We start from the raw sequence: 127,500 nt of genomic DNA, 5'->3' as shown, positions 1-127,500 counted from the left end.
CAACAACAAAAAAAAACCCCTGTCTTTTAGTGAATACTCTATTTCTGTATTTAATTTATTTAAAAAATAAATAAATCTTGTCCCAATCTTACTGTCTATGTATCTATGTATCACTATCCATAATCCATGTCTGCAATTTAACCACCCTAAGTCCTGTAATATAGTGTGCGCGTGCCCATCAATTAGAATTGGCTGTGTTAGCCAGACGTTCCTATACTAGGGACATGCGCGCACGGCTGTGAGCGGTGGCGCGACAGACCAGGGAAATTAAAATAAAATGTTATTTTTGCGCTGCTGCCGCGCCACGGACCAATCACTGCACGGCCTAACGCTGTGACATCAGAGTCACGCCCCCTAAACCGCGCGCGTCACCGCTTGCAGCCTACAAACTAAACGTGCACTCCACGTGCACGCCGCAACGCCGGTCACATGCCTGCACGCGCACCAGCAACAACTTTAAAACAAGCCTTAGACGTGTGACACTGGGCTAAATAAAACAGATTTGGGGGAACCGGGAACGATATACAGATATTAATGGGTTCTCTATCTTTACCATGAAGTAGCAAGTTGACAGTGTAGAGAGGGCTAATCGCAGACAAAAACAAACGTCTAGTGCTTATTTTAAAGTATTTTATTGAGCAAAATAATATTCGTACGATTGAATGTGGATGAAAAACGGTATGGTAACAGGGAGCAGAAGAAAGAGGGCACAGTGTAGATAAAGTAACAGGTGGACAGGGAACCACAAACTTGGAAAATTTGGACAACAAACCTCTTGTATGGTAACAGAGCTGTTACTGTTTTGCTTAAATAGCAACAACCTCTTGTGATTTGTGATTCATGTTCTTTACTTTGCAGGGGAAATGTGTTCGACTTTTAAACTGTCTATGTATTTTTATGTAAGTTGCTGCAGTTGTCACAGTAAGTTGTAATTGTTGTGCATTAAAGCAGCAATACTACATTCCCCATTTTATCTTTTTTTTTTTTTATGTAAAGCATGTGACAATGTATAATCTACATTCTTACCTAAATTGGCAATCATTTGGTGTCCCTATTATAATTCTGTGACCAGGGAGGCGCTAGTATCCCCCTACCCTTTACACTAATTTCACGGTACTGACCGAATGACGAGAGGACAACGTTTTGGAGGTACTGTATAAAGGCCGCGGCTTTGTTTATTTACAATGACAACTGGAGATAGCTACTGTCCCGGTCCGCGCCGGAAGTGCTCGTTGCTGGTAACGCAAGGGGGGGGGGGCACCCGGAAGTATGTCCCGGTGACCTGCCCCCTCGCTTCAACCCACTTTACCAGCCCCGAGCCCCTTCCAGCAGGATGAGCATCTACCCCCCCCCCCCAACTGCCGCCACCGACGGGCCTATTTAAACCCCTTAAATTACGCCCGTACCGCCATACCCCCGATAACCTCCTCCAATCCCTCCTGTAGGTTGTTGTTCAGCATGTCTGCCCCTATGTCAGACAGATGTACCCCGTCCTCCCTGAACCAACCGCCTACCTCAAAGCTAAACTGTGGGTGATGTATTACCCACCCCCCGCATTGCTTCACGAATTTCCCCACCTTTCTGTTCAATCGTTTTCGCGTCTTGTTTACCCGCCCTGGGTACCGCGCCCCTCTCCAAACGCACCTGCAAATGATGTCAGACCATACTACCTGAATCCCTGGCCAAAAAGCCATGATACGTGTCAGATCCTGCTTTATCTGGTGGAATTATTCCGTGGACCGCACTGCCGCCAAGTCGTTACCCCCTGTGTGGATAACGACGATGTCTGGTGCCCTCCTGTCCCTGGCCTGTGAAATAAGCAGCAGGAATAGCTGTCCCCATCGCATCCCTCTCACCTCCCACCATGTTACATCAGCCTGCTCTGTGCCCAACCCCAGATTTCCCCCGTACGGTCGTGAGAATGCCCTTTTTCCGGCCCAGTGCACAAGCGAATCCCCACGATCCAGGTCTCCGCCGAACCTGAGGAAGCACAGGGGGAGGGGGAAAACCTGGTTGTAGGAGTTCTAGGCTACCGTGTCCTGGCTCCCTGCCAGCTTTGGTCTAATGTATCCCCGGTAACTGTCAGATTTCCACCGCCCGATCCTCTGTATTCTGGGTATTGAGAGCCCCAAGCGTGCAGCCTCAGTCGCTGCCCCAATGCGAAACGAATGTGTTCCGTACTGTCCCTCTTCCATCCCTAGTTCCTTGAGGCACATGCGGAAGACGCGCAGGAACTGGAATCTTGATACTGCCCCCCCGTCCTCGTGCACCAGCAGTGGCCCCCCTTCCTTTGGCCTGCGGTTCAGGTAATCTCCTACCGCTTTTACCGGGCAGGTCGAGTTCCCTGGTAAGCCCTTCAGCGTGATCCATGCCCCCCTTCCTGCCTGATCTGTTTTTGATTTGCGAATTGGCAGGCTCAGTGCCCCTCCTGCTAACCTTACATCTGCCAGCTGCAAGCCCCCTCCTCCTTGTTTGGACGCGCAAATAAGCTCCCCCACCTGCAACGCTGCGAAAAATGCCACCACGAATGTGGCCTTAAAGAGCGTGGCTTCAAAGCTGGAGGAGCATACCACATCCATGACGCGCACCAAGCCCCCTAGAATCGCTGGTGTCGCTGGTCTTCTGCTATCCCTGGTGGTTGCTCCCCTAACCATGCCCGCCAGCGCCCTTTTCACTATGAAGTTCTTGGTCGAGTCAACCCTGACGTTCAGCCTTAAGAAGAAGGATATCCCTGCCATCTGTCTACCGATGGTCCCTCCCGCCAGACCCGTTTTTTAAGCCCAACATGTAGCTGAGCAGCATGTCCGCGTCTGAGGAATTCGCTCCCGCTGCCCCTTCGTATACTATAAAGTCCCGCCATGCTGCTGTGTATGCCCCCCACGTACCCAGGGCGAGTGATGCCCTGATTAACTCCATCACGCCACTGTCCCCAACTCCCACAAGGCCGCTGGACACCGCTCGCCGTGAATCTCCACCCCTGGTGCCAAACTCCGAAACCGCTCCATCTGCAAACGTGGTAATGCGGCAGCTATGCTGTTCTCCACCCCTGGTACATGTCTAGTCCTGAATGCGATGTTCAGCTGCAGACACCGCAGCACGAATTGCCGCAGTAGCGCCAGCACCGGTGGGGACCGTGATCCGAAGTTGTTCACCGCCTCCACTACGCCCATGTTGTCTGACCAAAACGTAACCTCTCGGTTCGCGAACCAGGACCCCCACAAGTGCACAGCAACTAGCAGTGGGAACAGTTCCAGGAATGTCAGGTTTTTGACAAGGTGGGTCCCTCTCCATTCTACCGGCCATGCATCTGCGCACAATGCCCCCCTGAAATATGCGCCAAAACCCACTGCTCCAGAGGCGTTGGTGAAGAGCTGCAGCTCGGAGTTCCGAACCGGCCGCCCCCTCCATAACGTTCTCCCGTTGTATTTACCCAAGAATTCGAGCCACACCTCTAAATCCCTCCGGATCTCCGCTGTGACTCGATTTAAGTGGTGTGACGATGGAGAGGATTTGGCCCGGGATTAAAGGGGTTACACCCCAATTGGCCACCCTCTAACCTCACCAGGGAGACAAGGGGTAACTGGGCTGAGGCCCAGACGTGTGATTTAACCCTTGTCATAACCTGAAAATGTATATCCCCTGTTCCCCCATGTTTTATTGTTAATCAGTGTCTGCATCACACACAGACACACTGGGATCCATCCGGGAGCACAAGGGTTAATAGTGGTATAGTGATTATAGCCCTTTGTGTAATTTTCCCGCCTTTTCAGGCACCATTTTGCAGGTTCCCATAGGCCGCCATTAGGGCTCAATGCTTTTTAATGGTGAATCTTGCTGTGAAGTCCGGTTCCTTAAAAGACCAGCAGATGGCGTCTGAGAGGGAGAGCGGCGGTTTCCCATTGAAAGTCTATGGGCTCATTGACTTCAATGGAGAAACCATCGAAAGAGCTTTCCAGGAACGAGTTGGCTGCCTTCCAAACCGCTTAACCGCAAAGCGGATACATTTTCAATAGGAGAGCTTTGATCACTTACAAGTCAAGTTCAACGACAAGTGGCGTGGGAATAAACTGTTCTGGGGGCCCTAGAAATAAAATTCTTTCTGTCCCTAGTTCCTAGACCTCCCCCAACTCGACCACAACCGGGTCCCCGTATCCTGGACCCCCGATAAGGGTCAAACCGAGAAGAGCGGGTCGTGCCATAGGCTTCAATGGCGGCGGCAGAAACAGCTCCGAAAAATTACTAAGTGTGAAATGCTGTAATTTAGGAATCCATATCTCCGGTTCCGGAGGGACCAGAGGATCAAGGCTTGGGGTATCTGTAGTCACTGCTCCGGCATCACTGCAGAACCATCCTTGACCCTCTTGGACCAACCCGACGGAGTATGGACCCCCTTGAAATTTCGGGACTTTTACCATTGATTCTAATGGGGGAAAAGCCGCATGGTGAAAAATGACTAAGTGTAAAATGTTGAAATGTGTAAGTCCATATCTCCGGTTCTGGAATGCCCAGAGGGATGGGATTTGGGTGGCATGTAGCCAATGTTCCGGCTTTAATGCATGCCCATTCCCAGCCCCCTCAGACCAACCAGACGGAGTATGGACGAATGTAAAGATTTGTGGATTTTCTCATAGACTTCAATGGCGGCGGTTCCCCATTGAAAGTCTATGGTAGGAAACTCCATTGACTACAACGGTGGAGTTGCTCCATTGAAACCCATGGCGGCAGAGCCCGTTGTTTTCAATGGGGATTTAGTGAAAAGCTGAGATTTCTTTTTAGCGGAGATTTTTGTATTAAAATGAAAAATGATTTAAGGTGCATTTGTGTAACTCCGGTTCCGAAGGTCGTAGCACGTCTCTTTTTGGACCATATGGTGTCCCAGTTCCGACATTGAGAACTGGGAAGTTTGGACCTGCTGGACCCAGCGGAACCGGATATTTTAATACGTTTATGTTTTATGTTTAATACTGTGTCCCAAGGTATGGATAGAACCCAGAGGAAATTCTTTTGCATACCAGGATAGCAGATGGCCCTAGAGGCGACCCAATGTCTAGGACTTAAGTATTGTTCAAAGGGTTTTGTCACCCTCCCTGTTTACCTGAGGGCGGAGCAGACTCAAACCAGAGCAGTCTTTAAGTGTCCCATTTCACACCTTTCAACAAAGGTTTTCCTGCCAGAACTCCAAATGGATAGACTGGCTGGCATTCCTTATGCAAATGTGGGGCTTCAGAAATGAGACCCCAGAGTTCTACTGCGCATGTGCTAACTAACAGGGGGGCATGGGTCAGAATGCTTTCCCACGTTAGTGAGTGGCTGCAGGTAATTGAAAGCCAATCACCTGTACTTAAGGTTAAGGATAGGGCCACAAAAGGTATATAATCTGTGGTCAAGCCCTTATCCAGTGTTGTTCATGTTCTTCAAGTTCTTCAAGTGTTCAGTCTGTTCTATACCATCTTGATTGCTGAGAGAAACGCTATGCACTGTCTTCCTGCCAGAGGTCTTTTCATGTCTTTGGTGTCTTGATGACTATGAAGAGTGCTGTATGAACTGCCAGTCCAGATGTGACTTCATCATTTCCATTTTACGTAAGTGTCTATATTTTGCCTGTTATTTGTACATTTCTGTGTGTTCACCTTTATCAAGGAATAAATTATATTTTATCATATCTAAGTCTCGTCCCAGTTCAGACCCAGTTATAAATATATATCAACTGTTATATATATTTATGTGTGACTATACAGCCTGCCATAATCTCACCATGACAAGTGGGTGAGGTGTTTTACTCCTGCTGTGGCTGCAGACAAACGCCTGGAAAACACCCTCCCTACCGGCATAATGCGTGCTGCAAACACCAAGTGGCCCGTCAGGTCTTTCTCAACCGCATAAACTATTTGATCATCCTTTCTAACGCTATTAGCTTCTCGGGAGGCAACCTGTATTCCCTTTGGATGGAATCTATTTCTATGCCCAGGAAGCTCAGGGTGGTGGTGGGAGCTACGGTCTTCTCGGCCGCCAGTGGAACCCCGTATTCCCGAGCCATGGCTGAAAATTGACCCAGCCATCTGGCGCACAAACCGGATCCTTTGGGCCCCACAAACAAGAAATCGTCAAGGTAATGCAAGATCCCTACTGCCTGCACTCTTTCCCGGACCACCCATTCCAGAAATGTGCTGAAAGTTTCGAAGTAGAAACATGACAGCGCACACCCCATTGGTAAGCAAAGGTCAACGAAGTAGTTCCCTTCCAACCTGCATCCCAATAGATGGAAACAGTTTGGGTGTACCAGCAAGAGCCTGAAAGCCGACTTAAAGTCCGCCTTCCCCATCAGTGCTCCCTGTCCCATCTGCCCCACCAGCGCCGCCGCCTGGTTAAAAGTGGCGTAGCTCACTAAGCATAATTCCCTATCTATCACGTCGTTGACCGATGACCCTTTGGGGTAGGATAGATGTTGAATTAGCCTGAACTCCCCTTCCTCCTTCTTGGGAACTACCCCCAATGGTGACACCCTCAGGTTGCTAAGAGGAGGTGACCTTAAAGGGCCTGCCATCCTGCCCAACTCAATCTCCTTTTCGATTGTCTCCGTTGCTACCGCTCCGTTCAGCCTGACTGACTTTAAGTTCCTCTCGCTGGCCCCCTTATCCCCTAAACCCGCCTGATTATCAAAAGGGATCCAGAAACCCGCCCTGAACCCCTCCCGCAATAACCCGGATGCCGCCTTATTGGGGTATCTTTCCAGCCACGGCGCCATTGCCTCGGCCAAAATTGGCATACGCGCCATCCTGCCCACCCTGCTGTCCTGCTCCCCTAAACCCATTATTGTCTCTTTTGAAGCATTTAACCATGGGGTGCTGGCCCCCACACCCGGCGCAGGTATGTTGGAATCGACAATTGTCGAATCTGCATTTGGCCTCGTTGAAGCCCCAACACACTCCTGGCTACTTATTGGAAGCGCGTCCCTTCCCCGCTGCGCGAGTCTGAAAACCCCCGCGCCAGGCGCCCCTGGGGCTGTATGCCCCGCGAAAGGACAACCCCTCTCCCCCTGCCATGTGCTCCAAATAGAGATCGACGTCCTTACAATTCCATGTTACCACTCCTTTATTAGCCGCCATACTCCGCCTAAAATCCTCGTCGTAACTCCACCAGCGCATACCCCCGTGTTTTGGAAACGCTCTCCTGATCGTGTCCTGGTACTTAAATAAGGCAGAGCATAACAGTGGCTCCTTTTCGCCTGCTACGCCCGCCAATATCCCGAATGCCTATGACGTTGGTAAAAGTGTGCGGGAACAAACGTTTTTCGACGTCCTCCTTCCTAGCCTCCCCTTTCTTGTTTGATTTAGCTACTGCCTCGTTATACCCCAGAAGTAGAGACAGTATGTCGACGTAATCTCCTGCCCAAATAGTTTCTTTGACCTCTGGTGATAAATGTGACCCCAGTGATCGCAAAACTGCAGTGTACGAGTCTCCGTATGCCGCATCCGGCAACCGTTTTGATGTTACCCCAGTCCCCACCCCTGTGGTTTCAGCCCCACTCCCCCCATGCCCCAACAATGTGTTTGTGGCTGAACCCACTCCTACTACGCCAACTGCCGCTACCTGGCCCTTTCCTTGTTCGTGCGCCTGCGCGGGCCCTACCGCTGTTGCCGCCGCTTCCTGACTGACTGGTGGTGCTATCTACGCACCCCCTGTGGCCTTCGCTCCCTCCAGCCACCAGCCCAGGTCCCTGAGTTGCTGCTACTGGTGTTGCCCCAGCCCCGCTGATGCCCTCTTGCGCTTCGCTTAACTTGCCGCTGATGCCCTCTTGCACGTTGCTTGACTGCTGCCAATAACGCCACCTGGATGCCCTTTATTACCGCGTTGATCAATCTCGCCTCGGCATCGTTCATCCCCCCCAAGTCTGACAATGGCGGCATTGGAGAACTGGCGATGCCTGGCAAGGTACCGACTTCCTTGTTTGCACCTGACTTTTTGGGCTTACCCTGTGACGCCCCCGTCCCCGGCGGCGATGCAAACCATCTGTCGGGACCAACCCCCGGGTGCGCTCTCTTCTTCCCTTCCTTTGACGATCTGACGGGGCGGCCGGTGCGCTTACGAGCCGTGGACAACGTACCAGCGCTGTGAAGCGAGATCGATCGTGTCCCGACAGGTCCTTATTTTCCTGTAAGAGAAGACGAGATTGCCCCCCAAAGGCTTGTCAGCTATTGCTAGTAACCTCGCCCCCCTACCCGTATGCCTCGAGACAACCCGAGTTCCGGCGGATAACCAACTGGGGCTTGTCCCCCCCCCGGAACGTGCCTGCTAGTGGCCTCACGTGCTCCGCCACTCTTTTTCCTTGGTTGGTGCCATCTGCCACACCCGGCCCGCGTGCTGTTCAGACTGCGGCCGGACCCCCTTTTTTTCAAGTGGTCCCTGCCTTGGGGCTGCGTCCCCCTCGCCACGGCCTCTCCCCCAACAGGCTGTGGCTTCCCTCATGGACGCTGATGTACCCTTATGTAGCGCCGCTGCGTGTCGTGCTCCACTGCTGGGACCTCCTTCGTCACAGTTAGGTCCGGAAATAATTGGACACTGACACAATTTTCATAATTTTGGCTCTGTACGCCATCACAATGGATTTTAAATGAAATAAAAGAGATGCAATAGAAGTGCAGACTTTCAGCTTTAATTCAAGGGGTTGAACAAAAATATCGTATGCAACGTTTAGGAATTGCAACCATTTTCATACACAGTCCCCTTATTTCAGGGGCTCAAATGTAATTGGACAAATTAAGACAATCATAAATAAAATGTTTATTTTTAATACTTTGTCGAGAATCCTTTGCAGGTGTTACGCCGGAGTAGCCCGCAGACCAGACCTGTCCCTAGAACTGAGGTGGCAGGTATGAATACACACACCGACAGAGCGAGGGACGTGTCCGGGTTGTGGTATTAGATGGTGCCAGGCCAGATGGGGTGTATTGCGAGAATACTTGCCGATACCGTACTCCCAGAAGAATGGACGTTGCCGTTGCCGAGATCAGGGGTAGGAGATGTATGGAGGAATCGAGATGAGTGCCGAGGTCGAAGGGAGCCAGAAGGTACTAAAACAGGAACAATCCGAAGTCGAGAGCCAAAGGGGGTAGTCTGCCAAGCCGCGTCTAAACCGAGAGAATCAAAGAACAAGCACTGTGAAACACCCATACAAAAACTATGACGAGCGAGGAAGCACAGAACAGAGAGGGTATATAAAGCTGGAACAGCCAACCAGGAGAGGGGGCGTGCCTGGAGGAGCCCAGGGAGCTTCAGTGCATTGGCTGCTGTTCTTAGAGCTCAGGTGACACTCAGCAAGAGCCAGATTGTAACCATGCGGTGTTTGGGGGCGGAGCCTGAGTGGAGATAAGTTCAAGGGCTTTTGTGTGTGCACTGTAAGTCCAACGTGTGCATGAGAGGAAGCAACGTGGGGTGCGCACGTGCGTGCGGGGTGGCGATTCCGCGCCGACAGCTGCGGCGCAGAACGAGGAGGAAGAACCTCGTGGAGCGTCCCACCATGCCGTGGGGTAAGTGATGAAGCTGAAGGGGGCTTGCGTGGTTGTAGTGGAAGGGTCTGAGCAGTGTAAGGAGAGAGCCGTGAACTCCGCCTGAGACGCTGTGTGCTCACATTCCTAACAGTACCCCCCTCTTCAGGATCGGCCTCAGGACGATCCAAAAACGGCTTGTCTGGAAATTTCCTCCTAAAAGTCTTCAGGAGGCTGGGTGCATGGATGTCTTTGAGCGGAACCCAAGACCTCTCCTCGGGTCCGAAACCCCTCCAGTGGACCAAAAATTGAAGCTGCCCCCTGGAGATGCGGGAGTCCAGTAAGGCTTGTACCTCGTATTCCTCATTATTGAGTACCGTGACTGGATCTGGCTTGCTGGTCTGTTTAGGAAAGAAACGATTGGCAATGTGGGGTTTTAATAGCGAGGTATGAAAAACGTCTGGGATCCTCATGGAGGGTGGTAGTTTAAGGCGAAACGCCACTGGGTTAATCTGCTCCACGACGGGAAAGGGTCCCAAAAACCTAGGTGCCAGTTTAGGGGAAGGGACTCTCAAGCGGATGTTTCTTGACGAGAGCCATACTAAATCCCCTGGCTTGTAGTTGGGTGCCGGCCGACGGTGGCGATTGGCCTGAAGTCTAGCAGTATCGGCGGCCTTGTGGAGAGACTTTTGTACCTTGGACCAAATGTCTTGGAGAGTGGAAATCCGTTCGTCTACCGCCGGTACCCCAGAAGCCAGATTAGAAATGGGTAGGCAGGGAGGGTGAAACCCATAATTGACAAAAAATGGAGATTCTCGGGTGGATTCACTTCGGGCCGAATTGACCGCGTACTCTGCCCACGAGAGGAGTTGGGACCAATCATCCTGGGAATCGGAGATGAAACATCTGAGGTATTTCTCCAGCGACTGGTTAGTTCTCTCCGTCTGTCCATTGGACTGGGGGTGGTATGCAGAGGAGAAGGAAGAGACAATTCCCAGTCTCTTAGTGAAGGTCCTCCAGAACTTGGAGACGAACTGGGATCCTCTGTCAGAGACAATGGAAGACGGAATGCCATGGATCCTAAAGATATGCTCAGAGAAAATGTCTGCTAGGGCGGGAGAGGAGGGCAGTCCCTTGAGGGGGATGAAGTGGGCCATCTTCGAAAACCTGTCTACGACAACTAAAATGGTGTTGAAGCCCCTAGACCTAGGGAGGTCGACTATGAAATCCATGGAGATATGGGACCAAGGACGAGCAGGCACTGGCAATGGGAGGAGAAGTCCCTGAGGTCTCTGTGGAAGTGTCTTGTTCTGGGTGCATACAGGACAAGCGCGAGTGTATTCCGCAATGTCTTTAGACATACTGGGCCACCAAAAGTTCCGACGAATTAAGTCTAACGTCCTTCTGAAACCTGGGTGACCTGCAGTTTTAGAAGAGTGTCCCCAATCTAGGACCTCTGGAATGAATCTGGGCGAGACGAAGAGCCTGTTAGAGGGGATCGCCGTGTTTGAAGGGATCTGTTGCTGGTCCCTTTTGATCTTGTCTAGCGATTTGAAGGTGGAAGTAGCCAAAATTCTCTCGGGAGGAAGGATAGGTTCCAAAGCTGCCTCAGGCCTGTCTTCCGAAGAGTATTGTCTGGACAACGCATCTGCCTTCACGTTCTTCGTTCCCGGGATATAGGATAGATGATAGTTGAAGCGAGAAAAAAAAAGCGCCCAGCGAGCTTGTCGAGGACCGAGGCGACGTGCACCTTCGATATAAAGTAAATTTTTGTGGTCCGTTAAAATAGAAAATGGCTCCCTTGACCCTTCCAACAGATGTCGCCACTCTTGTAGTGCCATTTTAACGGCCAATAACTCTCTGTTGCCGACGTCATAATTCCTCTCGGCGGAGGAAAATTTCTTAGAGAAATACGCACAAGGGTGAAGTTTATCCTTGGGCGAGTACCTCTGTGATAGTACAGCCCCTGCACCGCAGTCCGATGCGTCAACTTCTATGACAAAGGGAAGATCTGTGTTGGGGTGGCGCAGGATCGGTGCCGTGACGAATGCCTCTTTAAGGGCCTGGAAGGCGGAGATTGCTTCGGCGGACCAGGCAGAAGGATCAGCCCCTTTCCTAGTCAATGCCGTGATGGGGGCCACTAGAGTGGAGAAATTGCGAATGAACTTCCGATAGTAGTTCGCAAATCCTAAAAAGCGCTGGATAGCCTTGAGAGTCTCTGGTCTGGGCCATTCCGTAACTGCCTGGAGTTTACCTGGATCCATCAAAAAGCCTTCGTCCGAAATAATGTAGCCCAGAAATTGGGTAGAGCGTTGATGGAAGGTACACTTCTCTAGTTTGGCATACAGGTGATGTTTGAGTAGACGTGAGAGGACGTACGAGGTGTGATGAATGTGATCCTGAAGATTTTTGGAGAAGATCAAAATGTCATCTAAATAGACAATAACAAAGATGTTGAGCACCTCCCGAAATACGTCATTAATAAAGTCCTGAAAGACAGCCGGGGCGTTACATAAACCAAAAGGCATGACGAGGTACTCATAATGCCCACAGCGGGTGTTGAAGGCCGTCTTCCACTCGTCGCCCTGCCTGATGCGGACCAAGTTGTAAGCCCCACGGAGATCCAATTTGGAAAATATCTTAGCCCCACGCAGTTTATCGAAGAGTTCCGTGATCAAGGGGAGAGGATAGCGGTTCTTGATGGTGATACCGTTCAAGCCCCGGTAATCAATACATGGCCTCAGAGTACCATCCTTTTTCTTCACGAAGAAGAACCCTGCTCCCGCCGGGGAACTGGAGGGCCGTATGAATCCTTTCTCAAGATTCTCCTTTATGTAGTCTTCCATGGCTTGAGACTCAGGTATCGACAATGGGTAAGTCTTGGACTTGGGCAAGGTGTATCCTGGGACCAAATCGATGGGGCAATCGTAGGACCGATGAGGAGGCAATTGTTCTGAGCGGACCTTGTTAAAGACCTCACGGAAAGGGTGATACACAGGGGGAAGAATGGAGTCCTGAGTCATTGTGTTAGCCAAGAGTTTGGGAGACTTCCCTGACCTCGGTTTCCAGGTGATGGGGGTAGGTGAGACCCAGTCAATTGGAGGGTTGTTCTTCTGCAACCAAGGTAGGCCGAGGGTTACTGGCGTACCTGGGGCCTGGATGGCGTCAAGTACCAGGGTCTCGCTGTGGGAGTAGGTAGATAGCAGGAGAGGTACGGTCTGTAGCGAGATTAAGGGTGGAGACAGCGAACGACCATCAATCCCAACCAAGGCAATAGGTTGGGCCTTCTTCACCAAAGGTATCCGGTTCTGTTTAGCGAAATCGAGGTCTACGAAGTTTCCTCCAGCACCGGAGTCGATAAAGGCAGCAGTAGATGTGCGAAACTCAGCGCCTGCGAGAGAGATAGGAATCGTAAGTTTCTTAGGCAGTGCCTCCTTGGGAAGGGGACGATGAGAGATAACACCCAGTGAGAGCCCCTCCATACTCACTGAGTGTTCCCATTTCCCGGACGCAAAGGGCATGCACGGACCAGATGTTCAGGGGATCCACAGTAGAAACAGAGTCCGCCGGCGTAGCGGTGTTGTCGTAGTGGATTCCGGATCTGTTGCACCCCTAATTGCATTGGCTCGGGAGGCTCCAGTGCCAGCTGCTGTGAAGGAGGTGGTCTAGGGACCAGAGGAGAGTTGGGGAAGGGTGCTTGGAAGGTTAGTGGCCGGGCATTCTGACGCTCCGAGCGTCGTACCTGGATGCGTTGATCAATACGTACGGCCAAGTCAATGAGCGCCTCCAATTGGTCTGGCCTGGGTTGCCGAGCAAGCTCGTCCTTGATGGACTCCGAGAGACCTTGCCAGAAGACGGAGACGAGCGGCTCTTGTCCCCAGTTCGTCTCGGCGGCGAGCGTGCGAAATTCCACTGCATACTGTGTCACCGATCTTCGCCCCTGAGTTATCTGGAGGAGGGAAACAGACGCCATCTCCCGGCGTGCAGGGGAATCAAAGACTTGTCGGAACTCACCCTTGAAGGCTAGGTAGTCTTGTGTCAGGTCCGGGCGCAACTCCCAGACTGGCGAGGCCCATGCCAGCGCGCTGCCCGTCAGTAGGTTGTACACGTAGGCTACCTTCTTCCGGCCGGTGTCGTACTGAAGGGGTGCCATTTCAAATTGAACCTCACACTGGTTAAGGAAACCTCTGCACTCCTGCGGGTTGCCAGCGTACGGCTTGGGAGGCGGTATCTTCACGTCCTGACTGCTGGGTCTGACTGGTTCTGCAGCCTGTGGAGGAGAAAGAGGAACAGGTGCTTCCGGTACCAGAGCCGAAAGTTTAGCCATTTGGCGCGCTAGGGCCACAATCTGATCAGCCATGGCCTGGTTTTGCTGTATCAGCGTAGAGATTGCTTGCCTCAGTTCGGCCTGGTCTGCGTCTTGTGGGCTCGTCATAATGTTACGCCGGAGTAGCCCGCAGACCAGACCTGTCCCTAGAACTGAGGTGGCAGGTATGAATACACACACCGACAGAGCGAGGGACGTGTCCGGGTTGTGGTATTAGATGGTGCCAGGCCAGATGGGGTGTATTGCGAGAATACTTGCCGATACCGTACTCCCAGAAGAATGGACGTTGCCGTTGCCGAGATCAGGGGTAGGAGATGTATGGAGGAATCGAGATGAGTGCCGAGGTCGAAGGGAGCCAGAAGGTACTAAAACAGGAACAATCCGAAGTCGAGAGCCAAAGGGGGTAGTCTGCCAAGCCGCGTCTAAACCGAGAGAATCAAAGAACAAGCACTGTGAAACACCCATACAAAAACTATGACGAGCGAGGAAGCACAGAACAGAGAGGGTATATAAAGCTGGAACAGCCAACCAGGAGAGGGGGCGTGCCTGGAGGAGCCCAGGGAGCTTCAGTGCATTGGCTGCTGTTCTTAGAGCTCAGGTGACACTCAGCAAGAGCCAGATTGTAACCATGCGGTGTTTGGGGGCGGAGCCTGAGTGGAGATAAGTTCAAGGGCTTTTGTGTGTGCACTGTAAGTCCAACGTGTGCATGAGAGGAAGCAACGTGGGGTGCGCACGTGCGTGCGGGGTGGCGATTCCGCGCCGACAGCTGCGGCGCAGAACGAGGAGGAAGAACCTCGTGGAGCGTCCCACCATGCCGTGGGGTAAGTGATGAAGCTGAAGGGGGCTTGCGTGGTTGTAGTGGAAGGGTCTGAGCAGTGTAAGGAGAGAGCCGTGAACTCCGCCTGAGACGCTGTGTGCTCACATTCCTAACAGCAGGCAATGACTGCTTGAAGTCTGGAACGCATGGACATCACCAAACGCTGGGTTTCCTCCTTTGTGATGCTTTGCCAGGCCTTTACTGCAGCTGTCTTCAGTTGTTGTTTGTTCGTGGGTCTTTCTGCCTTAAGTTTTGTCTTCAGCAAGTGAAATGCATGCTCGATCGGGTTGAGATCATTTGATTGACTAGGCCATTGCAGTATATTCCACTTATTTGCCTTCAAAAACTCCTGTATTGCTTTCGCCGTATTTTTTGGGTCATTGTCCATCTGTAAAGTGTAGCGCCGTCCAATCAACTTCGCTGAATTTGGCTCAATCTGAGCAGACAACATATCCCTATACACTTCAGAATTAATCCGGCTGCTTCTGTCTTCTGTAACATCATCAATAAACACTAGTGACCCAGTGCCATTGTAAGCCATGCATGCTCATGTCATCACACTGCCTCCATCGTGTTGTACAGATGATGTGGTATGCTTCGGATCATGAGCCGTTCCAAGCCTTCTCCATACTTTTTTCTTCCCAACATTCTGGTACATGTTGACCTTAGTTTCATCTGTCCAAAGAATGCTGTTCCAGAACTGGGCAGACATGCAAATGAGCATACGAGCATATATATATATATATATATATATATATATATATATATAGTAGAAAGAATAGGACTGCACAAATAAGTCTTGCAATAATATAATGAACCAATAATAACAAACTCTATACTGGGTTGCTTATCAATTGTATATATATAAAATGATAAAATATTCACAAAATAGCAACAGATATATAACAGCTAATAAAAATAATAAATAAAACCATGTGATGCTGATGTCAAATAAAATCTTGTATATGGAAAAAAATGTATGCAATGAAAAAATATGTTATTTGGATGATATTCCACAAGTAGATTAATTGTTGTGGAAATGTGTGAAAAATAAATGCATTCATTATAAATAATACCAAAAAATTATTGCAACAATCTTAAATGTCCAAAATTAAATTGTAAGTCCAACCATATATCAGTCCAAAAGGATGAATGCACAAATAGGAAACAGGCAGCCTTCTTGAATGAGCACAACAACCTCCCTAGGGATCTGTATAGAGAAAGAAAAAAGCGCCCAAACCTAGTGCATTACTGTTATAAAAACCAAATACAATTTATTCCAAAAAGCTCACAAAGGAACACTCACAAACAAAGTAAAAATAAAGGCATGTTATGAGATATACTCATGCTCTGATCGAAGTACAGCACTCTGCTCTTCTCCTCCTCCACTTCAAAAGGCTGTATGAACTGCCACGAGTCTCCGTCCAGCAGGAACTTTTGTTTGCAGTCACCGTCAGATTCTTCCTCCGGAAACAGACCACCAATTCTTTCTGTTCCAGGCAGGGGGTGGGAACAATGCAGCAGCATGTATACTCGGGTCAATGGTATCGGAGTGTGTCAGATCAACGCCTAAACATCAGCATCACATGTGTCCCTAGGCGTTTCCTCCGCTATACTAAATTCGTCAGGGGATAATCTGGATATGCTAATTACTTCTATATATACCCAGAAGCCAGCTTAATTGGGAAATGCTAGTTAGAATTCATGTGTGTTGCATATGCATTAATGAATGCTTACCTACTTAATGTTAGTATATATTATACAATCTGCATAAAAAATATATATATAATAAAACACAACTTTATATGTAAATCAATACATAGACAAATGTTATACAAATTTCATAAAAAAGGCAAAAACAATTTAAAATATATGCAATTAATCCAACTCATAAATGCAATATTATATAATAAATGAATGATGTATGAGATAGAGAGAACATTCATTTAATTATTATTAGTTAATTGTTGAAGCAAATATATATTTTAACCCATTAATTGCTGAAATAAACTAAATTTAATATTTAGATATCCCTAGGAATTATTCAGTGTAAATATGGAACCGGCTATGTATAAACCAATTTAAATATCCTAAAGATTTACCCAGCCCCCAATTTGGGGTTATAGCAACCGATCAACTTGTAATAAAGTGATAAATATAAATGAATATTAATCATAGCCTATAAAAACTCGATATATTGAATATTTGATTCTACTGGTAGATCGAATTATCAGTACAAATAAATAATCTAAATGCAAAGAGTGAAGCAAGAAAGATATAGAGAACGGACCGGACATGTATCCTAGGTCACTAGTTGTCTCAAGTTAACAAGCCTGTGTTATCCAGACATCGCAACTCAAAACTCTAAATAATGTGTGATTGTGTGGTTCATACTAATGTGATATGTGAAAATTGAACTGATATTAATGTGTATAAATGTATATTAATAAATGTGAATTATCTTGGTGCATAAATAACTTAATTGTAATCCTTGAATATTAAATATAATATTAAATATAATGGTTTGGCTATTACTGAACTTGACTCCTTAAGATCTCTTGGATGTATGCTATCAGGGCCAGGTGCCTTATTTACTTGACTTTTATCAAGCAGCCTAAGAACTTCTTCCACAGTTAACCAATTGTTTGTTAATATGGAGGGTGTGGCTTCCTCCTGTTGCACTATTTTTGCAATTGACTCCTTCCTGGTAAATACAGAGGCAAAGAATGTATTTAATACCAGTTATTTCCTTATCTCAAATAATTTCCCTGCCTATCGCACACTGAAAGGGTCCTAAAATCTCTTTTTCTCATCAATTTGTTGTTAAGGTACTTTAATAACGTTTTATGGTTGACCTTACTATCCATTGCAATCCTTTTTTTCATTTTAATTTTTTGCCAAACTGAGCCCTTTTGAAAAAAAATTACATTCCTTATAATTCTGATTCTCTGTCCCTTCTGATTTAAAAAATCTAAATGTCTTCCTCTTCCTTTCCATTTCCTCCCCTACCTGTTTATTTATCCACATTGGTTTAGACTTGTTTCTTTTACATTTATTACCCATGATAAGTGTATATATATATATATATATATATATATATATTATACAGTATATATATATATATACAGCTCAACCCACTCACAGCACACTGCATACACTCACAGCACACACAGCACCAGCACACTCTCACAGCACACTGCATACACTCACAGCACACTGCATACACTCACAGCACACACAGCACACACAGCACACACACACCACACACACAGCCCCCCTACCTTTGATGTCACAGCCACCCTTTGGCAGCAGCGTGGGGCTGCTAGGGGGGGGAGGAACGGTGCAAGGCTGGACGATCGGCGCGAGGCAGGGGGGTCGTGCAGGGATTGGCGCGAGGCTGGGGGGGCGATGCGGGGATCAATGCGAGGCTGGGGGGAATAGGTGGGGGGGATCGGTGCGAGGCTGGAGGATAATTGCAGGGATGCGTGGTTGGATGGTGCGGAGCTGCTGAGAGGAATGCGAGGAATGCTGGGAGAACTACAGTGGCTGCTAGGGGACATGTAGGGCTGCCGACGCCTCACTCCACCTCCTCCCTCCTCCCGATCGTGTGCGTGCGGCCATTTTTGTTTTTTTTAATTAGCGCAACCCCAGTTATAGCGCAGTTGGATCGGGTGGCCCCCGACGACCGCGTTATAACGGAGTTGAGCTGTATATATATATATATATATATATATATATATATATATATATAATATCCAGCAAAAAAGCATCCCAATTTATTCCTTGTAGATTCCTCAGTTTGTTAAAATCAGCTTATCTAAAATGTAAAGTCTTTGTTGAACTCGTATAATAAGGTTTCAGATAATGTATTTAAAATGATACCATGTTATGATCACCGTTTCCCAAATGTTCCCTGACTTGAATATTTGTTATTACTTCTACATTGTTTGATATTACCAAATCCAGTAACGCCCCTCGGTTCCTCAATAATTTGGGTTATATTTGGAGTCAGGAAGGCATTTATTTTTCCCTTATGAGATATCATTAGATGATATTTCACTGGGGTTTTTTGGTTGCTTTCCTCTGGATGGTATCACATGCAAACATACTAATACATAGCAAAAGAGTGAGTATAACTGCTAAAATTGAGCACTACTTTCATTCGTACACAGATTAAAACAAGGCTTTTATAAATCACTTTTCTTAAACAGTTAAGTTTTTCTCTGAAAATTTTATTGTTTATCAAAAATGTGTTCTTAAAATAAAATTCGCAATTTAATAGTACACATAAATAGTGGGTTGTATTTCAGCTTCATTTATTTCAGTGCTGCGCTATTCCTATTTGCTTCCAAGTGCAACCAAGCAAAAATGTATTTGTAACAATTGGCAGGAAAAAAAATTAAGGATTCACGATTTCATCAAAGTCTCTAATGTACCTAAGACTTTATCAATTTCTGCGTGATTTGGATGTGAGCTCATTTTCCAAAATCCCATGGAATAAGAGGCAGTAGCTGCCGATATATATGTATCATATATTGTAACACCATTGGCTCACTATAACACTGTACAGGTAATGCCCGGTGCATCCAATTAAAAAAAAAACACATCAAATATTTATATAAATTCTCTAAGATAACAGCAGTTCATTATTCCCTCCTTGAATCTGATTTCAAAGTCTTTTTATCCAAAAGTGCATACAAATTGATCATTTATTTCTTGAGGTTTGATGAAACAGAAGGCAAAAGTTCATATAACTTTTAAGAAGTCACAGTGTTTCGGCATCCTAGATTATTCTTGCCATTAGAGGATTCTTCTCAGTCCAAATGGATTTCCCCTGCATACAAAGTAATTAGCAGGATAATGGCGAATCCAGAGAGCAAACCAGCATTCTGAATAATGAAATAGGTCAAGTCAGTTTTCCTTCCTTTTATCTTATCTTTGACCATTTCATTCAACTCTGGCAACTGAAAGATAGAAAAATGACACTTATTAACACCAGTCAGTCTTCTTGAATTGAGTTTCTTACAGTACAGATATCAGACTCTTACATCAAGCATTTTTTTTATGTTGAAGCTATACTAATTAGTCCCCATACTTTATTTATCAATGCTTAAATCTTGTTCAGTTTTCTCCTATTTTCTTTGATATCCCTCTGTACATTCAGTGGCACGTGTTGGCTGAGAGATGGCAGGCCCTGTTTAAGAACTACTGATGTTTTACGTTATTATGTTTTCATTTCCAAAAATGGTGCATATTTACAAATCATGTGCAGTCACAGCATAAAATAGCATTGTGCTGTAAAGTGTAGCCATGTACTATAGTAATGATCTCCACACTGCCAAATCTCAAGGGCTCTACTCCCTTCTCATTTTGCTTGACTTCTCTGTCGACTTGACACTGTCAAACACTTTCTATTCCTGCAGATTATTTACTCTCTTGGTATCAGTAACAAAACCCTCTCCTGGCACTCCTCTTATCTTTCTAACCACGCCTTCATTGTCTCTATTGCTAGTTCTTGATCTTCTCTCTCCTCCTCTCGACCTGTCGGGTGTCTGTCACGGGACTACTCCTTTTCTCTCTGTGTACACTCTCGCATGGCATCTCGTTAACTCCTATGGCTTCCAATATCATTCTTTCACTCTCCAAAGCATGTTGCCTATGTGCAATGTTTAAAGGAGCAATCCAAGCAATATCCTACATGTGTTTTTTTTTGTTTTGTTTTTTTAAATAAATAAGTTCTGTTGAATTACATAATAATGACTAAATGTCCCTGAGGAAGCTCCATAGCTGGAGGGAAACGTGCGTAGGGCACGTAGTGATGTTGTAAGACTCCTACTTGGAAGTCTTTCTATTTAATAGGGACGAATCTACAGCTGATCAACAGTTACACTTCTATAGTTTGAGTGTGGGTTTAACTGGCACTTATTTGCTGTGCCTGTCTATATATGTGTGGTGCCTACGGCTCATAACATCTGCGGTGATTTCTGTGTGACTCTGGTGCAGTGTTGGGTCAGGATATTAGGCTCTGCCACATTAACCTGCTCTCCTTGGGAGTTCTACCTTTTCTGCTGTATACACCTCTAGTCTCTGTCTGGATCACACTATATCCATGACAATCACTACGTGTATTTGACCTAGTATTACCACCTTATTAGGAGCAGTAGTCTGTTATTAGGACTTTTCCATACCTTACTCTCTATATAGTGAGCTCCCCACATATGATTGTAACTTTTTGCACCTATCTGTTATTATCAATATATGGGATTTATAGGTGCCATCTTAGCTTTGGTCCTAGGTGGTCTACCTATACCACGGCTGTATCTGCCTTATATCTCCTAGATTATTAGCATCATTTGCTATTCAGTGGCTTATATCTAGAGTAGATGTAAAACAGTCGTCATATTTAATTTAATCCACTTTTAATCTTGGTTACACCTACATTATCGGTAATATATGTTTTATGTAATGTCAATAAAGGTTATATTTTAATGTATGTGGTGTGCATCTAAGTGAATTCTATTCTGAGTGCACTGCCTAGTGTGCTCGTCACCTTCCTGAATTACATAATATTTACGACCTTTTTTTATTTTAAAATTCAACTCTTAGTGCCCTTTTTAATGAACAACACAGAGGTTCCCAGTACGCAAAATAAATGATGGCCATGCCTCCCAGACTGATCTCGCTGACGGACACAGACACACACACACGTATTGTTACCAGTTATCATATCCGAACCTGCTGTGTTTTGGAGTTTACTCCACCCTTGATGCACATGGGAGCCCCAGTGCCTCCCAGATAGTCTAATCAGTTGCCTTGATCTTTTAGCAATACATATATACTGACAGGTTGCCTCATCAGTAATCACTGGAACGTGTGCGCCTAGTCATAGGACATGCACTGATCATTTTCCATTGTTCAGTAGTTCAGAGGTGGTGTGCACACATTAGATTATAGGTCAGAGTAGATTGCCTTACTGACTGAATCTATTCCATGATACACTATTGATCTTACCTGTTATATATTGGTGTGTTACTATTCGTTTTTAGTCCAATAGAGGGAGGACAGTGGTGAGGTTACAGGGAAGTACCATAGACCCATCTGGGACTGTGGGAATGGGTCTGTAGAAGGTCTACTACCCCAAATGTTTGCCCCCCATATTTTTGCATTTTTCTTCACCCAGTGTTTTTTTTCTCTCCTTTTTTTGTATCCTGTTTGTGACACTCCCTTCCCCTACCACCCTCCCTCTCCCTTAGACACAAGAGGTTCCTAGTTGATCCAGCTGGACGCAAGGAACCAGAAGAGCACAGCAACAAAAATGGGGACCAAACAGTTGAGTGCCGTTAAAACAAGGTGATTTTAATCCATGAGGGAAGTACACAGGAACATACAGGTGGGCCAAGTGATCCTCTAACGCGTTTCGCGCTTGTGCAGCGCTTTGTCAAAGTATAAAGCTCCCTCTCTCTTAGGCTTCACCATTAAGCTTGTAAAGATATTTTTTACTCCCGTGTACTGATCACATTGTTGCTCTGTAGCACAAGTCAATTTTCAGAATACAATTTACACTTTTTTGGCATATACCCAACATTTTACCGTCATTTATTTTACATGCTGGGAACCCCTCTGTTCGTCTGTACCTTGAAGACGCGGGATTAGGGTCCCTCAGAGTTCCCCTGCACCTACTCCACATTTTAAAAAAATGTAAGCGTTCTTTTTTTAGTGAAAGTGCTGCCTATACCACATACTTTTTTCCCTTTTTAATGAGTTTTAATATACTGAGCACCCTTTTATTTCTATAGCAGGGTTTAGCACACTTTCCTGTTTGTGATAAGTTGTTGCCAATATTCCCAGCAGTTTGAGCTGTAAACTGTAACAATAGATAATGTTACCTTAGCAATGTAAGAATACATTGTAGCTGCTGAGTTACACTGATGGAAGCATTGATTTGAAACTGAAAGGCAGCCATTTAGTGAACCCTGGGAAACAGGATTTTGCTGATCGATCACAGGAGAACCAATCGATTCACAGCTTAGGTAATTAGTTCTCAATAAAAGTAATTAAATGCTGCATATATTAAAGCAAAAATAAGATTTTTTTTTAAATGTTATTTTAAGATGCATGGATTGCCTCTTTAATTCCCTCTTTCCTTCTCCTCACATTCATATTGTTGCTAATTCTTAACATTTGGCACAACGAGACTGTATACAAACTTAACACCTTGGAACTACAACATTTAAATATAGAAATAGATTTAGGGGCTTTCATTCCCTAGTATTCAACCATGCCACATCTTTAGTTGCCTTGTGAGTTCACATTTTGTTTGAGTATTTTAGACAAATCCTTATGATTTTTGTATATATTTGTTATGATATCCCAAATATTTAATTTTTATATATTTTTTACAATAAAATTATGCATATCTATATATATCTATCTATATATATAGATATATATTGGTATATTATACATTTTTTTAAGGGTTTGCCTATATTCTATTATAATTCAGAATTAAATAATTTTGATTCAATTCAGAATTATGCTTCCTCTCTTTTTAAGGATTAAAAATATTTTATCCTATATGGTCGCAATCAGTCGTTTCACTAGTTTTTGGCCTAAAATCCCCACGGCCGCACCATATAGAATTATTCCCTTAGTGCATTATTGAGGATTATGCTTTAATGTTATGTCAAACGCCAACAGCATTTCAGTAGGTAGTTTAAAGTTTACTATTATTCTGTATGTGTTCACATTTGTCATTCAAGCCAACACAAATGCGCTGTTTACTCTAAACAGAGATAAAAAGGTTGAAGATGATTGTGCTAATGCCAAACGGTAGGACAGCAGTACTGTCGAGAAATTTAAAGCAGAAATCCCTTATCTGTATGTTGTCCTGGTTTGTAACTGCCCTCCGCTGGGTCTACACAACGTCCAAATGTAGCACGTGGGGGACTCTTCCATTGTCTGGTCTCAGTGTCTTCCTGTGCTGCTGGTAGAGCCAGCAAAGGGCAGTTACAGGACAGCATACAGATAAGCTTTCTAATCAATGCTTGTGCTGCTTCATATTATATACATATTTGTATTACTTGACATTAAAGAGCAAAATAGCAGGCAAACCTACAGGAAACATTGGCATCAAGTGGTGAGTAACACATCATAGGAATCAAATAGACATATACCTTACCCAAACCCATGGATTTGGGGTAAAGGAAGAAGCTGCTCAGGTGAGTGAATCAAAAGAAGTGTACAAAAAAAAAATCAATTTTTTGATCCTTAAAGCAGGCCATTTTACTTAGATTGTAAGCTCTTCGGGGCAGAGATTCCTTTTCCTAATGTCTACTTTTATGTATGAAGCGCTTATTCTCATTATGTCACGTGTGTTACTGCTGTGAAACGCTATGTACATGGATGGCACTACAGTATATACAGATATAGAAACATGCATACTGTACATAGATTCACCAACTTCTTTCCTTCTCTCCTTCCCTGCAAATCAAAGTTTTACCAGGTGGTGGCAGTGTAACCACATGAACTTGTTAGAGCTGTTACTTAGGGACATCCCAAACAGTATGTGGCACATTACTGTATCTGCATAACAGAAAAGTGATTTTATTGAACTTTTTATTCTAACTGATCTGTGTCCTTTCTACTGAAATTGAAACACTACTGTATGTGATCCTAATTTGTTTAATTTTTAATTTTACATTTATACTTCATGTCGGAATTACTACACTCTTACAGATTACTCGAACATACTTTATTGTTGAAACGTAAATCATTGTTGTTAAATCTTTATACCAGGACAAACTGCTAATTTCCCTACGAAAAATAAAAGCCTGGAGCAAAAAAGGTACAGCAAAAATAGGAACCCACACTGCATATACCCGACTGGGTTCTCTAATTATCTTCAACCTAGTGACAAATACATCTTTGTCAGCAATTTTGGGTGCTGTGAATCAAGAAATACTCTTTTTCCTGTGAAATGTACTATTTTATCTTTTCCTAGATGCACTTTTTGGGAGCCTGATACACAGCCTAATTGGTCTCCAAAGATGTAGTTCGTTCGGCACAATCAAAAGAGTCTCTGGATGTTCAACTTAAAAGTAATTTATATACAGCTCGTGCAGAAATAGTAGTCCATACTTGACATATTTTCTGTTGCATCAACACTAACCATTACAATGCCCTCGTAACATACCTGGCACAGCACAGGCTCTATTGACTTACCAGTCATGGAACAAATGCTCATTTTCTAGGGGATGATTGGGCTAACTGCTCCATCAGCACAGTCAGCCTGATCAAAACGGATGTGGAGCCCCCTCCACTGATCAAAACGGAGCCCCCTCCACTTATGTTTCCGTCAGCCGTGGAGAGCTGGTGGTCATGTGATCGCTGCTGAGGTGATAACATGACTGAACATACCGGAAGGTCCGGTGGCACTCTAAACGTTTATATATAATATAAAATAAAGGTTTTGCCTTACCATATCTGCCAGTCCAATATATAGAAACATGCCTCCAGCTAGCCCAAAGATAATATTGGGTTCAAAGTTGTTGCCAACTAAAACGCCAAAAAACAGTCCAATATAACAAGAACACGCTGATAGAAAATTAAAGAACAAAGCTTGGGGAATGCTCATTCCAGCGCTGATCAAAATTGCAAAATCACCTGGAGAAAAAAAAGAGTTATTAAATATATACACTGTAGTTTGCGCCCTCAAAAATGGCCTACTTTCTGCTCATGTGCCTGCTCTTCTTCTCTGTACACATTACACATTTCTCTTGGGCAACACTATACTGCTCTCCTGTCCCCACTCTTACATTTGACTCACATTATTGGCCACATTAACATTTTGGTAATGGGAACTAGCAGTGGAGTAACACTTTGTGGTTTAAGAACTGTGTAATTGTTCACACACACTTTTAAAAGACAAAAGAAGAAGGTGTGAAAGGCACATTGCTGTTGAAGATACACATTTGTGAGAAAAAAAAATGTTCTTTCTAAATGTAATGTAATCACTTAGATAATCGTTACGCACTTTGTTTTCTAGTGTTGCTGTGAGGGTAAGTGAAGTGCCTTTTCAGCGTACGGTATGTACGGTATGTAAAATGCAGGTTGGATGCCCCTCCTAATGAATTAACTTGGCTTGATGACTTTAAAAGTATTTTCTTGCAATTAAGGGATTCTGAAAAATACGACTATATATAGGTAATTGGGATTTCAAATTCATATAGATTTCTGCCAGAAAAGTTTCTGAAATTGAAATTAAAATTCACTTTATTGTAATAAGTTGCACTGTTTGTAATGTGCTGTAGTCCAACAGCTTACCAAACTCGTGAGGAAATTCTTCACACAGAATTGCAATAGATGTACTGAGTCCTTGCAAAGGAGATTGGGTGAATGAAGCCCCAATAGCCAGTCCATCAATAAAGTTATGAAGGGCGTCACTTATGGTAATCATCCATGCTAATGTTCCAATGTCTCTCAGTGGTGTCCACCTCAATCTTCTGCAACAGTAAGTTGGTTCATTTGAGTCCTGTAATACAGCATATATTGATCAGAATTTAAATATTAAAGTCACAACTTGTCACTGTGCAATCATATTGTATGAAAAAAGCCAGTGCGGCAGTAAGGGGGGATGCATGCGCGGCGTCAATGGTAGCAGGGTTGTGAGAGAGTAGCTCCGTGGGACAAACGCTGAATACAGTTAGATATACCCCTGTCACGGTGCCAATTTTAGAGAAAAAAAGCAAAAGCAAACGGAACTAACAAGGACCATTCACATGCCCCCAAAAAGCAAAAAGCAATCCACGATAACCAAAGCGGCGGATTTCTTTAAGAAGCAGGGACAGCAACGAGGAGGAGAAACGGAGCAGGCCCAGGCTACAGAAGAGGTACAGTTCACAAGAGCTGCAGAGATGCTGGAGATATACCTGAACATTAAAACACTCTTCCAGAAAGAGCTGAAAGAAGTGCTGAGGGAAGCTAACAGAGAAATAAAGGCATTAGGAGAATGCACAGACTCCCTATAGGAGGGGTGCTCAAATTTTCTCAAACTTTCTAATTTCGCCACTTGCGCAGAACCCGCTCCTGCCCTGCAGCTATTACGCTGAAGCGGGACCTACTTGACATCTTGTTGCCGATACTCCGCTCGGATAACATTGATCCTCATGTCTCCAATCCTGACCCTGGTTCGTCAACTGACTATGCTGCCTTCTCCAGTCCTGACCCTGCTATGTACGAATACGAACTGCGCAATCCGGATCCGACTACGTGGTCTCATGTCGGTGATTATATAACCCCCCTCAGCCCCGCGGTCCGGTCCTGGTTTGTGGCGAGCACAACCGTGACAATCAGCGAGAGATCCCTGTTTCTTGAGTGCATCCTGCAATTCTCCTCTCAGGGTCTTCATCTCTTCACTGTGTTTTTTTCTGAGCTTGTTTCCACGTATCCTTCATATTTTGGAGCTCTGCAGATTTCATCACCAGGGTCATCGCTGGTTGTGATTTCCACCCATCTTTCTCCTGGGCATGCTGACTTTTGGGGATTTAGCAGCCGCTTTGCTTCTTCATCTCTTGCTCCAGTTTCTGGAGCTTCTCATGCTCCCTCTCATACAGAGTCACCTGGCCTCTAAGCTTTGCCTCCAGCGATGCTCTTGTGATGCTCAGGGTAGCCTTCAGTTCCTCATGCTGTTCTGCAAGGATATACTTGGTTCTTAAGACATTCCTGCAGCACTTGTACTTCTTTAGCAGTCTGCAGATTTTCTTCCTGCGCAGTTCGCTGCTTCTCATTGGCATACTGGAGGTGTGTACACAGACCTTGCAGTTGGTTCTGCAGTATGTGCTCTGCTTGTGTGCGTTGCTCCAATGCTTCTAACTTTTCATATTAAAATAGTTTCATCATTTTTTCTCTCATGAAGTTTTTCATTCTTTTCATTGATATGGTAAGTCAAATCAGAATTTTCTTCTTTCAGCCTTGTAATTTCTCTTTTTACAGTCTCTGAAATATTCTGGGCCTCCTTGTATTCCTCTTTCCATTTACGCACTTCTGAGTTGAGACTCCCGATCTACTGGCGTGAGACTTCTATCTCTATGTTGAGGGTGTGAAGCTATTTTTGAGATACTTTAAGATCCATGCTAAGACTGTAGATAGCTTTTTGAGATATGTCCAGCTCCTCAGCGAGACTGTTAAGTTCCTGTTTAGAGACTTCCAGTTCTGTACAGTGTTTGCTGATCTCTTGGTGGGAGGCATCCAGCTCTAGGCGGAGAGTATGAACTTCATTCTGAGAGACTTCCAAATCTCTATGGCAATTGTGAATCTCTTGCTGAGAGATTGTAATCTCTTTCAGTGCATCCTAATATTTCTGTTTCAAGTTAGCAATCATTTTGTCAGACTTGCTCTGCTTTTCATCTATGGTGGTAATAGTAGTGTTCGCATTATCTAGATCGTCCTTAGATCCTCCAATTTGGTCTTGGCCGCTGAGTAAATTGCGAGCACAGTCTTCTGTAACTCAGCATTATTTTCTTTCTCCATTTTCAATTCTTCACGGAGCAGATGACAGTTATGCCTGGCAGCTTGCAGTGCATCTTCAGGGTTGGTCAAAGGATCGTCACTCACTGGTTCCGGCTCTGTTTCCTGGTATGGTTGGTTGAGGGTACCTCACTGTTGGCACCGGACAGACAATTCTTTGGGTTACACGACTTCTGCCTTGGGCCCTCTGGATATTTGCGTGCTGAATCCTCCATTTTCTCTAGGCTGCAGGGCATCTAACCCCCTTTTTCTCAGAGGGATCTGCAGATGTGTCTGTTCCTTCCACGGTAAGTGAAGAACCACTTTTCTTTTTCCGTCTTTTTGTTTTGGACGACTCAACCCATAAGGGATACTAGGGTCTCCATCTTTATTTGAAACTTCAGCAGCTTCACTCTATCTGCCAGGCTTTTCTTGCAGTTGCGTTATCTGGCAGGAATATTCGGGTCATAGAAACCTGTTTGTTCGATGCGTACCGAGTTTAGGCACCTCCACTATTCTTGGGGTGTTTTGTGGATGTGACTCGGTTCAGGTTCACCATAAGAGATATCTTCATCCTTATCCGTATCCTCATAGGACCGGAAGGGCCACTTTTCCGTGGGTTAGGGTTCATTACAGGAATGCCACAACGTGTCCTCAATTTAGGCGGTATGAGGTGTATTTTTCTTCCTGACCTCAGGAGGCGCTATTGCAGCTGTTTTCACTGTATTCACTAGAACCCCAGTTGGTAGTCCTACAGTAGGGCAGACTTTGCTTGCAGAGTTTCTAACTCTTACAGGCAGCTCTGTAGACTTTTTCTTTTTCTTCTTTAGTTTGGTATGTTTTGAAACATCAGCAGTGCTGTGCACTCATTCTTTCTCATCAGTGATACTGGATGTGCCCTTGCCAAGTAAAACTTCTGTATCTTGCTTGTGACCACAGCACATTGCTTGCTGCTGCAGTTCCTTGGCACATAAAAAAAAATATTCCTCTGGCTGCAGCCCTTTTTCTGGGGCCACATAGGCATCATCCTCATCATTGGAATAAGGCCTGAAGGGACACTGCTCCGTGTAGCTGGGCTCTTTACACCAGGAACATTTTTCTTCCCCATTCTTGCAGTCTGTATTTGACTTCAGCTGGGCGGCCATTTTAAAAGCCCATGGTTTTTTTTTTTCCTTTCACAAGTGGTGGAGTAGACTCTGGTCAGCATCAGTCCCTTGTGTGGGTCACCGTCTGTGGCTTTCTCCAGCGCAGTTGTAGCTTTCCTGCCTGGATGTGTAGTCCGTTAAATCTGGTCACTTCTGCACGTGATTCTTTGTTTTGTTGCTCAGGCTCTTTGCAGAAACTGTATGCAGGCAAAAGCACAAAAAAAAATCACAGGCAGCCTTCGTGGCCCCTTTGAACTTCAAGGGAGACCTCTCATCCCATTTCTTACACCATATGTAATAGATGTATGCAGAGGTACATATAAATGAGACCGGTTTGGGTGAAATTATATCTTGGCTTTATTGAGACTCTTTCGTTATCCAGGCAAAACATACAAAAACAACAAAATAACAAACCGCTATCCCTTTGTAAGGGCTAACGTACTTCCCCAGACCCTATCTGCAGGACTGGAGGGATATTTCCATTACAAGCCTATCACCCCAAAGTCTCAGGAAGTACATTAAGCAGGTGGCCCTCCATGTCAGTCTCTGGCAGATTCCTGGGTCCTCTGTGTCCAGGAAATATAGATCTCTGGGTGTCTGGATGTCTTGATCTCAGCACAGCCTTTGTGCTCAAGACAGTGTCTGTGTGCAGGCTTCTCTGCTCTCGTTCTGCCAGCCCAAATGTGAGCTAAGGAATCTCTTTCCTGTGTCTCACATGAGGCTTTTTACAGAGCTCTCATAAGTGGAGACTAGTTAATTGTGTGGCTGCAATTAACTATCTCTCTGTTGGATTCTCAGAGCTCTGAGGCTGCTTTATTTAAACAGAGACAAGTCCCTGTTACAGTACCTTTGGCAACATTTCAGCTGTACCAACAGTTTTTGATCACATAATTCAACTGTTGACTAAACATTTGTGGTTAAACGTGTGTAAAGCGACCAAGGTTATAGCTACCATAAACAGAATTTCAATGTACGTGAGTAATTAAGCATTTTATTACAGCTCATGTTTCCCACATAACAGAATGGAAACCTGCAATCACAAGTGATTACTACCACACTTAGCACATGCAATCATCCACTATAATATACAGAATGTGCTTGCTAAACTGTCTATGTAGAGCACAATGTCATGCCTTGGACAGTCCCCTAAAAAAGAATGTGCTACTATCTAAAATATTACTTAGTAAGAAATCATGGGCTGAATCAGTGATTCTCAACTATGGGTTTGGAAAGACAGGGGTTTGTGAGATGTTTCTAAGTGGTTCACCAACAAAAAACATGTAGAGGTATATTAGTATTTTATCTGGTAGTGTTAGGACTTGCGAACAGGTGTCTGCCTTGATGTGGCTCGCAAGCTTACAACGCTTTGGCCAAAGGGTTAAACTAAATGATCCTATTTCAAGAGAATATATAAGTATTTTGCTGTGTATTTCTGTCATGTTGAATGTAGCATTGGGCTTCTCTGTCGTCTGTTGTATACATATGCCACGCTCAATAGCACTCCCTTTTGACACATATACATATATATATTTTGTGGGGGCTCAAGGGTTCCCAAAAAGAGCTTACTGGGGTTCTGTGTTTTGTTAACCCATTCTCAGCTGTTCCAGCTGGTGGAGGTTAGTGGCTCCTCCTTCCCAGGTTTTAAGCCCGCCCCTCCCCACTTCCCTAGTTTGCAAGTGTCTCATTCTGCTGGATACAGACCCACTGTGGTCTTTCTCCCTCCTAATAGAGGTAAATGAGACTTTTAATCCTAATAGAGGTATATTAGTATTTTATCTGGTAGTGTTAGGACTTGCGAACAGGTGTCTGCCTTGACGTGGCTCGCAAGCTTACAACGCTTTGGCCAAAGGGTTAAACTAAATGATCCTATTTCAAGAGAATATATAAGTATTTTACTGTGTATTTCTGTCATGTTGAATGTAGCATTGGGCTTCTCTGTCGTCTGTTAAAAAACATGTAATGGCAGATCCCAGGCAGTACAGTGGGTTCCTGAGCCCGTGTGACTGCACACTGCCCGAGTGACTGCACACTTAGTAAGGCCCCAATCTGCTCCTTCGCGTGGGTGGTATTGCTGTCACTTACTGTACAGCAGCAGTTTCCAAAGCACTACCCACAATGCTTTGCAACCACAGCTACTAGGCATTGTGGGGCGTGACTTTGGAAGGTCCCACAGCAATTGACAGGTTTATCACCCATGTTCTCTGCACACACCGAGGTGCAGTTTGGGGTCTTATTAAGCATGTGTTCCCCCAAAAATTTCAGGACACTATACTGCTTTGGATCAAACAGTTTTTTTTAGCAATAGTCTGATGAATGGGCAATAAGATTTATTAATTATGGGTTTGTGGAACAAATACAGCTCAACCCTGTTATAGCGCGATCCGTTATACTGCAAAATCGCTTATAACGCGATGCAAGCGTGGCTCACAATTTTTATATTTATGAATACTTTAGAACACGATTATTGGTAGCTTAAATACTTTATTGTACAATGCATACAATTGTACATTATTTCTAACGCGATCCGCTTATAACGCAATGTGATTCTTTGGGCCCCAAGCACAGCGTTATAAGGGGGTTGAGTTGTATGTTCTAGCAAGGCCGGGCACAATGTAAAAAAAAGGTTGGAAACCACTGCGCTAATAAAAAAAAACTAACAGACAGCCACTTTAGAAAATATTATCCAAGGGATATGCAATAAACGTTTACAATTTTACTCTAGCTGGGCATTTTGTGATATTATATAATATTTCAAATACATTCTAATTTATTCATGGTCATATATTTTTCTTACTTTTTTATTTGTTTACTCTTCATGAATATATTGATTATTTCTTCTAGTTCATTACAAAATTGGCTGTTTAGTTTATCCCAAACTTCATGTGATATGATATATTTTTTATTGCAACTATAATGAATCTATAAATCAACTGTACACTTTGTTGTAATTACGTTTTTTGGAGTTTTATGTTACTGCTTAATTTACATACAAATATTATACCTAGGAAATGTATTATATCTGTCAAACAAGAGACCTTAGAATATGTAACTAATCCCTGCAATAATTGCAGCGGCTAAAAACGACTGCCTTCCCTTTTATTCTTAAAGGCAAGAGCGCTCACACCTCACGTTGAATAGTGCCTCCGGTGTGTAATCTATACAAAACGGATCCTGTTCAGGAACTGCACAAGTCTTTTCAATATAAAAAGAGGGGTAACTTTATTACGTCCACAATAAAGTTACCCCTCTTTTTATATTGAGAAGACCTGTGGAGAGCCGTTTTTTCTCAACAGGATCCGTTTTGTATTCCCCTTTATCCTGACATGAATAACAAAGCAGTAGGCATAGAAAGGTTTCATTGAAATGGCCTTGTTGTTGATGTAGTGTTAAACAGTGACCAAAGTGTGATTACAAGCAGGGTTCAATACACCACTAGCATTTTACTTACAAGCCTACGCATACCCTATGATTTATAGATAGAAAAGGACTCCCCCCCTCCCTGTCCTTGCAGCATACATATAGCATACATATAGCATAAACCCCTTGAAAATAAGGTCCAAGATCTTTGCCATCTTATTTCATTGAACTAGGTTTCCCTTTACTATGCTGCCTACACTAGAGCAGCCTTACAAATCCATAGCAGAATTTCACAGGACATTTTAGTTCACATCATTTGCACATTCTATTTGTGTTTTTATTGTGGTTGCAGACAACTGTACAGTTCCTAAACACAACAAAAATTGTTAACGATATCCCAGTAAAAAAACAAGTGCAATAAAAACCGTTTTCATATTTCAATGATCATCAAACCAAACTGTGCAACCTTTTGCTGTTATTAGGCATGCAAATGTGGACTACAAATGCTGATGCTGTATTTAACCTACTGACATCACAACATAGAAATATCTTGAGACCACAATATTATATGCAACAGAAAGAAGATAGTAATATTTACCCACAAAACCTGTTACTTAATGTAACACAGTGAGGAATTTATATATTTTCTTCCATATCACTCTAACCAAAAAATGCACAAAACTGAAATGCTGATCACCAAATAACTAAAGAAAGATTTAAGTGTATGTACAGTACCTTTAATGAAATCACACTGACATTATCAATAGTTCCAGCACCACTGAGCTCGGTTACTGCTGAATTTGCATATATTGTAGTTCCATTTGTAATTTTAGCAGTTTGAGGCTCTGTTTGCAATTCTTGATGGGAAAGTTGGTTCATATCTAAGTGGTTGTGAACACCCTAAAAAGGAAATACAGTAATTATTAGAAAGACCAAAATATATATATGATGTAGGAAAAAATTATTCTGAGCCAAATATTCAAGGGCACATTACACAGGAAAAGTAACACAAAAGAAGTGCTAAAAATCAAATAACTTATCCTTTTTGAATATGTAAAAATGTGAAAAAGAATGGCATACACAATGGCCGTATAGTAGAGACCTTGATACTGGAATGGATTCCCTTGGATTAGAGGGAAAAGAAAAGAAAACACAATAGTGTAATACTTATAACCATTAGTTATATTGGTAAGGAACGGATGTACACTCACAAACATACTCTACATTCTTGAATGGCATTGCAGTATATCAGGTATCTGGCTTGTAGACTCTCCTGGTCCCAGGTAAAGTCCTCCGTAGTGTGCCTCCAGAAAGTAGTATGTGTTTGGCTTTATTTTCAAAACCTGAGTCCTTGCTGTCTGTTCTCCGCCTCTGTGCTCCAGAGATAGTATGCTTTCCCAAGCCCCCAGGCTTCTGGAGGGTGCCTAGGCCTCCTGGCAGAATTGAGGCCTCCCAAGCCTGCTTGGTATTCTCTTCAGCAACCCCCCTGCCCCTGCCCACCCCCCCCCCCCCACCCCCCAGGGGGCTAAGGCACCTCACTCCCTTGAGGGAGATACTTGGACTAACTATAATTTGTAATGGCTTCCTCCCTAGTGGTTCCACCTTCACCCCTGTCACTCAGGGATGCTGCCTGAGGATGCGGAAAAGCCAAGATGATGGCCTGCCACAGCCTGCAGCTACCAGGACTTACATGGCAGGGGGGCAGAAGTATAGCCAGAACCAGGCATGGCTACACTCTGATACGTTTGTTATTGCAAAAAGCAAACAGTGATAAGTATTTGTAAATCCTTTTTCAAAATTTGTTTGAAAAATAGTAATCTGAAACACAGAACTACACCCCTTTCTGTGACGTGATTGAATATTAAGCTCGACCTTGCACAGGGTAAATACCCATTGCTCTTCTACCTCTTTTGCTGATTGGTCCTGTAACAGGGATGAGACTGAGGGTTTAATGCCCCTTCTTCATGAGTCTAAGGCCTTGCCCCCGCTGCCTACTGCAGCGCCCGCTGTGGCGGACGCTGCACGGACGAGAGCCCTCCCCTCAATGGCGCCGGGCGAGGGGGGGCCGCAGCGCTGTGGCGAGAGTTGCTCCTGCTCTCAATAGAATTGAGAGCAGGACTCGCGACGGAGCGATAAGCCACGCCCCCGGCGGTTCAGCCAATGAAGGCGAACCTGCCGGGTGACGTCATGGCCGTACCCCTGTCACTCCCCCGCCACGCCCCCCCCCCCCGGTCTCTCTTCCTGCAGTGAGCTGCAGACCGGGGAATCGGCTGCACGCGCCGCCAATCTCGCGGGCGCGCGTTGCAGCGGAGTTACCGGGGCCTTAGCCTAACTGTTTTTCATGTAAATTGTTCATTTGTTCTTTCGATTAATCCTGTTAGTACCTTCTAATTCACAGTCGGGCCTCAAGAAGACTCGTGGTTTTACAAAAACTAAGACTTTACTTTACCGAACCTGCTACCATGCATACAATGTGATATATAGTGAAGCGACATATAGTATATGTGAGTTAGTACAGTATATTGACATCCTTTGTTCTTTTAGTGTAAATAAAGCTTACTTTGCCATAGATATTCAGAGCCATTTTTAGCATTCTCTCCACAAATAGTAAAATGTAGAATCCTCCAAAAACAGCCACGGCCTTTGAAATGTAATTATCAACTTTAGGATCAAATCCAAATGCCTGCAACAAGATACAATGGTGTTAGTTTTAGGCTGATAAGTTACTGGACTGATATTCAAAGGGTGCCACACTGACAATAAAGCCTGTTTGTTTTATCTCAACCGTAGTGCTTCCCTGCAACATTTAATTCATTCATTTTTACAAAAAAAAATCTTCACCACACTGACAATAGTATTTACATAAAATATACACCAGTAAAGATGTGTGCATGTCTCTAAAAGTCCATCGCAATATTTTTTACCAATTTTTCTTACATTTTGCATTTTCTACAAAATTTTGCATAGTTTGAAACTTAGTAAAAGTTCGCCAAAATGTTGCCAGAAGGCTAGATTTGCAAATCTCTATTAGTCTACTTCGGTGGTCTCCAAACCTTTCAGTACGAGGGACACATTGTATATTCTACACATTTGAGTGGGCCAAAGACAAAAAAAATCTTTTTATAATTTTTATATATTTATATATTTGATATATACATGAATAAGTTTTATTTGGATCTTTTTGGGGTAATCAGCATGATCTGATTCAGAACAAAAGAGAAACGTGACAATTACAAAGAAAGGATGCCGTGCTTAGACTCGGAAAGGATATATAATGAGCAAAAATATTTGAGAATTTGCAGGGGGGGGCGTGGGCTGTTGCAGGGGCCCCGCGCTCTTCCCCCAGGCATTTAATTTAATGCCGAAGGAGGCGTGAGGCCTCTGTAACCTCACTTACCTACTGGCAGCCGGGTCTTCGGCGAGGCGTCACCATGGCAACACGGCATCATTTGAAGTCAAGCGTCGCCATGGCAACGCGCGTCAAATTACGCGGTGGGGTCGCGTGACCCGCAACGTCATTTGAAGTCGTGCCTTCGGGGGAGGGGTCGCGCGAACGCTGCAGCTCCCAGCAAGGGGGCCACAGCTAAAAAAGTTTACGCAGCGCTGTGCTAGGTGATAATGGTGAAAAGCAGGATTGCAGACCTGTCTAAGGCCTGGGACCCGCTGCGCCCGGCGGCGCGGGCGGCTGCACGGGCGTTCCCCACCAGCAGGGGAATCCTCCCGAGCCGGTCCCGGTCCCCACTGGCTGCACAGCTGACTACACGCTGTGGCGCGTCAGCCGCTATGGGATACAAGAGAATTGTGATCCCTAGCGTCGACGCGTCACGTGGTGTGGCTGTAAGCCAATGGGAAGGGGAGGCTTCGGGAGGAGGAGAGGCTTCGGGGAGCGGGGAGAAGTGTGGAGTGAAAGCAGCGTGAGTGCCTGTCTGTGTGTGTGTATGTGTGTCTGAGTGCCTGTCTGTGTGTGTGTCTGAGTGCCTGTCTGTGTGTGTGTGTATGTGTGTGCCTGAGTGCGTGAGTGCCTGCCTCTGTCTGTGTGTGTCTGTGTTTGTGTATGAGTGCCTGCGTGTGTGTGTGCCTGTCTGTGTGTATGTGTGTGTGTGTTGCTTTACTTACCTTCAATCAGCAGCCCGAGCCGTGGAGGGAGGGGGGGGAGAGTAGCGGGTCCCTCCGCTCAAGCCATGCCCCTCCTCCCGCTCAAGCCTCCCACTCCCGCCCACCTCCCGCTCCGGCTCCCTACAGACCGCATATCGCGGTCTGTGTATGTCAGCGCCCCGCCTGTCTGCAGTGCGGGTGCGCTGACGGAGGGAGCGGGGCCTTAGCCTAAGACATTTGAATGTGCTCACAAGTGATATTCTTTATTGGCTATATGCTAACAGTGGAGGTTTTTTGTTGCCTTTTTCACCCACCATAACATAAAATGTATGGTTATCTTACCCAGCCTAGAAATATTGCAAAGCAAGTATAAACCAACCTCACACTGATGATACGCATCAAGGTTGAAACATGTCTGTGAGTGGTTTTACTTGCTTTGCTAGTCCCATGCTGTGTTTAAAAGCTGTGTGAACGGCGATGCATTTGCTTAAATGGGCTCCATGTGAATGGATTTTCCAGGCAAAAGGTGACACATTGTGTGCTCATTTGCATGCCATTTCCCAGAATCCCTTGCTGCAGTGGGAGCACTGTATGCTAGGTGATAATGGTTGAAAGCCAGGGTTGCAGACCTGTCTAAGGCCTTGACCCCGCTGCCTACTACAGCGTCCGCCACATGAGAGCCCTCCCCTCAATGGCGCCGGGCCCGCTGTGAGGGGGGGCCGCAGCGCTGGGGCGAGAGCTGCTCCTGCTCTCCCTCCCCCCCCACCCCGGCGGTTCAGACAATGAGGGCGAACCTGCCGGGTGATGTCATGGCCGCGCCCCCGTCACTCCCCCGCCACGCTCCCCCCCTCCGGTCTCTCTTCCTGCAGTGAGCTGCTGACCAGGTAATCGGCTGCACGTGCCGCCAATCTCGCGGGCGCGCGTTGCAGCGGAGATACCGGGGCCTTAGCCTAAGACATGTGAATGTGCTTAAAATGTGTGTGTGTATATATGTATATGTTGATAGGATTTGGAGGCGTTCTAGAGGGAATTATTTTGGGGTTAAAATTAGTCAATATGATATCAACCAAGTGGAACTGAATCATAAACAAATGTTATTAATTGCATACTTGTAAACAATAACATTCTTACCTCTGGAATAAGTTGAAAAATCGCATTTGAAAACAGAGTCCCAATAGCCAAACCCACAAAAAAAGTCAATATTTTTGGAAAGTATGGCTTTTTTATCAAAGGGGTTATAAATAATCCAAGCAGTGATGTCAGGTTAATGATGGTTACTGTCAGAAAGCCGAATCCCCAAACTGCGTACAAAAACATGGAAAGTTCCATTAATTCAACCACTCTTAAGACCATAAAATAAGCTATGGTACATCAACTCAATAAGATAAAGAAAAATCAACAGAAATCTATCCAGTACACCTAATGGTTGGATTGAGGATTTGTTGCACTGAAAAGCAAACCAAAATGTATTTGACATCTTCTAATTTTAATGAAGTTTCTCCAATTCAAACTTTTTTGATTATATTTTAAACCAATGGACATGATTATGTAGCCTCAAAGTAAAAACAATGTGTAAAAAGATTATTTTATTTTTCCCCCAAATAGTTTCTCTCGTCTTCTTTATTTGAGCACAGGTGTACAGATAACAGCTAGCTGTGGGTTCCAAGTATTGAGGCAATACTGAGCTAATTCTGGGGAAATACAAACTGAACCACATGTATCCAAGAAAGGAATCCTAAGGAAACTAATAGAATGTATTTGTTTTTCATATGGTACAAGTTGAACTAGATTTCCCTTGATAAACAGACTCAGACGTATTATGCTTACATATTCTAATCTCATTATTACATTTACCTCTCAGGTATCGGCTATCATTCTAAATTCAGACAATCTAATATAATATAAATTGAAAGAGTTCACAAATAAAACACTGAGTACATTGGTAACAAAATTCAGCATTGTACGTTACTAAAAGCGTAAAAGGGAATAACAATAGGACCATCATTTAGGAATTTGCATAGGATGAACGTGTCACTGCAAAGCATAAAGGGTGTTCAGTTAAGAGAAAATAAGTATCCATGACCAAAACAAAAGGGACATCTCTGTATGGAATAGTACAGTAAGTAAAAGCAGGAATATCTAATACAGGTAGTTCTTGAAATCAAAGCCAAGTAAGAAGAAGAGAAGAATCATTGGACATTCCAAAGTTGCACTGTATTAGCCAGACATAAGGACTACACAAAATCACATTTGAGAAACCTTTGCTCCACTGAGGGAAGAATATTCTGTACATGTCATGGAACACAAGTATAATCATGATTTGAATATGCCATAATTGTTCTGTGCGGGCTTTATTGCAAATTGCATGAGACTGTCAAGGAAAAGGTTTATTGTACCAAACAGTTTTACCACAACCCATACTGCAGTTTTATCTTCTGTTTTAGTACTGAGTATTACTGTAAAGCAGGCATTTCTTTCCACATAAAATTCTTATTACTATCCTGCAACGACTTATAATTGTCGTCACAAGCACCATAATGCTGACAAAGCAACAGGAGGTACCAAAGAGACTGATTATATGGCGAGCATTACGTGACCATTTACAAGAATGCAGCAATTTGCTGTTGTGCAAAATGTTATTAATGCGGGTTTTTGCCCTTCTGTAAATACATGTGCATTGCAACATATTGGAATGTAACAAACCAATTTTTGGTTAACTGGTCGTCTTTCTTTTTAGTATACAGTACAGTATTTAGTAACCCATGATATTTATATGTACCATTATTTAATTTCTGAATACCTATTATCCAATACATTTGGCCATTATAGTTTAGAATTATATCATAAAGAATATGTAAAATAACAAAATATAAATATCTTTACAAACCAATTTCTGCCAAGCATAAGTCAATGTTTGTATTATATATGGGTGCAAATAATTATTACATTACAGGTATTTTATATAAAGCAATTCATAGGCTAAGGCAATTTCAGATTTCAAAACGATTTTTTTTTTGCTTGGGTTCATGAACATAACATATCTTTTATCTACTGACCCCCAGATGCGTAGCATCACACTTCTGACACCACCTGTGGCAGGACGGCCTCGCGGCAGGGTCAGTAAGACGCTAGACATGGTAGTAGTAATAACAATAATAATAATAGCATGTTCTTGTATAGCGCTGCTAGTTTTACGTAGTGCTTTATGGAGACATTTTGCAAGCACAGGTCCCTGACCCGTGGAGCTTACAATCTATTTTTTGGTGCCTGAGGCAAAGGGAGGTAAAGTGTCTTGTCCAAGGTCACAAAGAGCCAACACCAGGAATTGAACCAGGCTCACTTGCTTCTAACTCAGTGCCAGCCAGTGTCTTTACAGCGGCTCGCTCCATCTCCCTGTATGAAACTTTAAAGGGTGTGCCTTGAGAAAGGTCCTGCTTCTAGGACTGAAACGTCGGTGAATGTGTCAGTTTTCTACAATACATCTTTTTTGATACTTTTACTGAGTGTGTTGTCTCTTCCTTGCTGTGTGGCCCTGGGACTCTGGACCTGCCTGGTAAGGAGCCTATACATTTATTCTCTCTATGGGACATGTTTGTGCTGTATTAAAATTGATTACAGGTCTTTTTCATTTACCTTGAGTGCTGTCTTTTGTTTGCTGGAGTGGACTGTTTATTTATATATATATATATATATATACAGTGCTCGACAAACCCGGTCGCCCACTCGCCAGGTGCGAACGGAAATTGGCCCGTGGCCAGCTACTTTTCCCCCCTGCTCTGCGCAAATTTTAAAAAAATTAAAAAAAAAAAATAACAAAAAAAATATCCTCCTGGCTGATTGGCCAATTGGTTGTGACGCGGAATGGAGCCCTTCTCTGCAGGGGTAATGGCTTCTCCTCGCGCGCGCGGTCCGTCTCCGTCTCCTGCCCGCGCTTCCCTCCTCATCCCCTCCAGTCTCCGCTCCTGTCGGGCAAGAGATGACAGCAGGGGATTTCTCCCCCCATCTCCCCCCCCCCCCCCCCCTGCCCCGCTTGCCCTCCGGTTCTGCTCCTGTCCCTGTGGCTGCTCGCGCGGGGCAGGAGATGACAGTGGGCGATGTTCCCCCGTCCCGGTTGCCCTACGGTCCCCGCTTTCCCCCAGTGCCAGTGGCTGCTCCCGATGCCAGCAGGGGTGTTCCCCTCGGTCCCCGTGGCTGTCTCCGCTTCCCCACCCCCCCACAAATTTAAAAAAATAAATAAATAACAAAACAAAATATTTTCCTGGCTGATTGGTCGTGACGCGGAATGGAGCCCTTCTCTGCAGGGGTAAGTAATGGCTGCTCCTCGCGTGCGCGGTCCCTGTCTCCTGCTCGCGCTTCCCTTCTCATCCCCTCAGTCTCCGCTCCTGTCCCCGTGGCTGCTCGCGCGGGGCAGGAGATGACGGCAGGGGATTTCCCCCCCACCCACTCCCCGGTCCCGCTTGCCCTCCGGTTCCACTCCTGTCCCCGTGGCTGCTCGCGTGGGGCAGGAGATGACAGCGGGGAATGTTCCCCCCCCCAAACCTGCTTCCCCTTTGGTCTCCGCTCCTGTCCCCGTGGCTGCTCGCGCGGGGCAGGGGATTTCCCCCCCCTGTCCCGCTTGCCCTCCGGTTCCACAGAGTGTGTGTGTATGAGAGTGTGTGTGTGTATGTATGAGAGAGAGTGGTGTGTGTGTGTGTGTGTATGTATGAGAGAGAGTGGTGTGTGTGTGTGTGTGTGTGTGTGTGTGTGTGTGTGTGTGTGTGTGTGTGTGTGTGTGTGTGTGTGTGTGTGTGTGTGTGTGTGTGTGTGTGTGTGTGTGTGTGTGTGTGTGTGTGTGTGTGTGTGTGTGTGTAAGAGAGAGAACGTGTAGGACACCAAAGGTACCCCCCACCCCACCCAGTCAGTCATCCCCCCACCCCACCCAGTCAGTCATCCCCCCACCCCACCCAGTCATCACCCCACCCAGTCAGTCATCCCCCCACCCAGTCAGTCATCCCCCCACCCCACTCAGTCAGTCATCCCCCCATCCCACCCAGTCAGTCATCCCCCCATCCCAGTCAGTCATCCCCCCATCCCACCCAGTCATCCCCCCATCCCACCCAGTCAGTCATCCCCCCACCCCACCCAGTCAGTCATACTCCCCCCCACCCAGTCAGTTATACTCCCCCCCACCCAGTCAGTCATACCCCCCCAGTCAGTCATACCCCCCCACCCAGTAAGTCATACCCCCCCCCACCCAGTCAGTCATACCCCCTCAGTCAGTCATACCCCCCACCCAGTCAGTCATACCCCCCCACCCAGTCAGTCATACCCCCCCAACCAGTCAGTCATAACCCCCCCCACCCAGTCAGTCATACCCCCACCCAGTCAGTCATACCCCGCCCACCCAGTCAATCATACCCCCCCCACCAAGTCAAACATACCCCCCCACCCAGTCAGTCATACCCCCCCAGTCAGTCATACCCCCCCACCCAGTAAGTCATACCCCCCCACCCAGTCAGTCATACCCCCTCAGTCAGTCATACCCCCCACCCAGTCAGTCATACCCCCCACCCAGTCAGTCATACCCCCCCACCCAGTCAGTCATACCCCCCCACCCAGTCAGTCATAACCCCCCCACCCAGTCAGTCATACCCCCCACCCAGTCATACCCCCCCACCCAGTCAATCATACCCCCCCCACCAAGTCAAACATACCCCCCCACCCAGTCAGTCATAACCCCCCCCACCCAGTCAGTCATAACCCCCCCCACCCAGTCAGTCATACCCCCACCCAGTCATACCCCCCCACCCAGTCAATCATACCCCCCCCCACCAAGTCAAACATACCCCCCCACCCAGTCAGTCATAACCCCCCCACCCAGTCAGTCAGTCATACCCCCCCACCCAGTCAGTCACCCCCCACCCAGTCAGTCATCCCACCCCCCTGCCCAGTCACCCCACCCAGTCAGACAGTCAGTAATCCCCACCCAGTCAGTCAGTAATCCCCACCCAATCACCCACCCAGTCACCCCACCCAATCACCCACCCAGTCACCCCACCCAATCACCCACCCAGTCACCCCACCCAATCACCCACCCAGTCACCCCATCACCCCACCCAGTCACCCCATCACCCCACCCAGTCACCCCATCACCCCACCCAGTCTCCCATCATTCACCCAGTCACCCCATCCCCCCACAGTCACCCTCTCTCCGTCTCTCACCCTCTCTCTCTCCCTCTGTCTCTCCCTCTCTCTCTCCCTCTCACCCTCTCTCTCACCCTCTCTCCGTCTCTCTCTCACCCTCTCTCCGTCCTCTCTCACCCTCTCTCCGTCTCTCTCTCACCCTCTCTCCGTCTCTCTCTCACCCTCTCTCCGTCTCTCTCTCACCCTCTCTCCGTCTCTCTCTCACCCTCTCTCCGTCTCTCTCTCACCCTCTCTCCGTCTCTCTCTCACCCTCTCTCCGTCTCTCTCTCACCCTCTCTCTCTCTCTCTGTCTCACCCTCTCTCTGTCTCACCCTCTCTCTGTCTCACCCTCTCTCTGTCTCACCCTCTCTCTGTCTCAAAATCTGGATCTGGATATTTTATTTACCCTGTATATCTTAACTGCCTATACTACACCGAAATAACCTATACTGCTTTCTTCCAGATCTGACTCAAGCTTCACACAGAAGACATTGGAATCCCCCGTAACCCAGAAGACAGGTAGGGAACACATCCCCTCCAATGTATAACATTGTGGGAATGAGGTACCTGGACATTGAGGGTCTGCGGATCAGGTAAGATCCCAGGTGGGATTGCTGCTTTAAACATTCTGAAGCGGGGGCATCCAGGCACTAGTTAAGGGGTGCAGGAAACTAGTCATTCACATCTGGCTTTTTTTTCTAGATTCGACATTTATACACACACATACACACACACAAAACAAGGACTAATTGTAGTATAATGTAATACAATAAATAAACTTATGTCAAAAACGAATGTTCTTACTAGAAATGTATTAAATTTATTTCATTTATGGTTTTTTTTAAATGCGGGGCTGGGGGCGGGATTAGAGGCGGGGTTGGGGGCGGGACTAGAGGCGGGACTAGGTGGCGAGTAGATTTTTTGGTTCGGCGAGTAGATTTTTGGGTGATTTGTCAAGCACTGTATATATATATATATATATATATATATATTATATATATATATATATATATATATAATATATATATATATATATATATATATATACACTTACAATTACACACACACACACACACACACACACACACACACACACACACACACACACACACACACACACACACACACACACACACACCCACACACACACACACACACACACACACATCTATAGTATTTTATTATACTGTAAGACCATAATTCTCAGTTCTAAATGGTTTCTTTTTGACAAGGTATTTGAGTCTTGGGACCATCTGTGTTTAGATCTCAATACCATCCATTGGGTCTTTAAATGGTGTTTTGATAAGATTATCTTGCATTGCTATCTAAGTTTGGTTCTAAACGTATTACAAAATGAATGCCTGCTAGGTTATATGGCTCAGTGCTGCCATCGCCCCAGCATAAGAAGTAATCTGGCAGCATTAACATTTTATATGGTATTTTAATTGACATTGTAATTATGTACAAAGCTGACAAAACACACGGTACCTGTTAACTGCCCTGTAAACATGAAACGCTCATGTCATGATGCAATAAAATTGCAAGGCATTGCCAACAAGAAATCTAAATTACTACCAGCTTTCACACATGAAGTGGTTTAATGGACGCAAAGAATTTGAAAATAACTCTTACAAGGTACTCATGTAAGGTGAAAAATATGTCCACTCAGTCATTTTAAGAAGTCATTTTATTGAAGCAATTTGCCTTTAACTCACCATGCTATAAAGACAGAAGCACTGTACATGCACCCGTGCACATACGGCAAGGCAAAACATTTATGAAGGTACAGGGCCTAAACCCACTACAGGCAAAAGATGATGCAATTAACTGAAATAAAAGTAGCCCTGCAATCAGCATGGGGATGATGGTGATGGTGATGATGGTGATGGTGATGGTGATAATGATGATGGTGATGATGATGATGGTGATGGTGATGATGGTGGTGATGGTGATGATGATGATTATTCCTGAATGAGCTTACACACAGTCAATAAGGGGGAGAATCCTGATGAATAATAGTCCTCAACCCCTCGAAGGCCTCCGTTAAGTCAATTAACGTGCTGTTAGCCTAACTAACACTATTGGTGTATCTTCAAGGGACTTTAATATAATGTTAAGTCATTGTTTCTCCCCTAAAGAGCATTCCGTTAAACATAGTGACTATTGGTGAGGATGGTATGCACATTATATGCAAATACAGCGCTATCATAACCTTGCATATCCACAAAAAACTGTTAAGGTTATAGTGGGGACTTCACATTATATTATTTAAGCCAGTGGTGCGCAAATTGGGGGCGCAACCCCCAGGGGGGGCGTGTGACTGCCTGCAGGGGGGGCGCGTAGTTTACAGAGGCCCTGTGCGCTTCCCAAAGGCACTTAAATTAAGTGCCAGGGGAGCCGCAGGGCCTCTGCAAACCTTTACTTACCTTGGCTCCACACGCGTCGCCATGGCAACGCAGCGGAGATCATGTGACATCACGTTGCTATGGCAACGTGACGTCATGACACCGGAGCTGAGTTAAGTGGGGGTGAGGGGGGCGTGGGGGTGAGGTGACCGCCGGCAGGGGGGCACAGGGAAAAAAGTTTGCGCCCCCCTGATTTAAGCTATACCTAAAGTTGACAATACTCCTATCCAGACACTGAAATATCACTTCACAGTGTCTGGATTGGTGTAACGCCATATTTAGGCATGATTTAACAAACCGCATTATTTTCCAGTGTTATTCCTCACTCCTCTCTTCTCTCTTTCCACTTCAGCACTGTGCCACTTAGGTATGGCGTGGGGCGGGGGAGCGAGGTTCAGTGCTTTGGGACTGTGTGCAGATTTAAACAGCATAATCTGAAGTATATGATTTAAAGCAGCAATCATTCCAAAAGCCATCCAAATATATAGCCGCATTTTTTTTTTTAAGTTTACGCTGTTACTATGAGGAGCTCACGATTAAACGGTAAAAAATATATTTCTCGCAAATGCCGATGTATTTTTTAAGGTGTAATTGTGGTCATCAGCAATGACGGCTAGTGAGAAAGGGGAAATATCCTACTGCTAAAACCAATATCATTCAGCTTTGAAAGATATCCCATCCTTTATCCCTAGTTCAGGTGAGTTATTCCCCCCACCACACCTAAATCAACCATGTCACGGAAAAACAGAACTTATCACCGGGATCAAGGCACCAGACAGGACAAAGCAGTTCAATAAACAGTATTTATTCTAACCGGAGCCAGTAAGAACAGCACAAAATCACAGAGCTTACACTCGCCAACACAGGGAATACCAGGGAAATTCTAGCTACCTAGGTCCCAGGCGCCACTTCCAGCGCTTACCCAGGTTCCACTTCCACTCCTGTGGGGATAGAGGCTTTCCGGACCTCGCTGATGCTATTTGCGGCAGAGCAAACCTCCCTCTGAAAGTCCTGCTCTCCGCTTCTCCGGCTCAACGACAATCCTGGATCGCAAAGCAAGTTCAAATTTCCCGCTTTCCAGGGCTCTCCGACTCATCTTCGGGTGTCTCCGGCACCGCCTCGGAGCACAACGCTTAGTCAGTCTACACGACAGGATCAGGATCCACAATGGAACGCTGATCGGGTTCCCCTTAAATAGGTTCCCTGCTGTCATAGGAAAGCATGGTAATGGGGCTGGTGACCAATCACAGTGTGAATGCTGTTCATGGACCAATCAGGATGTGAGGGCCTGCATTGGCCAATCAGGGCTGAGGGCGGGGCTCAGTGAGTTAGAGGGCTTTGGAGGGAAATACAAACTGGTCAACGGGAGCAGCGTCAATCCTGGGTGTGTTGGCTTGTGATGGTGCCGGGACACCGTGGGAGTTTGTTGCATAATAACTGTTGCAGGCCTGTACTTCGATAAGGGAGCTTCGGCACCGCTGTGCCTTGTAACCGTTAAGGGTCCCTTCCGATGGTGTTTGAACTCTCGATCATGTCCCGACTGTAACTCTCTGCTCCAGCTTCCACATGCACACGTGCAACCTCTGCACTCCTCGGCCGAACCTGATAGCCCTCAGGTCCGCACAGATCTGACTCAATATGGCCGACCCCCCTTTTAAAGGCTCCTCTCCATCATAGTCCCTCTTCTTCCACTGCCATTATTATTGGCTGCTGTCATGCCCATTAGTCACATATCCAGAGCACAATGGAAAGGAACCTTCCAGGGGGCTATGTGAGTGTGTGAAGCTCATCACATAGGGGGTTACACAGAGATAATGGCAATAGAGCCTGCAATGAACAAGGTCTTATGCACACTAATAATACTAGTATTTATGTTATGTAGATCTGAATGACTGCCATCTGTAAATTCACCTGCATACAGAACTATAAGTGCATAGTGTAAGGATCCGTGATCCTCGGCGCACTCCTCGCTTACCCCAACCCACGACCGGGTGTTCCGCTTCTCCTGCCTCCTGCAGCACATCTCGCCTGCCGGTGAATACCAGCATCCCATTGAAGGGCGCACGTGGACCACACTCTGCACTAAATGCCGTCCCCGCCTCCAGGCTGCAATCGTGCTGTGACACTACACCTGTTGCTGATTCCTCTACTTGTGTATACACATGTGCTATCTCTCCAGCCAACCACAGCGAGGTATACTCCTGAGAATGCTCCAACCTCCTTGGACAATCTCCCTTTATATGCTCAGCTGACACTCTGGCAATTTGGCTGAGCATAAACCTTCCTGCTAGCGAAGTGTTCACTGCTGTCTTGCCTCCACAGTCTTGTCCTGCTCCTTGTTCCTGACCTTGGCTACTCTTCCAGACTCCGCTCTTCTGTTCTCCTGACTTCGGCTACGTATGACCATCCGCACCTCTCCAATACTGACCTCGGCAAAGTACCACGACGATCCGCCTCTCCAAACCAGACCACGGCTAAGTACCTCCTACGATCCGCTACTCTCCAGCACCGACCTCAGCAAGTATCACTGACCATCCAGACCTCTCCTACCCCGACCCGGCTACCTCGACCAATCTACACTCCAGACGCGCTCACTCGGCTGTGGGTTGGTGTTATATCAAACCCCCACCTCGGCCTTGCGGTTACGCCTTGTTTGTGGTGAGCACTCCATTACACATATGCTCTGATCAAAACTTTATTATTATCACTAACATGTACAGCGCAGAATACATCACATTTTATATTAACACTACACTTTTTTATATTAACTACACTTTGGAATCAGGTTTCTTGTTTTCCAAACATAGGAACTAATGCTATTGTATTAATACTGAACAACAATACAGTAAGAATATCAGAAGCAATATGTGTCACGGAAGACAATAACTTATCAAAGGGATCAAAGCACCAGACAGGACAAAGCAGTTCAATAAACAGTATTTATTCTGGTCGGAGCCAGCAAGGATAGAACAAAATCACAAACAGAGCTTACCCTCACCAACACAGGGAATACAGGGGAAATTCTAGCTACCTAGGTGCCAGGCCCGACTTCCAAGGCTTACCCGGGTTCCACTTCCACTCCTGGGGGGACAGAGACTGTCTGGACCTTATTGGTGCTCCACATCAGAGCACTTCCAAATCTCGTGCTGAAAGTACTGCTCTCCGCTTCTCTGTATCAGCTACAGTCCTGTAGTGAAAAAGCACTTTCAATATCCTGCTCGGATAGGCACCCCACCTCGTTTTCAGGTGTCTTTGGCACAGTCTTGGAGCATGCCATGTAGTACACCTCCACACCAGGATCTGAATAAGCTCTGGATCGTTAATCGGGCAGCTTTTTTCTATCTTCCCCTCTGCCATAAGAAAGCATGGTAGAGGGGCTTGCGACCAATCAGAACGTGGATCCCGCTCACGGACCAATCAGGAATTGAGGGCTCACCTTCATGGACCAATCAGGGCTTTGGGCAGGCTTGAGAGAGTTAAAGGGCTGTGGATGGAAACACAAACTGGCCAATGGGAGCAAAGCCCACCAGAGGGATTCGGCAACGGCTTCCCCCGGCTGACAGGATATCCCGTTGGGCTGGCGCCGCTCTAGCTGGGGAGGAATCAAATGTTTTTTTTTTTATATAAAATATTTTACCAGGAAGTAATACATTGAGAGTTGCTTCTCATTTTCAAGTATGTCCTGGGCATAGAATTATAATGACAAATACATGGTTACAATACATAGTTACAATGAGTTAAAAGGGTTATACAGTACAGGCATACCCCGCATTAACGTACGCAATGGGACCGGAGCATGTACGTAAAGTGAAAATGTACTTAAAGTGAAACACTCCCTTTTTTCCACTTATCGATGCACGTACTGTACTGCAATCGTCATATACGTGCATAAATGATGTAAATAACGCAAGTGTAACAGGCTCTATAGTCTCCCCGCTTGTGCACAGCTTCGGTGCAAGTAGGGAGTTCAACTTTGCTGTTCAGGACGTGCTGACAGGCGCATGCGTGAGCTGCCGTTTGACTATTGGACGATATGTACTTACTCGCGAGTGTACTTAAAGTGAGTGTCCTTAAAGCGGGGTATGCCTGTACATTATATACGAGACATTGCATGCACAGTTAAAGATAGTATATATTATAGGCGTATGTAACACTTACAGACCAGATTAAAATGTGAGCCAGCCTTCGTTTTGAAAGAACTTAGACTGGTGGCGGCTGTGAGAGTCTCCGGTAGACTGTTCCAGTTGTGGGGTGCACGTGAGACAAGGAGGAGCGGCCGGATACTTTGCTGAACCTTGGGTCCATGAACAACCTTTTGGAGTCAGATCTCAGATGATAAGTGGTTAGGGCTGTGTGCGTATAAGATTGTGTCATCTGCATACATAGGTATTGAATCTTCCTTACAAGCTGTAGGAATATCATTAATGCACACTGAGAAGAGTAGGGGCCCCAAAACAGAGCCTTGCGGGACACCACAGGTGATATCCAATGGGTTGGAGTTAGTGCCTGAGATAGACACATTGGAATCTACCTGATAGGTAGGAATGAAACCAGTTTAATGCATGCATCCCTATTCCAAAGCACTGGAGCTTGTTAAGCAAGATAACATGATCAACAGTATCAAAAGCCTTTGCAAAATCTAGGAATATTGTACCAGCAAGTTGTCCCCGTTCCATTCCACACTGGATCTCATGGCAAACTTTTAGCAGGGTAGTTACGGTGGAGTGTTTGGGGCGAAAGCCAGATTGGAATTGGCTAGGGAAATTTGTCTTGGTATAGTAATCGCAAATAGCTCCGGTCTTCGGGCGAATGCCCCACCGGCCCAATCTCCGTCCGTGACAACCTCTCCTTTGTCCCTGCCCCTCTCCTCTCCCCCACCCCTGCCCCCCCCCCCCACCCCCCCAGTCTCAGCAGTAGCCATCTTCTCTGGACATACAGACAGCTAAAGCTGTTTCTCAGCCCTGCATGTCCAGAGACTCAGGCTCTGCTTTATGGTTACAGCAAACACATTTTTATGCTTTATTACATTTACAAAACAGGAATAAAAGGGTCAATGTTACAGGGTATGAAAGGGCTACCTAGTACATTAAAACTGGGTAGCTTCAGCATCTGGAAGCCAGATGAGCCCCAGGGAAGGATGGACAAGGGACAAGAACTGAGCGTAACCTTTATTATACTGGTCACTGGGCACCTTTCTGTCAAAAACGATGTTACATTAAAGATTGTTTTTTGGGGAGTGTACGTATAAAGGCAACATCTATTGCAGTGAATCCCAACAAAGAGTTTGGGAACCCCCAGAGGTTCGTGAGGTGTCTGCAAGGGGTTCGCCAAAAACAATTTTAATGTGAATTCCTGTATTGTGGGTTTCTGAGCACGTTTGGGGACTGCACACCTTGTAAGGCACCAAAATGCATCTTTGCATGGGTGGTAGAGCTGTCAATTAGTGAAGGAGCTTCCAAAGTCACTACCCACAATGCTTTGCATACACAGGTGCAAGGCATTGAGGGGCATGACTTTGCAAGTAATTGACAGCTATACAACCTATGCTGTCTGCACAAACTGCCATTTGGGGCCTTATTAAGAATGTGTTCCCCCTATGAGCTCAGTACATTATACGGCCTGGGATCGCTGAAACAGTTTTGCTAACAATAGTCTGATGAGTAGGCAATAAGATTTATTCATTCAGGCTTTGCAAAGTTGTTTTATAGCATAGGAAATATTGTCCCCCTAGTGACCCGTTTTTGTCATTTAGAAGGCATCATAGGAACCGTGATCCTCTCTGCCCTTTAGTTGTAAGAACAAAAAGTAAATTGTTCAACATTTTATTTATTTTTAAACAATTTACTTCAGTATCAAAGGGGTTAGTTTATTATTCATGCTCAGTGTAAAGAGGCTCGATGTGCTTTCATTCTGTAACAAAGATAAAAGTTATCTGTATGCCTGCTTATAATAGCACAAACACATCACAATTCTTGGTGATAAATCTTTACCTTGTGAAGGGCTGGGCCTTGTCTTGGTATTGTCCTGTGACTGAAGCTCACATGGGTGAAAAATGACTTGCTGTAAAATGGCCGGGCAGGCCGTCGTGAAATTGGAATCTGTAATGTAGCTTCCATTTTGAAAGCTATGAATAGAGAAGATCTGCTCACCAGACAAACACTGAAAGAAATCAACCAAACAAACAATTAAAACAAAAAAAAAACAAGTCATATTAAACAATAGCACTATAAACAAAGGTTATACTATGGAGTTGACTAATGTATATACAATGAATGTATAAGATACAGTAATTTAAAAAACAATATTCACCTCTACTCTCTCTCTTTGACTCCCTTCTTAGGCGTCTGCCTACACATCATGCTCCACTCCTTCCCTTACACAAGATTTATCTAATTATTTCAAGGGCCAGAAGGAAGGTATAGGGTATGCAGAGAAGCTCCAAATCCTCATTCTTCTACCATATACTCCTTTTCTTTAGTTACAGAGGAAAAAATATCTCAGCTGCATTTCTTCTCAACCTCCACCACCACTCAGCCGCAACCCCATTCCCTCACTTCTCCTTAAAACCTCTAATTTCTATCCTGGTTTCCATTATCACCCATATCTTTAACTAATTTCCATCTCTTTTTAACCTATTCTCAAAAATAATACCCTTGATCCAACCTCAACTACTAACTATTGCCCTGTCTCTCTCTTGCCTTTTGCCTCTAAATGCCTGAACGTCTATTTTTTAATGTATATTTCATTTTCTTAACTCTCAAAACATACTAGAAATACTCATACCCTTCTTCTGTTTCTTGACTATTAAAAAATAAATACATGTCTTTGTTCTCACCTGTATTGATTATTGTTGTGTTATTATATTTGGACTCACTGCCTTACGCCTCTCTCCCTTACAATCCGCTCAAAATGCTGCTGTTCGAAACATCTCTTGCTCTATTATGCTCCGGACCTCGTGAAATCCCTCTGCGGACTTCCTAATAATCTAGGTACAAACTACAACATTCTCCTCCTACCCTTTAAGACTCTACACTACTTGCACTTCCATATATTTCAACTCTGATCTCTCATTAAACCCCTATTCGTTTCTTACCCTTGACCCAACGATGTCTCATCTTTTCACCTTCTTCCTCTGTAGACCTTTTATGTCTTACAACATATTACACTCATCTCAATATTCGTCAAGCAACTTGTCTTCCCATTTTTAATGCCCAGCTGAAAAATTACCTTTTAAAGTAAGAATCTCATTGAATTATTTGTGCCTACACTACTGACTCTAGCTGTACTTGCCCTACGTGATATGCACTTTTAATAAAAGCACTTTTACTCCTACTGTGTCTTGATCTCTCCCAAAATATAACACTTACATTGTAAGCTCTTGCATGGTCTCTTTTCGCCTAATGTTCTTATTTCCTTGCTGCTCTTATCCCCATTGTTTGTACTTTATTTTCCCTGTATTGTAATTTTGTAAAGTGCTGCATACACTGTTGGTGCTTTATATCCCAGTGAAACATTAACCAATGACGTCTTATAAGGGGAAAAATACATTCCTTCCTGTCTCCAAATAATGGCAATCAGGTTTCTCCCTGGAACAACATCCTTCCCATGATTACGTATTTGGCATATCCTTGTATATAGGACCGCTGACAGATTTCCTGGGGGCCCAGGACTAGAACTTCGACTGTCCCCCCGTTGTCGTCCCCCCAGTCAGCGGTCTTGCGATCCCCCTGTAAGGATTGGGCTTCAGTCCCGCCCTCATGATGCGTCCCGCGATGAGGCGGGTGACGCGCCTCACACTGAGTTTCCTCACAGGCACCGTTTGGCCAGACTAAAGGACACCGCACTGATCGGGCTTAGGCTCCGTCCTCAAAAAACTAATAAAGGCATGACCTCTCCCTCATAAATCCATGCTGATTATTACTAATAATAATGTTATCAATTAGGTATTCCTAAATATTATCCTTTACTAAACCTTCAAGTAGCTTCCCCACGAATGATGTCAGGCTTACAGGTCTGTAATTTCCCTTTTGTGATCTAGCTCCCTTTTTAAATATAGGCACCACATCTGCTTTACGCCAATCTTGTGGTACTGAGTCTAAGGAAATTGAGTTTTTGAATATTAAATGTCATGATTTGGCAATTACTGAACTTAGATCCTTAAGAACTCTTGGATGTATGTCATCTGGGCCAGGTGCTTTATTTACTTTAATGTTATCAAGCCATCAATGCACTTCCTCCTCAGTTCACCAATTGTTTGTTAATATGGAGGTTGTGGCATTATTTTTGCAATTGATTTCCTGGTAAATAAAGAGGCAAACAAATGATTTAATACGTCTGCGTTTTCCTTATTTAGGAAACATACATACGTACAGTATATCTAACTAGTTCCCCTTGTAGTTAGCTTCTTCACTTTAGAGAGGACATCAGGGGACACAATGTCCCATGATTATATAAATGTTATTCTCCCATTGGAGTAACTCAATGACAAAATGCATTGGGCTTACTTGATTATTATATAACAATTTATTTTTGTTCCTGATCCTGTATTGTTTGAAATATTTTTAAAATAAATATTAATTTACAGTGCTAGGTTGGTGCGCCGAGAAGGACTGCATGGCATGACCAAATTAAGTTAAGTCTTGGTTGGTCTCGGTGTCCAGAGACCAACTCTATTGAGAACTGTGCGACCAGGGGCAGACTATTGAGGTGGTATCCAGATTAAGCTAGCTTTGCCAGCACCCTGCACCTAGCGAGTTACGAGTCCCCCATATTCCCTGTTTTGGTGAGATATTGCTCAGTTTGGTTCCTGCCACAAAAACGTTTGTTTATTAACCTCTGCATTTTGCCTGGTGTTTGCGATCCCAAGTACTGTTTATCAGACACACTTTGATAAAGGGCTATTTTCAGCCCGAATTGCGTTAGAGTATTTTGGTACCTCTATGATGTCTACCCATTAATAAAGTAATTTTTTTAATTGTTGCTTCTGCTTAGCCTCAGATGTTTGGATTTGTTGAGCTCCGTTTTTCCTCATTTGGATTTCTTCTCACCTATCCTGTGACTGGAGATGCACACACTGAAGGACAGAAAAACCAGAACTGTGAGTAATATATATGAATATATTTGCTCTAGGGGGATCTGCCTATCAATAGGAAATATTGACTCACAGTTGTTATTTACATATGACAGCTTTGGCTCTTTAAATACTCCAAAGGCATTTCCTTACTCCATTATTGAGTTCTTCAATCAAGCTGATTCATTAACACTGTTTTTTTCAATGTCTGTTTTTTCAATATCTGTCCACTTTCCAACTAGGTGTTTATTATACATCTTCATGGTACTACCAATCCTTCAACTTTGATGCACTGACGTTTGAGATTCATTTCTCTATTTGCTGGTTGTTCACAAAAAGGAGGTCTTTGAGAACCTCTGCCCAAGGCTTTGTTGTCTTATGGCTTTAGCTAATAAATGGATAAATTATCCCACCCATGCTGCAAAAGGAAGGTTATGCATTGTCTAGAGCAGGGGTGTGCAAACTGGGGGGCGTGCCCCAACAATTTCTGGGGTGGGGGGTGGGGGGGTGCGCTTACAGAAGCTTAAATCAAAAGCCTTGCAATAAAGATCTGCTCACAGATGCAGATCCCCCACCTCTTCTTACATTGCACACACCTTTTGTATTGCAGCCTCTGTACTGTATATGAGGAGGAAAGAGAGTGATTCCCTACTAGACACGAGGCAGCAGGACTGAAGGACATATCTCTCTGGCAGTGATTTTGACCTGTTGTCAAACTTGGAAATTACAGCTAAGGGGCCTATGCACTAAGCGCTGATAAAAAAATATTGCCATGGTTTTTAAATCGCCATTTTTTACAGTGTTGCTATCACGGTATGCAGAAAGTCCCGAATACAAGTGATAGCAACATTTGTAAAAATAGCAAGTAGCTGGCAACATGAGATCACCCCTCTGAGAACGGCTCACCCGGCGAGTTTTTTCTGCTGCAGAGAAAGAGAGCTGTCTCTCCCTGCGCAAATCTCGCCCGAAAATATTCCCCATATTCCCATGTACTAATCACGTGCGGTAACGGCATATTTGTCCTCCAAATTATTATTAACACTGAAGTTGTAATTAAGGGGTTAGGAGCCATCAGATTGTTTTATTTCATGTATTATTTCTGGCAATGGAGGACATGGACCTGCAGTATGCTGACGAGAACACCCTTCATAATGGCAGGGGTAAGTAGAAAGGTTTATTTACTTTATTTATGCTGCCTGCCTAATGTTTGATTTAATGATGGGCAAATGAGCTATTATCCAGATCTGGATAATAATTATTTTGCTCATTACTGTACTGTATGTGTTGGGGGGTAGGTGTATTTATTGCAATGCATGCCAAATTTTATTTTTTGATACAGGATTGGTACCGCAGGCCAGCGGGGACCCAAGGGGACCACCCGAGGACCCACGGACACCTGCGGGGACCATCCGAGGCACCAAGACACCCATGGGAACCACCCAGGGCCCCCGACACCTGTGGAAACCACCTGACGGCCCCCAGACACCCACGGGGACCACCCGGGGACCCCATTGGGGCCCCGGACACCCGTGGGGACCACCTGGAGGCCCACAGACACCCACGGGGACCACCTGACACCCAAACACCTGCAGGGACCACCCGGGGACACCATTGGGGCCCTCGGACACCTGCAGGGTCCACCTGGAAGCCCACGGGTCACCCGTGGGGGCCACCCGGGGGACACCCGCCAGCCTTTGGTATCAATCCTGTGTCTAAAAAATTAAATTATGGTTTTATGTGGGAGCAAAGGGGGTGGGTTGTGTATTGGTGGGTAGTACATATTGTAATGTTTATTGGGGGCAGAGGAGGTGAATGAAGGGCCAAGAACACACATCACTCACCCCCTCTTCCCCAATAAAGCTGCTATCGTTTCTTAACCCCTTCGTAAAGCTCTCTTATCACCAACTTAACGGGGCTTACTGAATAGCAGTAGGCTTTTTTGCCGATAAGGTAGCGATAAGTGACTTATTAGAGCTTTGTGCATAGGCCCCTAAGATGGTTGTGCATGTGACGTGTACAGACACCTGAAGAAGAAAAGAAACAAGATCAGAAGAAAAGTATTGAGTTCACCATACTTGCACTTCAAATCCATCAGTGTGACAAATTGAACCAAAATACATTTACAAAAAGACTCTGAAGTATCAGGAGAAAGCAAGACGAGAAAACAGTTAAAGTTGCAATAATGTTTTAATAATAAGCGTGGAGCCTGGATTGTGAGCCGGACCACCTTGACAAGCAGAGGATCCATCGCCACGCGCTGGGAAGCTATCCAAAAACGCTGTTTTTATCAAGTACTGGCTGTAAGTGCAATATTGCTCTAACCAAGTCTTTTGTAATAAATTTATTGTGCCATGATCTTTTTTTCTCTCTTGTTCGTATTGTATATTCTGGATCAGTTGGAGTTCTAGCCTATCCTGATTAACCTCTGAAATACCAAATGGGAATGAATTCATAGAACACGAACTACATTCAATTTGTAATTCTATGAATTTGATTATAAGTATTTAATAGGTTAATAACCTTTATTGATACATTTTTATCTTCTTTTGCATTTATCCAATTTATGCTCAACAACTGTACTTGAGGAAACGCGACGGAGGACATTTGTTCTTCTTTGCTTACAGAGGCTCTGCGATCTTCCCCACAACATTGAAATAAAATGCTGGGGGATCGTGCATGGCCTCTGTATGCCTCTTACCTTCTCTCCGGCTGCTTCTGGTGACGCGTCATCATGACAACGCTGAGTCAATTGACCCCACAGGGGCAAATGGCAACGTGACATCACATGATGATGCAGATGCTGGAGAAAAGGTAACAGGGGGGACGCAAACTGGGGGGGGGGAGCAGGCAGGGTGGCGCAAGCAAAATGTTTGTGCACCCCTGGTCTAGAGCAGTGTTTTTCAACCAAGGTTCCTAGGAACCCTTGGGGTCCCCGGGCATCCCTAAATGGTTCCCTGCAATTTTTAGGTAATTTGAAGTGTACCATATACAGAAGAATTTACAATGCATCTGATATCAGACACACTATTAGAGAGTATTGGGGTTCCTTATAATGCATCTGATCTCAGAGGCGCTATTAGAGAGGGTTAGGGTTCCTTACAATGCATCTGATCTCAGACACGCTATTAGAGAGGGGTGGGGTCTCTCAGAATTTCACATAGCGGTTCTTAACCAAAAAAAGGTTGGAAACCACTAGTCTAGAGGCAGACAAAATATGTTGCAAAGAAAGGGGGTTAAACAGAACTCACCAGACCTCAATATTACATGCATTGCTCTATCATATTTAGAAATTATATTGGGACAGAGTTTCACATACAGATGATTACAATAGATCACGTTTGTTTAAAAAAAAAAAAAAGTGAACTATTGAAGAAACAGAAGTAAGATGAAAACAAAAATGATTCCAGTGCTGAAAATGCTTTCATAGTGCCTTGAATGAGATAGCATGTTCTCTCTCTGTGCTCTACCCACACAAGATAGGAATGCCTCCCAGAAAAGAAAAAAAATCTGATGACAGAGACAAGTTTATAGATTGCACATGTTTTCCTCTTTATGCCTGGCAACAAAGTTAGAATGGTTGAATAGATAAGAAGACTGATAGATTCAAAATGTGTTTTTCTTTGCTGATTTGGACACATTGTTCCTTGTCACAGAAACAAACTTGTAATTTACAAAGGAATTAGAGAGCTGCTAAATATGTATGTAAACTCTTGTTTAGGGCTACAGAATAAGAGAAGTGTTTATCAACTATGTATTCCAATGGATTTGAAGGCAAGAGCATGTACTGTGAACAGCAAGAAAAAAAGGTTTTAGTATATTGTTTAGTATATTCAAAATAAAATATGACAGGTGATCCGTGTTTCAAACGTACTGTTAGTTCAGAGGCTACATTATATTGTCTAGTTATGCCATCCAGAGTTTGCATAAGTGTTCTTTATCATTAGCGTTTTAATACTAAATATCTCTTTTCTATGTCACTGCATTCAAACAGAAAATGCAGTGTACATGCAAGTTCTGGGTTATACAGTACGTCTCCAACATGAGCTTAATAAATATTCTTTAAATTTCTAACCTTGATTTTTTTATTAACCCCAATGTAACAGAAACAACCTAAAATACCAATTATCAACTTTTTCACAGGTTACAACATTAGTGCTACTGTATTGGAATAATATAATAGGCCCCAGCTGAATCGCGTTGGTTCTGAACAGAAAACTTCTATTTTTTTTATAAACAAAAAAGAGGGTACTGTACTTTACTTTAGAAGATGGGGCAGGTCAACATATAGGCAAATGCTCTCACAGAGTGAAGAGCTAAGGGCAATAAAAGATTCCCACATTTCAATGAACATTGTAGAATGATTTAATAATGCTTCTTGCTGCTATTATTTTTAAAGGGCATCAATTCCCAAGGTTACACATGCCACTGTTATTGGTCCGCTATGTTGCCAGAAAGGACTTTGCATCTAATAGCTCTGCTCTGCCTGACCATAAGCTATATTAAATAGGGAAATTCCTCGAATTCTTAAATATGTTAAAACAACTGATTTATTGAATTCGGATAAACACATTTTCTCCATGTATATGTTTTAAGCCATTGGTATCCAAATTCTTCATGACTACGCATCAACTTCTAGCTTGCCACGCTTTATTTTACTTGTAGTCTATCGTGATACAATTAAGTGAAGATTAACAAGTCAACATGAAATGTATTTAGATTATCCACTAAAGCTTAACATAATTTACACTCCACTGGTCTAATAAAGTATGTGGAGGAACAAGGGCCCATATTTATTCAACAATGCTATGCCATGAGACACCTTTTGATGCCGGAAAACTCATTGTCGTCCATTGATTTAAAGGAAATGGCTGCTACTGGTTTAAATTAATATATTTTCCTGAAGCATGATATAAATAGAGAGATGAAGCGGAAACTAGGGCAGCAACTGGGTTAGCCAAACATATTTACAGGCTGCCGTTTGTCATGGTCAAACTATAGATTTCATTTTTTTTAATATTTAGTGGGAAGAATACACAACATTGCAATCAGGATACTTATGTGGGATTCATCACTTTTCTATCAGAGGGGTCTACACGGCACTGCAAAGCAATGTGCTGCAAAACCTCTGCAAGTAAAGAGACTAAATCAGGGGTGGTGGGCAACTCCAGTCCTCAAGAGCCACCACCAGGTCAGGGTTTCAGGATATCCCTGCTTCAGCACCGGTGGTTCCGTCAAAGACTGAGCCTCTGATTGAGCCACCTGTGCTGAAAACCTGACCTGTTTTGTGGCCCTTGAGGACTGAAGTTGCCTACTCCTAGACTAAATGCGGTCGTGCCTAAGATGAAAGTGAACTGTTATGTTTAATAAGTTATATATATAGCTGATTAATATGTATTTTGAAAAGATTTTAAAAACAAGTTTCTATATTCATTTTTCACAGGGTAGGAATAAGTAATAAGGCAGTTACTTTAACATGACGGGTGCCAGAATTCCTGCGTGGCCTGAGTTCCACCGGACTTCCTGAATCGCGACCACGTGATCTCTACGGTAGCGATCACAGTGTCATGACCTCCCCTCGGGTGACATAAATGGATGTGGAGGTGGCTCCACTTCTGTTTTGATTGGGCTCACTGCTCACAGCTGGATCAACCCTTACAAAACAAGCTTTAATATGACGATGTACCGGGTACAGCACAAGGGCCCATGGCAGGGGTGGCCAGCACGTAGTCCAATAACGCAATTGCCCACTTGATACTGGGGGATCAGCCGCTCCTCACCCTTCCTCCCACCACACCACCCCCCACCCCCCATACGTCCGTACAGCCAAAAGCTCCCCTCTGCAGTGGGACGTGAGGACTCTGTCTACCCCCAAGGTAAAATTCTAAGGAGGGGGGCTGGTGGATTAAGTGAGAGGAGAAGGGGGAGCGGATTGAGTGAGAGAGGAGGTAGAGTGAGTGGGTAGGACAGTGGTTTCCGACGTTTTTTTGGTTAAAGAACCCTAAGTGAAATTCTGAGGAACCCCCAACCACCCTCTCTAATAGCAACTCTGTGATCAGATGCATTGTAAAGTCTTCTGTATTTGATACAATTTTGAAATGACCATAAAATTGCAGGGAAAACTTTAGGGATGCCCAGGGAACCCAAGGGTTCCTGGGGACCCTGGTTGAAAAAAACTGGGGCAGAGAGAGGAGAGGAGGGTGAGAGTGAGAGAGGAGGGATTGAGCGTGAGAGAGAGGAGAGGTGAGTGATAGATGAGGGGGTTAGTGAGAGAGGTGGTAGAGTGAGTGGGTAGAGAGAGGAGGTGGTGAGTGAGAGAGGAGGGTGAATGTATGAGAGGAGGGGGTGAGTGAGAGAGGAGGAGTGAGAGGAGGTAGAGTAAGTGGGTAGAGAGAGGAGGGTGAGAGTGAGAGAGGAGGGGTGAGTGATAGAGGAGAGGTGAGTGAGAGTGGAGGGGTGAGTGAGAGAGGAGTGGGGATATAGGAGGGAGGCAGTAGGACAGTGGCGTGTTGTACCAGGTACATCATTAGGGCTTCTAAAAGTTTAAGGTTGATTGAATCTTTCTGTGGAAGACAATTACGTTGAAAAGTTATTCAAACATATTTTTTTACCTACTGCACTGAACTGCCCCTTGTTTTCATTATCAAGGAAAGCGTACACATTTTTGTCTCATGTTTAATTATGATAAAGTTAATAAATGATGGAGCACATTTTCCTATTGGCAAATACCAACCCTTTAAACTTTAAAAACATCAACGAGTTTCTTCTATTAACATGTAAAAAGCTGAGATCTTTCCAATTGAATGCATGTCCAAAGGAATTACATTTTCCTTGCCAATATTTTGCAGAAAGTAAAAATTTGGAAAATATCCCAGATTTCAGCTGTGAAGATAAGTATTTAGTAATTCCAAAAGGTTAATACACCCAAAGTAACACATTCATTTGTATTTAATCCAAACAACTCTGTCAAGTAGGTTCTTGAAATTGTACTCGTTAAAAAAGATGAGACATTTGTGTGAATATTTAAGTATGTCCTGCAACACTAGGACCTCAATACAATATGCTATTATGTCATATTCCTATTGTTTGTGAAGATTTTAGCTTCACTCTTACTATTATTAAATATACTGTAACTGTTAAGCAATATATACTACTGAAATGAATGTGAAATGTAATGGTGGGAGTGAATGAAATGGCTATATCCAGCAATTACTGAAAAAGGAGAAAGTAAAAAAATGTATTAGGACTGGCTAAAAACGATTTAGCCATAGCTCTATACATGTTTAACCAGTTTAAAACATATTGTCAAAATAGGTTATTGAGCTGGTTTCGGCTGTTAAATACAATACATATTTACTTTAGAAAATATATACATAGATCAGATACCTTACAGTTGAGTCGCAGTGTTTGAATTAACCAAGCAAAGCTGTTTATTTAAGACTATGCGCCTTCCCCACATGGGGTGAACAACAAGGCATTGTGCAAGTACATTTTTTTGCAACTTGACAATGAACATTTTAGATGTGTGGAAGCCCAGTACAAAGAAATGTTTTGTTACATATTAGATTTATTTTTTCTTACATAGAAAACATTGGGGGCTGTTTATTTAAACAATCAACAGGGGCTGGTTATCAAAATTCTGTGTTTGCAAGAAAACAATTCCTATCATAAATCTGATGCTGTTATTTCCACCACTTTCACCACCATTTTGAAACTGTACGATTTTGATACTTAACTGTAGTTTGTTCAGTGTTCAAACTACAGTACAGCACAATCCAAGTGTACATGTACTGTAGCCTCTAAAACATGACATACTGTACATAGCCTCTAAAAGTGACCCACTGGTGACATAATACTTGCAATGCATCTTAGAGCATATTGATTTGCTAGACCCAGTCACAATCAGAAGTACAGTAAGCACCAGCTAAGGGAAGGAAAACAATATTGGGCTCTGTGCTCCCCTACAATTTACATGGTAGTCATCCAATTCATCCAATGTCCTAAGGACCTAATCAGACAAGGGAGAAAGTCATTACAAGTTCAGCACTCTGCGGGCACTGGGCGCATACGTACTGCTGCGGCACAGTTTATTCGAGCATTTGCCCGTTCTGTGCCGCAGCAGTAGCCTGGCGCGCGCCCGAGTGTGACGGGCGCACGCCGAAGCAGCGGAAGAGCGCCCTCCGATCGGGGCGCTCTCCCTACCGCTGCCGGGTCCGCCGGGTCCCCCGGAACCCCCTGCCGCTGTCCCGCGATCGCGGGACACCAGGGCTCCCTCGGGGAGCCCCTGGACACGCGTGCAGCGGGCGCACGCTCCCGATGACACGTGACCGCGCGTCTATGACGCGCGGCACGCCGAGGGGCGGCCACTAGCAAGCCGGGAGATTTCCCGGCTTGCGGTACCGACCACACTTCAATAAAGTGTGTCGGTAGTGTATCAATGCGAAGAATACTGTACTTTGACAAACTGCACATTTTTATGCTGGCTTTTGGGTTAACTTTCATTTATGTCAATTAAAACTCGACAGAGTTTTTAACACAGACTGATGAGGGAAAAATGACACACACCGGTATACAAATGTATACATGCCCTTATGATGCGTGTCATGTCACTTCTATTGACACTTCCTACAATTGCAAGGTTATATGGACAGGGAAAACCTGGAGCACATAGTACCTTAATACAGCACATTTACACTCTTTGTGATAATTTTGTCCCATACATATTGTAGGCCCTTATTGTGTAAGAAGGTGTGATAAGTACAGATGACGTTCCATCGCATGAAAAGAACATTGACTTTAGTGGGGCTTCTAATACAGTAGCACGTCATCTCTGCTAATCACACGTTACAAAATAAGGGCCATAGAGTACTAAGGTCGGGAGCCATGAAACCACGATGTGGGACATCGTGCCGATTTTGCCGTTACTGCTACTGACTTGAATGGCAGTTACCACAAGATCGGGTGTGATATCTTGTGCCACGTCTTCGTGTCTCCCAGCCTCAGGTCCTTATTCTATATCGTCCGAAACAGCCATTCAGGCTGTTTTCAGCCCGAAAATTCCCACTGAAGACAATGAGAGTATTCAAAAGAGTCAAAAAGGCCTAGTGCTACATCTAACTTGACATATTATATAGTTAAATACGTATCTGTTTATAAGCATTTGTCGTTAAGTTCAATTCTTTGGCCAAAGTATTTTAAGCCCACAACCACTTCACGGTGTGGCCTCTCTGCAGGTACTTTGCAAAATACTTTGGCTAAAGAATTGAACTTCTTGACCGTGGCTTATAAATAGTTAAGTATTTAACTATAAAATATGTCAAGTTGGATGTAGCACTCAGCCTTTTTGTATGTTGTTGTATACATGAGGTCACATCCAATAGCACTCTTTCTGACACAATATAATGATATGGTGGATTTGGGTTCTGAGTTTACAGGGGCTGTGTGCAATGGGAATATTCATCTGAAACAGGTAAAATTGGACCAAACAGCCACTTCGGATAATATAGATTTACCGGTAATTCTAAGTCAGTGGGATGTCCCATTAACTTCAATGGGAGTTTTCATGAAATAGTTCCCTGATCGCAGCTAGCACAGTTTAATGAATAACCCCCTAGGTATGTCAAACACCTAAAAATTATCTCTTAGATTCCCCTAATGGAATGTATTACCGGTGGCAGATACAGATACAGTATACTGTATATCTTTAAGAAAAAGTTAGACATATTTGAAAGCAAATGTATATAGTGATATGCCATTACTGAATAAATTAGAACATAGGATGAGCATCAATCCCGGGAGAAATCTGATTGCCATTACGGGAGACAGGAAGAAGATACATAATTGTCAAAAGTTTTACTGGGGCTTTTGTTTGCCCTCCCCTGGATCAATATAACTATGAATACAGGATTGGTATCACTCAGTTAAAATATAACAACTGTTGAACTCAATGGACATATGCCTTTTCTCACCATAATTGACTGTGCTTCTAATCATTTTAAAACTTCAATACCCAATGACCAATACCCAATACGCATTGGAAAATAAGAGTTTTTAAACAGTGAACAGTGTGTCCTAAAAATGTTGAGCACTAATAAAGTCCACCCCTCCAACATTTTTGAGGAGTGTGTTTTGGATCCCTTTGTCAGTGCAGGGGTTAATAGGATTGGATGTAAATGAGTTTGGATGTATGTCTGAGTATGTATCCCTTTTGGTAGCTACAGTAGTTTCCAGTCGCAATTACATCCCATCTGTGGACTTCAAGAGAACTTTAATTATCAGCATTACTACAATACCAATTGTGCTACCCCCAAATGCTGAATCATTTACTTACTAACGTCGGTGACAGATATAGTAATTTATATGTCAATTTCTGTGCATATTCAGTATGTCACTTTCAGTTGCATTCAGTCCCTTTCTCCAGCAGGCGAAAGCACAAGATGCCAGAAGATGCAATACTCAAGACGCCCTAGGTCACGATGACAAGTAGGCAATTATCCAATAACCCAGCCAGATAAAACACGATCACTGGTGGTGTAGTTTACAAAGAAACTCGTGTTTTGCAACAAAAAATAAATAAATATGACGAAAAAATATGGGAGTGCACATTTTCTAACGAATAGTAGCAATTGTAATTCCAGCTCCCACTCAGAGCTGTAATTATCTTCAAATGTGACCGACATGTCTGAAGAAAGCCCTTGAGTGGATTTGAAAGTTTGTATTTTTAAACATCAGGAGACAAATACAGGTATATATCTCCATGCTAGGTTTGTCTTTACCATGTTCCCCGTGTCATTCAATTGAAAAAGTAATGGTGCTCTCTATGAATGAAGATACACATTGGACAACTTGTGTAGTGTGTGTTTTTGTACCTTAAGTCATAATAAAATCTGCTCTAGTCATTTTTTTTTAAATAGCAATGCATTTTGTTCAATGTATGGAAGTACTTTCAATTATACCATTAAGTGATTAACTTAAGGAAATTAATTAGAAATATGGTTTTATTAAAAAAAATAACAACCTGCCTTATAATGGCTGGCTTCTCCCGGGTTGTTTCACTATCATAACCATTTGTCCCAGCCCCCCACAATCTACATTATACTCTTGTACGTGTAACAATAGTACCATTGCTTCAACCACTAGACTAGATGGCTGTGACATGGCAGCGGTAGTATGTGTGTGTGATGGACTCTTCTTCTTACCTTGTTGTAGTGCAAACGTGCCTGGCTGTCGATCTGCAGCTCCCCACGGCTGTCCAGCAGTCTGCTCACATTGGTGACACTCATGGTCCCATTCACCCCGTACAGCTGCAGCACATCCTGCGTGAACTTCTGCTCCACGCTCAGCCCCTCCTGCTCTCCTCCTCCTCCAGCCACGGCCAGGATCACCCACACAGCCACCCACAGGGCAGGCGAGCCCGTGCTCCCCAGGGGGGCCATCACTGGAAGGCTGCACACTAATGTATCACAAGCCCACACCAATCCTTTGCAGACAGATAGATGCCTTAACTGCACAGATCAGAGGCAGACACGTGTTGGCAGGACTGGTTACTGGAAACACAAACTTTCTTCTCAACCCCTCACTAATCCCAAACAAGAGTGTCCTGTTGGCACGAACTGAAATTACTGTAATCACTGCCTTGTCTGCCGGGCTATTCCTCTGTGCCTCACACAAAATAGTCATACACAAAACAATAGTTAGACAGAGACAGCTCACTGTTGACAATGCTGTATCTGTTGGTATCTGTCCTGTTCCACGTGGTCACAGTTGCTGGGATCACTGTTTGCTCAGCCCGGGAAGGTTTAGCAAATGACATTAGCTGCTCCTCTGTCTGATAGCAGATGGGTGCGAGCTCTCTCATTAGAGTCTGCAATAGATAAGAGACCAGATAAAACTGTGCTGCCAAGTGTGCTCTGTACTTAAAACTGATTGTTTGGCAAATTAAAAAAAAAAATCCACCAGCAAGACAACGCAAACAAATTAAAAACTTTAAAGTCATTCAAAATGCAGCGTTCAGTTAGGTTTCAAGGTTAAATAATAGATTACACCAACGAAAACAATGATATACTAACTCAGAAACTATTTCAATCTGACACAATGCATCTTTTTTTGGTGGTGGTGGGGGGTTTTGTTTTTTTACTTGCATGTTTCCTGATCCGTGTAGTATTTGTGCTACACTGTATTTACATTTTCATCCAATGGTTTTTCTATTTATTTTCCCCACTTCTATTTTGACTGCTTTATAAGTCTGGCCTCTCCTGAAGCTGTGCTTGGCACCATGCAGCCTGTAAATAGGAGCATGCCAAATCCTTCCAGATCTGCTCTCTTCAAATAGGTTATTGTAAAACCCAGCACAGAAAGGACAATGTGTCCTTTTTGCCCATTTAACACTGGTAGGTCTTTCTAAGTTGTACTTTTTGTTGGGTATAGTCTTCCATGTGACTTTTTGTTCCCTGGAAATTGAGTTCCCCCCTTAACCCCTTTCCTGCTTAAATAGTGTGGACTTGTTTACTGGTGCAGGTTTGAATGTGGTACAGTAATTGCAGGTGGGAATGTGGATGTACATAGTCCTGTGTCAGAGTTTGAATGTTAATTAACTTATTCTAAGACCATCTACTGTAGGAATATAGATGGGGATTTGTGCATGATGGCAAGTGTCAGTGGGCGAATGAGTGGTCACCTTTTATTGTGAGACCATCTATATGTGTGAATAAGCATGTCAATATAGTCATGCCATTGCACAAATGTGTGTGAATCTGATTATATACAAGAGAAGATGTTCATGATCACAAGTATCAGTGTATGAAATGTGTGTGATCTCTTATTGCTCACATAGTCTACATATGTGTATATCATTTGCATACGAGTCTAAACATGTACATGATGAAGTGTCAACACTAGACAACAAGCGTGACAGAGTAGGACAGGGCAATTGTGATCATCTGCATCTTTTCTGTGCACGGTGACAAGTGTGTGTGCACGTGTGCTGTGCTTGTCCAAGACAATGTGCATATGTGTATATGAACATGTGTCTGTGAATATGGGCCTTATTATAGTGATACATTGAGTACATGAGTGTGAGCTCCTCTTCTGTACGACCATCTATGAGGTCTGTATGTGAATGTGTATCTCTTAGTGTGGATGTGTAAATGTATATGATAGGTTTTGTGTGCGATGGATTCTTTGTGAACCTCTGGTCTCACCTCTTCCCTCGTCTCTCATGGACTGGTCTCTCAGTGAATGTGGACAGCTAGATAAAGAGACAAGACAGCTCACGTGGTTTTACCTTTATTTCCCCATAAACCTCGCATAAAACAAGGAAATTACTGGTGATCACAATCAATTTTACCCATCTCCCCCCCTTTCTTGAGAAGGTGCACCTCCAGCTCTTAAACCTGCACAAATCTCCTGACCTCAGCAAATCCTGATAAGTAGCAACGTGTGACAGCATTTGTCATTGTGCTGTTTGAGTTAAAGAATAACCCTATGTCAGCTCTGCAGAGAATCAGAACAAGGGTTAACTAGTAGCCAGACACAGTTTCATGTGCTGTGCTCAGTAAGTAAACTCTCTTTGCCTCCTAATAAAAGCTCTATATCAGCACTTGGCTCCTGTTTATGAGATTGTATTGCGGTCTGGGAGGAAACTACACACTGTGCATCTCAGATCTCAACCTCCCTCCAAATCCAGGTATTTATCCAACACACAAAAGTGAATCATTGCTGTTGACTTGTAGATCTTTCAGATATAATCGTTGCTGACTACACTTGTTTTGGGGGGGAGTATAACAGCGAGTGCAAGAATGTTTAAAAAAGAGTGAACACAAGAGTCCTCTTTGTACAGAATAATGACACAAGCAGTTTAATAGCTGGCATAGCCCAGGGCTGTGTTTCTCAGCCAGAGCGACCCACTGCCAGGGATGTGGCGGTCCCGGGGGGAAGCACTCAGCTGGCTCCTCACCTGGCACGCCCGGCCCTGCCTGGGGACAGGGAGGCTGTGACCCGCCTGTACTCGCTCTCCTCTCTCAGCCCCGCACAGTGGGGAGAGAGGGCACAGTGGAGAGAGAGGGAAGGAGGGCACAGTGGAGAGAGAGGGAAGGGAGGCACAGTGGAGAGAGAGGGAAGGAGGGCACAGTAGAGAGAGAGGGAAGGAGGGCACAGTGGAGAGAGAGAAGGAGGGCACAGTGGAGAGAGAGGGAAGGAGGGCACAGTGGAGAGAGAGGGAAGGAGGGCACCGTGGAGAGAGAGGGAAGGGAGGCACCGTGGAGAGAGAGGGAAGGAGGGCACAGTAGAGAGAGAGGGAAGGAGGGCACAGTGGAGAGAGAGGGAAGGAGGGCACAGTGGAGAGAGAGGGAAGGAGGGCACAGTGGAGAGAGAGGGAAGGGAGGCACAGTGGAGAGAGAGGGAAGGAGGGCACAGTAGAGAGAGAGGGAAGGAGGGCACAGTGGAGAGAGAGAAGGAGGGCACAGTGGAGAGAGAGGGAAGGAGGGCACAGTGGAGAGAGAGGGAAGGAGGGCACCGTGGAGAGAGAGGGAAGGGAGGCACCGTGGAGAGAGAGGGAAGGAGGGCACAGTGGAGAGAGAGGGAAGGAGGGCACAGTGGAGAGAGAGGGAAGGAGGGCACAGTGGAGATAGAGGGAAGGAGGGCATAGTGGAGAGAGAGGGAAGGAGGAAACAGTGGAGAGAGAGGTAAGGAGGGCACAGTGGAGAGAGAGGGAAGGAGGGCACAGTGGAGAGAGAGGGAAGGAGGTCACCGTGGAGAGAGAGGGAAGGAGGGCACCGTGGAGAGAGAGGGAAGGAGGGCACAGTGCAGAGAGAGAAGGAGGGCACAGTAGAGAGAGAGGGAAGGAGGGCACAGTAGAGAGAGAGGGAAGGAGGGCACCGTGGAGTGAGAGGGAAGGAGGGCACCGTGGAGAGAGAGGGAAGGAGGGCACCGTGGAGAGAGAGAGGGAAGGAGGGCACCGTGGAGAGAGAGGGAAGGAGGGCACCGTGGAGAGAGATGTAAGGAGGGCACAGTGCAGAGAGAGAAGGAGGGCACAGTAGAGAGAGAGGGAAGGAGGGCACAGTAGAGAGAGAGGGAAGGAGGGCACCGTGGAGTGAGAGGGAAGGAGGGCACCGTGGAGAGAGAGGGAAGGAGGGCACCGTGGAGAGAGAGGGAAGGAGGGCACCGTGGAGAGAGAGGGAAGGAAGGCACAGTGGAAAGAGAGGGAAGGAAGGCACAGTGGAAAGAGAGGGAAGGAAGGCACCGTGGAGAGAGAGGGAAGGAGGATCACCCCCGCCTGGAAAGTTGGATGTGTGATAGAGAAAGGTGATGAGTGTGCTATGTGCGAAGGGAGGTAGGGATGTGCAGTGTGCTGAGAATAATGGTGAGCATGAAGTGTGAATGTGTAATTGCGCTTATAGTGCCCACGACGCGACGTGTCATGTCAAAACAAATGCATTGTCGCCGTCGTCGGTGCTTATAGTGCACGCGACAAAGCGACAGCGCTACCAAAAATCTGGTAGTCACTATTATTTTATTTTTTTCGGCGACGGTCTCCTCTTGTGGCCAATCAGAGAGCTTCTCCGTCCCTCTGTCATCCCCCTTTATGACGTCACAAGCCTTGAATTACAACTACCGCAATGGCGCCGTGTGACGTAATCGGTCACATCGCCAGCACTATAAGCGCAGCCTAAGAAAGCAGTGAATGTGGTGCACGTGAGAGAAAAAGATTGTGTGCGGTCTGATCTGCAGGGGTGCCCTGAAATGTTACAACTCCTGCAGGGGTGCCCTGAAATGTTACATATCCTGCAGGGGTGCCTGAAATGTTACAACTCCTGCAGGGGTGCCCTGAAATGTTACATATCCTGCAGGGGTGCCTGAAATGTTACATATCCTGCAGGGGTGCCTGAAATGTTACAACTCCTGCAGGGGTGCCTGAAATGTTACAACTCCTGCAGGGGTGCCTGAAATGTTACAACTCCTGCAGGGGTGCCCTGAAATGTTACACATCCTGCAGGGGAGCCCTGAAATGTTACACATCCTGCAGGGGTGCCCTTAAATGTTACAAATCCTGCAGGGGTGCCCTTAAATGTTACAAATCCTGCAGGGGTGCCCTGAAATGTTACAAATCCTGCAGGGAAGCCCATACTCAAAAAAGGTTGAGAATCACTGAGCTAGGGAATAAAACCTACATACAGTATGTTAAGGTCGGAGGCATTATTCCCATTTCCAAACAATGTCGATACAGTACTGCATGTTACTGTCACTCATGTTATTGCTGCTCAGATCCGTGTAACTTTTTGGGAGGCTCCATATATCATTGTAAGAAGTTTATATTTTTTCTAATTCCTCAGTAACAAAAATTTGCTTGTGTCAACGAAAGTCAGTGGAAGATTTGTAGATACCCTTTATTCGTATCCTAAATAACATTTAAAGGATCGTTCACAGAATGCGCAATATAGAGATGTGGGCATATAACTATAATATAATATTTTTTTAAAGAATGTGCAATTCTGAATTTGCTGCTAATATATATGTGTGTGCGTGCGTGCGTAGCAAATTGCTTGTTATACTGGCTTTACTATTTGAAGCTTGGATAGGTATCCACCACACATTAGTTCAGTTATGGTGAGTATAGATTATATATATATATATATATATATATATATATATATATATATATATATATATATATATACACACACACACACACACACACACACACACACACACACACACACACACACACACATCTTAAATAAGAGTGGATGTGTGTGTGTGCTGTTCTGATGTAATGTAGCTATGGCACTCTTAAATCCAATTGTCAACCAGTTTATTTAGCCCCCCAAAATTTCTATGTATACTATGTATAATCTATGGGAATTATTGACCTTACTCTCTGATGGATATGCGTTAATGTCCATATGCATCAAAAAACACCCCCATAGAACAATCCCCTGTATTCAATATGTTGTAAAGCTGCTTTCACGTTCTAGAGAAGAGATCAGCTCAATTTAAATAAATGGGATTCATATTTTCTCCAGCACAGACATGCAACTGCACAACATATTTGATAAGGGCCAATATTCCTTAAAGCTGCAGTTCAGTCTTTTTTTTTTTTTTTTTTTTTTACTTCAATAGTTTCATGTGGGCAATCTCTAATTACCTAAAGAACTGTATAGCTGCCGGTCAATTCGTTCTCCATGTATTGATAGGCAAAATTTGGTGACATAATTAGTGAAGGGATCTGTTTTTCTTCTGCTTCTGTCTCTCAGTGGAAGCTCATGAATATTCATTAGCACTCCTGCACTGACATGTGCTAGAGGGAGGGCAGGGCTGACAAAGGGGTGTGCCAGGGCTTGTGACAGGACATGAAGGGGCAGTGCCTTAGCAAATGGCTGTTAAAATAGAATACAAGAAAATTGGTCTTTCAAAGTTGTTGTTTTTAAAACAGAAAATGCTAAAAGTATTTTTTCTTACTACAGAACTGATTTATTAAAAAAAACACACATGCAGGATATTGACTGAACTGCAGCTTTAAACATATGAGAACACAGAATACACAATGGTGGACCATCATATAAGCCAGATCATCTTAATGTAAAAAGATACACTTGCAGAAAGTAAAGATAACAGTAACATGCTAAACAAACCCAGTTTATGACGCATAAACAGAAGATAAAAGTTTTCTCTTGATGCTTGACAGATGTAAGTTTCTTGCAGGCTGTGATACTTTGTAATGACCAAAATGATTGTCCTTCATAGCTGTATTTGAAAGGAGCTGTGAAGAGTTTGTAAGTCTTTTCTTCCCATACAGTATATGGGAGCAGCAAAATAGTATAAGGCATATACCTAAAGATTATCTATTTAGTCCAGGGGGTGAAGATCAAAACTAACTAATTGTGGATGGTGATTGATAACAGTTATATAAAGACATTCACAAAAGTATTTATGTTTAAAATAATTTTAGAAAATTGCCCGGGGGATGTTTAGAAAAATATAAATTGAGAAATAGTTTTCATTTCATCATGGTTTTTTTCTACACACAGCATCTTCTCAAGTTAGTGGTATGTTTCATAGGGAGGGAAAATGCATACATTTATGTTCTTTCTAGAATGGAGGAAAGAAAATGAGGGGAAAACTCCTCTTTTCTCTGTGACTGCACAACAAACTGTAACTTTTCAAAAATTATGTTAAAATTCTCAAACTACTGAATAATAAAATACATCAACCCCTATGATTTAACTAATTAAATGTATTAATGACTACATTTTAATTTTGGTCCTAATATGAACCATTCTTATGACATACATTAACAGGAGTGTGGTGGTTGTCAGCAGTGTGGTGAATGAGAGAAGCTTAAAGACGTCCATTTTGACACTTAGGGCCTCATGCAGTAAGCCCCGATAAGGCTTTTTCGGCATTTTATAGCCGTTTTTTGCCCTCCTGATTCAGTAAGCCCCGATAAGTGGGAATTATCGGCAACTTTTCTTCCGAAAAAAAAAATTTCGCCACCCGGTTGCCGATAAGCCACTTATCGGGACTTTTTTTTCCCGCCTGAATTCAGTAAGCCCCGATCAGCTTTTCGGTGCTGATCGGCAGGCCAGATTGGAGATTTTATGGCCAATCCAGCCCGCCAACTAAAGTTGGCAACTTGCTGAAGGAGAAGCATCGGCAAGGGCGACACTTAGGAAAAATCAGCCCTTTTTCCTGCCTGTGATTGATGCCGGGGGTCTCCGGAGCTGATACCCGCACCGGAGCCCCCCGGCATGCATCCGAGGCAGGAAAAAGGCATTTAAAAGCCACTTCATTACCTTAGCGGCTAACCGCTAAGGCAATGAAGGGGTTAACCCACCGTGCCAGCGTTATTGTGGGTAGCGGGGATGGGTGAGGGGGGTATTTGGCCCTGGGTGTGAGTTTAGGACTTGCGGGGGGGATGCGGGGGCACTTAACCCCTTCACGACCGTTGCGGTTAATACCGCTATGGTCCTGAAGGGGTTAAGGCCTCCCGCTACCCACCCGCAAGCCCTAAACAACCACCGTTGGGGCTAATGCCCCCTTCACACACCCCCACTACCCACAATAATAAAAAAACACACCCCAGCCACACAATAACGAAATAAATAAATAATTAAATAATTATATATATATATATATATATATATATATATATATATATATATATATATATATATATATATATATATATATATATATACCCAACAACACCTATACCCCCCTAACATACAGTATAGTAATGGGCAGAATGACTATTATCCACAAATGGATAATAGTGCAGTTGTCCATTTACAATACATACACAACAATAAAGACTTTAAATACATATAGCACTCACCCATGTCCCACTGCCACGATGAAGGCCATCCTCATCTTCATCCTGCCCATGCCCCATCCGCTTCTGCAAAACAAACACAAGAATTACAACATCCAAATTAATGTCCCCTAACCCCTTAATCACCATAGCGGTTATTAACCGCTACAGTTATTAAGGGGTTAAGCCACCATCACCCACATACCCTCCCCCACAAAGCCCCCCAACCACCCTCACCCAATACCCACAGGGGAGTCCTACCAAATACCCTTGGGCCTAATACCCCCTCCCCCAGCACATACAGTACAATAATGTGCCAAATAACTATTATCCACATAGGGATAATACATTATTTGGCCATTATTAAACACATTCAATACCGTTAAAATGTAAAGAAAATTGTACTAACCTCATCAATAAGAAGTCTCCGTCGCCAGCATCATCCTTGGGGTCCGTTGCCATCATTAGAAATAGCCACAACATTTGAATATCATTAACATAACACTGAACCCCTTAATCACCTTATCGGGTACTAACCTGAAAGGTAATTAAGGGGTGAAGCCATCCTGCAATGCCTACAACAGTTATGCATAACATCCTCAGTGAAATAAAAACCAATTGCCTAACCAAATTCCATTTAATCATTCAATCTGTAGGCTCACATGCCTCATAAAACATTGCATTTACAGTGTATACATGTAGCATAACATGTAAACTGCATGTACACGCTGCAAATCAATGTTAACAATACAATAATCTCACTCAAATCGCCATACATCACAAGAAGTATATTATTTAATCCAATAAACTCACCATCAATGAATTACCACACATCACTTACATCCCTAAACAATTAAAATACCATCCATACCAATTACACAATGAACTAAAGCTATCCTAACAGAGAACAACTTCAAAACATAGTCAAAAGTACACCAACAATTACAATATACTAAAGCAAGGCTTTCCATATCCTACTGTACGGCCTGGAAGCCCAAAACTTACATCTGTCTAAAAATAAAATACATTTAGCACACATCAATGCATAGCCACAATGATTAACAATACAGAATTAGAAGCTTTAACAACACTATCATTTCTTACCCTGTATATATATCTGTACACATACATACAGACATATATACAGTGGGAAGAAATGATATGCATTATAAAAAATGAAAACATGAAAAAGCAACAAAAAAAACAGTTACATTAAGAACATTTCTTTATTTAACTTACCATTACTTGCCCCCACCGACTCCCGTTGATCAGCTTACTCACGTACCAATCCACGACACCATCCACGACACCATCCACGACACCATCCACGACACAATCCAGGAACAAATCCACGAACCAAACCAGGAACCAATCCAAGACCAAGTGCAGGAACCAATCCAAGAACAAGTGCAGGAACCAATCCAGGAAGCAAGCCACGAAGAAATCCAAGAAACAATCCACGACACGATCCAGGAACAGGAACCCATAAAAGAAAAAAACATAACAAATTAAACATTAAAATAATAAAACATGACAATCAAGGGTTGTACTAGTTTTATTCTTAGTGAATCTGTATTAAAATACCTTGTTCCGGGGTCTTCTTGACGTCCGGTGCCACGCCCTGGTCTTCAATCTTCAGGAGGAGGTCCGTCCTCCTCGGCATCTGCCTTCAAAATGAGACGACATAGGCTTTTAAAGGCCTATGACGTCACATTTGTCGTCATATGGTTCCCACGGCCCTGATTGGGCCGTGAAAACCATGTGTTTTGGCCGATGTAAAAAAATTGATGACGTCAATTAAAGGCAATGCCAGCACAGCCAATCAGAATGGCTTTGCTGCTATTGCCTTTAAGAAAACGTCATGAAATGACACATGGCCGGACTCACATGGTAAGCCAGCCAATCAGAGCGTGGGAACTCCATCCCTACTCTGATTGGCTGGCTTACCATGTGAGTCCGGCCATGTGTCATTTCATGACGTTTTCTTAAAGGCAATAGCAGCAAAGCCATTCTGATTGGCTGTGCTGGCATTGCCTTTAAGTGACGTCATCAATTTTTTTACATCGGCCAAAACACATGGTTTTCAAGGCCCAATCAGGGCCGTGGGAACCATATGACGACAAATGTGACGTCATAGGCCTTTAAAAGCCTATGTCGTCTCATTTTGAAGGCAGATGCCGAGGAGGACGGACCTCCTCCTGAAGATTGAAGACCAGGGCGTGGCACCGGACGTCAAGAAGACCCCGGAACAAGGTATTTTAATACAGATTCACTAAGAATAAAACTAGTACAACCCTTGATTGTCATGTTTTATTATTTTAATGTTTAATTTGTTATGTTTTTTTCTTTTATGGGTTCCTGTTCCTGGATCGTGTCGTGGATTGTTTCTTGGATTTCTTCGTGGCTTGCTTCCTGGATTGGTTCCTGCACTTGTTCTTGGATTGGTTCCTGCACTTGGTCTTGGATTGATTCCTGGTTTGGTTCGTGGATTTGTTCCTGGATTGTGTCGTGGATGGTGTCGTGGATGGTGTCGTGGATGGTGTCGTGGATGGTGTCGTGGATTGGTACGTGAGTAAGCTGATCAACGGGAGTCGGTGGGGGCAAGTAATGGTAAGTTAAATAAAGAAATGTTCTTAATGTAACTGTTTTTTTTGTTGCTTTTTCATGTTTTCATTTTTTATAATGCATATCATTTCTTCCCACTGTATGTATGTCTGTATGTATGTGTACAGATATATATACAGGGTAAGAAATGATAGTGTTGTTAAAGCTTCTAATTCTGTATTGTTAATCATTGTGGCTATGCATTGATGTGTGCTAAATGTATTTTATTTTTAGACAGATGTAAGTTTTGGGCTTCCAGGCCGTACAGTAGGATATGGAAAGCCTTGCTTTAGTATATTGTAATTGTTGGTGTACTTTTGACTATGTTTTGAAGTTGTTCTCTGTTAGGATAGCTTTAGTTCATTGTGTAATTGGTATGGATGGTATTTTAATTGTTTAGGGATGTAAGTGATGTGTGGTAATTCATTGATGGTGAGTTTATTGGATTAAATAATATACTTCTTGTGATGTATGGCGATTTGAGTGAGATTATTGTATTGTTAACATTGATTTGCAGCGTGTACATGCAGTTTACATGTTATGCTACATGTATACACTGTAAATGCAATGTTTTATGAGGCATGTGAGCCTACAGATTGAATGATTAAATGGAATTTGGTTAGGCAATTGGTTTTTATTTCACTGAGGATGTTATGCATAACTGTTGTAGGCATTGCAGGATGGCTTCACCCCTTAATTACCTTTCAGGTTAGTACCCGATAAGGTGATTAAGGGGTTCAGTGTTATGTTAATGATATTCAAATGTTGTGGCTATTTCTAATGTTGGCAACGGACCCCAAGGATGATGCTGGCGACGGAGACTTCTTATTGATGAGGTTAGTACAATTTTCTTTACATTTTAACAGTATTGAATGTGTTTAATAATGGCCAAATAATGTATTATCCCTATGTGGATAATAGTTATTTGGCACATTATTGTACTGTATGTGCTGGGGGAGGGGGTATTAGGCCCAAGGGTATTTGGTAGGACTCCCCTGTGGGTATTGGGTGAGGGTGGTTGGGGGGCTTTGTGGGGGAGGGTATGTGGGTGATGGTGGCTTAACCCCTTAATAACTGTAGCGGTTAATAACCGCTATGGTGATTAAGGGGTTAGGGGACATTAATTTGGATGTTGTAATTCTTGTGTTTGTTTTGCAGAAGCGGATGGGGCATGGGCAGGATGAAGATGAGGATGGCCTTCATCGTGGCAGTGGGACATGGGTGAGTGCTATATGTATTTAAAGTCTTTATTGTTGTGTATGTATTGTAAATGGACAACTGCACTATTATCCATTTGTGGATAATAGTCATTCTGCCCATTACTATACTGTATGTTGTGTATTGCTGCTATGTTTATTGGGGGCATTTGTCCCCAATAAACATGCTACTATGCGTTAACCCCTTCATTGCCTTAGCGGCTATCCGCTATGGTAATGAAGCAGCATTAATGTATTTTAATAATATTGTGCGGAAGCAGGAGGCCCCCTGAGCTGAAGCGCATTTATTTGTGGCTCAGAGACCCCCTGCCTCCCGAGTTACAGGCCCCGGTTTGGGCCATCGGTTACAGTGTGGACACCATGTTTATTGCGGGGACGCTATAAACATGGCGGCGACGCTGCCACCCGATGACACATACCGGGGCCTGTAACTCGGGAAGCAGGGGGTCCCTGCTCCACAAAGCAATGCGGTTCAGCTCAGGGGACCCCCTGCTCACTGTACAGTATAATTAAAAAGACATTCATGCTGCTTCATTACCGTTGCACATAGCCGCCAAGGTAAGGAATGAGTCTTTATTGATGTGTGTGTGTTTTATTTATACTGTACATGTGCAGAGGGTCTCCGGAGCAGAACCGCGTTGGTTTGAGGTCCGGGGACCCCCTGCCCCCCGAGATACAGGCCCCTTTATGGGGTGCCGGTATCCCTCTGGTTTGTTTACAGGTCGCGGTCACGTGATCGGGACCTTTAAACGCCGAGGGATACCGGCACCTCATAAAGGGGCCTGTATCTCGGGGGGCAGGGGGTCCCCGGACCTCAAACCAACGTGGTTCAGCTCCGAAGACCCTCTGCACATGTACACTATGAATAAAAGTTGTTTTTAAAAACTTTTTTTGGTGCCGAAGTTTGCGCTGAGAGAGCGGCTTGTCTCTCTCAGCTGCAAACATCTATCGGCACCAAAGGCTTATCGGGAGCCTTATCGGGAGCCAGGCTGTATCGCCACAGGTCATCGGCAGCTTTGCTTTCGCAGTGCTTCAGCAGGGATCGGAAGGATTCGGCCCTTACTGAATACTGCGAGGGCAAATCGCCCCAAAAAAACATTTTCGCAATTCGTGCCGAAAATTTTGTATCGGGGCTTACTGCATGAGGCCCTTAGGCCATGATTATAGTGCGCATGACAGCATGTGTGATGGCGTGAGCGGCGTGATCAAAATACAGCAGCTCTATCGGGCCGGCCGTATTGCGTGCACGCACGAGGAAGAGCAACCGCACGGCAGAATTTTGAACAGAAAAATAATTTCGTTGTTTCTGCATGACGGCCATGACACGTGAACGGTTCAGCCAATGAGGGTGAACCAACCTGGTGATTTCACGGCCACGCCTCCCCATCAGAGTGCACGCATGCACTATAAACACAGCCTTATTATTTCAAACACCCGACTCCCCAAGAAACTCAGTTCTAGAGCACATGGAGAAACTTGGGGTGGGGGACACATCCCTGACCTACAACCAATTTACTAAGAGAAAGCAGAATATGTTATGTGTAATTGCCTTCCATAATGAGCCCATAAAACCAATGTTCAGATCTTCCCATATTTTATAATCCACTGAGTCCCATGTCTTTCTGTTTTTGTTAGTTTATTTTAAAGTATCTGAGCTAGTGTTAGATTCATAACATATACTGTAGGTAGTAAATCTGTGGTGGTTTATTCTGGTTTCAAGACACTGTTTTGCTTTCTCCAGCATAAAGTAAAGTATGCTGATGTATTTCTGGAACTGTACCAGATGTACAGCACACGAGTGGCACATAAGTTATCCAAATTCATCTATGTGGACAATGTAAACTGTGGGAATGGTGGCTTCTTTGCAAACATATTTACAACTTTTGTGTTTCTTCCTACTGCAAAGCTGTTTACCCTCTGCTTTTGTTGTTTTGTGTGATTGCAGTCTATTTCGGTAAGTACAGCATATGATATCCCTGCATTTGTCCCCTCTCCTTTGTCTTTTTTGTACAACAGTACAATGAAGATAAGAAAAGCATAGGGAACAAAGCCTCACACAAACAAGTAGTGTAGATTCTTCTCACCTTCCCATTCTAACACTGCTAACACCTCCTTTAATATGCTCGTGCTTATTTATCATAATCCATTTACATCTCCATTTGAAGATCCCTTAGAGTGTTTATCATCTACATATCACAAATTTAAGGTATATACTATATATACTTTTCTTCTGCTACTAAAGTACATCTGATGGGACAACTGAGATCTTAAAAACACACAACAATTATTCAGAACATAATAAACTCCTGGTGGTAAAATGGACTGACACTCAAATTAAATAATCTCAATGACATTTTATAACCTTTGCTTGCAGTGTTCAAACTCTTACTTAGGGGTAAATACCGAAAATGACCCAAAATGGCCACTTTGGAGTATTTAGCATTTACCCCTTAATGTGGCAGTCACACATAGCGGGATTTGTTTTTTTTTTTTAACATTTTATCAACTTTTGTACAAAAATAATTGTTTATTGGGAATTATATATATATATTTTACCATAGTGCTTACAGTGTACACACCTCTGTACAAATCATTTTGCAGATGCAATATGTCCCTGCCCTGAAGAGCTTAAAAATTAAATGTGGGTGCCTGAGGGAGATACAGTGAATTGCCCAAGGTCACAAGGTCATCTGCTCCTCCCTACGTATCAGCTTTCATTTCTCGCTATGCCCCTGCACATCTCCTGCGTTCTAACCACACTGTAACTGTCTCCTCTCCACCCCTTTCACCTCTTCTGCTCTCTTTCACCTTAAACCTTTTCCCCTCACTGTTCCTTACCTGGGGAACTCCCTCACACTCGGTATACACCAAGCACCTTCTCTCCCCACCTTTAAGTCAAACCCTAAAACTCACCTCTAACATGAAGAATTTGAAAAAGCCTAGACTTGTGACTTCTGTCTCACACCCACAGTGACTCCTACCAACCATTGTGGTCAAGCACTGCCATCTACAGCACTTATTCCCTCACCTGCTGTCTCTGTAAATCTCCCAACATTCTACTTAGATTGTAAACTCTCCGGGGAAAGGATTTTCTTTCTTAGTCTGTGATTTTGTTAGTTACTGTAAGTGCATTATAATTCCCTGTACTGTATTGTTTTTTTTGTAAAGTGCTGAGTGCACTATATAACTAAAGATATGCATACATACAAAGAGAGCTGACAATGAGATTCCTCCAGATTGCCCTACTGAGTTAGACGGGAGGACATGTTCTATCAAAGACTCAAGAAGACACAACACTCTTCTGTCAACATTCTAAAGCACCACTATTCATACATTCTTTATTTCTCATATCTTGCATTTTCCCCTTATCTTAACTTCATTTTCAGTAACCAACCCTCACTCAGCTCTCATCACTAAACTAGTACTACTAGCACTGCATGCCTCCTCTACTGTTTATATCTGCTCTAACCTCACATTTTTACAAACTACTGTATACTTTTCTTTCTACAATCCTCATTATTGATTCCTCTAAAGCCATTTATATATCTCCATCTCTTCTTCCTTCTCCACTTCTCAGTTCACATTAACTCCTTACCTATTGGCACCCTTTGACACCACTCAGCAATACACCCTGCACTAAAACACACCCCTACAAATCCACCTCACACATTCTCTTTCTTTCCATGCTTCTCCTCCTTGCTTCTGGAGATATCTCTCCCAATCCTCGGTCCAGTCTTATTTCTATATCTTCTCATTATCACCTTCCACACCTAACTTCTCCTCCTCAGAATGTGAAAAACCTCTAACCTCATACGCAAACCCTGTCAACCTCCCTTCCCTCTCCCTTTCTCCTGTGCCCTTTGGAATACCCGCTCTCTTTCTAACAAAGTTCCTGACTGTACATTAATTATTTTTCTCTCACCCTGCCCCTTTTTGCCATAGCCAAAACCTGGCTCACGCTGTCTGACTGTGAGGATTCGCCATCCTGGTGGTCGCAGACCGTCTCCTCACCTCAACAAGCCTTCCGTGATGGATGCCCAGCATGCGCGGTTCCATGGTCCCAGTATGGGCGCACGCAGACCTTGCACACTCTGTGCTGCCGCCCCCGGATTCAGACCCCGCCCCCATCACTGTCACACGATGTGGACGTTCGGCCAGCCTCCCTGCTGACGCGCCCTCTGACCTCCGTGACGCCCGCGGGTCGGCACGTGACTGGCTCCGCCCCCTCTGGTCCCAGGAATCGGCGTGGGAGTGATGTGTAACCTAAACTCCGCCCCCTGGCTTCTGTGACGCACGCAGGGCGGCGCGCGAGCCGTTCCACACTCAACCTGGATTAGGCTGCATCATAGGGCACACCTGTGTGCACCAGCAGCCAATCGAATTATATTTCCTGGTTCCGCCCTTCCTGGCTATTGGAGCCTCATCCTTTATATACCTTCACTCTGCAGTCAGTCTTTGCTGAGCATTGTGACGCCGTGCCTTGCCACATCCTTGTTGCTTGTCTTGCCTTGTTTTGTTTGCTGTTAACCTCTTGTTGCCTGAACCCTTTTAGCTCCTTGGACTCCACTTCTCTCTACTCCTGATCCGTCTTGTACGATGATTCTCCTGTCTCTAGTCCTGACCTTGGTTAAGTACTCCAACGATCCGACATTCTCCTATCCTGAACCTGGCAACGTACCCCGACTATCCGATACTCTCCAATCCTGAACCTGGCTACGAACTACGACGATCCGAAACTCTCCACTCCTGAACTTGGCAAGTACCTTAACCATTCTCCAATCTATAACCCTGACCTGGCTTGAACGACTACTACATCCTAGGCGTGGGTCGGCGTTATCCAATCCCCTACCTCAGCACCGCGGTCGCGCTTTGTTTGTGGTGATCTACGCATTACACTGACCCTGCACTGGAAACTGCCCTCTCTTATGAAGTGGCAATCTTGGAAGTGTGGGGAGCGCAAAACCGGAAAAAGAACACAAAAAATACAACAACAGTATAATACTGTATGAATGTGACAAAAAATTGATGTGGAGAATCTTTAAGGTGCGCACTCACGAAGTGTCAGGAAGTAATCAGCACATCAAATATGTAAGCCTTGGCATCCTCTTCAAAAAGATAGGTATGTATCTTCCCCTGTAATGGGTATTTTGTTGAGATATGGTACTTGTTACCCCCCAAAAAAAGAGAGCAACAATATGATGCAGATGGTACTTCACACACATTTTATGGCTTAACCTTAGAATGTTGCACTCACATGTAATACAATCTTTAAAGCGGTATGCTAGTCTTAATGCTAGCAGAAGTAACCAACCACCGCTGCCGCAGATGAGTTGGTGCGCCGTCGTCGGTCGATCGTTGGCTAGCGTGGTGATGTGTCTCTCCCCTCGGATTGGTCGCTACAGTCTCGTGACTCTACGCATTTTGCTTATGTGCTTCATCAGGACAAGTCCACGATACACAACCAAATCATCCTCTAAGGCTTTTGTCACTCTAATGTGGAGGAGTGGCTCAGTGAGTAAAGACACTGAATGGCACTGAGTTTGAAGCAGGGGAACCTGTTCAATTCCCAGTGTTGGCTCCTTGTGACCTTGGGCAAGTCACTTTATCTCCCTGTGCCTCAGGCACCAAAAACATAGATTTGAAGATCCACGGGGCAGGGACCTGTGCCTGCAAAATGTCTTTGTAAAGCGCTATGTAAAATTAGCAGCGCTATACAAGAACATGCTATTATTATTAATTAAATTATGCAGATTTTTAATTGCTGCTTTAGGCAAGGCCAACCTACGGCTAAAAAAAACTTCCCAGTGGCAGGACCCATTCAATCTTCCCTTCAATTCCACTTGCTACTAGGCAATCTACATACAATTTCTCCTGTGTCTATCTCAATTCCTAGGAAGGACAGCCTTGTTGATGGGCCCACCATTTTTCTTTTTGCCAGAGGTACCCCAAAACCTGCCACCAGCTCTTCAAAATTATGTAAAAAGTTATTGAGGTAATCTAGCAACCGTTTGTTCGCTGCCACATTGTGTCATAGAGTCCAATCCAAGAAAAGAACGGAATAAATCAAAATAAAAGCAAGGAATTAAACATCCCTTTGGCAGGCAATGGTTAAAAAAAAACCATTTATATTTATAACAATAACCAACTATTGTCACTCGTTTATAACCCTTATCAAACAAGGCACCATTTGGCTACTGTATGAATGAATTGAGTATATTATGTAACCCCCCTTAGAGATTGCTAGAGCCTTGAGGTGTAAACTGCGTGGACTCACACAGACTAAAGCCCCTTTCCCTGGTCACGTGGTGCTAGGGTGACTCCACATAAATGAAGCCCCGCCACCTTCTGCCTGGAGACAGTGACATCTGTCAGGGTATAAATAGAGAGGGAGGAGCTTCTGGAGCTCAGATCCCTGGAGGAGACACAGAGGAGGGATCTCAGTATATATAGTAAGTAAGTGTTCATGTAAATAGATAGGATATGATAGGACCCCTTTTTTTTGTTAACAGTTGGGAAAAGTGTCCCTTTTAGATAGTGTCCTTAAGAATGGTTTATTACTGCTCTCTGAGTTCATATTGCAGTATTCTATACCCTGAGGGGGCTCCACAGTGCACTGCCCCAAGGGATAGTTGGACCAACATCATCGGAGGGTCCATAGCTGGACCCACTACAGGTCACCACGAAGTGGCACGCAGTGACAATGAGATGGACACTGATCACCTGATCACAGGCAGAGAGAGATACCCAGAAGACGGTTTCGTTAGGTAACTAAGTGGATCAAGTCTCAGCACCTCCCTAGCGGGCAGAGATAGGAGCAGTTACTGAGAGACTATCAATATGTCAATACCAAGATCCCTGGGTAAGACAATATAATTATATAGATGCTGTTAAGAATAAATAAAATTCCATCATTGCTATATCATTGCCCAGCCTACACATAGCCTGCACCCATAACAAGGGTAGCCAACATTACAGACACTGATGTAAACTCACTTAGAGCCAGGCAGGGAAGGTTACATTTATTTACTAGATATTTGACTTCCATGAGTTAACAGACTTATAAACGACTTACTTTGTTTTACTAGTTGGTAAAAATATAACTAGAAAGTAAATAAACAATAATCATAACATCAACTAAACTTAATAGCAGTGGGCTTAATAACTGAATTAAAGGGTCCTATTCAGTAAACTTTTATAAGTGACTTATCGACTGGTAAGAGCACTTTTTAAGCGAGTTTGCATGTGTAGCTATTCAGAGAGCTTCGATAACACGTCAAAATCGCTTGGAAACTGCTTCTCTCCGATCGACAGACAAACCGAGCGTTAGCTCCAAAAATAATGACAGATGACGATAAAAGAAGGTGAAAGAAGATCAAAGGAAGAAGATTGTTGTACCTGATGCAGATCTTCAAGGAGGATGGAGACGAATTGCAGGTGATGACGTCGCGGGTCGAGAGCTTCCTGATACGCCGGAAATCGGAGGGTGAAGACTTCTAAAGGTAAGGAAAAAATTGAATATATGTAAATGTATTTTTTCAGGTTTATTGTTTGTATTTATTTATTTTTATATTTGTGATTGCTCATTGACTGCTAATGTATTAATCTGTGCCCCTTTAGGGTACATATAAATACAGTGACAGGCAATGCATTTCTTGGCAAATGCTTGTTTTGAATTGATTGTTATTTTTTCTATTTCTGTCTATTGTTTTGATTAAATTGTTTGGAATTTGGATGGCTTGTTTTTAGTACATTTTAGGGTTGGTTAGCGGTTTAAATTAATTAATAGTTTTGTTGGCTACTGGTTTTATTTATTTAATTGATTTGTTGGCTAGTGGTTTTATTTATTTAATTGGTTGATTAGGTCTTTATTTAATTTTATTCTTATGTTTTGGAATATAATTGTTTAATTATTTTGCTGTTTTGGTGATAGATACATTTCATGTAATTAAAAATGTGTACTATTAGGCTTTTTAGTCCTTTTATTGTTAGAGTGTTTAGGTGCTTATGTATTTCTTTTGTAAGGTTAGGGGCAATTAGATTGTATTTTTTCATGTACTCTTGCTGCCCACGGAGGACATGGACCTGGAGTATGATGACGAGGATGCCCTTCATGATAGCAGGGGTAAGTAAAAAGTTTTACTTTCTTTATTTATGCTGGCTGGCTAATGTTTTATTTTGAATGGGCAAATTAGCTATTATCAATTTCTGATATTTTTTTTATTATTTTTGTCTGTGAGCCACTGTGTGATATAAAGTGAAGACATTTAGTAATCTGGATTTTAAACTCACTGCCAACATTTTGAACGAACTTGTGAGAACATGGTTGTTGTAGCAGATCTTTTGAAAAGTATGTTTAATACTGTAGGACAGGGATAAAGAGATACTGGTGATATTTAAGTGCTGCTGCCCCCTTGTGAAAAAGATAAATATTAGTAAGTACAGTATTATATGCAGCTCATGACAATAGAGGTCATTAATAAAGTAAATACAAATAATTCAGCCACATACAATATGTCAGTTTTGCACTTTGTGTTGAATAATTGAAGTTTGCCCAATATTGTTGTTCCCTTCTTTGGTTATTTTGACACCAGAAATGAGATTAGTTATATACTATCTAAGTACATTTGTTAACACAAACTACTGACAGTTCGCTTACTTACTATAGCGAATAATAATTACAACCTCATCCATAGCTTTGCTAAAGTGTTGACTTTCATACGTATCTTTGTTCCTTGAAAAGCTGCTGCACATGAGATAAGGAAATACAGTATATGAAAACCACCCGTCCATATTTCCAGATAGCAATCTGAAGGGTCTATGCACCAAATAAAAACATTTGAGGAAATACTCAACAAATCCATATTAGAAAGTAGATGTTGTTTACCTACTGATGTCAAATCCAGAAGGGGAATGAAGAATGTTAATACACATGTAACCCCCCCCCCCCCCTTTGGGATTACTAGGGCCTTAAGGGGTTAATTGTGTGGGCCCACACAGAGTACGCCCCTTACCCATCATATGGTGCTGTGGTTATACAGCAGAAATTAAGCCCTGCCCTCTTCTGCCTGGAGACTGTGACATCACGCTGGGATATAAATAGTAATGGAAAAGCTTCTGGAACTCAGATTTCAGGAGAAGTTTATTTACCAAATGTCAGATATCAACACAGAAAAAGAGAGTTTCATGTACACAAAATACATCATAAGTTCTTTCAAATCTAAAGCTGTCTCACATTTGAATCTGGTCTGTAACTGTTTCATACGCCCATAATATATATTTCCTTTAACTGTGCATGCAATGTCGTCTATATAATGTATACCCTGTTCATTTATGTAACTGTATTTGTAACCATGTATTATTTGTCTTAACTCTGTGCCCAGGACATACTTGAAAACGAGAGGTAACTCTCAATGTATTACTTCCTGGTAAAATATTTTATAAATAGATAAATAAATAAACAAGCAAGAAGGCTTATCTGCTTATCACATGCCAACTTGTTTCTTCTCACTTTAATTATGAATATTGTTTCTAGGCAGCTGCACTTTTAGAGCATATGCATGTATAAAATATTTAATCTCTTTACTTTTATTTGTTGTGTCCATTGCCATTTTAAGGCATGGTATAACTGGGAGATAGCCTAGGGACACGGACTTCCAAGGGCCCCCTACTTTCAGATGCTCCACAAATACTATGGCCCAAAATTGAATTTTACATTTGTAGTTTGAACTGAATGCAATAAACATTAGTTAATTATCATTTTTTTTAAATTATGTGATTACAGCAGTATATTGCTTTTAATTTTACATAGCCTAACTCTTTATAAAATAAATGTACTCAAAGATAATGTTTCTATCATTTTTCATGGAATATATAGTTTAATTGATTTGTCTGAACTTTATTTTAAATATAACGCCCAACCAAAAACTATTACAGCATGACAAACTGGAGTCAACATTACCTAACATTGAAATTGCTTTACGAATTTTCCTACCAATGATGGCCACAAAGTTTTCAAAGTTGAAACTAATGAGCTCCGCAGTTGCTGGTTCAGCCAAGGTTGAACGTTCTGTCCTTGATGACAATTGAATCAGATATACTTCATAAAATCCAATTTGATTATGTTATTTGTGACTTTGCAAAAAAAAAAAAAAAAGTGTGTGTGTGTGCCAAGCACGGGCATTTTAAGTGAAACTTCTTTGTCTTTTGTGTGTGTGTGTGTGTGTGTGGTGTATGTCTGTGTGTGTGGTCTCCTTGTTCTGCTGCTTGTGCGCCGGCACCTACTGGACAGACATGCCTAGCTGGCGCCCAGACGGAGCCGGCGCCTACTGCGCAGGGGCACCCAGCCAGAGCCAGCGCCTACTGTGCATGTGTGCCCAGTGTGGCCGGATCCAACTGCGCATGTGTGCCCAGCCGTCAGCAACAACTCCTGCGCATGCACGCCGAGCGTGCGATGCCTCCGCATACACACCGAGCTGGCAACACTGACGGCCTCTTCTGCCAGCAGTGACATCACTTCCGTGGCTGCATTTTCGGTAACAATGATGGCTATTTACTCCAAGGCAAATTTTAATTTGGTAGATATGACAGCAAAGAAGTTTCACTTCAAAAAACAGAATATAATATAACATGTTTGCATTTGTACTGTAGTAATATTTGCAGAATTGTAATAAACATTTTGAATGTTCAATAAAAACATTCGTTATTTGTACTTAAATGGGACTGTGATGAAACGGGCAGCAGGACTGCTAAGAAAGTGCGGCTGATTTCTTTGCATGACAAATCGTCGCCATCTAATCTGCCCTCGTGGAACTCCATCTCGGATCATTTCATCTGTCAATGGCCGCTGTAGGCGCTCTTTTGTTTGGCCGATCCGTATCTCCCGCTCACTTTGATGTCACGATCGGCAAAGAACCAGACCGGTAGCCACACACCCCTCACCTGTGATTGTCTGTTTGTCCTTCCCATCGTGTTCTGATTGCCTAAGCTCCTGTAAGAAATCAGGGAACACGTCCTTTGCGACGTGTTCCCTCCTTACCTGTCATATCTCAGACCTCCGGTCTGGCACCAGCGCGTACGCACACCCTCGCTCTGCTTAGAGAGCGCGCGCGCACGCGCAGCTCTTCTAATGTGCCATGGAGCTTAGCTCCGCCCCCTTGGATGCGCCACGCTTCGCTCACACGCGGCGCGCACACGTGATGACGTGCACCACTCCCCAGCTGCGTGGCAAGTACTTGTTTGCCCACGTGTCTCCTGCAGGCAATCCTTGCCTCCGCGGAGGCCGCGCCTCCGCTCCGCCTCCCTTGCTACTGGTTCCTGTTTCCCATAGGTACCCTGCTTTCACTCCCAGTCATTGCTGAGCATAACTTGTTGTAGCCTTGTGCCTTGCTCCCTGTCCTGTGTTCTCTTGCAGTTAACGCTTTGTGTACCGACCCGGCTTGACTTTGGAACCCCTCTGGATACTGACCCCGGCTCACCCTCGACTCTGTGGATATCTCCAACCCAGACCACGTCAATACAGACCTCCACGATTCTAACCTCTCCAACCCCAGACCATGGCTATACGGACTTCCACGATTCCTACCTCTCCAACCCCAGACCACGACTAACAGACTTGACTATTCTGAACTCTCCATTCCAAGACCTTGGCAAGTATCAACTAACCCACTCTCTCCAACCCAGCTACGTTTGACAATCCGCCTGCCAGGCATGCTTCCGCTGCTGTATGTGCATGGTTTACTACTTTGCCACCTCAGTATCGGGGTCCTGTCTTGCTCGTGGGCAGCGCAAGCGTTACAGCTCCGTTCTTGCATGGATTTGAATGGGAGTGGGAAAACTACAAGTGCTTGGCCAGTCGCAGAGTTCTACAGTTGCACCTGGGTAGTCTCGGTGATCAGAGGCTGAATGGAAATACGACCCAGTGGTGATTCAAAGACTTTGTAGCTGCGGATGAGACTTGAACTGTGGGACACGACCTGGATAAGCTGGAATACCTCAATATCTACAGAGTTAGGGGACTCCTGTCATCCCCATATGTACATAATCTGGCTATTTTAAGTGTTTTACAATGCTTGTTGTGTGTTTTTAACTATGTTTATGCCTGTGATGTTCCCTGTTGACTTGTGCCAGAATAAACCCCTGTTAACTTAACCCCTTCTCTGCCTTGTGCTGCGATCCCTGTATAAGTCGCCTGGTTACAGTGACAGTGATCTTTGGGGTTCGGGACCCACATTTACACTTAGCCCAGGGCCCCAAAAATTCTTAAAACAGTTCTTGGTGTGTCCATACCTCATATTGTTGCTTAAATAACAGAGTTAATACCTTGCTGTGTTACCTGTATCCTAATATATTGTGGTATTGGAAATCATTTTACATCATGTCTAATGTACAATTCAATGTCAATATAAAAAACTAATCCACTGAAATGTCAGACATTACCTCACGTTATGTAACTATTACTATACTGTAACTATTCATTTTCACTAATTAAGTATAATAATGAATAATTACTTATAATAATATGTTACTAAAACGAATCAGATAATTACATTGATATAACAGTATTTTTCGACTACAAAGATAAATCCAGTAATCCACATAACCCAGTTGGAAGAAGAAGAAAAAAAACAATAATTAACAAAAGAGGCAGTGATGTATAACAACCAAGACAATTGGAAAGTCAATCCATACTTACAAGCCCCACACAGTAAATCCAACATATTCATTAATAATGGAATCATTGCACTCAAGCCCTCACCTTGTGTGCCAGTATCTCCAAATTATTATGTTCTTGTGCATTAACTGGTCACATTATATAAGGTGAGCAGGAGAATTGTTTCTAAAATACCATGCTTGCTTATTAATTCATATGGAAACAAATGTATCTGCTAAATGGTGGAGGTGCTCGAAACCCATTAGTAAATGAGTGTTGCCAGTCAGAAATTGATTAACACACACATTCCCAGCTAGCTCAAATTCCTACACCCACCACATCATGAATATATATTTATGTCAAAAAGAGTGCTACTGAGCGTGGCAAATCTATACAACAAAAGACCGGGGTGCCCAATGCTACATCCAATTGACAAAACATATAAAGTAATAAGTATAAAGTTTAAATACTTTATTAATAATAATAATAATATTTACTTGGTTATTTAGTTAAACCCTTTGGCCAAAGCGTCATAAGCCTGCATACCACGTCAAGGTATAACCAAAATGAATGCAGGTCCTACAGTACACTACATTGTGAACCCTTTCCTTTTACCTCTGTATGAGGGGAAAGAACCATAGTAGATCCTGTTCTTGCAGCAAAGTTGTGACAGGGTAAATTAAAGCCACCAGTTATATGCCTGGAAAACCTATGTCTAGTCTGCAGTGCAGCACTGACTAGGTTAACTTCAGCTGGGAACCTCAGGACAATTAGTTGGATCCCAGCTGCCTAATCAAGGTGTGTTAAAACCCAGGCTGTAGACACATGGAGCCTGGCTGTTGAGGAGAGAGGAGTAAGCTGCTGAAGAGATTTCCTGATACAAGGTCTGATTAGCAAAGTAGATGAATTGTAAACTTTCTGTCCCCTGCATAGAAAAGGGTAACTTCCTGATTTATACACTGTCTGCTAAAGAGAAACTGTTTTTGTTTGTCTGCTGAAGAAAAGCCATTTTTCTTTTATTGCTGATGATGAAAAGCTATTTTTGTTTTGTGTGCTGTGTATCTTTTAAGGCTAAATAAATAAGCCTTGTCAAGAAACCCGCGTGTGTAGTTGCATGTACCCTGCAACAAAAGTGTTAAGACCTTCCAAGTTAAAAAGGTGAGGAGGAGTGAGTTCTGGGGGGGTGTGCCACCTACCTCCATACAACTGTTGCCAGTCAGAAATTGATTAACACACACATTCCCAGCTAGCTCAAACTCCTACACCCACCACATCATGAATATATATTTATGTTAAAAAGAGTGCTACTGAGCGTGGCAAATGTATACAACAAAAGACAGGGGTGTCCAATGCAACCACACTAAGACAGGACCTAATACTAACTTAAAAACTCTTTAGTGTGAGTGTTAGGACCCGTAAAGATGTTAATTACAGTATATACTTTTTAATTTGGATGTTGCATTGGCGCTTTTTGTTTTTTTGTTGTATACAGTATAATTGGTCATGCCCAATAGCACTCCTTTTGACGTGTGTGTGTTGAATTGTGTTTACAGCATTGAAAAGCTACACTCTATGTGGTGAAGAGGAATACTTCCCCTCTTACTGAACTGGGACATTTGAATATAATGATAAAGGTGTTTGTATGAGAAATCACATATTTACTCACTTGGACCCAGACATACAAAACTCAATTAACTCAGAGCTCATATATCATATATTTTCCCTGAGGTTTACGTGAATCCACATAAGCTAATTTATATGCAAAAACCACAGCCATTAGGTTACCTCATTAGAATAGACTTAACAGCATGTTTGTGAAGACTTCAAACATTGATGCCTCCTAACTTCGCTGCCTCTAACATCAAGGCTGAGATTTGAGGTTGTTTTCCTTTCACCTCTACTAAGATGGCTGTCAACAGGAAGTCACCTCACTCACCCGCACTGAGGCAATCTCAGCCAAATTGCTTCCTCTTTTAGACCAGGATCTAAGAACGTTAAAGTTGACGCTCATTCCCGCCAGTTTACCGCTGAAGACTTGCAGGAGACCGACATGTGCAGAGGTACAACCAGGGAGAAAGATTTGGGGAAATTAAACCATGGCTTTTATTCAGCCGTCACTTTAAACAATGCTGGAAACACAAAATAAATAAATATCCTATCCCTTTGTAAGGGCTAAATCACCCTCCCAGTCCCTATCTGCAGGGCTGGGAGGATAAGCCTCTTTCCAACCTATAAACCCAAAGTCCAAAGAGTTACCTGTAAGAAGGATGCCCTTTATGTCACTCTCTGGACTGGGTTTGTGTCCGTTGAGGGGCCATCCTCTGGTGGGTTCCAGGGTCTGCTGTGTCCTGGAAGCGAGGTCTGGGTCCTAGTATCTTGCTAGCAGCACAGTCCTGTGCTTAAGATGATGTCTCTTTCTTTCAACAGTTCCCTGTGCTCAAGAGATCCTGCTGCAGTTCAAGCAGGAGGATTTTCTATCTGTCTGATGAGCCAGGTAGAGACTGGTTAATTGTCCTTAGCTGCAATTAACCAGCTCCCTGCTGATTCCTCAGACCAATACAGGCTTTCTATTGAAGCCTCACTTAGACAGGGATTACGGCCCTGTTACAGGCCCCATTATCCCTCCTTCCAGGATTGTGGCAACCATAACTTCCACTGTCATGAACCAAATCCGCAAAACCCAGTCTGAGCTACCTGCCTGCTACTATGTACCTCCTTGTCGGCTCTTTGTCTGCTCACCTCTTCATCTACAAGTCCTCCAATGGGGTTATAACTCCAGATTTATGGGTCACCCAGGAATCAGTAAGACCACTGAGTTTCTCGAGCGAACCTTCTGGTGGCTGGAGATCAGGAACGATGTCAAAGACTTTGTTTAATTCTGCTTGTTGTGCGCATCCCCCAAGGTGCCACAAACTCTGCTGTGCAGGCTCCTTCTCCCCCTTCCTGTTCTATCCTGTCCATGGAAATACCTGTCAATGGATTTCATTGTGGAGCTTCCTTCCTCTCGGGGCATGACGGTAATCTTAGATGTGGTTGACCGTATCTCCAAGGAGACATATTTCATCTCTCTGAAAAAGTGTCTTTCTGCTCCTGAGCTGGCGGATATTTGCACCTGGGAGGTATTCTTCTTGCATGCCTTACCTACTGTACGCATATTGTCTCCTACAGGGGTTCTCAATTCATCACATACTTTGCATGGTGTTGGAGGCACAGAAGAGAAGCGCGGAAAACACACAGAAGTCCGTCTCCTGAATACCAAATCGGGGATGAGGTTTGGCTCTCGATCCCTAATTTTCATCTATGTCAGCGCTCCACGAGATTGGGACCATGCTTTATCGGTCCTTACAGGATCTCTCAGAGGGTGAAAAGTCAGACTTCCATCTTGAACTTCCCCCATCACTCAAGAGTCCGTCCACCTTCCATGTCTCATTTCTAAAACCGGTCACCCAGAACTATATTTTCAGGACTCAATCCCGCACCCATATCCGTGATGGTCAACCGGAGAATGTTGTCCAGAACATCATGGACTCCTATATCTCTAGGGGGTCACTACAGTAAGTGGTTGGCATGGCCCTGAAATACCAAGTCTGCCCATAAAAGGGGGGATACACTGAGGATTTCAAACATGGATGCCTCATGACTTTGCTGTATCTATCATCACGGCCAAGATTTGAGGTTGTTTTCACTTTGCCTCTACCAAGATGTCTGTCAATGGGAAGTGACCTCACTCACTCACACTGAAGCAACCTCGGCCATCTTGCTTCCTGGCAATTGCTGCCCTCACTTCCAAAACAGGAAGTCAGCCTCTAGTTGAGATGGAATGCTCACAAATGTATTCTCGCTTTATGACTGTCATTGCCACTCACTCCTTGCCTGTGCAAGGTATGTATGTACTGTATGTATACTTTTATTTATATAGCCCTGACAGTGTACTCAGCGCTTCATAAACACAATACAGTACAGGGAATTATTATAATACAATAAGAGCCACAAAGTCAGACAATAGGAAAGTAAATCCATGCCACGGAGAGCTTACAATCGAAGTGGTATGTTGGGAGACGTACAGAGACAGCAGGTTAGGGAATAGATGCCGTAGATGGCAGTGCTTGGTCACAATGGTTGGTAGGAATGTGGGACAGTAGCCATGAGTGCAGGATATTGGGATGTTTCTTTTGTGATGTGAGTTTTAAGGTTGGTTCGATATTAAATTAGATGGGTTATCACCATTAGCAGGGAAAGAGGTGGCTGAGAGGCGTGGGTGAGAGCAGGTGTGTATATGTCTAGGTCAAAGATTAGGAGAGATATCCCAAGCAGCAAGAAGGAGGAGTAGAGAGAGAGGAGGTGAATATAAGATTTGTGGGTGTGCTTTTTATTGAAGGGAGTAGAAGTCGTTGGTAAAAGGTGGTGTGTAAATAGTGGTGCAGTATATGGGCACATGCATAGGTGGAGGGGAGGAGAGATGAAGAAATGTGGATAGAAGGAGGGGAGTGGGGATGTTGGAGAGAACAGAAAAGTTTACAAAGGAGTGAGAAAACTGCAAACAGAAAACGCCATAGGGAGGGCATAATAAGATGCAGGGAGAGAGGTAGGAGGAGAGAGTTCCCGGGTATTGGAGAGTAAGAGTAGCAGTTGAAAGAGGAAGTGTATAAATCAGGCCTGGGAGGGCAGTGTAGCACTGAAGTTTAAGCAGCAGCTTAGAAACCGAGTCTATAGATGTGTACAAGTTGTCAGAGCATTTAGAAAGTCAAGTTCTTACAGTTGCAGAATTGTTGTTGTTGTTGAAGTGCAGAGGCCAGTTCATCTTGCATACTTCACCTCCAATTCGAACTCCAATATTAACTCCACATACACTTCATATGTGACACTTAAGATGTTACACAACCATATGGCACAGCCAAGATAGACTGACTTGAATACTCTAAGCAGATTCACTTGACTAATACTTAAGGGAGGTGTTAATTAGATATGTTCTGTTACAATTGGGGTTAAAGGTTATACATACTTTGTGTCTGTCTGAATCCTTGTGTGCTGTTTTGCCTGCCTTTGGACTCCTATCTCTCTCCAGCCTTGACCCCGGTACAGTGACAGCGACCATTCTTCCTATGTCCTGCCCCGATTTTGGAACTGTGACCTCAACCCCAGGATTCTTACTCATTCAGGATATAGATCCCAGGTACAAGTCGGTGTACACTCCCCAACTCTGCCTAGCGGGTCTGTCTATTTAATATAATTTAATATTTTAATATAGATATGGTAACTTCATTATAAATATAATTTTATTTGTGTTCACAATTCATTGTGTGGTGGTGTTTTTTTCATGCACTTTTCATAGATATATTCACTATAAATTAGTTTTTCCCTATTTTTGGGTTACATCAGTTTAGTAGTGCACTTCTTATTTATATTCTTTCTTATATATACCAATATATTGCATGACATATTCCCACAGATAACCGAACATTAGAATATTGCTGTATTGGCCCGAATATACGGCAAAGTTTTTTTCCGAAAATTGCCCTGCCAAAACCTGCACTCGCACTATATTCGCAGCCTAACATTTAATATGGGGAAAAAATCCAAAATGGACACCGGGCGCTCCCGGTAGTCCCGACATGGCACCGGTGCCGAACAGAGCGGGTGGCACAGACCTGAGGAGGTGAGAGCAGCAGCAGCAAGGAACTCCCTGACAGGAATCCGGCCCTGACGCTGTGGGAGGCTGACACCCGCGGACCTGTGGAGCTGCAGCGGAGGGCCCACAGGTAAGGGGAGGCGGCCATTTAGTCCCGGCGCTTCAGTGCAGGCTCGGCACCCCCTACCACCTACCCCCTGCTCATCAGCTGTTCGGCTGATCTTTGCCTGTTATTCTATTTCCTACAACTGTAAATTCCCAATTAGTTTTTTTTTCTTTTTTGCAATATTTTGTTAGCAAAACTGTAGGGGTCGTATTATGTGCGAGGTCACACTACATTCTGGCCAACAGGGTATATCCCAATGGTTCCATAGTATTCAGTGGTACTGGTGGTGAGGACTATCACAAGAATGCACGAGATGAGGACATTGGGGAAATTCACCAAGCCCCTATAACGGGTATCAGAGCTCCATAGGCAATAACTGCTTTTGACTGAATGGCAGTTAATGGTGATCACATTTCGATACCTGTTATCGGAGCTATGTGAACTCCCGCCCCCTTCCCCCCAAATGAAGCCTGCTACATATGTATGTACCTGGTACACAAATGTGTTAACTTTGAATGTGACATCTTCCTTAAATGAAACACTAGGTGGCCACAGCGGTCTATCAGAGGGGACTGCATTGGCCTCTTCAAAAATATATTCCACTAAAAATAGGACTCTTTGAGTCAGATGGAAATTGTGACTTTTCAGTCCAGAGGGTCGGTGGACTTGAGTGTGTACCCCCGCATCATCTGCAGAGTGTATCTAGGTGGTAGTGCTCCTTGGGTATGTGAATGCATTAACTAAACAAAAAAAGAAACCCAATTCACAATTTGTTCACAATCATTTTAAACAGATTGATAAAAATCATATTTTGATAATAAAATGGATTTATAAATAAGCAAGCAGTGGTACACCACATTACCCAGTACCTTTCACACTTTGACTTGGACCACTACCAATTAGGGGGGGGGGAATCCATTATTTTAATTAATCATATGATGCCCTTAGCTGAGTGCCCAACTTGGCATGTGTTCCTTATTTAAATGACTGAACCATTGATTGTCACGGTGGCTACCTATGCACTGTCAATGGGGGCCTAGATAGCCACATTGGCAATCCATGTTAACCTGTATGACAAATGTGATTAATTACCTCAGCAGTGATGAAGGCTGTCGTGAATGTTATGAAATCCTCAATCTTCTATTGATTGAAGAGTCATCTTCTGTATTTCTGTTCTATCTTCTTTTCTTGAAAGATGTCTTAATTTCCTCCTCCTCTTCTTGCCTCAGCCACCGGATATGGCCTGTTCAATAACTTCTGGACTTGGAGAAGGCCCAGCTAATAGGGCTTTTGGCCATTAGTCAATGGGGCGGGGGGATTATGTTTGTTGGTTGGTTATTGGGAATAGTTGCCTTGGGGTGGGGGATTAGTCCTCCAATGTTCCAAGTGGTTGGTTAGTCCTCCAATAGCAATACTTTACTAGACTCTAAGATTGCCAAGGGGGTAGGTGGTATAGTTTAATGTTGATTCAAACCCTTTTTGTCCCTTTGTTGTCAGCTAGTCATGAAACCACTAGTTGACTACTTGGACTACTAAGGGGTTAATATTAACTGTAATGTATTTAAAGTAATATTTTATCACATATTTCATGCTGGTTTAGCTTATTTTGCCTATGTATATAATGGACAATAAGTGCTGGGAATAAAATACTTCCCCAATAAAAATGGTAGTAGTATGTTGGGTGCTAATAGTTAAGTAAAACCACGCATATCTATGTGATGGGTAGATATAGATGCATGTATACCAATTCCTGGATCAAGCATTCAAATAATGACCTATTAGCAATACAGATCATGAATTGGTAGAATTGTGTGGGAAGCAGTTAAAAACCCTACTAATAACCCAGGCGTTGAAGATGCATATCAATACATTGCAGCAGGGTTAAATGTTGCATTGCTGCTCCCAATACCACACACAAGCAGATAATCAATGTATACTATATATATATGTAACAGTGTTTCCCCCCCCCCCCCCCCCCAATCTCACATTGGCCCCTTACGTGAGGAAACTGCCCATTGTTACATGTAATGTAGTGTGGTGCACCTGCTGGCTTGCAGAACTCCAGAGTCTTCCACGGTGATATGGGGAAATACATCAGGACTGGCTCATGAGGTAATGCTGAGAACTACTCACTTCTGGTACAGCGGCTCCGTCTGTTCCAGGTCCCCACGACAGCAGGGAGGGACTCTTCTGCTGCTCTGGCGCACCAGCGCGTGCTGTCGGGGAATTTCTATACTCAACAGCTCGAGGTCACTGGTAAGTAGTTCTTCCTTCTTTTCAGCACCGCTGTAGTGGCCCGCCGGTAGGCGCATCACCACCGATGCACGGCTTCCGTTCTCATGGTCCGACAAGGAGGATGCCGATCACGGTACCTCCGCAGGGGACCGACAGCGAGGTTCCAGGATCTCTCACCCACCCTCTCTCTCTCTGTCACCCACCCACCCTCTCTCAGTTACCCACCCTCTCTTTTTCTGTGACCCACACTCTCTCTCTCTGCCACCAATCCACCCTCTGTCTCTCTCCGTCACCCGCCCTTTCTCTCTCTCCATCACCACCCTCTGTCTCTGCTACCAACCTTCTCTGTGTGTCTCTCTGTGTCACTCTCTCTCTCTCTGTGTGTGTCTCTCTCTCTTTCTGTCTGTCTGTCTCTCTCTGTGTCTGTCTCTCTCTCTCTCTGTGTCTGTCTCTCTCTGTGTCTGTCTCTCTCTGTGTCTGTCTCTCTCTCTGTGTGTCTGTCTCTCTCTCTCTCTGTCTCTCTCTCTGTCACTCTCTCTCTCTGTCTCTCTCTGTCTCTCTCTGTCTCTCTCTGTCTCTCTCTCTCTCTCTCTCTCTGTCTCTCTCTGTCTCTGTCTCTCTCTGTCTCTGTCTCTCCCTCTCTCTGTGTCTTTCATCTCTCTGTCCCTGTCTCTCTGTCTGTCTCTCTCTGTCTCACACTCTCACACACACACTCTCTCTCTGTCTTACACTCTGGATATCTTATTTATGCTATATATCTTAACTGCCCTATATCTACTGTACACCGAAATAACCTGTACTGCTTTCTTCCAGATCTGACTCTCAAGCTTCACACGGGAGACATCGGAATCCCCTTAACCCAGAAGACAGGTAGGGAACACCTCCCCTCCAATATAACATTGCGGGAATGAGGGATTACTGGACATTGAAGGACTGCGAATAAGGTAAGATTTCAGGCGGGATTGCTGCTTTAGAAATTGTGCAGCGCGGGCATCCAGACACTGGTTAAGGGGTTCAGGAAATTAGTCATTCATATCTGGCTTTTAGTTCTAGATGTGAGGTCAACCGACATTTTCACACACACACACGCGCAACTATGTAACAAGGACTAATTGTAGTAAAGTATAAATGTAATACAATAAACTGTTATGTCTGAAAAGAATCTTGCTGTTAGTTCTTACTAGGAATGTATTCAATTTCTTTTTAAAAAAGAGGGGCGGGCTAGGGGCAGGGCTAGGTGGCGAGTAGATTTTTTAGTTCGGCGAGTAGATTTTTGAATGATTTGTCGACCACTGTATATATTTATGCACATATACTCACACATATATATATAATATTTTTCTTACCTTTAGATGTATTCACCCTCCGAATCCCGGCGTATCAGGAAACTCTTGACCAAAGACACCATACCCTGACATCCTCGGCGATGCTCCGCGATCAGGTAAAAAAAAAATCTTCTTCTATCATCTTTTCTTCCATCTTCAATCTTCTTTCCATTGTAATCCATTGAAACCCCATGTTAAATCCAAAACGGATGTTGACTAGACGGCTTCCTAAGATAGAATGACACAGAACAGGCCTTATATAAGGCCTGTGAGTCATATTTTAGGGTCAGATGGTCCAGGTCCAATCTGATTGGACACAGTACCATGTGACAGGCTTTTAAAAAAATAAATTAAGGATGTGACGTCATCTCGAAGGGAAGAACATCACATCCTGAAAACCACATGGCTGAAATCACATGGTACTACAGCCAATGGGATTGAAGACAATCCCATTGGTTCCTGTACCATGTAACATGTTCCATTTTTTACAGAAGATGTGATATCACTTTAAGGGATGTATATTGCATTATTTTGAATGAGCACATGCACTATTATCCATATCTGGATAATAGTATTGTTGCCCATTACTGTGGTGGGGGGTTGTTCGGAGTAGAGGTGGTGGGTATTAGGGTTTTGTGTTTAATGTTTATTGGGGGTAGAGGGATTGGGTGAAGGGGTAGTTTTTTCATAGTTTTTTTTTTCATAGTAGATGAGGTTGAAAAAAGACTTCCGGCCATCAAGTTCAACCTATGCTAAATTTAGACAACAGATACTTTATACTATATCTATACTTATTGATCCAGAGGAAGGCAAACAAAAAACCCCATTAAGGGGAAAAATGAATTCCTTCCTGACTCCAAGAATTGGCAATCGGATTAATCCCTGGATCAACATCCTTCCCATGTATACTTATTTGGTATATCCCTGTATACCTTTCCCAACTAAAAAGATGTCCAACCTTTTTTTTGAACAAATCTATTGTATCTGCCATCACAGTCTCCATGGGTAATGAATTCCACATTTTAACTGCCCTTACTGTAAAGAACCCTTTCCTTTGTTGCTGGTGAAATTTCCTTTCCTCCAACCTTAAGGGATGGCCCCGAGTCCTTTGTACTGCCCGTGGGAGGAATAGTTCTTTTGAAAGCTCCTTGTATTGTCCCTGAATATATTTGTATATTGTTATCATATCCCCTCTTAGACGCCTCTTTTCTAATGTAAATAAATCTAATTTAGCTAGCCTCTCCTCATAAGTTAGAATGTCCATCCCCTTTATTAATTTGGTGGCTCTTCTCTGCACTCTCTCTAGTTCCATAATGTCTTTTCTTAGGATTGGCACCCAAAATTGAACTCCATATTCAAGGTGTGGTCTTACTAATGCTTTGTAAAGGGGCATAATTATGTTTACTTCCCTTCCATCCATTGCCCGTTTGATGCAAGATAAGATCTTGTTTGCCTTTGCAGCTACTGCATGACATTGGGCACTATTGCTAAGCCTGCTGTCTACAAGCACTCCTAAATCCTTCTCCATCAAGGATTCCCCCAATATGTCTCCATTTAATTTGTAAGTCGCCTTTTTATTCTTGTATCCCAAATGCATAACCTTACATTTATCTGTATTAAACATCATCTGCCATTTACCTGCCCACGTTTCCAGTCTCTCCAAGTCCTTCTGAAGAGAAATTACATCCTGCTCTGATTCTATTACCTTACACAATTTAGTATCATCAGCAAAGATGGAGACTTTGCTCTCGATCCCAACCTCAAGGTCATTAATAAACAAGTTAAAAAGCAGGGGTTCCAGTACCGATCCCTGAGGTACCCCACTCACAACTTTAGCCCAACCTGAAAAAGTTTCATTTATGACAACCCTCTGTTGTCTGTCCTTTAACCAGTTTTCAATCCAGGTGCATATATTATTACTGAGTCCAACTTTCTTTATTTTGAACACCAACCTCTTGTGTGAAACCGTATCAAAAGCCTTTGCAAAATCTAAGTAGACCACCAGTAGTTCCCTCAAGGGTGGGTAGCGGGAGTGGTTAATCCCTTAATTACCATAGCTGTTCCCACCACTATGGTAGTGAAGGGGTTAACCACCCCTGAAACCTTCCCGGCAGGCCTAACCACCCACCCTGGGTCAACTACCTCCCCACCTTCAACCCCCTCTGCCCCCAATAAACATGCTATTCAAGTTTAACCCCTTCATTGCCTTAGCGGTTAGCCGCTATGTCACATGGCTGGTTCACCCTCATTGGCTGAACCGTCGCCGTGACATGGCCAGCGCTCCGTCGCCATAAGAAAAGACAAAATCCTTCTCGGCAGAAAATCTGGTAGTGCATCGCGATCGCTACTCACGCATGCAGGCAGCTACTGGGACCAGCCCCCATTGAGGGCGGAACTTGTTCCTGCAGCGCACGCCATAGTGAGCGCAGCAGTAGACACTGGGGCCGATGCCTAAGGATCTGCTACTGAGGCAGCTAGGGTAGGTTTAAGTGATCCATTGATAAAGAGAAATGGTCACTGGAAGTCTGATCGTAATACATCAGGTCTAATTTGAGTCATCTTCCAACAAATCAGGGGAGCTTGTCTCGTAATTATGAAATAAAGAAACACTACATAGTGTAATACTGTTGTGAATAAATTTGTGTAAACAAAGCTCAAAAATGACTACTCACAATGGAGCAGTCAAATACAGGCAGTCATCCAACTTAAGGGGTGGATGTTCCCTGTGTATACAGCAACCACCAGCCCCCAGCCTCCAAGGAGAAAAAAAGAGAAGAAAAAAGACCATAGAGTGCAGATGGTATTTAGTATTAAAAGGGGATTCAAAAAATGCAGGCTTACACTTCATATGATCGAGGTAGGCAGTATGATATTATAGGTAGTGGGTGCTCATCTGGTCGCGATCCTTTTGAGTTCCTCACTATCCTCTGCTTCACCGCAATACTCTCGCGTCCACGCCAGGCACTCCCGTTGCGTCACTTCCGGTTGTTCAGCGAACTTCCGGATCTGATGGCAGGGGTGGACCTCAGTTGTTCTTCCTCTTCGGTATGGGCTGAAACACTCTACATGTTTCGCCGTTGTTACAGCTTCATCAGCAGTCACATGGCTGGTTCACCCTCATTGGCTGAACCGTCGCCGTGACATGGCCAGCGCTCCGTCGCCATAAGAAAAGACAAAATCCTTCTCGGCAGAAAATCTGGTAGTGCATCGCGATCGCTACTCACGCATGCAGGCAGCTACTGGGACCAACCCCCATTGAGGGCGGAACTTGTTCCTGCAGCGCACGCCATAGTGAGCGCTGCAGTAGACACTGGGGCCGATGCCTAAGGATCTGCTACTGAGGCAGCTAGGGTAGGTTTAAGTGATCCATTGATAAAGAGAAATGGTCACTGGTAGTCTGATCGTAATACATCAGGTCTAATTTGAGTCATATTTAACTGTTTCTTATATTCATTTCAGGTTTACAAAGGAAGCCAATTTGGAGTTTGGGCCATTCATTTGTCCACTAGGCAGGCGGTTAAAAGAGCAGAACATCGCCCCTATGGTACCAGTCTGGGTTTGGCACAGGACACGTATTTTATTAGCTGGTTGAGGTGCGGGGGCTTGAAGGATAATGTGGTTTTATCTAAATTAATTTTAACCAGTCATATGTTCTTAGTGTCACTTTGCTGCAAATGTTTAAATTTTGGCGTTGATTAATTTAATGTAGTGTTTTTTAGCTCAGATACTTATTACTTTTTCCAGCTTGATCTTCATTTGCTCAGAAATGGTATCATGCCTAAGATGGCTATATTTAAAAAATTGCAAGCATTTAGAGTGTTGTAGGAGGAAGCTAAATAAAGTGGTGACTACAATCCATATCATGGGAGGTGTGGTTGATCTGGAAGGTGGTGATGGCCTCTACAGAACAGCTCCAGTGCACTTATCGGATATAGGGCTTGACATCTTTAACTTTGGTTTACAGGAAGGTATAGAAATAGTATTGTTTTTATTAGAGGGTTTGATTACAATTTGATGCTTTAAATGGTCTTGAGTGTGGTTGGGGTGGTTTTGGTAGCATTAGATCTCGTTTTTGTTATTATATGATGTTTCTAGTTGTTATGAGGAATCATTCTACTATTTAGGCTCTTGGATGATGTTTGGAGCGCAATTACTGAAATCCGGTTATGTTTGGTTATATCTTGACTGTTAGTAGGAGAAGGATGTTAAATGTGAATTTGCTGTGTTTAATATCGATTAATAAATTGTGCTGCAGACTTACCACCACTAAATAAAATATTCTCTTGTCTCTTTAGTTATAGGTTTGTTTAAGTAACTGTGTTTTAACCCTTTGAGTGTCAGGGGGCAGAACCACAGCCCCTCTGATAAAGCGCGGTCACATGACAGTTCTTGAAAGAGGCCCTCCTCTTCCACTTCCCTTCACTGCAGATCGCATCCTGTGCTCCACGGGAACACAGGATGCAATCTAAGCCGAAAAAAAGCCTTCCTTGGGCATGGAGTGTCAGACCCCATGACTACATCTTGGGGAAACATAAAGGGTTAAGGGAGGGGGTGTATCCTACAGTTACCATAGAAGCCCCAAGGGCCCATAACAAAGGAGCAACATAGGGCTTGTTAATGTCTCCTGATTACCTATTTGGATGGCAACTACCTATAGGTGATTGTTGTTACTAGGGCAGGGTAGTTTTTGGATAGTCAGGTAGAAAATGTCTGACCTGGCTAGGGAGATAATGCTGAGTGGAGATTGGTCAGGCTAAGACGGCACAGGGCAGGTGGATGATTGTCTTACCTGCACTGAGGAATTACAGGCATACCCCGCTTTAAGTACACTCACTTTAAGTACTCTCGCGAGTAAGTACATATTGCCCAATAGGCAAACGGCAGCTCACGCATGCGCCTGTCATCACGTCCTGAACAGCAATACCGTCTCCCTACCTGTACCAAAGCTGTGCGCAAGCGGGGAGACTATAGAGACTGTTACAAATGCGTTATTTACATCAGTTATGCACGTATATAACGATTGCAGTATAGTACATGCATCGATAAGTGGGAAAAGGTAGTGCTTCACTTTAAGTACATTTTCGCTTTACATACATGCTCCGGTCCCATTGCGTATGTTAATGCGGGGTATGCCTGTAATCTGTTAGCCCCACACTCCCCATTGTATGACATAAGTGTTATTCTGTTGCAAATCATATATTTAAATAAGATCACTTTTTAAAGGAGTGTTTTTAGTTCTTTCAGCGCAGGAGATCTTTGGTAGCATTGGATATGTTTTATGTTAATATATAATGTTTCTGGTTAATATGATGTATTATTTAATTGTTGAGGCTACTGGGTAGGGTGTAGGAGGATGATCTTATATGTGAAGTATGAAGTTGCTATTTTTAATATTGATTAATAAGTTGTGCTTACCACCACCAAAAACTGTCTGGTCTCTCTTACTATGGGGTTATTTAAGTAACAGTGATTTAATGGTGGAGGCATGCATCCTACGGTTCATATTTAATTTCCACCCCCACAATCATAAGCTTTAACTGTTCCTGAAGTTAGGCCTAAGGTTCCCTTGGAGACTTGTTTTTTAGATATTAGAGATACAACGGCACATTTCTAGTCACTTGGGGCCTTATTCAGAAAGCCTCGATAAGGCCCTTATCGAGCACTTATCGCCCAAAATGGGTACTCGTATTCAGATAGCCTCGATAAGTGCTCGATAACGGCCTGTATCGACGCAAAATTTTATCGCTATCCGAAATTCGCCGACTGAGCAGCGATCAGCCGCTTATCGACCATTTTCGGAGGGTTGATAAACTCGCGCGATTCAGAGACCCGCGAGTCGGCTGTCGCGGCCTATCGCAGCCCATCGCAGCCCTAAAAGGCGTTCTTCTCCCCAAATCCAATTCACCACAATTTTTTTGGTCAATTGGTGGGGATATGGCCTCGATGAGCAGCGATGTGTCGGGACTTAGAAAAAATCAGGCCCCTTTCCTGCTCGGATTGATGCCGGGGGTCTCCGGAGCTGATAGCCATTAATAGCAGCTCTGGACCCCCCCGGCATGCATCCGAGGCAGGAAACATGCATGTACAGCAACTTCATTACCTTAGCGGCTAACCGCTAAGGCAATGAAGGTGTTAAACACCCGTGCCAGGCTTACTGTAAGAAACATACAATACAGTGGCTAGCGGGGGTGGGTGAAGGGGGAATTGGCCCTTAGTGGCTGTTTAGGCCTTGCGGGGGGGTTGCGGGGGGAGTTAACCCCTTCATTACCTTAGCGGTTAATACCGCTAAGATAATGAAGGGGTTAACCCAACTGTTACGCACCTGCAAGGTCTAAACACCCATCCTTAGGGCTAATACCCCCTTCACCCATCCGTGAGGCCTAAGCACACACCCCTGACTGACTATACCCACCCTATACCCATTGAGTAGTATAGTGGTACATCATACCCATATAATAATAATATGGGCATGGTAAGCCTCTATAGCACTCAATGGGCACCCTAATGACAATAAATTAATACACAAGACACACAGTAATAAAACGTAACTAAACTCCAAAAACACACACTTCACTAAATAAAAACAGTAGCCAGCTAATCCAATCAATAGAAGCAATTACAACATCAACAATGAATTAATTCAACCATTACCCAATCAAACCAATTAATCCCTAAACCAACTCAAAATAAATAGTAACACTAACCAATCCAAACAATGAATTACTCCAACATTAATGAATGTAACCATTAAAACTCAAAGAAATAAATTAAAACAATCTCTGAAGTAACCATAAAACATATTAGCTAACATAATACAGGCATACCCCGCTTTAAGTACACTCACTTTAAGTACACTCGCGAGTAAGTACATATCGCCCAATAGGTAAACGGCAGCTCACGCATGCGCCTGTCATCACGTCCTGAACAGCAATACCGGCTCCCTACCTGTACCGAAGCTGTGCGCAAGCAAAGAGACTATAGAGCCTGTTACACATGCATTATTTACATCAGTTATGCACGTATATAACGATTGCAGTACAGTACATGCATCGATAAGTGTGAAAAGGTAGTGCTTCACTTTAAGTACATTTTCGCTTTACATACATGCTCCGGTCCCATTGCGTACGTTAATGTGGGGTATGCCTGTATAACATTAAGTACAAGCGAACACCAATCGCAAACCTTTTATTACATTAAGCATGAACAAGCAAACAATCACATCCACATAAAAAATGCAATGAAAAGAAGTAATAACAAGCGAGAAATGCCCCCCAAATATTGTCATAATAATGTATTAATCTGTACCCTAAAGAGGTACCGATTAATATATTATCAGTCAATGTGCCTCCCCCAAAAAAATCAAAAAACACATCCAAAGATTAAACCTGTAAAAAGAGACATTTACAAACATTCAATATATTACTTACCATTAGAAGCGGTGGCCCTCCGACTCCCGGGGAAACAGGAAGCTCACGTACAGTACCTTGAAGGCCTCCAACAGCATCCGATGCCATCCGCCATGAAGATCCGGCTCAAGTACCCCAATCTTCTTTTTTCTTTCTTTAATCACCTTCTTCTATCTTCATCTGTAACCATTTCTTGTTCTTCTTTATCTTCTTTCTTCTTCTGTCAATCCAAAATACCCCATGTTAAATCCCAGCCGATGCTGTCTCATCGGCTTCTTGGGCTCAAATGAGGCGTCACGGCCTTAAATATGGCTTGTGACGTCACATTTACCCTCAAAATGGTTAACAGACACCTGATTGGCTGTTAAAACCATGTTCCGACTTAAAAAAAAAAAATTTTTGCCGTGACGTCACTTAAAGGGCATGATGCCAGCCAATCAGAATGGCTGTGCTTAATTTCCCTTTAACATGACGTCACTAAATCCAAGATGGCCGCTGTATCACAAGGTAGTTCTGCCAATCAGAGTGTGGAATTTGTTCCCACGATCTGATTGGCTGAAAAACCATCTGACGCCGGCTTCGTCGGAACTGATCACCTTTTTATCTCTTTCTCTCTCCCGATCATTACGAGCTGTATAACTATTATATATTCATTAGTGTATTTTATTACTGCTTTATTATGAGTCTTTTAGCAATGTATTTTATTAAGTATTATTGTATTACTGCGCCGATTTGACCACAGAGTTTTGTACCGCATAATTAAGGAGAACCTGTGTGTATATTAAATTGATTGATTGATTAGTTTAATTGTGTACCCTATATATTCATATGGACCCACTAGGGGTATTATTCGTGCTCCTGAGGAAGCTGTCATTGACAGCGAAACGCGTAGAGCCATTCGTAGTTGCTGCAGCTGCCCTTGAACTGAAGGCGTCCGAGTTGCTGTGTTTCCCTACTGCTCGTCTCCAAAGCTCCCCGACCGGATGTCGTCATTCCCACATCGGATGTGACGTCAGACGCCATTTACCAGCTGGCCCGACGAGAGTCACGGAGAGAAGAAGCAGACAGCTGTTCCACACGGGTCCGGCACTCCACTGCCTCAAGTTAAAACCTTATGTGTACATGAATTATGTACTTATTGTGAGTACGATTCCGATCATTGTTTTTTATCTATAAATTTTATATTGCGATCTGTACCATGGTCTGCCCTTGTTTTCCATGACACTCATCCTGCAATATCTCCTGCCTGAGAATTGATCTGGCCACATTTCCTGCTGAAAACCACTGGCACTGCTGGGGATCCAGACCCACTCCTACCGGTTGTGTAGACAAATGCTGTTTTTACTCTGACCTGCTGTAAGTAGGCACTGCTACAGAGCCAAGATTTAATCTATCCATATTGTGTTGATTTACTGCACTATTATATGTCTTTTATTTTTTTGGTGCATCCCTGATATCTTCGCTCCCTTCCCACCTTGGACAAGCTATTTCTGAAAGGAATCCGTACATATTCCTTGGAAGGTTGAGAAATTTATTGGAGTTCACCTTTACACACAGTGTTTATTTACTAATTTATAGGCACTACTATTCACTTATTGGGTGTTTTTAGCGCCGTTTCAAATCACGTTAAGTTTACTTGTTTTTCTGTATCTGATTTGGTGGCTGCTTTACACTTCGTTTATTACACGTCACTATGGATATTGTCTCACCGAATATATTTGCCAAAAGTCATTCCAGAAAATTACAATTTAATTTTAATGATATTGACACAACACACACACCTACTTCACATAATCTCCTGGAAGAAGAATTCCATAAATTGGATAGATTATTAATTAAGGATACCAGAAGATGGCTTGATTTAAGTTTTCTTAATAAATATATTGACTGCAACAGAATCCCTAGAGGTCTAAGAATTTCCAAGAATCCTTCATCTAATTTAGATGATGATGAATTCTCAACAAAAAAAAAATTGGTATGCAATCATAGATAAATGTTCCTTTGATCTAATGGTATCATTAATTAATCAACATAAGAAAAAGATAAAAATAATTGACGAAGAAGTTACTATTATAGAAGAAAAGTTAGCACATTTAGAAGACACAGCAGAATTTAAAACCAAAGATCGTGAACTCAAGAGGAAAATAGATAAATTAGAAAATGATCTCTATATTAGCAAATCAAGTAAATTCAAAAGAGATGAAGTAGACTATCAGAGAGGAGAACAAAGAGAGTGGAAGAAAAAGAAAGGCAACTATCAATTTGATAACAAAAATGATTATCACTACAAAAGTTCTGATCTAACATCAAATAAGCCTTATTCCATGAATACTTCTAATAGTAAAGATAATTCGAATTCTAATACCTACTATAAATCTAATCCACAATGGAAGGGTAATAGGGATTCCATATTTGGAAATTCACACTCCAATTTAGATACTTTATCTGTACCTAATACATCTAATATAGATACTAAAAGTGCTAGAGATAGAGACCATCGAAGAGAACAGGAGTACCAGAGAGATAGAGACCGCGAGAGAGAGAGAGAGAGAGAGAGAGAGAGAGAGAGAGAGAGAGAGAGCAGAGAATGGAGAGGGAGAGAGTAAGAGAGAGAAAGCGACAGAGAGAAAGAGAGAGAAATAGAGAAAGAGAGCTGATAAGGGAGAGAGAACAAAGAGAGAAAGATAACAGAGATAGAGATACTTTTAGAGAAAGAGAATCCCAGAGATCTAAAGATTTCAACAGAGATCATAGAGAGAGAGAACTGAGGGAGTAAGAAATAAAAGAAAGAGAATATCTCAAAGAAAAAGAATTAAAAAGAGAAAGGGGATTAAGAAGAGAGAGAGAGGAAAGAAGAAAAGAGAGAGACAGATATAACACCAGTAGGCAGCATAAAACTAGCAGATCACGTTCTCCTATTGGAGCAACAGGATCGAGTGATTTTTTAGAGTCAGAAGACACTCTCAAAACCTGGGAGACCACAAACCCCTTTATCCCACTTCTGGAGATAGAAGAGAGAATCTCACAACCCAAAGGGGAAAGAAAGAAAGAGGGAAGCGGGGGAGAGGAACGAAAAAAGAAAGAATAAAACAGATAAATCTTAAAGAAAATAAAAGTATTTTTAATCTAAGTTCCACTACACTTTCTGCGTCACAATTAAATCTTATTTCAAAAGGTTTGTCTTTTGCACCAACAACAGGGCCAAATAGCTTTGAGCTCTTTTTAGATGCAAATAAATATCTAAGAAAATTAACTGTAAAAAGGTTTTTTATGAGTAAAGATGCTGACTCAAGACTGATAAACTTAAATCCACCTGTTCCAAAAGAGCCAGAAATATTTAAACATACTGTTTTAAAAAATAAGTCCACCTTTTATCCAACTTACTACAAAGGAAATCATTTAGAAGTATTCTATAATTTAATTACGAAAGATTTTGAAGATCTTACTAAAAATAATAAATCGAAAACTAGGAATAATATAACCAAGGAAGAAAAAATAGCATTAGAAGAGATAACAGAAAATACTAATATTATCATCAAACAGGCGGATAAGGGAGGGGGAGTTGTTATCATGAATAGAGACGATTATCTAAAAGAAGCAAATCGTCTGTTAGGAGATCCACACACTTATGGAATCTTAAAGAAAAATCCCACAAAAATATTTACTAATGAATTACAATCTTTGTTAGAAAAAGGGAAAGATATAGGTATCCTAACAGAACAAGAGTTTAAATTTCTACTTAATAAAACATCACAAATTCCAATATTTTATATATTACCTAAGATCCACAAGTGTCAAAAGAATCCTCCCGGAAGACCAATCATCTCCGGTATCAACTCCCTTACCTCAAATCTATCGGCCTACATTGACTCTTTCTTACAAGGCTATGTTAAAACACTAAAGTCCCATCTAAAAGATACCACTGAAGTACTGCAAGTTTCAGATAAGATTGTTTGGAGGGAGGACTACATTCTAGCGACTATAGACGTCTCTTCTTTGTACACATCCATTGCGCATAATTTAGGCTGTGAAGCTATCAAATATTTTTTGGATAAAGATTCAGAATTGCACGTCTCACAGGCAGAATTCATCTTGGAGAGCATAGCATTCATATTGGAAAAAATTATTTTCTCTTTGAGGACATCTTTTATATTCAGAAATGTGGCACCGCCATGGGAACGAGATTCGCCCCCAGTTATGCCAACCTCTTCATGGGGTTTTGGGAGGAACACAACATCTGGCACAACGGCATGCTGGGGGGGGGAGTTGTCCTATGGCGGCGCTACATTGACGACATCATCTTAATTTGGCAAGGTGAACAGGAAGATTTGGATCGGTACATTGCGAATTTGAACAATATAGAGCTGGCCTAGCCCGTATGGGTGGCAACAGCAATTGACCGGGGGATGCGGCCCCCCCCATCTGGTCTGGTGGTCGCGAGCGCGATCAGGGAGTCAGTTGGGGCGGTTGGGTTTCAAATTAGAGCCAAGGAACAAGCAACTGTCACTTGTTCCGTGGCGTTGGAGCAGTTTAGACCTCTCTTCCTCCTCCTCAGTGTTGGATGTTTTACTTATATTTTCCTCTCCTGAATCTTAAAGGTGGGTCACTTCCTGGGCACTCCCCCCCCCCCCTCTGTGTTGCCGCTTTGTTTTAGTTAGCGGCGAGGGGGGAGGCAAGATTCAGGTGGAGAGGGATTGTGGGGAGGAGGGGAGATTGGTCTGGCCTGGCCGTCCCTGTCCTCCATCTGCGGCCTGACCGAGTGCAGCATGGAGCGATCTGTGGGGGGCAGGAGCAGGTGAGGTGCCGGGACTCGGTGGAGGGGAGTGGTTTCTGTGCGGCGTCTCTGCCCGCCCAGACAAGGGTTCTCTGTTTGAGTGGAGAATGTCGGGGGAATTGGCGGACAAGGGAGGCGAGCGCTTGGGTCTTCCGTATGGCGCCGCCTCCCGCCGCTGTTTGAGTTAGCGGCGGCGGGCGTGGGGGACACGGTGAGGAGAGGGACTCCTTTGGGTTTTCCCCCAGGGGGAAGGACGCAGCCCCCGGTGGTCGGGTCGGTCATGGAGGCGGGCACGCGGGTCTCTCGTGTAGCGCTACCTCCTACAGCCGTTCAGAGGAATCGACAGGCCACGGGGGCAGGCGCGCTCGGGTCTGCAGTGTGGCGAAAGTGACAGGGGGAGGTCAGGTGTCTGGCTGGCAGTGGAGGCGGGCGCACGGTTTCCCACGTGGCGCCGCCCCTACGGGTCGCGGCTGCCCCAGGGAAATAAATGTCAGGCGTCTGGCCGGCAGTGTAGGCGGGCGCACGGTCTCCCGTGTGGCGCTGCTCCTACGGTAGGGGGGGGGCACGCCAGGGGGAGAGTGTCAGTGGCAGGGGAGTTGGGCGAGCACGGAAATCCCACTTGGCACCGCCCCCTGTGGCTCGCACCTCTCTTCTGGGGTATATGTGGTTCCTGGGGGGGGTATTAGCAGAGCTTTAGTCTGCCCTGCAGTGGCTGGTGACAGGAGGAGAAAGTTTGTGGGAGGAGCACAGGAGGCAGGTGCGTGGGGTTCATGCGTAGCTCCGCCTCCTCGGGAGTATGGGCCAATTGCCTCATAAAAAAAAAAACAGCAATAGGTGCTGGTTTTTGAGTGTCACATTTATTGCGTGGTTTAACAAACTTAAAAAAAAAAATTGGTGGGTGTGTGTATACAGCTATATACCTCAAATAAAAAGATCACTTGTGAGCACATTGACATGTCTTAGGCAGACCTGCTTTTCACAGTGTCCCACAGCAGCAAGGGGTTCTGGGAAATGACACCCACATACAGTACATACATATATATATATGTATATGTGGGCATGTGTATGAGTATATGTTATTTACATTTGGTGGTTCAAGTTACACCATGTAGTACAGTGTAGTACAGTGTATACATATCGTGCTGGAAGGAGTGCATTTGGGGGATCAGGTACGTAAGGGGCCACACAAGTTGGGCATTCTTTACAATTTCACCAGGTGCTCCATGGTTTACGGGGGCGAGGCAGATATTCTGCAGGTAGCCATACCTTATTGGGGCAGCGTATGTAGTCGTTGCTCAAACGTTGCGCTTGTGGGTTTTAATTCGGTGCGGTATGTTTGGAGCCATTGGGCATGGGTTTTTAACGGTGCAATGGGGCCTGTTTTGCGCCATATGGCAGGGGAGTTTGGTACAATGTGGCAAGTTTTTGCTCCATTTGGCATGGGATATTTGTACAGTTTGGCAGGTGGTGCAACATGTGGCGTAGGATGTGTACAGTGCGCCAGGCCATGCATCTAGCAGCATGGGAAATCTGAACAATTGGGTCGTGCCCCGCAGGTGCCACGGGGGGCCCCGCATGGCCGAGGGCTGCCTTATTGGGGGCACCAAGGGGTTCATGGGCCATGGGGTTATCTTTACCTTAAGCTGGTTGAGCGGTGCAAGTTTCTTTTGAGTGTCGCAAGAATTGTGTAGGACAATGCAATGTTTGAGCCTAACGCAGATTATTACTGGGATTAGATTTATAATTATATTTAGTTGGGATAGTTATAGGTGATTTAAGAATGGAATATGACATTAACTAATGCAGCTATTACTGCATTGGGATTCAGATATGTACACAAAACATGCACACCATGTGGCCACCCCTCTCACGCCACATGGCCTACAGTGAGCCGGATACTATGTCCCCACAGGCGATAATTTGGTGTTAGCATTTGCTGCATGATACGATTGCTGATCAGCAGATGTATGGAGGTTTTGTTCCGGTTAAGTATACCTAGTTTTGCAGAGGTTTTGGATGGCAGGGTACCATTGTGCATCACGAATGTTAGAGGGGAGTCAAACCAGATGCCCAAGTATTGGAAACATGTTTCAGGAGTAACAGTGTGTCAAGGAGTGACCGGTGTCTGCTCAGACAGTGGAAGCTTTGGAATTCAGATTTGGTCCCAAATAGCATTTGTTACCGATTTGTTAGTGTTTGAAAAACAGCTTGTTGTGGGAAATCCAAATTTTCAAGTCTCAAAGTCACATGGAAATAGGTGATCGAGATCAGAGAGGCTATGGCTGTGTGCGCATAAGATGGGGCCAGCTGCATACAAGGGTATTGAAGCTCTCTTATAAGCTTTAGGAATATCATTGATGATCAGTTAGAAGAGTAGGGGCCTCAGAAAGGTCTTGCGGGACACCACAGGCCATATCCAAGGGGTCGGACATAGAGCCTGTGATGGATACATGCTGGGATATACCTGATAGGTAGAAAGGAAACCAGCTTTTAAGCATGCTTCTCTATAGCAGAACTATGGAGTTGATTGGGCAAGATGACATGATCAACGTGTTCAAAAGCCTTGTGAAATCTAGGGACATAGCACTACTGAGTTGTCATCTTTCCACACCACACTTGAGTTCTTTACAAATTTGTAGCAGGGGTTACCAAGGAGGGTTTGGGGTTGAAGCCAGATTGTAACGGCTAAAAAAAAAAAAAAAAAAAAAAAAAAAATATTTGGTTTTCGCTTAATTTGGGAGCGAAACAATTTCCATGACTTCGGTTAGTGTTGGGAGAAGAGATTTTGGCCTGTCATTTGAGGCAGTGGTTTTGTCCTCACTTTTGAAGCTTGGGATAACTCTGAAACTTCCAGGTCTCTGGTTATGGCCTGCAGACAGAGTACAGGTGATTATGGAAGCTATTGGTTTAGCAATAGTAAATAAAAAAAAAATAGTAAATAAAAAAAATAAAATAAAAAAAAAAACACATTTTTAGCCTTGGGCCCAAGTATATTGGTTTAAGTTTTGTCAAGGTTTTAGAAAACAAGCAGATTTAAGAGACAATTTTCAAGTCTCAAGGTTAGAGCTCAGTATGTGGTCACGGTCGGAGAAGCTATGTGCGTTCATAAGATTGTTTGGTGGCATTCAAGTTTGTTGGGGTGGACATGTTTAATAATGATTTACAGGAAGGATTGGAAGAGGTCATAGGGGTATGGCGGTACGGGTCTGATTTAAGGGGGTTAAACAGGCCCGTTGGTGGTGGCAGTTGGGGGGGGGGGTAGGTGCTTGTCCCGCCAGAAGTGGCTCGGGGCTGGTAATCGGGGGGTTTGAAGCGAGGGGGTAGGTCACCGGGACGTACTTCTGTGTGCCCCCTTTGCGTTGCCCAGCTCTGAGCATTCTGGCGCGGACAGGTGGTACGCTATCCCCATTTGTGTTTAATAAATAAGCCTCGGCCTTTTACCTCCATAAATGTGTCCTCTCGTTATTTGTATGTTTTATTTGAGGGGTAATAAGAGAGGGGGGGGGAAGCTCGCGCCTCCTTGGTCATAGAGCTGGCCTAGCCCGTATGGGTGGCAACAGCAATTGACCAAGGGGTGCCCCCCCCCATCTGGTCTGGTGGACGCGAGCGCGATCAGGGAGTCAGTTGGGGCGGTTGGGTTTCAAATTAGAGCCAAGGAACAAGCAAATGTCACTTGTTCCTTGGCGTTGGAGCAGTTTCCCACCCACCCATCCCTTTGAGTTAAGTTAATTAAAAAAAAAAAAAAAAAAAGAAATTTGTTTTCAGTGTTAACATTTATTTTGCAGATAAGTAAGAGAATATTTGAAACAAGGAAGAAAAGATGATAGAGGGGTCAGTGGACCAATTGCTTTGTCGCGGCGGCATTTGGGGGGGGGGTAGGTGTTTGTCCCGCCAGAAGTGGCTCGGGGCTGGTAACCGGGGGGTTTGAAGCAATTGGGTAGGTCACCGGGACGTACTTCCGGGTGCCCCCTTTGCGTTGCCCAGCTCTGATCATTCTGGCGCGGCCAGGTGGTACGCTATCCCCATTTGTGTTAATAAATAAGCCGCGGCCTTTTTACCTCCATAAATGTGTCCTCTCGTTATTTGTATGTTTTATGTAGAGGGGTAATAAGAGAGGGGGGGGGAAGTTCGCGCCTCCTTGGTCAATGTGTTGAATCTAGAATTTACTTCAAATACAAGTACAATTTCACTTAAATATTTAGATCTAGTTATTTATATCGAAGAAGGTCATCTTAAAACTAAGTCCTACTTTAAAAGTGTTGATAGCAATAATTACATCCTACGTTCGAGCTGTCACCATCATCAGTGGATGGACAAGGTACCCTATAGTCAATATAGGAGAATGCACAGAAACTGTACAGAGGAAGCTGTCTTTGAAGAACAATGCAAAACACTTGAATCACGTTTTATTCAAAAAAATTATAAAAAAGACATTTTAAATACAGCACTGAATAAAGCTAAATCATTAAATAGAAAAGATTTATTGCAACCTAAGGACAAAACAATTACAGCAGTAAAAAATACTAATAATCAATTTGATACGGCCTTTTTGACCACATATAATAAAGAAGCTAACAGCATCAGTAAAATTATCCGTAAACACTGGCATGTTTTAAGAACTGACCCAATTTTAATAAACACACTTCCAGAACATCCTAAAATAATCTTTAAAAAAAGCACAAAATTTAAAAAACATTGTTGCTCCCAGTGCTATAAAAAAACAAGAAACTAAAAATAAAGGATGGTTTCAAAGCATTGAAGGTTTCTTTGGATGTTCAACGTGCAAGGCTTGTGAACACAAACAAACAGATAAAAAGAATTTTACAAGCAATAATAGTAAAGAAAATTTTAAGATAAAACAGTATATGAATTGTTATACGGAATATGTTATTTATTAATTAGAGTGCCCTTATGGGCTACAGTACGTGGGAAAAACTAAAAGAGCAATTAGAACACGTACTGTAGCCTCTCCGGTGCATATATGGTTCTTATTGCTGTTGCTTTTATTCCAGTTATTGATTAGAAATCTTGGTATTTTTATGTAGCGATTTATTTAGGACTAGCTTTTTAGGGTAAATTGAACATCAGATTGTGTTTTTACATATTTTATGTTGGAACTGATCACCTTTTTATCTCTTTCTCTCTCCCGATCATTACGAGCTGTATAACTATTATATATTCATTAGTCTATTTTATTACTGCTTTATTATGAGTCTTTTAGCAATGTATTTTATTAAGTATCATTGTATTACTGCGCTGATTTGACCACAGAGTTTGTACCGCATAATTAAGGAGAACCTGTGTGTATATTAAATTGATTGATTAGTTTAATTGTGTACCCTATATATTCATATGGAACCACTAGGGGTATTATTCGTGCTACTGAGGAAGCTGTCATTGACAGCGAAACGCGTAGAGCCATTCGTAGTTGCTGCAGCTGCCCTTGAACTGAAGGCGTCCGAGTTGCTGTGTTTCCCTACTGCTCGTCTCCAAAGCTCCCCGACCGGACGTCGTCATTCCCACATCGGATGTGACGTCAGACGCCATTTACCAGCTGGCCCGACGAGAGTCACGGAGAGAAGAAGCAGTCAGCTTTTCCACAAGGGTCCGGCACTCCACTGCCTCAAGTTAAAACCTTATGTGTACATGAATTATGTACTTATTGTGAGTACGATTCCGATCATTGTTTTTTATCTATAAATTTTATATTGCGATCTGTACCAGGGTCTGCCCTTGTTTTCCATGACACTCATCCTGCAATATCTCCTGCCTGAGAATTGATCTGGCCACATTTCCTGCTGAAAACCACTGGCACTGCTGGGGATCCAGACCCACTCCTACCGGTTGTGTAGACAAATGCTGTTTTTACTCTGACCTGCTGTAAGTAGGCACTGCTACAGAGCCAAGATTTAATCTATCCATATTGTGTTTATTTATATAGCGCCATAAATATACATAGCGCTTCACAGTAGTAATACATGTTGTAATCAAATAAATAACAAATAATATAAATAACAGGACATGGGAATAAGTGCTTCAGACATAAGAGTAACATTAAGGAAGAGGAGTCCCTGCTCCGAGGAGCTTACAATCTAATTGGTAGGTAGGGAGAACGTATAGAGACAGTAGGAGGGAGTTCTGGTAAGTGCGTCTGCAGGGGGCCAAGCTTTATGTATCATGTGTCCAGGATTATCCACAGTGCTATTCATATGCTTCTTTAAGCAAATGTGTCTTAAGTTGGGTCTTAAAGGTGGATAGAGAGGGTGCTAGTCGGGTATTGAGGGGAAGGGCATTCCAGAGGTGTGGGGCAGTCTGTGAAAAAGGTTTAAGGCGGGAGAGGGCTTTAGATACAAAGGGGGTAGAAAGAAGACATCCTTGAGAAGTCTACTAATTTGGGCATAGGGTCATTCTCCCATTGCCAATCTGGAATGGAAACGCCCTGGCTAAATTACAGGGCCCTTTTGAAATTCTGAAAACAGGAGTGGTAAATTGTGAAGTGGCCCAACTTGGGACATGACTTGGAAATTAGATATACCAGATATACAGAGCCTGATATAGGTTCCCAACTGCCCAGTCAACATTTAATGGGGAGACCTGTGTAACTTCCCATGGAAGAGCAACTGAGTAGTGATTAAAGGGATCAATTATAATAAGTCCTCTAGAACTTGAATTATGTGTTCTCTGAGCTTCTGAGAAATGTTAACTCATCCAACACACCATTATTACAGAACCTGGAGTGAAAATACAATCCATTTAGTGTTTTGAGCATTCTAAAAGACTGGCTGCTTAATGGTGTTTAGATAGTTAATGTGTTTCTCTAAATGTATACTCTTCACTTTAATTCCTTCAGCGGCAGAGGAGCCAGCAATGCATTCAGCATCTTGAGTACAACATTAGTTTCTACAAAGACTGTACAGTCTTACCAATGTAAATCTCTGAAGAGGTTAAAGCAGAATTACCAGCAGTAATAATACTGTACCAGACTTCACCATCTCCTTGGAACTAATGATGATAGCACATGTCTGCCAGGGTAGACCTCTGCTGTCTTCTCTAACCACCATAAAGCCTGTACTCAGCAGACCGTGAAGACGCCTTCCCTGTGCTGAGAAAGACTACTCCGCAGCAAATTGTAAAGGGGCTTAAGTCTCAAGTAATAAAAATACTTCTGACTTCCTGCAGCACCGCGAAGGCACACCGTTCCTGTTTCTATGCAAAAACAAGTCATTATAAGTCGTTGCACAGAATAGGGAATTTGGACAGCACAAAAAAAAACAATATATTCTTACGATTTATTTTTTTTAGATGTATTTGGGTATCTAAACAGGATGTAAAAAAAAGTAACCCTTTTTGCTGCCAGGGAGACTGTGTTGCAGGAAACACAACAAAATAATCAGACAGTTTTAAAAAATGTTTTTGTTATTTACACATGGGAGAACCTATTTGTGATGCCTATAAATTCTTTGTTACATATTTATCCTTTTTAGACGCAAATTTGTCAGTTCTACTGTAGCCGTTATGCCACTGCACATTAAACAAGCTACAAAGCCTTCCTGAAGGGGAACAAAGCGACAGAATATTTTGTTATTTTTTCACTCTGGCCCCCAGCTATATGAAGGATAGAAACATGTTTAAATTGAGATCATCAACATTCTGGTCGCAAAATGGTAATTAACTTGCAATAGAGTGGTTTAAGCTACAACATAAATTCGCACTGACTCGCTGTTGGTCTCGCTGATTTGGGTTCAGACTCACTGATTTTTAGACCTAGATTTACTCCACTTTGTTTCAAATGCGTAAATATCGCTAATATAAAAAAATTATTGCATGTAAAAATTTGAGAAGTCATGTTGTATTCACTGAGCATTTTTTAATTTATAAATGGATTGCGGTAAATAACTAAAGCGATAACGCTTATTTTAACTCATGGAAATCATCGTTAATCTGAGCAAGCGATGCAATTGTGGGGAAGATCTCCCACTGCTCTACCACAGGATTTCTTACAAAACCATATGGCAGAAAATAATCTAACCCTTTTGGTGCATGAGGCTATTGTAAATACCAAAACAATACCATCAATATGGTCATATAGTAACCAATAGTGACTAGCAGACCAAAACATGTCTACTAAGGGGTTGATCTATTAATATAGCAAAAAAAACAACCTTAAAGGATTTGTAATGGATACACTATGGGGGTACTGTAGCAATATTCAAATAAAAAGTTAAAGAACATTGAAAGAATTGAGTGTGCCTATAAAATATATACATTTATTTAAACTTCAAATATATTGATATGTCTGCCGTTGTTAATATGATGTATTTTTAATACTTTTTTTTTTCTAGGTTGTCTGGCCGGCTTGCTACTAGTTTTATCAACAATGTCTATAGTGACCATTATATACATGGGCAAGATGGGCATAAAGCCAGCCTGGGGTAGGTGATAAAAATTGGTGTTATATTTTGGCAATAACACACTAACTTAAGATATCAGCGTTTAGTAAAAGCAAGTTAATGGTCATGAATATTTAACCAGCCGTTCTCATTTACATGCTCATTTGTGTTAAAACATGGGTAAGATATATCGCTGCGGTAAAGAGACCATTAGCTTTACCACTTGCGATATAGCTTTAGTTAATACAGTAGGTCGATTGGTGTTAGTTAATTGGCATTAATTATATTTAAAGCCAATTTTATTTATCGACCCTTAGTGAATCTTGGCCTCCGTTTCAACAATTCCATAGACTTCAATGAAATGCCACTAATAAGTCAGTACTTTTTCATTAACGGACAATTTTCTGGTCCAGAACCCCAGAAACTCCTGGATTTTGGAGCTTGGTGTTTAACATGTGTGCAGAAATGTGTGCACATTTTTTATTTTTTACAATGGAAAAACATATTTCTTTCAGTGAGTTGCAGATTATAAATGGATTAAAAAAATTATTTCACAGTGAAGTGATCAATATCTGTTTTGTCTTTGTCACTGTACAGCAAAAATAACTCTAAGACCTAGCACTATAAGTCACTCTTAAATTCCTGCATGCTGGACTTGACTTAAACGAATGGTGATAATAAACATCCAGTAAACTTGGTAAAACATTATCACATATTAAGGACCATCCTCTAGTGCTGCATGTTCAAAAACCGCAAAGATTGTAGTTGGTGAGTAAACTCTCGGCAGACATACCACATGGCATCCTGTTTTCACACATAACCACTTTCAAATAAAGGAGCAACTTCCCACTTGCAAACAATATACCTCCTCAATGAGATGAGCACGAAACTAAACAAGCAATGTTAAAACGTCTACTACATGAAATAGTACAATGCGAATGGACACATTTTCTTTTACATTACTCCCGATATGTGTAGTCCTGTATTGTATGGACATCTCAGCCACAAGGTCAATCACAACTCGGTATGCATATCTTTATTTGAATAGCGCCACCCATGCACGTAGTTCTTCACAACACTAATACACATGATCAAATAATATGAGACATAATGGGAATAAGCGCAACAGACCAAAAAGGAGTCCCTGCCTGACCTGAAGATCTTAAAAGGGGTAAGTAGGGAGAACTTGGAGACAAAACTATTAATTATCTTAATTGTAAGGTTACTTTTTTTTTTTGCCATCAGAGGGGCCTGAAGCTTAAGATACTTACCTGTGGAGTGAGCCACTGGTAGTAGATATGTACATTGTTAATAAATAATCTATGAGAATTATGCTCCAAAGTGCGTTAGTGCCGATCGGGTTGAAGTGCACGGAGAAAGATAGGGTAACTCAGCGGTCAAAGCTCTCCATAATCAACCAAGCGCAATAAAAATAAAAAACTTTATTGGATGAAAAATGTGACATCAACAGAGAGTAGATACACTCTGGCACGATTCGTCCTGAGGAAAGGACTTTATCAAAGAGTGAAACAGAAGAAGTGCACAGAAACTCCCATTCACTAGAATGAGCATTTCCGTGTGTTAGTGCCTGATCGGCAATGACCCACTTTAGCGCATAGAGTAGTTTATTTATGATGGGAATTAAAAATTGGTTAAGGAATCTTTAATGTGATACCTATTTTCTTATGGCAGGCTATGAAATATCTGCAGTTTGACTGGAGACTTCAGGCACTTCATCCAAAGTTTTATACATGTAATCGGGCATGCCATAATCTTGCTGTAGCCATGGCTGGGCCAGCTACCTTTCTGTCTTTCCTGTCACATAAGTTCTAGTAAGATCCAGACAGTGACAGGCTATCTTGTGGGGTTTTCCTCTCCTCCTGTCGCCTCAATGAGTGGCAAAAGTGGAAATAACATGGGAGTCTGCATCTGTCCAATAAGGATGCAGATCCTGTGCCCTCCCCTTTTGCACCAAAGAGGAGGTGTCCTAAATTATAGAGTTGAACCCAGCCCTCACAAGGTGGGCTTCAGGCAGTTCCCTCTTCCCCTTCAAGGTATGAGGATGTAAGCCAAGACTCCTCCCGGATGGGAGGAAGACATGTGCATTCTACTACTCTAGTGAGGCTTCATCATTACAATCAGGCCTGTACCATCCAGGAGCCTGGAAGCTATCCTGACAACTGATTGTAATCTCTGTAAGAACATCATGCAGTGGCTGCAGAATAAACACCATCCCTATTTATATATCTGACTGAGTCACAATTAGACAGATGTATGGGGATAAAAGACTGTCATGGTGGGGATTGCCTTAATTTCTACTAGAGCCCACTATGGGCGCTGGCACCAATGAAGAACATCCAGGATCACTGTGAGCCTGTCCTGTTTCCCCATGTCATCGCGGAACACTCACCATCTCCTGAGCCAAACAGGTACCGAGCACCACACAGGACTGTAGTCAGGGTAAATCTCCCAGAAAGGGGGAGGGGGGAGAGGTGGGAAGCAGTGCTTCATTTCTCGGTGGTCTGGTCCCTCCACTACAGTGCGTATGCTGGCAAATCCTCTGATCAAGGTCTGATGCATCCCTGGACAGACTGGTCCCTCCACACATGCACAAACAAGCTAATTCTTCTAAACAGAAGCCTGATGCAACAACTGTTACTCCTTGATAAAGGGCATTTGTGTCTGAAATGCGTAGGAGGCGTTACACCTCCTTTGGGTGATGTTTTGTGTTGAATAAACAGATTTGTAACTTTTATACCACCTGACTTCCAGGCAGTACGCTGCTTTCTCCTTTTTTCTACAATTGGATTTCCTCATCAGCGGCTGGACACACCATTACAGACTCACTAAGGCTCAAGTTGTGGGTAAGATTCATTCAAGATATCTAATATTGTGAATTATGGACTTTGATGAGTACCAGTATGTTAAGTTTGCTCCAATGAGGTTACATCAAGGTGAAGACCAGCATTTTTGATTGTTCCCTTCAGGAGAGATAATATTCATTACTATTGGTTACTCACACATCATTTCATACTATACCCACTCCATACTAGAGTCATATTCATTAGTCCTATATATGATTAATTATTAATGACAACATTTGGATATTCCACTATAACTGGAGCAACCACTCTCTACATACACTTGCAACATCTGTTGCCTGGTTCCTCCATAGAGTGCACATTCCAGCTGAAATTCTCTGGCCTCCAGAGACGGTTCTCAGTCAGTCCTTTTGCTGCATGATACCGGCGGATCCACTTCCAGTTCAAGTTGCGGCAACGGAAGTGATATTTTAGCAGCAAGCAGCCATGGCTATCTCAGACCCTCGTTTAAGTTCCATTTGATCTGTAAGACAGATTTCCTGCTCTATGCTCATAAAAAAGGAGCCTATAGAAAGGATGGAGGTATTGTTTTGTTTTGGTCCAATGGTTGATAACCAGTTGCACCTTTCTAAATCTTTTTGTCAGCTCCCAATACTCCACCTGAACATACGGTGGGATCAGAGCTACCTGAAGAGGTGGCTGCTGAACCAAGGAAAACTCCAACCAAATTCAAGCACTGTATTGTTCTTTATGTTTAAAAAATTACCAACTCACTTTGCTAAAAAAAAAAAAGGTTGCCCTGTCTGCTTTAAGGCAATTGTAGAGGAGAAAGCCCCAAATGAAATTAATGAGTTTCTTATGGCTGAAACAATCCGTCTTGGCGAATTTTGAGGTTCCCAGATTGGAAGCTAATACCATAGCTCATTCGAGATCAAGGTCTCCCTATAGAGATTCAGATATTTAAAACACATTTTACTCCGGCAAGGATCTTCATTGGAGGAAGAGGAAGAAGCCATAGAAATACCAGAAAATATCAATGTGAAAATTGTGGATAAACTCAAAGGACTGAAAGAGGCTATGGACATTGGACATTGAAGATGTCAAGCAAAATCTTAACAAAAGACAGGGTCTTTCCTGTACACCATTGGTAATGAGTGACTACATCCGGACAAGAGATTTTGAATCACAAAACGTTTTGAAAAAATCTATCCCGTATCTGATCAGAATACCAAACACTGGGATAGTCCTCCCATGTGAATTCAGCTGCGGACAGAATTACAAGAAAAACAAAAAACTCCCCTGGAGGATGGATCCTTCCAGAATCCCACAGATAGAAAAACAGACCACTTAAAATAAAACAGTATTCCAATATTGGCACAGCTTTTAAGCCCTTGGTATCCATGGCGTGTATGGCCCGAGCCATGAAATTATGGATGGCCCAGATAGAGGAACACTTGCAAGCTGGTATGAACAGGCAAAGCATCTAGAAGGATTGTATTCCTGTAAAAGAAGCAGCATATTTTATGTGTGATGCCTCGTTTGATGCCATCAAGCTTATGGCCAGGTCCTCAGCTCTAGCAGCTTTGGCCAGATGATCTCTGGTTATGACTGTGGGCTGCTGATTCCTTTTCTAAAAACAGGCTACTTCATCTCCCCTTTTCAGGTCATACATTGTTCAGGGAGACACTGGATACCATAATACCTCAATCTTAAGGTGGAAGAGGAAGTTTTTTTCCTCAAGACAAGAGGTCAGGAAGTCTCAAAGGTCCTTATCCAGAATGACGCTTCTCTCGGGACTCCAGAGCTTACAAACCTGGAAGAACATACTCCAGGTGTAGGTTCCAGTTTGCTCAACCATTCTAGAATGTGGGCAGTAACAAATCCGGCATCAGCCAACCCTTGCCTAAGAACCCCACTTTCTGAAAATCAGCAGGTCCCGTCCCTGAAGTCTTCTCTAGTGGGGGAAGACTATCACTTTCAGGTATTAGTAGATTTATATCACGACTGATGCATGGGTATTGCAGATTGTCAAAAACTGCTATGCCTTAGAATTCAACAAGGTTTGAAATAACCATTTTCTTATCTTAACATTTTCCAAATGGCAGGACAAAAGGCTAGTCTTGGTGGAAGCAGTTCCCAAGATGTGCCAGCAAGGAGTTATTCAGATAACACCTTGAGACCAGGAATGGAAGGGAATTTATTCCAATCTTTTTATGGTCCCCAAGGCCTCAGGTGGGATCTGTTCTGTCCTAGATTTAAAATGTGTCAAGCAGTTTTTAAGAGTCAGCTCTTTCAATATGGAATCCCTAAGGTGCATGTTCTTCAACCCAGAAATTTAAAGGACCCATATCCCTACAAGAGTGTTCCAACAAAAGTACTTATGTTTTTATCTACTGAAAATTCGGACTAGCTACAGCTCCAAGAACATTCACCAAAGTACTAGTGGTCGTCATAGCCCATTTCAGGAATCTGGGCATCTTCATTCTTCCTTATCTGGGTGACATTCTCATCAGGGCCCATTCCTTTCCTTAAGCAAGATTTCATGTGAAGACAGTAATGCAAGAACTCCGAGTTTTTGGATGACTCAAATATAGAGAAGAGCCTGATATCCCTTTCAATTAACCTGGAATGCACTTACTGTAAATACCAGTGGTCTCTGAAGCCTCCTGTTGGGGATCCCAGCAATAAACCTAATGGCAACATGAGAAAATGCAAAGCTCTAGGTCTTTTGTTCTTGATCAAAAAACGACCTTTTACGGAAGCAATGTTAATACAGTGGAACTTCCCACTAGTATATATTTTCCCTCCTCTGCCCATAATTCTGAGCGTTCTCACTAAAATCAGGAGGGAGAAGGTAGAGGTTGTTATAGCCCTATTCTGGCCAAAAATGCCATGGTTTGTGGACCTACTAAAGATGTCCATTGCAGCGCCTCGCTTCACACAGGGTCCAATAAGACAGGGGTGCGCAAACTTTTCCCCGTGCGCACCCCTGTCTGCTCTCCTTGGCGCTTTGCACCCCCCTGCTCGGCCCCGGCACCAAATGACGCACGGGGGCATGTGACGTCACGTTGCCATTGTCATTTGATGCCGGGTTACGATGACGACGCGTCACTGGAAGGGAAGGGAAGTGTGTTATAGAGGCCTTGCGCAGTCCCCCAGCATTTAATTGAAATGCCTTGGGGGAGAGAGCAGGACCTCTATAACTGCCGCGCACTACAGTTTGCACCCCCTGCAATAAGGCATCCAAATCCAGCATTCATTGATGGCATGGATGTTGGGAAGCGGTAGTTAAAGAACAAGGGACTCTCGGACAATAGTGCAGACTATTCTCTGCCATAGAAAGTAATTATCAAGTTAGACCAGAACTTAACCCAGGGATCAAGGCACCAGACAGGGCAAAGTAATTCAATAAAGAAGTTTAATTTCAGCCGGAGCCAGACCTCTCTGATGCAAGTCGTGGCAGAGCACGTTTACATCTCCCGCTGAAAGTCCTGCTCTCCATTTTGCCGGCAAAGCTTCAGTCCTGTTCAAGCAAGTTCAAATAAAATATATACTTTTTTAGGACATGGTTTATAGGTGGCTCTATACAATGCTAAACTGATATGCAGGAATGCATGACTTATGAGCTTTTGCTTTATGCATTTTTTTTCACTAGCATCAGTTTCTAAGCCCCTATTTATTATGCCACAAAGCAACTACCCTGTGCTGGAGATGATTGTAGTTCCATTCAATTGAATGGAGCTGAACTCTTCCGTGGTACAGGGAAGTGGGTTCACAGCATATTGAATAAGGGCACGTGTCAGTACCTAAGACAACATCTGTCTTTAGTCTGATTTAGGCCCAAAATTGCTAATTGTGCTAAGCCTTAGTGCACCTTACTCTGAATTTCAAGCAGGGACACCCAAGCCTGGCAGGAGTGTGTTTTCTACTTCAAGTAGTATTTGAATCGTATGAGCTTCTAACACCTTGTACAAACAATTTCTGAGAATCGTTTAAAGTGCTAACAGCTGGGCAAGCATCTAAGACAGGGGGTGCGCAAAGTGGGGGGCGTGCCCCCCCTGGGAGGCGCACCCCCCACTTGCGAACCCCTGTCTAAGATGCTTTTTTCTGGGGGCAGGTCGGTTACAGAGGTCCCGCGCTTCCCCCCCAAGGCATTTAAATAAAAGCTGTGGGGACCGTGCGTGGCCTCTGATACTAACACCTTGGCTTCCAGCGACGCGTCATCATGGTTACCCGGCGTCAAATGACGCTGAGGGGTCATGTGACATCGCGATGCAATTGCAACTTGATGTCACATCACTGTGTCATTTGATGCTGGAGTTGAGCAGGGGAGGGGGTGGGCTCGAGCAGCGGAGGAGAGCAAGTAGGGGGGCGCAGGGAGATAGGATTATGCACCCCTGACCTAAGGTGTAGAAAAACCTAAATAATGGTTTTAGAGCAATTGTACCAGTGTCCCGAAAGGCTGAGTAAACCTTGTGTGTGTGATACTTGGAGGGGGGGTGATTTTTGGGGGGATGCGTGGGGTGGGTGAATGAGTGTGGGAGGAGGGGGGCATTGATTGAGTGAGTGAGTGAGTGTAAGGAAGGGATCAGGGAAGAGTTTGAGTAGAGAGAGGGAAGAGTTTGAGTAGAGAGAGGGAAAGAGGAGAGAGTGAGAGGGAGAGGGAAAGAGAAA

At 43.7% G+C, this 127,500-nt stretch overlaps 1 protein-coding gene across 1 annotated transcript; it reads right to left on the bottom strand.

Annotated features, from left to right (window-relative positions):
* Positions 1–18,831: 18,831 nt before the first annotated feature.
* Positions 18,832–67,609, bottom strand: SLC39A8 (solute carrier family 39 member 8). Its single transcript, XM_075609087.1, has 9 exons — positions 67,563–67,609; positions 65,562–66,226; positions 51,287–51,455; positions 37,861–38,030; positions 35,195–35,317; positions 33,370–33,534; positions 25,952–26,159; positions 25,107–25,291; positions 18,832–19,593 (listed from the first exon to the last, which is right to left on the bottom strand). Exons 2-9 carry the CDS (start codon positions 65,796–65,798, stop codon positions 19,444–19,446), a joined length of 1,407 nt encoding a protein of 468 aa, XP_075465202.1. The 5' UTR covers positions 65,799–66,226; positions 67,563–67,609; the 3' UTR covers positions 18,832–19,443.
* Between the last annotated feature and the right edge of the window lie 59,891 nt (positions 67,610–127,500).

This window comes from Ascaphus truei, chromosome 1, assembly GCF_040206685.1.
Source record: "Ascaphus truei isolate aAscTru1 chromosome 1, aAscTru1.hap1, whole genome shotgun sequence".
NCBI lineage: Eukaryota > Metazoa > Chordata > Amphibia > Anura > Ascaphidae > Ascaphus > Ascaphus truei.
This window is presented reverse-complemented; position numbering and strand designations above follow the sequence as displayed.

Coding starts and splice junctions, on each gene's coding strand:
- SLC39A8 (XM_075609087.1), bottom strand. CDS start 65,798: ATGGCCCCCCTGGGGAGCACGGGCTCGCCTGCCCTGTGGGTGGCTGTG. Junction 35,318..37,860: donor TTTTTCAACTTATTCCAGAG/GTAAGAATGTTA, acceptor ATCTTGTTGCAG/GCATTTGGATTTGATCCTAA. Junction 19,594..25,106: donor ATATTGGACTGGCAGATATG/GTAAGGCAAAAC, acceptor TCTATCTTTCAG/TTGCCAGAGTTGAATGAAAT.